The sequence below is a fragment of the Phycodurus eques genome, chromosome 8 (assembly GCF_024500275.1).
Source record: "Phycodurus eques isolate BA_2022a chromosome 8, UOR_Pequ_1.1, whole genome shotgun sequence".
In the NCBI taxonomy this organism is placed as follows: domain Eukaryota; kingdom Metazoa; phylum Chordata; class Actinopteri; order Syngnathiformes; family Syngnathidae; genus Phycodurus; species Phycodurus eques.
In genome coordinates, this window is record NC_084532.1 from 4,768,137 (window position 1) to 4,912,315 (window position 144,179).

The following is a 144,179-nucleotide window of genomic DNA, read 5'->3' on the forward strand; positions in this document are numbered from 1 at the left end:
CAATTTGAAATGTGGACTCATCAGACCACAGAACACTTTTCCACTTTGCATCAGTCCATCTTAGATGAGCTCGGACCCAGAGAAGCCGGCGGCGTTTCTGGGTGTTGTTGATAAATGGCTTTTGCTTTGTATAGTAGTTTCAAGTTGCACTTACGGATGTAGCGCCAAACTGTATTTACTGACATTAGTTTTCTGACGTGTTCCTAAGCCCATGTGGTGATATCATTTACACATTGATGTCGGATTTTGATGCAGTGCCGCCTGAGGGATCCAAGGTCACGGGCATTCAATGTTGGTTTTCGGCCTTGCCGCTTACATGCTGTGATTTCTCCAGATTCTCTGAACCTTTTGATGATATTATGGACCGCAGATGATGAAATGCCTAAATTCCTTGCAATTGTACGTTGAGGAGCATTGTCTTTAAACTGTTCGACTCTTTTTTCACACACTTGTTCACAAAGAGGTGAACCTCGCCCCATCTTTGCTTGTGAATGACTGAGCAATTCAGGGAAGCTCCTTTTATACACAATCATGGCACCCACCTGTTCCCAATTAGCCTGTTCACCTGTGGGATGTTCCAAACAGGTGTTTGATGAGCATTCCTCAACTTTCTCAGTCTTTTTTGTGTTGTAGCCATAAAATTCCAAGTTAATGATTATTACAAATCATTGTATTCTGTTTTTATTTATGTTTAACACAACGTCCCAACTTCATTGGAATTGGGGTTGTAAGTGTACTAAATAAATAGTCAAGTTTTTCTTTTTTTATCCCTCCAAAGAAAAAAAAAGAAAAAATGTGTATCAAATTGTTGGTCAGAAATCATGATTACGTCTTGAATCGTGACTTTGGTGTATCGTTAAAGCCCTAATAATAATTTATTTTATTTGTAAGCGGCTTTCGGGGCCCACAATGATGCTGTAGAATAATCACATATTAAAAATCAGAATTCATTAAAAAAAAATAAGGCAATATGGTTGAAGTGAGTAGGCAATACTGAACAGGCATGTTTTAAGTTTGGATTTGAAGGTAAAGAGAGAGTCAACATCTCACGCACCACCAGCACGGGGGCGCCCCAAGGTTGTGTCCGCTCTCTGCTGCTCTTCTCCCTCTACACAAATGACTGCACCTCAATGCACCCGCCTGTCAAACTCCTGAAGTTTGCAAACGACACCACAGTAATCGGCCTCATCAAAGACTGTGACGAGTCTGCGTATCAATAGGAAGTGGAGCGGCTGGAGCTGTGGTGTGGTCGACACAACCTGGAGCTGAACACGCTCAAGACTGTAGGGATGATCGTGGACTTCAGGAGGCATCCTTCGCCGCAGCTCCCCCTCACGCTGTCCAATTGCTCTGTGTCAACCATCGAGACCTTCAAGTTCCTGGGAATTACAGTCTCTCAGGACCTGAAGTGGGAGACCAACATTAACTCCATCTTCAAAAAGGCCCAGCAGAGGATGTACTTCATGCGGCTTCTGACGAAGCATGGCCTGCCACAGGAGCTGTTGAGGCAGTTCTACACAGCAGTCATCGAAACAGTCCTGTGCTCTTCCATCACAGTCTAGTTTGGTGCTGCAACAAAAAAGGGCAATCTCCGACTACAACGGACAATCAAAACTGCTGAAAAGATTGTCGGTACCCCCAAACCCACCCTTGAAGACTTGTATGCTGTCAGAACTAAGACAAGAGCATGTCAAATCCTCTTGGCCCCTCCACATTCTGGTCACCACCTCTTCCAGCTCCTTCCCTCAGGTAGGCGCTATCGATCAATGCAAACTAAAAGAAGCAGACATTCCAACAGCTTCTTCCCTCTTTTCAATAACTTCTTAAACAGTTAACTTACAATTCCATTTTAACATGCTGCCATTTTGTCTTGAGATTGTTGTCACATATCTGTCGCGCCAATTATACATTACACATGCACTCACTGTAGTAGTCTTGCCACTCTGCACTATTGCATATTGGTTGTTGAACAATACTAGCCACTCATGTGCTTGAGAAGTATCGGCACCATTTGCACAATTGACATTTTCCCAGAGTATCGCACTCCTCGTCACTTTAAACTGCATAAATTTCTTGAAGTTGCTGCGCCATTTGCACAATGTTCACTGCACCAGACTATTGTTCTATTAGTCATTTCAAACTGCTCTAATTGCCAGAGGACTCAGCATCATTTTGCAAAATTGTCAATAAATAAATAAATAAACTGTCCCGGGATTACTGGTAACCTTTTATTGCTCAGTGACCGTGTCAATTGACTGTCTGTATTCGTACTACTTGTAGAGTGGCTCCAACTACCGCAGACAAATTCCTTGTGTATCTTTTCACATACTTGGCAAATAAAGATGATTCTGATTCTGATTCTGATCACAATTTTAGCATACACGTATACATAGACTGAACCTTCTTGGGCTTTTTGTGTAGTAGCATGTCCGCCATATTGGATGTGGCAGGTACGCTCGTAAACTAAAGCAAGTAAACAGAACTTCATTCCAATATTTATCATCACAGTAACAGTTTTAGATACCGTATTGGTAGAAGAAAACACTCATTCAAACATTAGGAAAATGTATTATTCTAAATATTAAGAATAATAGTATGTATACATTTATTTCATCCTCAAGTTATTGTTCATGAAATTTATTTTTTTTGTGAATTTAATTTTTAGATGTGTAAATGTACCTTTTTGTGTTATGAGCCGTGAAAATACATATTATTATATTACCACGCCAATATATGTTGTGACTGAGCAAGATTGTATAACTTGACTTACGATTTGCTTGAACCAAGTAAGGACTTGACTCGACTCGCTTGAAATTTGGTGGCGACTCGATTTGACTTGCTTGATTTTTTTCCCACTGTAACCTGGGACTTGATTGAGACTTGAAGGTTATGATTTGAGACTTGCTTGTGACTTGCACATACCTGACTTACTATCACCTTTGCTTTATGGACATCTTCAACACCTCTCTGATTGTTGTCAACAGGTGCTTCAAAACCACCACCATCACCCCACTTTAATGAATACCTTCTGGTAGAGCTCACGCCCATCTTGATGAAATGCTTTGAGGAGCTAGTCATAAAGTACATCAGGTCTTCGCTCCACCCTGGACCACTTCCTCTTCGCAGGTCCATCCGGTCCATCGATGATGCCATCTCCAATGCCATCCAATCAGTTAACACACATCTGGGGCCTCATGTACAAAAGGTGCATACGCACAAAAACGTGGCGTCCGTTCTTTTTCACGGCAAAGTTAAGATGTATCAAGAGTGAAATGACTGTGGAAATGTGCGGTGCCTCACGCCAATTTCATGACTGGCGTACGCAAGTTTCTACAGCTGTTGGTGCTTTGGGGTGCCAGCACCACTGAGAGAGTAGTATCACCCATGATTGCAGCGACTCTCTCCTCAAACGGGGTTCCTCCGATTCCTCCGCCAGTTTTGGCCAAACGTTGGCGGTGGGCAGCTGTCTTCCACTTCACGTCCACCTTCATGTCTGACCACTTCTTTTTTAGTTGAGCGTCTGACTCCACAGCATTGACAGCCGCACACACGCTGTTCCATTCACTCTTCTTTCACTTGTTGTTAATGCCAGAGGACAGCGTGCCAAAGAGGACTTTCTTGCGCACTTCCAGTTCATTGAGCAACTTCACATTCAGAAAAAATATTTTTCTTCATTACCTTTGGTCATTGTCCTTTTTTCCTGATCATGCAGAGATCGAGATCTCAGGCGCAGGGTTAATTTTAAATATGATTTTCATAATTAAATGTGGGCAGAGAGGGGTCTGCGACTCCAACATGTGCGCTCATTTTCACGTTGATTGGGATGTACGAAGGAAATGTGCTTGGATTCATGCGTACGCACAGATTCATACATCTGGATATTTTTGTGTATACGACGTTGGAGGCCTCTGGACTCTAAGGAATCTTTCGTTAGAATGCTGTTCATAGACTTCAGCTCAGCATTTAACACCAACATCCCCCAACACAAATTTGTTCTTTACACAAACAATAACAAAGCATAATGAAATGTAAATACATAATAACAAAAAAAGTGTTTGTTGTATTACAGGTGTACAGCACGTGGAAACCACTGTACCATACCATGTTGACCTAATGTCAAATGTGCACAACTAAGACAATATTGCTTCACATGACAACCCAGATAAGGGACTCTACCTTAAAATGTCCAAACACCTTTGTGTCATGAACGGAACAGAGGATAGGACCCAAAAATGCACGACTCCAAAACAAATGGACAGTTTCAAAAAGAGAGGTTTAATATACAGGCAGAGGTCGGTACACAGGCAGGCAATCCAAAAAAGGCAACAGTATCCAAAAACGTGAGGCAAAAAGGCGAGGTCGATAATCGGAACAGGGTCTAGTCTTACTGTGAGTCTGTGACATGGAAACATGGAATGCTGGACCGCGATGACAAGGTACAACGAACTGGCGATAAGAAAGAATGTGACACGAGGTTAAATGCAAGGGGTAATTAGGGTGAACGAGGCACAGGTGGTGAAGACGCTCTCATGAGCAGGTGTGTATGAAATAGGGGGAAGAGAAAAACCGGAACACACACCCATAACACTTTGAGGTGCTCAGAAGTGTAACTATGAGTTTAAACTTTTCTAACTCTGAGACAAACTAATAGATTGCACCACAAGTCGGCGCTTCAAGGTCATATTTGGAAAAATATGTCATGTTTGAGACTACAGCACATGACCAGAGAGAGCCAATCAAAAGCGTCGGCTTTAGAAGGAAGAAGTGATAAGAAAATAAATCACAGCTTTTGTGGCTATTTTTCCAATGTAACTAACATTTTAATCATGGAAAGTTCCAAAAGCAACTTTAATTTAATTACACACTTTCTCCTAGTCATGTAATGGATTACAATTACATACATTTTGTAATTCAATTATCTAATCGAGTTACTTTAGTTAATCCCCAAAACTAGTCATGACTTTGGGAATGACTAAAATGCCACAGCTGGAGGACCTCAGGGCTCGAGAGAGTTTATAGGGTAAAAGGAGTTCTGAAAGATAGGAAGGCCCAAGACCATGAAGATATCAGAAAATTCGCTAGGAAAGCTTCATTTGAAAGATACAGTACCTTGCAAAAGTATTAACTTCCCCTTGGAATTCTACCAATTTTGTTACATTATAACCTCAAACTTAATTTATTTATCTGATAGATCTGCACACAATAGTCAAATTAGTTTGAAGTCAAATCAGAAAAATATTCATGAAAAATATTTTTTTAAATATTTTTTTTAAAATATACATTGCACCCCAGTACATCGTAGAGCCACTTTTTGTGGCAATCATGGCTGCATGTCATTTTTCATGAGCCTCTATTAGCTTGACACATCTTGCCACTGGGATTTTTCCCCTTCCCTCAATGGAAAACTGCTATCACTTACAGACTGGTACAGATTTTGCTCAGAATATCAAGCACCAACAATCTTTCCCTCGACAAGTTTCCCAGTGACTGCTGTTGAATAACATCCCCAGAGCATATGACGCTGCCACCACCATGTTTCACTGTAGGGAGAGTGTTCTTGGGGTGATGAGATTTGTTGGGTGTGCACCAGACGAGTTTTCTTTGATGGTCAAAAAGATAAATTTTATTCTCATCTGGGCGGGTCACCTTTCTCCATATATCTTGGGAGTCTCCCACATGCCTTCTTTCAAACTAAAAATGTGGCCTTTTATTTTTAAATGAAAGTAATGCCTTTATTTCTGGCCACTCTTCCATAAAGCCCATGTCTATGGAGGACATGGCTTATTGTGGTCCCATGGACAGATGCTCCAGCCTCTGCAGTGAAACTCTGCAGCTCCTCCAGTGTTACCTTTGATCTCTGTGCTGCCTCCCTGATTAATGCCCACCTTGCCTGGTCCGTGAGATTTGATGGGCAGCTCACTCTTGGCAGGTTTGTTGTTATGACATATTTTTTAAGTTTGATTATAATGGATATGATGGTGCTGCTGTGGATAATCAAAGATTTTAAATTATTAAACAGAAGTCTGATTTGTACTTCTCAACAACTTCTCAATAAACCTTGAGAAGGGACCACAGATGGGATTCCGGCACGTCCCATCAGGAGGAGGCCCCGTGGACAACCCAGGACACCCTAGAGAGACTGTGTCACAGCTGGCCTGGGAACACCTTGGGATCCCCCTGTAAGAGCTGGCTGAAGTGGCTGGGGAAACGGAAGTCTGGCCTTCCCTGCTAAAGCTGCTACTCCCACTACCTGACCCCAGATAAGCAGAAGACAATAGATGGATGGATTTAAATTAGAGGTTTTAACGTAACAAAGTAGGTTACAAAAATACATTTTAAAAAAGCCAAGGGAGTGAATACTTTTCAAGGCACTGTAACTGATGTTAAAGTGTAGGAAAGGGGGGTTGTGGGAAGGAATGGGTTCCAGTATGAATAAAGCAGTATCTGATGCTAAAGATCCTAGGAAGAGATAGTCGTAGAGATGTCGATACAGATCTGAAAACAAAATGACAAATAAATGTTAAGATGGCACCAGAACCCAATTCAATATATCTTTCAGTCTACACATCAACAAGATTGCTTGTTGGACTGCTCACTAATGAATGGAATTCATCTGGCACCCAGGTTATTTTACAATACATTACTGCAGCTAATAAACTCTGATTTGATTTGTCCTCATATAATCATCAGACAGAAACTATCAGTAATAAATTGGTGCTGATAAAATCGTGCAGACAGATTGTTCAAATGCTAGGAGAATTCTCTTTACATCTTTTCTTTTTTTTTTTTAATTGGAGGAACCTAAGTGCCGATATTGATCTTAGTGTAGATCCCTTTGTTCTCGGAAGTAATAAAGAAGCCAATTGATTTATTGGTGGGCGACACATACCGTTTTTCTCCTGCTCATCTATGTTTTTTTCCACTATCTGGGTCCCTGAGACCTCGAAAAAGGTTTGCCTTTATCGAAGCCTTGGACATTGCCCCTCCATACATGATTTGATCTGGATGAGTATATTTCTCTTGAATGTTTTTTTTTTGTCTGCACTCAGTGTGAACATTGTGTATTAATGTTGTGGATTTTATTTTATACATTAAATGTATGAGCAGCCAATAACATTTAATCCAAACTAAAGGACAATATTTGTCTTGAACAGTCATAATAGAGGTGAACATTCACATTTACAATATGAAAATAATCAGAAAAGGCTGTAATGACAGATTTGTGAGAAAAAGCAACCTGAGAAAGCTTGGTAGGACTTACACAGACACTGTCAGCCATTGCACACATTGAAAGACTGAAGAGACACTAAATGGCAATGAAACTTGGTATGGGGACAGAATTTTATAAATTTGCTGCACTGTTATCACAGATTGACCAAATTCAGAAAGGCTTGATTTTACAACCCCAATTCCAATGAAGTTGGGACGTTGTGTTAAACATAAATGAAAACTGAATACAATGATTTCCAAATCATGTTAAACCTATATTTAATTGAATACTCTACAACGACAAGAGACTTCTCGTTCAAACTGAAAAAAAAAGCTCTCAGCAGGGTGGAGGAGTCACTGATAAACATTATTGTTTTTAGAAAATAATCATTAACTTAGAATTTTATGACCGCAACACCTTCCAATAAAGCTGAGAGAGGTGGCAAAAAAGACTGAGAAAGTTGAGGAATGCTCATCAAACACATGTTTGGAACATCCCACAGTTGAACAGGCTAATTGGGAACAGGTGGGTGCCATGATTGGGTATAAAAGTAGCTTCCCTGAATTGCTGTCATTCACAAGAAAAGATGGGGCGAGGTTCACTTCTTTGTGAACAAGTGCGTGAGAAAATAGTCGAACAGTTTAATCACGATGTTCCTCAATTTGGAAATCAAAGGAATTTAGGGACTTCATCATCTACGGTCCATAATATCATCAAAAGATTCAGAGAATCTGGAGAAATCACTGCATGTAAGCGGCAAGGTCAAAACCAACATTGAATGCCCGTGACCTTCGATCCCTCAGGCGGCACAGCATCAAAAACCGACATCAATCAATGTGTAAAGGATATCACCACATGCGCTCAGGAACACTTCAGAAAACCAATGTCAGTAAATACAGTTTGGTGCTACATCCGTAAGCGCAACTTAAAACTCTACTATGCAAAGCAAAAGCCATTTATCAACAACACCCAGAAACACCGCCGGCTTCTCTGGGCCCGAGCTCATCTAAGATGGACTGATGCAAAGTGGAAAAGTGTTCTGTGGTCCGACGATTCCACATTTCAAATTGTTTTTGGAAATTTTGTGGACGTCGTGTCCTCCGGGCCAAAGAGGCAAAGAAACATCTGGACTGGTATGAACGCAAAGTTGAAAAGCCAGCATATGTGATGGTATCAGTGTGTCAGTGCCAATGGCATGGGTAACTTACACATCTGTGAAGGCACCATTAATGCTGAAAGGTACATACGGGTTTTGTGGAAACATATGCTGCCATCCAAGCAATATCTTTTTCATGGATGTCCCTGCTTATTTCAGCAAGACAATGCCGAACCACATTCTGTACGTGTTACAACAGCGTGGTTTCATAATAAAAGAGTGTGTGTACGAGACTGGCCTGCCTGCAGTCCAGACCTGCCTCCCATTGAAAATGTGTGGCGCATTATGAAGCGTGAAATACGACAACGGAGACCCCGGACTGTTGAACAGCTGAAGCTGTACATCAAGCAAGAATGGGAAAGAATTCCACCTACAAAGCTTCAACAATTAGTTTCCTCAGTTCCCAAACGTTTATTGAATGCTGTTAAAAGAAAAGGTGATGTAACACAGTGCTAAACATGATCCTGTCCCAACTTTTTTGGAACGTGTTGCAGCCATAAAATTCTAAGTTAATGATTATTTGCTAAAAACAATAATATTTATCAGTGACTCCTCCACCCTGCTGAGAGCTGCTACTCGGGAGTCGGAACAGGCAACAGCGACACCCACGGGTGACAGAACGACACTACAGACAGGGGTTCATAAGACAGTCTGTGACTCGACTGGGAGTCAATCTTTTAAGAACTTTACATGAACGCCACTAGAGACTGTGTTGCTGCAACCTTGAATGTCCAACGTCAAATCTGTTGTTAACTGAACCAGATGGAATGTCTCACCCCACGCCACAAATGTCACATGAAAATAGTAATGTTATACACACCACATAACATTTGAAACATTCATCACAGGTATGAAAGAGAATGAGCGTGGAACAATGCAGGGTGGGAAAATGGTCTCGTTATCTCAAATCCAATAATTAATATTTCCAAGCCACGCTGCTTGGGCGACACGAACTCAGTCTGAGGGAACAGAGGTGGATGCAACGCGCCCGCTCCGAACATCATCCGAGAGGCGTCCTGCCTGAGAACTCGTCGGCCTCCTGTTTTTCCTCCCTCCCTTCCGTCGAATCCACCTGCTCACGGTGCGGGCCGGGTCGGCCGAACACTCGGGAGCCTGACTCGCCCGTCTCCAACGTGTTCCAGACATGTAAGTCCAACATTGCGGTCTACTAAAAGTACGGAGTAGTGTATATTTGGGTTTATATTAACGAGACAAGGAGTCCTCAGCTATATGCATTCACAACACGCCCATTCTGCCCATCTCACGTCACAAATCCCTTCCTTTGCCAATGTTTGTAGATACCATCTTTGTTTTGTGTTTGTCTGTGTTTTAACCTGTAGAAACCCCTTTTCATTATTAAATGTTCTATAAAATTCGCCCCTTGCATTGATTATGTGTGTGTTTGGGCTCAGAACGGAACCTCTAGAAAGTCTAGAACTCAAAGCTCCTAGAATGTAGCCACCTTCCGATAAGGGACTGATTATAAAGGTTTGTCGTCATTTCGCCTCAAGTTAAACTTGTAAAAATATGACGTGGTGCCCCTCATATCTATCAAATATTTTGATTTATAAAGCTGTAATTTAAAAGTACGATAACCCGGAAGTGATGCAGGCGCCGCTTCCAACTCATCGTTCTCTTCTCAATTACACGCAATTTGATGTCCCCCAATAAACGCTACACAGGCAATTTTTCCTTTGACAGATGTATTGCTGACTATCTGTGGAATTTTGGATTTCTGCCACTGAATGAATGTGGAATGGTTCTCAGCATGGATGCACTGCTTGGCTGTTTTCATTACTTTGATGTAATGAATGAGAAACCTAACCTGTATCACTTATGTAATCTAACCTGTATCACTTATGTAATCACATATGTTACGGGGGGAGAAAAACATTTCAGACGGGTCTTACATAGTATGCCACTTAGTCGCTAGCTATGCTCTGTGTGGTATAGTTTTTGAAAAGGCTTAACGATCAATTTCAGGACGAGCTACAGTAACTAATTGGGATTAGCCTGCTGGGATTAGTCACAATGATTATCCGCCTTGATCATCATAATGTTGGAGACCTTTCAAGGCACTACCTCACTCACCAGTAGTCCAGTCAGTCTTCTCTGATCAACCTATCTACCTCTGTGTGAGTGGTGGCACCACTTCTTCTTCACCACAACAGACCGACGGAGAGTCAGCATCACTGCTGACACTACACCATTCCGTCAGTCGATTGACTGCTCCATACTTGCCTCACTCATGATAAAACCGAAAGATTATTAATTCTCTACTTGAGGAAGGATCTCATTGCTGTCTTGAAGAGGGTACCCATTTCCAGGTGCGAATCACAGTGTCAGTTTTGAAGGCATCGAGAGATCTGAGTGTATTGAGTTTGAGTAGGAGGAAAAAGATTTGATGTTTATTTTCAAAGGAGGGGGATTGGTCAAAGATTATTATTATCACGCTGAAGTTTATAAGGCTGCATTTGGATATGACAGGGAACCTAATATGTGTTTGATTAGGTTCTATGACAATGAATGAGTCCTGATTCAGATAGTCAGGGGCAGATCTAAGAGCCCTACTTGGTTTATATTCTATTAGCAATTCTTTAATATATCTAGGACATAAATCATTCAGTGATTTATAGACCAGTAGCAGAACTTTAATGTCTATTCTATATGTGACGGAGGCAGTGTAAAGACCTTAAGAATTGTAGTAATATGCTCTGATTTCTGTATTGTGGCATGTTTACAATGAATGAATGTGACCAGAAGACAGAGAACAGTTCAGAATAGATGGCAGGGCCAGGAAGAACTTGCAGAAGCAAGATTGCAGGCAATTACAGTATGTCTAATGGACAGAAATACAACTTCATCTTCCTGAATAATTACATGTCTTGCAGAGAGATTGGTTGAAAGGAGTCCAGAGTGTTAACTGATGGGGAGAGCATAGGGATGGAGGACATAGCATTCCATAAAATATGAGACCTTAGCGACACAATCTAGTCAACAAAGAAAGTTACAAAGCTGTTATAGTCTTTGTTCAAGAAATCACAACCAGTTAAAGGGATAGGGGGGACAAATCTGTTAGTTGTGTCAAATACAACTTTGAAGTTTCTTTTTGGGTTGGATATAATATGATATGAATAAATGACAGTCCATCTGATATAAGACTATTGACAGTCACCATTAGATCTTTGATGGCATTGGCGGTTGACTTCAAGTCCAGTGCGACTTTCAAGTTGCTCTGATCTGCGATAAGCATGCCTCAGACAGCAAACAGCATCATTAATCCATGGAGGTGTTTTGTTATAATGTGGTCGTGGTCTTTAGGAGTGCCACTTTTGCTAATATAATTTTTGTAACGTCCAGTGAAGCAGCTAGTGAGCTGTTCAGTCAGTGGCCACTGAAAGGGGGCTGAAAACAGGCTAGTTGAGTGAGTTATGGTGATGCGTGAATGCACAGTTCTTTTAGTGTTCACAGAATCAGTATGTGGTGGGGGAGAAAAACACATTTACAATTACTGATGAGAACGTCTTCATAGTGAATACAGTTAATATCAAGTCCTAGTGTGAAAATAATGTCCATTAAATGAATAGAAAAGACAATCCTGCATGTCCAGGAGGACAATAGATAAGGCCGCAGTGAAACAACTTTGTGCGGGAGACTGTAGTAGGAAAAAAAAAACGTCTGTACTCGCAAAGTGGCAAGAGAAGCAACTCTTCCTGACCAAAGCAAGGCCATCACTATTACCCATCAGGCGCAGTTGCCAAAAATGAACAGCCCAAGGGACAAAGTTCTATTACAATAAATGTATTAATTCCTTAAGGTGTTGCCATGTCTGTGTCATGAAAAGGAAGTCCAGTTTGTTGGCTGTAAACATGTCCTTTAAGATATGCACTTTGTTACTAACAGAACAGTGTTTATTAGGCACATGTTGATTGACAGTTCCACTGTTGCATTGGAACTCTTCCCTGTATTTGGGCACGCACAATCGCACTAATGACTGGAGGCCCACGGTGAGCCAGAGAACTTAGCAGGCAGCCCTGGCGAAGCAATGGAAATCCCCCCATGTCACAGCAGGTGCTGCGAAACACCTCCAGGGGAAAGGACGCCCTGTTGGGGAGTCCATAGAGGAGGGTAAGGGATGGATGCACCAAAATGACACCAGCGCAAATAGCCCATGAATTAGTGTCGAGCGCTTGCATCCAAAGACGCTTGCGTTTTACTAGGGCACCAGCCTGTTATCCTCACCTCCCTGTCTACCGCTTCGTGCTGGAATAACAGCAGAGCACCACAGGAGGACACCATAGAGATATGAACTGACTAATGGAGCTCCATGAAATGGGCCAAAAGGGTCAATAAGTCTCTTCTTTAAGAATGAATTGCTGTTCAATTGGCTACATATGATACAGTACACCATATACAGTAATACACTATTCCATTATTTGTATAAGTATTTATTGAAATGCTGCAAACATGTCATTCTGTTACTGTTGTCAAATACAAATTTGGTCATAATCAGCCAGCCAGCCATTTTCCGAGCCGCTTCTCCTCACTAAGGTCGCGTGCTGGAGCCTACCCCAGCTATCATTGGGCAGGAGGCGGGGTACACCCCGAACTGGTTGCCAGCCAATCGCAGGGCACATACAAACAAACAACCATTCACACTCACATTCACATTCACACACCTACGGGCAATTTAGAGTTGTCAATTAACCTTTTGGGATGTGGAAGGAAACCGGAGTGCCCGGAGAAAACCCACGCAGGCACGGGGAGATCATGCAAACTCCACACAGGCGGGGCCGGGGATTGAACCCCGGTCCTCAGAACTGTGAGGCTGACGCTCTAACCAGTCGGCTACCGTGCCGCCTGGTCATAATCACTCAAGCAAAAATGTAATGAGACATCATCCCCTGTAAATCTTTAACAGAAGATAACGTAGATTTATGGCAAATATTTTCAATCTTTAAGACCAGTTATTGGCAGATTTTTTAAAGGTCAGAAGTACTCTCATCAAACCAAGCTTTTTGCCTTCCACTTACAGAACATAATGGATGCTGTTTGGATTCACTAGTGGCACCCACCATAAAAGGCTCAAAAAGCAATGAATCATGGCTTGCTGCTCCTGCAGAAGGAGTCTGTTAATTGCACTGTAATGAGTGTTGGTATATACAAGTATCATGAGAAAATGTTCTTTTGCTGGAGATAACAAATTCTGCTTTCAATTCTTTGAAAATCATGATTCTGATTTTCTTGGGTGGGAACAAGTCAAATATTTCCCCTGAGCACCATGATCTTATTTTTTTTTCTTTGCATGGTCATACAAGTTTGCCATGTATAGGTTTGCTAATTAACTCCCAGGTATTTGACATGCTGCAGTGAAACTTCCATCAATCTTCCGAACCGCTTATCCTCACTTGGGTTACGGGTGTGCTGGGGCCTATCTCAGCTGACTTCTGGCGAGACCACCTCAGGGCTACACCCTGAGGTGGTTGCCAATCACTCGCAGGCTGCAGTGAAACACTTTCCATAATTGGCCTGGCTACACAATATTCAGGAAGCACCACTTTATTTATATTATTATTATTGTTATTTATGCGGCACGGTGGCCGACAGGTTAGAGCGTCAGCCTCACAGTTCTGAGGACCTGGGTTCAATCCCCGGCCCCGCTCCCCCATCCCAAAAACATGCATAAATTGGTGACTAAATTTCCCGTAGGCATGACTGTGAGTGGGAATGGTTGTTTGTTCCTACATGCCATGCGATTGGCTGGCAACCAGTTCAGGGTGTACCCCGCCTCCTGCCCGATGACAGCTGGGATAGGCTCCAGCACGCCCGCGACCCTAGTGTGGAGAAGCGGCTCAGAAAATGAATGGATGGATTACTATTATTTATATTTTTGCACCGATCATCAAACACCCATCCAGTTACAGCGCCAATCCAACGTGGCCTTTTGACTTGAGTTATATTATATCTATATATATATATATTGGAACAGTGAGGCTAATTAATTCAACTTTGGTCTAGACATTTAGTGTTTGACATAAAAACATTAATCTGAGACATGAAAATATTTCATCTTATATTTACATATGCATTGAATACACAACAAGAAGATACTGTAACATTATTTGTAATTAAACACCAAATGTTTGTTGCAAAGGTATTGCAACAGATTGACTTCAAATGGACTTCATATTTAATTGCAAAGGATTTCCTTGTAATAACTGTAATAAGTATGTTACCCAATGACATCTTTCTTCTTTTGTATGCTTTTCCAGGCTTTCCCTATTTAGTTATTGTTTTTTTCAAGAGTTACGCTCTTCAAACTCTTGTTTAAATGCCAAAATGCATTATCTGTAGTATTTATATCTGGAGATTAATTTGCCTACACTTCTTGTCACTGATGAACTCATATTTTGTTTATGGTTTGTTTTGCAATATCATCTTCATCAAAAATGGGACCATCAATTTGGATCCATCCATCCATCCATCCATCCATTCATTTCCTGAGCCGCTTGTCCTCACTAGGGTCGCGGGAGTGCTGGAGCCTATCCCAGCTACCCTGAACTGGTTCCAGCCAATGGCAGGACACATAAACAAAAAAACATTCGCACTCACACCTATGGGCAATTTAGAGTCTTCAATTAACCCACCATGCATGTTTTTGGGATGTGTAATTATCTTTGTTTTATGTTTAGTTTAACAATAAAGTTAAACTGGGAGTGGCATTAACAGCTTGAAGGCGCTTTTTAACGAATTGTTCAACTATTGCCAAACTAATGCTTATTGTGTAGTGAGTCGAATTGAGTTCACTGCCCACCATACAGTGCTTGCATCCCAAATTTGGAATCAAAGCAAAAAAATCATCCAAATGACAGTACGTATCTTGAAAAATTCGTACGTCGGGTCACTTGTATCTCAAAGCACCACTGTATCTTATTTTATCCATCCATTCAATGCCATTACACCCATTGAAAACATGAAAAAAATCCACATCCACACATGCCCAAATTCCCAGAAAGCAACATCACAGATGCAGGCAATAATAACTATCCATCCATCCATTTTCTGAGCCGCTTCTCCTCACTCGGGTTGCGGGCGTGCTGGAGCCTATCCCAGCTGTCATCGGGCAAGAGGTGGGTACACCCTGAACTGGTTGCCAATCGCAGGGCACATACAAACAAACAACCATTCGCACTCACAGTCACACCTACGGGCAATTTTAGAGTCTCCTATTAATGCATGTTTTTGGGATGTGGGAGGAAACCGGAGCGCCCGGAGAAAACCCACGCAGGCACGGGGAGAACATGCAAACTCCACACAGGCAGGGTCGGGGATTGAACCCGGGTCCTCAGAACTGTGAGGCTGACGCTCTAACCAGTCGTCCACCGTGCCGCCCAAGAATAACTAAAAAATATAAATATTTATTGTTATATATCATTTAATTCGGCAATTTAGTTGGCCTATGGTGACTCGTTCCCTGTTTATTTCATTGAGTATGTGAATTTGTGTTGTTTGACCAAAAAATTAAAAAATAAAAATGCAATTATGGACCTCTTCATGTATGATGACGTATTTCCCCACTCTCATTCCACTTTCATAGTGCGGGCTGAAAAGTTGTTGACATTTTTGCTAGAATTTGGCTTATTTCCCTTTCCCTGGTTCTCCCTCCCTGATCAAAGCTGCACATTTAGAAATATGAGTGTCACGATTTGTAATCGTATGGTAATGGACTGGACCCAAAAGCAGACGGAGGAAGTACTGGAGGATGGTTTATTTTGGGTAGCTCAGGTTTTGTATATCCAAGGCGCGATGGTGGTCCGTAAGAGCAAGGAACGTGCAGGAAGTGTCAGCTTGAGCAGGTGGAAGAGCTTGACGGCGTGGTTGGAGCGGGCAGCGAAGCGGGAGACATGGAAGGAACACTGGCGGCGGAGGACAACACATGCGGGTCAGTACAAATGCGGGAAACCAAGTAATCAAATCAATCACTTAGAGAAGGGATCTCGAGAGTCGGCCTGTGTACCACAGACGAGTGGGAATACTCTGGCACTGGTACCTGGATATGGCAGGCTTATATGCAGGCAGTGAGTGCTGATTAAGAACAGGTGCATGGGCAGTCTGGAGGTCCGGTCTTGTGATCCAGTTGGGTTCTCTGAGCCTTTCTGACCACTTGTTCTAACTCCTATGTGGCAGCCCCAACAAAGCAGGAGGAGGGAAGGATGGGGTTGGGTTCCACCGGGCTGGAGGGGGGTGAATAAAGGGGAGAGAGGGCGTCAGGCTTGCCGTTACAGGAATCAGGGCGGAAGGGCAGGCTGAAATTGAATCAACTGAGGAGTAACGCCCAATTAGCTTGCCGGGGGTTAAAACGCTTTGCAGAATGGAGATAGGCAAGATTTTTATGGTCAGTCCAGATGATAAACAGAGATACGGTACCCTCCAGCCAGTGCCTCCATTCCTCCAGAGCCCAGACGATGGCCAGCAGCTCACGATTTCCGACGTCATAATTTCGTTAAGATGGAGAAAGGCGATGGGAAAATAAGACACAGGGATGTAATTTTAGGGATTTGGGGTCCCGCTGGGAGAGGACGGCCCCAGCTCCGGTGTCAGAGGCGTCGACCTCCACAACAAACTGGAGGGGTCGGGGTATCTCAGAATGGGGGCACTGGTGAATAACTCCTTCAGGCGTTCCAAGGCTTATGATGCCGCAAGGGTCCACTGGAATGGAGAGCTGTTGGAGGTGAGACTGGTGAGAGGAACGGCCACTTAAATGTAATCACGGATGAATCTACGGTAGACGTTTGACAAGCCCAGCAAACGTTGCAGTTCTGTGCGGGTGGAGGGAATGGGCCAGTTGATGACTGCTTGGATTTTAACCAGGTCCGGTTGTAATTGTCCTTTGGCAATGATATATCCCAGGAAGTGTACAGAGGAGAGATGGAATTCACATTTTTTAGGTTTCACAAAGAGGCAGTTATCTAGAAGGCGTTGACGGACTTGGCGGATATGTTGGTGATGTTCTTCGGGAGAGCGGGAGAAGATGAGGCTATCGTCTAAATAGACAGATGAACCGGTTAAGCCTAACACGGAGGACGTCGTTGATGAAGGTTTGAAAGACTGTGGGGGCGTTGGTTAACCCAAAGAGCATGACAAGATATTCAAAGTGTCCAAAGGGGCTATTGAAGGCAGTTTTCCATTCGTCCCCCTCTTTAATGCGGATGAGATGCGTTGTGCATGTCCAATTTGTTGAATATCTGGGCGTCACAGAGCGGTTTGAATGAGGGGTCAATGAGGGGCATCGGGGCTTTGTTCTTAACTGTAATATTGTTGAGACCATGGAAGTCAATGCATAAGTGGAGAGTGGTATATTTCTCTTTGACGAAAAAGAACCTGGCCCCCCAGGGGGGAAGAAGAAGGTCGGATGACTCCGGAGGCAAGGGATTCGTGGATATAATTTTCCGTAGCTTCCTTTTCTGGACGGGAAAGGTTAAAGAGCCGGCTGTAGGGGAGAGGGTCTCCAGGCAGAAGGTCAATGGTGCAGTCATAGGGGCGGTGTGGGGGAAGAGAGATGGCAAGATCCTTACTGAACACCGGGGAGAGGTTGTGATATTCTTCTGGGACCCTGGAGAGATGTAGTTACTGATGGCTGAGGTTTGCTGGAGGTCGAGACGGCCGAGAGAAGACAGTGGGAATGGCAGAAGTGACTCCAACCAGTGATAGACAGGTGAGTCCAATCGATGGCAGGGTTATGTTTCTTGAGCCAGGCGATACCAAAGACTAATGCAGTCTCCGGGGAGGGAATGATAAACAGCTGGAGGGTTTCATGGTGATTTCCCGAGATGAGCAGGCTGAACGGTGCCGTTTGGTGGGTAGCAGGGGAGATGAGTCTCCCATCCAGGGTCGTAACCTTTTTAGGGAACAGGAGGGGTTCGAGGGAAAGTTGGAGCTGACATGCAAAGCTCTCAAGAATAAAGTTGTCGTCTGCGCCGGAGTCAATGAGGGCGGTGACCGGGGTATTGGAATCGGGAGCAAGGATACTCGAGGGAACGGTCATACGGGAGGGAGAGCTGGGAGAGGTGTTGGTTTGGCTCAACACGGCACTCTCGGTTCGTGGAGAGCCGTCTTTTGGTTTTATTGAGCAGATGGTGATGAAGTGGCCCGGCTGTCCACAATAAATACATTATCGTTGACTGACGCGGTGCTGATGTTCCAGAGGGTCAAATCGAGTCTTGCCAAGTTGCATGGGCTCCTCCGGTCCAGTGGGGGTGCGGGGGGTGGTGGGGTGGTGATGAGGAGGCGGCAGGAGGTTCAGTGTGCGGCGGGTTGACTGGAGGCGCTGTGCCCGCGGAAGGTGCTCTATACTGCGCTTTCTATTGATTTTGTCCAATTTATCGCCAAAGAGATTAATTCCTCTAGTGCGTGGGCTCGTCCCTAGCTGCGAGCTCGTCTTTCAGCTGCTCAGCTGTCCTTTAAAGAAAATACCTGGAACGTGACTTTGTCCCACCCAAACTCAGCCGCTAGAATGCTAAAATCTATGGAGTAGTAAGCCAAAGAGCTAGAGCCCGGAGAGAGGACTGGGAGGCGCCGATTGGTTTCCCTGCCCTTAACGGGGTGGTCGAAGACCATCTTAAGTTCGGCAGAGAATGAGTCGAATGATGCCAACAACGGTGAAGATGCCACAGTGCTGTAGCCCACTTAGCATTGCAGGAGCTTAATTATGAAAGCTATTTTGGATTTGTCAGTGGGATAACTCAGCGGTTGCAGATCAATACTATTGAACAGTTCAATAGGAATTGACCACAGGAGCCTAGAATAAGGATCGGGAGGAGGACCGTGAGGTTCTTTGTACGGGAGGAGGTGTTGGTCGGTGGCTGCGGGCTCGGGATGAATACTCACAGGGGTGCTGATGGAGTGGGGGTTGCTGCAGTGCATCTGTGAGGACAGGAGAGATACTTGCTGTGTGAGGGTGCTTAATGAGTCCATCATTTCACTGAGAGCTTGATCCTGTCTGCCTATTTGGGCGCCCTGGTGCGCGAGCTTCCCTCAACGCTTCCGGTGTTGCTGGGTCCATGTCGGTCAGAGTATTCTGTCACGATTTGTAATCGTATGGTATTGGAGTGGACCCAAAAGCAGACTGAGGCGGAGGAAGCAGCGGACAATGGTTTATTTGGGGTAGCTCAGGGTTTGTATAGCCAAGGCGTGATGGTGGTCCGTAGGAACAAGGAACGTGCAGGAAGTGGGAGCGTGAGCAGGTGGAAGAGCTTGATGGCGTGGTAGGAGCGAGCAGCGAAGCGGGAGACACGGGAGGCATACTGGAGGCGGAGGAGAACACAAGAGGGTCAGTAAAAATGCGGAAAACCAAGTAATTAAATCAAGCACTCAGAGAATGGATCTTGAGAGTCGGCCTGTGTACCACGGATGAGTGTGAATACGCTGGTGCTGGATCCCTGGATCTGGCAGGCTTATATGCAGGCAGTGATGAGTGCTGATTGAGAACAGGTCCGTGGGCGAGGAGGTGATGATTGCTGGAGAGAGAGGGAAAAGCAAGGCACAAAACTCCACCCAAGCTCCAAAAAGGACAGTTCCTTTTCCAGGACACAGATCATGACAATGAGACAATTTTAATCAATGAAGGCAATGGACTCATTTCACTCAGTATACCCAACTGTTGGTGCCACTGGTTCTGCCTCCTCCTTAAGCCAAAAACACGTGATCAGCAAGTACTCAACATTAAACTCTAAACGCCATTGTGGAATTGTAAAGTCGACAAGTCGACTAGTCTATTAAACCCCTAGTGTGTAAATGTCATCATTATTTTGTATTTCAATGACACGAGGCTCATATGGATGCACACCTGTTCTGTTCTGTCCTGTTCTTAAACCATGCCATGGAAATCCCGGTTTGGAGTGTTAGTGTGAGTGTTATTCCTGTGCCTTGCCACCGAATATGATGCATGGTGTGTCAAGAGTAGACCACTGGTAGTCATGTGGATGAGTAAGCAGAAGAATCGGTGGGTGAAAACTGTGTGGCTGAAGTCAGCAAACTTCCGGTTGTGTGTTTTACTATTCACATTAGGGCATTACTGGCCTGGCTAGCTTCTATACATGTCACAACTAGTTTTCAAAGGTAGAGTGTTTTTAATTGATTTTACATTTACATTGTACAATTTTTGTGTGTGTGTGTGTGTGTGTGTGTTGTGTGTGTGTGTGTGTGTGTGTGTGCTTTTGTGTCTTCCTTTAAGGGCAAGCAAGAGGGAAAGAGAAAAGCAATATTATGTTCACATTGGTTAGCATATTTTTACACTTCTATGGCTATTACGAATGTTTATAAGGGTCATATATATTGTTCTACTGCATTTTTCAAAATCCAAAGCATTGTGTTAAAGATAAAACAGAGCATATGTAATCCAGTGCTTTTTCCAACCTATTATTCTTTTGCTGTAATAAAATGTACTTATTGTAAGGAGAAGAGAAAGATGCATGCATTTTTCTGTGACATTTGAAATTGGACAATGACAAAGTGATAGGCATGAAAAATAGTCCACCAGCTGGTATCTGTTACATGTGTTTTAATATCAATTTATCTACAAAATATTGACACCTCTGTATTCTGGGGTTTATGGAAAGAGCACTGTCACTGAAGCAAAGGGACATATAAAAAATACAAACTAACAGATTGCAACATTTTTACATGAATTCATTTGTCCATTCATTGGGTTTGGTGCTTACAGTAAAGCTGAGCAGTCTTATAAACAATAGTTAGATTTGCATCATTAGGTATGATGTCTGGTATCTGATTTTCTACTGCAGTACACTGTACATTTGCTTAGGCTATATTGGGAAAGAGTTGTGCATTCTTTCACCGATACACACTATCCTTTGATATGCCCATGAGGGTCGTCTCCACAAAGGAGAAAGAGTTGGTTTACAGAGTACATTCTGCAGCTGCACTCACTTGGTCCACTCATGATTAAACACTTTACATGGTTATACATGTAAACAAATACACCACAAACTGTGTGTCCAGAGAAGTCCAGATAATATTCATGTGACAGTTTCAAAGTGAGACCTTGCCAAGCAGCTGTTAACTGCAAAGCTTAGTGGTTTCATAATCCACTGAATTGGGCAGACGGGAGCTGAAGGCCTCCAAGGAGGCATGAATGCGAGCTACTTCACTGGTAGTCTGTTTAAGTCGGTGTCGGAGAAGACAGGCAAACAAGTCCAACCTCGGTTGACCTTGAGGCGATAGCCGGTTTACCCGGTCACGTATTTCCAAGAGCTGCAGCATAGCTGTGTCCTGGGAACCTTGGGTATAAGGGTAGTCCAGTTGCAGAATCAAGTCACGTATAGCCTCTGGGTCAAAGTGCATACTGTAACCAAACACCTGGATGCTGTTGATTTTCATGTAGCCCAGATTACGTCCAGGATCTGACATCTCTAAAGGTTCATAATATACACTCTCATTCACTCCATTTTGTGTCATTATCCTGCTCCGCAGGTAGACATGGATTGTTTCGAAGAATGTCTTCCACTTGTTACCAAGAGTCAGTGTCCAATTGTAACACTCAAAGGGCAGGTCTAGCTTTGTTGCCTGCCAGTCAGGAAAATTGTTTTCATTGACGGGAATGTACCAGCTCTCTGAATGGCTACCACCGAAAGGATTGATGTAGAGTGTAAGAGCAGGCTCCAGTGTGCTGTTCTTTGTATGGCAAACCTGAAGAGAGATTCCTAGCAGCATGTGCACCATGTTGGACTTGTACTTATTACTTTTCAGCGTCAGCAGCATTCTCTTTCTCCATGAGGGATCAAACCAGCTATTAAGACGCATGTCATTGCTGATGAAAATTGCATGAACCTGACAAGGAAAAGGAACAGAGCATAGTCATCCATACAGTAAGGACTTTGACGTACATTTCGAGCACAAAATAAATAAAAAGAGGCCCAGTGACATGCATTAAGGCTAAATCTATGTACAATAAATATTTTGAAAGTTCTTCTCTCGCCAGAAGGGTTAGCCTTTGTAATACAGAGTGTGTTTTGTGTTATGTTTTTTTTTTTTTTGCGAATGTAGTTCCCATTATAATGTACTTCTGCTGTGAAATGCAATCTTTGGTCAACTGCCCATGCTATAACAAAATATAACAAAAGACCAGATTGTGTGTCTCACTCGCTGTCTGCTGGAATTGCTATTTATTTAGATCAAGTTTTACATCTGATTGTACTTCTGAAATTTGAAAGGTAAGTTTAATAACATTGCTTGCGAGCTTGATATCATCGCGACTTCGCATGGTCCTCACTGCTCCGTTTGCGTGCGTGTGTGCGTTGGACCCTTCTGTCATCAGTACTGCTTCTGTTTAAGGTCATCCATCCATCCATCCATTTTCTGAGCCGCTTCTCCTCACTAGGGTCGCGGGCGTGCTGGAGCCTATCCCAGCTGTCATCGGGCAGGAGGCGGGGTACACCCTGAACTGGTTGCCAGCCAATCGCAGGGCACATAGAAACAAACAACCATTCACACTCACAGTCATGCCTACGGGCAATTTAGAGACTCCAATTAATGCATGTTTTTGGGATGTGGGAGGAAACCGGAGTGCCCGGAGAAAACCCATGCAGGTACGGGGAGAACATGCAAACTCCACACAGGTGGGGCCGGAGATTGAACCCGGGTCCTCAGAACTGTGAGGCTGACGCTCTAACCAGTCGTCCACCGTGCCACCTGTATAAGATCAGATATTTTAAATATGTCAAAAATGTTAGTATTGTCTTAATCTGGAGATGTCTTTCTCTCTCACACACACACACACACACACACTGGATACATATACTGTAAGTCATTTTCATATAATTTGTTCAATAATGGTAAAGACATACCTCACTGAATTTCATTTTGAAAATAAAGTTAACTTATTAGCATTTTAATGACTGACAGTTATAATTCAAACATTAATAATTGTTTCTAAGAAAAAACAGTCAAAAGTGATATATTTACACTTGTAATGCCAAAAATGTCTCTACCGTTGAGTTCCAAATTAAATTTTATTATGGCTCGCAACATGTTTTCTGAAAATGCTAATTCCATATTTGTAAAGGATTTTTCTCCTTCTGCTTAATATGTCTTTTCCATGAACATTAACCCAAATGCATCTTTGTGTCTTCCTTTTTTTTTTTTTTTTTTTTTTTTAAAATGGTCCATGTATGTCACTCAAGTTGTCTTTGCTGTTAATGCCACTGGAGGGAGCCTCATTATGTTGTTGCAATTAACCAGAGGGATCTGTGATCTGAAGTGCCAGGACGTGGCAGCCATTTTCCATTCCCACAATAGCAGACAGCAAAATAGATGGTGTTATTTCTGAAGTATGTATGCGTTTGTGAAAATATCAGAACAATTGCATGTCTTTACCATTTATCATGAATGTATAGAGACAATAGTGTAATTGATTTAATGAGTATCATTTATGCTCATATGTGCAAGAGTTTTGCGGGCATCATGTAAATTGTACAACACACATAGTTGATATGAAGCTGCTTTTTGTCTTTATTGTTATGCAAGAAGTGTATTTCAGTGGGCCACCACCATTTCCTTTTTCACTGGGTTGATGGGTTCGATGATGATGCAGTTTTTCACATCTGGATTTGGGGATCATCTGCCATTCCTCCTTGCAGATCCTCTCCAGTTCTGTCAGGTTGGATGGTGAACGTTGGTGGACAGCCATTTCCAGGTCTCTCGAGAGATGCTCAATTGGCTTTAAGTCAGGGCTCTGGCTGGGCCATTCAAAAACAGTCATTGAGTCACTCCTTTGTTATTTTAGCTGTGTGCTTAGGTCATTGTCTTGTTGGAAGGTGAACCTTCGGCCCAGTCTGAGGTCCTGAGCATTCTGGAGAAGGTTTTCATCCAGGATATCCCTGTACTTGGCCGCATTCATCTTTCATTCGATCGCAACCAGTCGTCCTGTCCCTGCAGCTGAAAAACACCCCCACAGCATGATGCTGCCACCACCATGCATCACTGTTTGGACTTTATTGGACAGGTGATGAGCACTGCACAGTGATCTTTGGGTTCTTCTTTACCTCTCTCACCAAGGCTCTTCTCCCCCATTTGCTCAGTTTGGCTGGACAGCCAGGTCTAGAAAGGGTTCTGATCGTCCCAAATGTCTTCCATTACAGGATTATGGAGGCCACTGTACTCTTAGGAACCTTAATTGGAGCAGAATTTTTTTTGTAACCTTGGCCGGATCTGTGCCTTCCAACAATTCTGTCTTCAGAACAACTCCCAGACAGAGCCCTAACTTAAACCCGATTGAGCATCTCTGAACAGACCTGAAAATGGCTGTCCACCAACGTTCACCATGCAACCTGACAGAACTGCAGAGGATCTGCAAGGAGGAATGGCAGAGCTCCCCAAATACAGATGTGAAAAACTTGTTGCATCATTCCCAAAAAGACTCCTGACTGTATTACCTCAAAAGGGTACTTCTATTCAATACTGAGGAAAGGGTCTGAATACTTATGGCTGTGTGATATTTCAGTTTTTCTTTTTTAATAAATCTGCAAAAATTTCAACAATTTGGTTTTTTTCCTGTCAATACGGGGTGTTGTGCGTACATTAATGTGGGAAAAAAATTAACTTAAATGATTTTAGCAAATGGCTGCAATATAACAAAGGGCCTCTGAATACTTTCCGTACCCACTGTATCTATATTTTTTTAGGGGCGACACGGTGAGCGACTGGTTAACACATCAGCTAGTTCTGAGGTTCAAATCTGGCCTCCCCTGTATGGAGTTTGCATGCCTGAAATATATAAATGAAATCAATGCGAAGATGGAAAAAACCTTCACTTCAACTAAATAAAGTAAACACGAAGAAACCACCTGTAAGGGACTTCAGAGCTTGATAGCCTGCACTGTTTGAGTGTTTCCAGGTATCTTATAGTTAACTTTCTCAATATATCAGATGTTGCCAGTGAGGATTAACATTTCATGAATATAAGCGGTTAGCACATCTGCCTCACAATTCTGAGGACCAGGGTTCAAATCCCAGCCCCGCCTGTGTGGAGTTTGCATGTTCTCCCTGTGCCTGTGGAGGTTTTCTCCTACATCCCAAAAACATGCATGGTAGGTTAAATGAAGACTCCAAATTGCCTGTAAGTGTGAATGTGAGTGCAAATGGTTGGTTGTCTATATGTGCCGTGCGATTGGCTGGCGAACAGTTCAAGGTGTACCCTGTCTCTCACCCAGAGTCGGCTGGGATAGGCTCCAACACGCCACTCTGAGCTACAAGACCATATGCGCACACCCTCAGTTGGTTGCTTGGAGCAAGCCTTTGACTTATTCTGCTCTCCCTGACTGTGCTTTAAACTATTTAATGACACCACAGTTGTAGATTACTGTAAAACTAAATACAACAAAAATAATTACACACATTGTATTCTTAAATACAAGACACAGATCGTTTTAGAAATCGCCAGCTTAATGCTAACACAGTCAATGGAAAACTCTTTTGACGGGCTAGCTAAAATTAATGTGACTAGGGCTGGGGAAAAAAAAAAAAATACATTTAAAAAAAATAAAACAAACAACTCAGCTCAGTCGACTTAAAAAATAGGTCCATTCAATTTATGCCTCGACGCTCCACCGGGACCAAAAAAAAAAAAAAAAAACTGCTCCCTGAACCATGTTTGCGCCACCGAAACCCATGTTTCACATTGACATTTATTGCAGACGGATGCAGTGATGGCCCAGTGATAAATTTAACCCAAAAACGACAAAGCAGCATACTTCAGTGATTTTTAAGACACTTGTAAGATGTGTAATGTACATATAACATAAGTATGTGTGAGCTGAATGGTGCTTCATGTATTTTAACCTAAAATGGTAATTGCTAGCGCGCTAATGCCATTGCTAACCGTTTGGCATTTTGCGGCATCAATTTCTGTACACCAAATGTATACCTTCCACTCAGTACCAACATATGCATTTAAAGGATTGACCTCCATTCCTCATAAATGAGAATAAAAAGCATGTTAGTAGTAAAAAAAATAAATAATAATAATCGTGGGGGTGGGGCGATTATTATTCGAATATTCGATCAATGATCAATAGGAGTATCAATTCTGAAAAGATTCGATAGTGAAAGCCCTAAAAGTGACAAAATAAATAAATTAAGGTTGTACATTTTCGTAAATACCTCGAGCCTACGATCAGCTCTCTGTAGAAGGTAGCCGAGTTCCAAATCTTGGAGGTCTGTCTCAAACCCAAGGTAGTTTTCTGTGGAATCTGCCACCATTGGTTTACAGATCCCCTGTATCAGGGTGAAGCCTTGGTTGCAGCCCCCACATCGGGTGTGGTTGTCTAGTGCACACTCTGCACAAGCGGAGTCTTCGCCAATAGAGCAGGGTGGAGGGAGCTGACAGGGGATGTGTTCATATCGACAGCTGCAGCTGTGGAGTGCCTCAGAGAATGCACCAAGCTGGTTGTTCTCTGAACAATACAAGCGAGACTGGAAATGACTCAGCCAGTAGGACTGAGACCTGCAGGAGGGAATGCAGAGAAAGAGACAAAGAACACACTTTATCCTTAAAGTTTTGCAGCAGTGACATGCTTGACACAGTATTAACATATTCAAAAGCTTTGAGTGAATGGCCAGATTAACACTCCTCTGGTTGAATCTGATGCATTAAAATATCGCTTTTTTCAATACAGTTTGTGAAGGTTATGTCTATATTGCTCTGCAAGCATCTTAATTTGACAATTCTAAAACGAATAAGACTGAAAATCCATTGACATGTTTGTTTTATTCCTGCTCAATTTTGATATTTTAAATAGTTTTCAAAATAATGTAGTATCAAAATCACCCAAACGTGTCTTAAAGATGTACAAAGTCAAATGCTATAATAGCAAAACTACCAAAGTTTATTCTCATCTAATTCCATTATTAAGTGAATTGAATTTGCAGTACTTGGCCTGGATAATTGCAGAGGAGTGATCATGTTAAGATTAATCATCAAGACCCATTAGTGTTTTCTAATGATGATATTGATTGTGTTGGCAAAAATGTGATGACTCCCAGAGTTCAGCAATCCATTAAGTAAATTTTTCACATTTTTGTTGTGATAAAATCACACATTTGGTCTAAGTTTAGACATTAAATATGGGGAAAAGGAATTGCTATGGAAAACGATTGCTCACTGTACTGAAATCTAAGTAGGCTATTTATAATTGTCATCCTCTACAAAATACACAATTATAATTACAAGCAACTGAAAAAGAATTGGTAAAAACGTAATAAAGCTATTAACTTCATTCGTGAAAGAAGCATGCTCGAGGCATATGATCTCTCTCTGACATTCTCTCTCTTTCCCTCTTTCTCTCTCTTTCTCTCTCTCTCTGACATAACACGCATACACCTACACACACATGCACACACCTACACTCACACACACACACACACACACACAAATGCTTATGATTATGTCTGTAACACTTTCTTGACTGATTCCTTTATGCCTCATATCCCCATTGCTTACTAAGGAGGGGAAATGCACACCATCTGCAAGCTTTTTTTTTTTTTTTTTTTTTTTAATCTTTTCTTTCAGATTTGTTTCACTTTGAAGATGAGATGGGAGTTTATTGTGAAGTAAAATGTATGCTAATCCGAAAATGTTTGTGGGATGTGAGGCATCATTCCTTTTAAACCAATCCTGTGTGGCAGTGGGAAGTAACATGAATATGAAAATCTGAAGAAAGCACTCGCATCACCTACTACATGCAGACAAAGAATTGGCATGACCACATTTTGACCACTTCTATATTATATATATATATATATTATATATATATATATATATATATATATATATATGTATTCATTTTCTGTACTGCTTATCCTCACTAGGGTCGCAGGCATGCTGGACCCTATCCAAGCAACTTTGGACAGAGCACATATAAACAAACAACCATTCGTACCTACGGGCAATTTATAGTCTATAATTAACCTACCATGCATGTTTTTGGGATGTGGGAGGAAACCGGAGTGCCCGGAGAAAGCTCACGCAGGCACATGGAGAACATGCAAACACAGGCGAGCCCGGGATTTGAAACCCGGTCCTCAGAACTGTGAGGCAGATATGCTAACCAGTTGGCTACCGTCTCTCTCTCTCTCGCTCTCGCTCTCGCTCTCTCTCTCTCTCTCTCTCTCTCTCTCTCTCTCTCTCTTCTCTCTCTCTCTCTCTCTATATATATATATATATATATATATATATATTGAGTTTATATATATATATATATATATATATATATATATATATATAAACTCAATATTTTTGTTTTTGCTCCAATTTTTTGTGAGCTGGACTCAAAGATCTAAAACTTTTTCTACATACACAAAAGCCCATTTCCCTCAAATATTGTTAAAACATCTGTCTAAATCTGTGTTAGTGAATATTTCTCCTTTGTCAAGATAATCCATCCCACCTCACACATGTGGCATATCAAGATGCTGATCACACAGCATGATTATTGCACAGGTGTGCCTTATGCTGGCCACAATAAAAGGACCCTCTGAAATGTGCAGTTCTGCGTTATTGTGAGGGTCCGGGGGGTCAGAAAACCAGTCAGTATCTGTTGTGACCACCATTTGCCTCATGCAGTGCAACGCATCTCCTTCGCATAGAGTTGATCAGGTGGTTGATTGTGGCCTGTGGAATGTTGGTCCACTCCTCTTCAATGGCTGTGCGAAGTTGCTGGATATTGTCAGGAACTAGAACACGCTGTCGTATACGCCGATCCAGAGCATCCCAAACATTCTCAATGGGTACTGGCCATGCAAGAACTGGGATGTTTTCAGCGTCCAGGAATTGTGCACAGATCATTCCAACATGGGCCGTGCATTATCATGCTGCAACATGAGGTGATGGTTGTGGATGAATGGCACAACAATGGGCCTCAGGATCTCGTCACAGTATCTCTGTGCATGCAAAATACCATCAATAAAAGGCACCTATGTTCGTTGCCCATAACATACACCGGCCCATACCATAACCCCACCGCCACCATGGGCCCCTCAATCCACAATTTTGACATCAGCAAACCGCTCACCCACACGACGCCACACACGCTGTCTGCCATCTGCCCATAACAGTGAAAACCGAGATTCATCCGTGAAGAAAACACCTCCCCAACGTGCCAGACGCCATCGAATGTGAGCATTCGCCCACTGAAGTCGGTTACAATGACGAACTGCAGTCAGCTCGAGACTCCGATAAGGACGACGAGGGTTAGCCCTAACCCTGCAGATGAGCTTCCCTGAGATGGTTTCTGACAGTTTGTGCAGAAATTCTTTGGTTATGGAAACCGATTGTTGCAGCAGCTGTCCAGGTGGCTGGTCACAGACGATCTTGGAGGTGAACATGCTGGATGTGGAGGTCCTGGACTGGTGTGGTTACACGTGGTCTGCGTTTGTGAGGCTGGTTGGATGTACTGCCAAATTGTCTGAAAATCCTTTTATATGGCTTATGGTAGAGAAATGAACATTCAATTCACGGGCAACAGCTCTGAAGGACATTCCTGCAGTCAGCATGCTAATTGCACGCTCCCTCAGAACTTGCGACATCTGTGGCATTGTGCTGTGTGAAAAAACTGCACATTTCAGAGTGACCTTTTATTGTGACCAGCCTATGGCACACCTGTGCAATAGTCATGCTGCCTAATCAGCATCTTCATATGCCACACCTGTAAAGTGGGATGGATTATCTCGAAAGACGAAATGCTCACTGACACAGATTTAGACAGATTTGTGAACAATATTTGAGGAAATGGCCTTTTGTGTATGTAGATTTTTTTTTGTTCAGTGTATATATATATATATATATATATATATATATATATATATACACTGAATAAAAAATATATATTTTGAGCATTGTGTGTGTGTGTATATATATATATATATATATATATATATATATATATATACACACACAACGCTCAAAATACATTTTTTTCTTTCTACCGCTCTGACCACATTTTTTTACCTACATGACTCAAAGTGTAGCCACTAACAGATCAGATGATAGCATACTGGCCATATGTCACACAGTGACTACACTGTGACCCTAAGCACCCTGTATGTAAGTATGTTTGACATACTTGGCAAAATAAAGATGATTCTGATTCTGAGAAAATGTTAAGTTCTTCGTTCTAAAAATGAACTAGTTCAGTTCATAATTCAAAATTCTGAACCAAATTCACTGTTCCAAAAATGAACAGGTTCATAGTTTTTTTTTTTCTCACTCTGTTGCTGATGGGGTTTTACCCTCAAAAGACTGATATTTCATTTCCTCCTGGTTGCCACCCATCCAGTCTGCACTAGTAGCCAGCTGCAGCTTTCACCCTACGATTCCAAAAACATGTTGGTGAAACATGTTTCTTGAATGGTCTTTTTTTTTTTTAATGAGGAATTAAAACAAAAACAGGGCTTTTGTCCTTAATGTGCAAACAAAAACACGCAGTAAGTTATGACAGGAAAAATGGTGAAAGGACACTGATAACTTTGTATTCCGTGCAGTTCTGGCTGACTATATCAATAAAATATATGATCTGATCTGTTGTTATATTACAAAATGAAATAAGTACAGTGTTTTAACTGAAGCATTCTGATACAAATAATTTTCCTGGTAATCCATTTTTAAAGTAATGGGCCCCTTTACCTACTTTTTTACACAGGGCCAGTTAACATTGAATAGTTTTTTCCCCCTAATAAATGAAACCACGATTTCAAGACAGCATTTTAAGTTCACTTGGTTTATGTTTGTCTGATGTTTAATTTTTTTTGATGATCTTATACATTAAACGGGGAAAACTATGCAAAAATTTAAGAATTTGAGAAGGAGGCAAATACTTTTAGATACCTACATTTTCGCACTCAATTTCACACCTATGGGCAATTTAGAGTCTTCAATTAACCTACCATGCATATTTTGGGGATGTGGGAGGAAACCAGAGTCCCGGAGAAAACCCACACAGACACGGGGAGAACATGCAAACTCCACACAGGCGTGTGAAAAGAGGCAGATCGTGGGGTTATCGTGCAAATCTACAGGTTTCACGTAACTCTTTAAACAATTCACAATGACAAAGAGGACTATGAGTGCTTACATTCTCCCCAATAAACCTAGTGTGCCAGAGGAGACAAATCCTGATAATGAGTCTGACTCATTTTGTGAGGAAACGGTTGCGGTGAAAAAAGGCAGGAAATTATGTCTTTAAGACAAGGGGCTGCGTATTATCGGTAATGCAGAACAAATCATTGGAAATTTGAATAATTACTTTGCAAGTCAATTTACAACGTGCACTAGGGCTGTGGGAAAAACAAAAATCGAATAACTCGGCTAAGTCAACTTCTAATATACGTACGTCAACAGAAAATGTCTGCCTCGAAGCGCACAAAAAAACAAAACAAAACAAAACCAAAAAAAAACATTGTTTGCACTGCCGGAACCAACTGTTGCAGTGTTGGGCGACTGATAAACTGCCATACACGACAGAGGAGTATCTGTAAGTGATTTTAAAGACACTGCTAGATGTGAAATGTGCCACAATTTCCCATATATAATGCGCACCCATGTATAATACGCACCCCCAAAGTTGACCTCAAAATTCTGGAAAACTCTTCTACCGATGTATAATGCATTTTTACAATCCAGGATTTTACTTCTACCCATATGATCAAAACATGAAGTATTATCAATATTTGTTAGTTTTTTCAAATAATTATTCTGAAATTAAGCACTTTATTTGAACACGTAATACTTTCTTTTTATTTACTTGCTCTAATTTTGAAATTCACAGCCTTACTTTTATTTAGTAAATGAGAAAACACACAGTTGTGCTCACATGTTTGATTACCCAGGCAGAATATGTAAGATAGGGACAATTCTTTAAAGAAAACATGAAGGGCCAGGCGAAACACATTTAAATTTATTTTAATGGGATTGAAATTAAACTGTCAATCATTTCAGAAAAGCATTATCATTAAAGAAAACCTAACCATAAATAAATTAATAATGTTTGTTGTTCAGTCATCAGTCATATTTAAAAAAAGAAAAAAAAAACATTTCACAAATTCTGCCAGGGTATGTAAATTTATGAGTAAACTTATGAGCACAACTGTACATATATGCAGTCATATGTACCCCTGTCATATTGGAATTAAAGTGTAGGCTACTACCTTTTTCATAACCTCTTGGGGGTGATGGGATATTAGAATGAAAGTGTACACCTTTCTCAAAATCTCTAGGTGGCGGTGACATATTGGAATGAAAGTGTACAGCTTTTTCATAACTTCTAGATGGTTGCAAACATTTATAAAATGTGAAAGTTTTTGCCATTTTCCCCTATACCTATGTATAATGCGCATTGTTGACTTTTGACAATTTGTGGGCGGGAAAAATGCGCACAGGAAATTACAGTACATATAACATGATTTTTGAGTTAGCTGAATGGTAGTTAGTGTTTTTTGACCTAAAATAGTCCTTGCTAGCACACTAATGCTAATCGCAATTGCTAACTGTTTAGCATTGAGCATTTTGTTTTCTCAACTTTTGTACACCACCATTTATACCATCCACTCAGTACCAACATATGCAGTTCAAGGATAGAAGTCCATCCCTTATAAATGAGAATAATATATAATAATATATAAAATAATAATAATAATAATAATAATAATAATAATAATGGCGGCACGGTGGACGACTGGTTAGAGCGTCAGCCTCACAGTTCTGAGGAGCGGGGTACAATCCCGGCCCCGCCTGTGTGGAGTTTGCATGTTCTCGCCGTGCCTGCGTGGGTTTTCTCTGGGCACTCCGGTTTCCTCCCACATCCCAAAAACATGCATGAATTGGAGACTCTAAATTGCCCCTAGGTGTGCATGTTAGTGCGAATGGTTGTTTGTTTGTATGTGCCCTGCGATTGGCTGGCAACCAGTTCAGGGTGTACCCCGCCTCCTGCCCGATGATAGCTGGGATAGGCTCCAGCACGCCCGCGACCCCAGTGAGGAGAAGCGGCTCAGAAAATGGATGGATAATAATAATAATAATAGTGGAGGAGGGCAATTATCATTTGATTATTCAACCAATAATCAATAAGAGAATTGATTCTAAAAAGATTCGATATTGACAGCCCTAGTTTGCACCTCCTAAAATTTTAAATTACTGGGCCATTGTGTGCCTAGTAAATAAAAGCTTGTCTGGAGCCCTGTATTATACTTTTTACGTTTTTTCAAAACTGATATGGTAAAAGACATCTTTTGATGATTTTGCTCACCTCTCTCTCGGTAAGCGGACTTGCGGCTGTCGGTGACATCTTTTACTTAAACTGAAGAGTTTGAAGATGACTCTCTCTGCACGCTTGGCTAGGACACGCATGTTGTTCTCCAGCTGCTCATATCGCCCATTGAACAAGGTGTCGAGTGACCACAAGTGTTGGATGGTGGACATATTCAGGAAATGGTTTTGGGGTAGCCTCGCATAGAAGGCTTTGAATTCATCTGCAACAACAGAGACAGCACATGAAGCACCCACACAATATAAATAAAGGTTATGGAAATACCTTCCTTCAATTAATTGAATTCTGTCCATCAAGGCTTGTGTCAAGACAATTTAGTTCCACTCGAATTTTCACACTATACCATAGCATTATCTATGCCTCCAACTTTGTAGGAGCATTTTGGGGAGGACTCTTTTCAGTCCCGGCTTAACTGTGCCTTAGTGCACAAAGCAAGGTAAAGGCATGCTTGGATGAATTTGGTGAGGAAGAAGTAAAGTGGCTGACACAGATCCCTGACATCAACACTTTTCAAGTAGACTAGAGTGTCCCCTAAATAAATACATAAAGCCTGGACCCTAAAGGCTGCAGCAATGTAATATTGCAAAACATAAGCTTGAGAAACAGCTGTTATCCAGTTAACCAAACGCTTTGTTGCTGGGTAGCGGTCACTGATTTTATTCTCCATCCTTGTTTAGTGGCTAGAACACTATCTATCTGGACTGGTCTAGAGATGATAAGGTGTCAGTATGGAAATCACTGATATCTTTTGCTAAAGGACATCATGACACCTTGGATGTTTGGATTCTGGGCATGCGCCTGACCTCACTTTACACCTGACTATTAAAACATAAACTTTGAAAGTAATTGCACTTGGGGATATTTGAGATGTGAAGGGGAAAAATTCCACCCATTTGTTTTTGAATAATAATCACCTAAGCAGGATGACCGAGCACAGCAATGATAACCAAACATTATACTAAGAGCCTCCATTCAAGTATTTTTCCACAGTAATATGAAAGTCCAGACTAGAAATAATATATTTTTGTTTTTGCTGATTAATCTCCTCTAAGATACTGTAAACTAGTTTTTTGTATTTTTCCCCTGCTTGGTTATGAGGTATTGTGAATGTGTCCTATGCAGACATTGCACCAGTAAAAAAGATTCACAACCACTTATAGTTCACCTTTAAGTTGCAGAACAAGGACTAACAAAGGAAGGAAAGTATGACACTGCAACACTTACCAATTCATATTGAGTCCCTTTCATATGAATAATTTATATCTTGAAAGTTTGATTTTCCTGCAAGTGTCCATGATTAGGCATGAATATGAAAGCTATATTGCACGTGGAAATCTAGAATTGATTATCTTCAAGGGTACATTCTCACCTGATTCTTCAAAATCTTTGTGAAGATGCCCCCATGTTTCTGTGATTCTCTCCAGACTCTCCTCCATGGCTTGAATGTCCATATATGGACAGTTGCATTGTGGGAACTTGGCGTCACAGCTGCACCAGCAGTCATTATCCTTGCAGAGAAACTCCCCTTCTCCATTACAGGCGATGTAGCTTAGAGCCGCTTGCACAAAACCTTCTCTCAAGTAGTCTGGAAGGATGATTTGCAAACCTGGGAAACCAAACTTGGTTTAGTACAATTTGAAAGTCATCCTAAGTTTTGTGAGCTCTCTCAAGGTACTCTGATTTTCTTTCACAGTCAACAGTGGTATATAGAAAATTGATGGCTGGATGTTCATTAGTGATGGTGTAATACTTAATCTATAAACATGTTCAGTCATCTGCACATACAGTATTACAGTGAAACCCTAAAAGTCAAAAACCCTTGCAGGTGAACAGTTTGACCCACATTTTGAGAGATAACATGCCTCTCAAGTTGGACACAACTTGAACAACTGCCATGCATTACAGCCTAATAACTCTACCGTCTGTGGTTTGATTTTTGTTGTTATGTGGCTTTTTTTCTTCTTCTTGACGCCATGCGAGTCCTGATGCTACATCGGAACTCAATTTAGAAAGCATCAAAGGACCAATGCATGCATTCTATTATATTTGGTTTTTGCTTTTTGTGGTAAAAAATGTGAGAAGAACAATAAACATTGTTTCAGGGGTTCTATTTTCCTTGACAGCGCATCTGCGGTGGGGTGCAAATGCAGACGGATTTGCCATTTTTGCAGAGAGGTCTGCGCCAAGATGGGCATTCCGGCGCAGCAAGGGTGTGTCCTTCGAGATGCTCCTGGCAGAAGGAGTATTTGGTGGTAGGAAGTGGCTCTAAACTTATGCCTGCTCCGACCACATCTAAATCTTGGTGCAAAGTAGACCGCTGGTTTCAGAAGATTTTGATGAATTTGATCGGGGAACAGACATACAGATACTGAGGTCTGCGGACATATTTAAGTCACCAACTGTCATCACTTACTCCTTCTGTATTTAATAAAAACACCCACTCACATTGTCTGTTCCCACACTGGCCAAGAGTAGTGACAATGCTCAACTCATGCAATCTGCAATCACGCATCATCCCTACAGACATGTCTCCGCCGAGACTGTCATTGCACCACTTTTAAAGGGAATGAGAGGAGCCGCCTTGATTGGCGACAAATTAAGTTTTCTGTAAACACACCAACAGTGCCGCAGGCCGCCAACTGTTCTATCCCATCCGCTGGGCTGCGCTGGTCTACGAAATGACCAACAATGGTCTCACGTGCCCCTGGTGTACAGTTGCGCTGCCCGCCATGCAGAATTTACAGCAGTTATGAAAATAGATCAGAGAACTGATTGTGTTCAACTTTGGAGGCTCCACTGTACTGATATTACATTGTAGTGGGGACATCTTTCCCATGCTTGCATATCATACCTGTGAGTGAATGTGTTTTGCGTGTTGTAATGCAAACACACACAATACTCAGGAGAGAGAAAAATGAATTTCCTCTCCGGGATGAAAATTAATAATAAAAAAATTATCATTATAAATGTGTAGAAACGAAACTAACCTTGCAGCTGGACCTTGTTTTCAGGGCTCTGAACCAGTACTGAGCTAACAGAGTCAAGGTTGTCATAGTTACTGCATCCAAGGGGGCCAGTGCGAGTTTCGGTCACCTGGGCAACAAGAAAAATAGAAGACCTCACTGTAAAATTTAGCCCAGCATTCTCTTAACAACAAAGTTAATATAGGGATAGTGGTACTATCAAGGATACATAGAGCAAAAAAATAAAAAACCTTGCTTTTAAAACCATTTGCGTCACAAATCTTCCATTAATGTGTTATGCTTTCTCTTTTCCAGAAACTACACATCAGTGGCTTAAAAGGGTGTTACAGTAATTGGGGACACGTGGACCATTTCAACCTGACAATGTTACTTTTGATATGAGGAACACAAAAAGTTTCAACGTTGTATTTTGTTTCAATAAAGTAGTATTATTTATCAGTTGTCCCTATGAATGTGCAGAAAAAATATGAACACGGTAATTAAGACTTTGTAAAATGTAGCTAAATGTAATGTGTGTTAAAATCACACAATTTTCCCTTTTGTCTGATTGATGATGTTTCACTTAGCACAAAGCAGTTTTAGCACAGCATCCTGTTTTACTTCATTTGCAAGGAGATAGCTTATTATTTATATTACATGGTGCGGCACACCTAAGCGATTCTCATTTTTCTTCCTTTGTGGGTGGAGACACCATATTTTGTTCAGCCACTTGTCCTGAACATTCTTGTCATTTGCCAGTTGGTGTAATATGACAGATGGATGGGGTAAAACAACGAGAGTTAGTCAATCAGTAACCATAATAAATTTGCTGACGACCTTTCAAACTCAAATGAGTCACAAGAATAGAAACACTGCATGGAGTTTGCTAATCAAAGGTACGGGTCCAATAAATAGAAAATCATTCACGAGATAAAGAAAGGGGGGGTCGAATGTGGGTAGGGTGGGGGTAGACATAATTTGACTGCAATTCTTCTCCAATAATATTTCTATCACATCATAAATCCCCTACCTCTTTCGTGATGAATTTTATTGCTGACATCAATGTGAGGAAATGAGATACAGCACTGGCATTCAGAGTCCATGAATATTGAAAGCATATAAGGTATTATTTGATAAGCCTATTGATATAGCATATGGAAAAAAACAGTGATGAGCAGAGCATTCAATTTCCGGTTTGCATCACAGTTGCTATTATATTAGAAATACTAGATATAACAATATTGGCCCTATGTATCTAAACACATGGCTGTATGGAGGTATGAACGCTGTGGGAAATTGTGTCTGTGCTGTATTCTTATCAAAGTGCTATTGCGCTTGAAGTAGTCGGCACATTCTTCGAAATTAAAGTGAACACTAGCTGGGATTGGCTCCAGCACTCCCGCGACCCTAGTGAGGATAAGCGGCTCAGAAAATGGATGGATGGATGGACGGAAGCAGTACAACAAGACAAAGTGGAAAACATAATTGTGAGAGTAAAATATTATTTTAATGAGATACTGACAGTCTGACAAATTACCAACACAAGCAAAATAGCCCACTGAAGCATATGTGATTTTGATTCATGTTAAATCTTAAAGCAATTAATCAAGTTACATTTTCACATTACCACGCATTTGTGATTCACTGAAGTGAATGTTAAATGTGCTTCAAGCACTTCAAGTGTGTTCAAGAGGTATGGATCCAGCCTAAAGAGCACTTCAGTTATGTTTACTAGAGAAAAGGTCACACAATTGACTGATGATTACGAGCCAACATCTCAGATATATTGGAAACGTTTTTTCAAAGTGGGTTTACCGAAGCATATCCTTCTCTTATCATGCAGAAACATAATTTTTTTTTAGCACTGTCTGACAACGTATGCATATAATTTTAATATAAAGGTGTTTGAATAATCATAAACACAACAGCCTATTTACTTTTGCAAACTACAGATTTCTGACCACATCAAAGCTAAAAAACCAGCAAAGACCCAGTCTTACTAACACGGTCAACAGTTTTATGCTTATTGGATTGTACGATGTTAGTTGAAGCCATCAAATTAATATTTCATTCTGACCAACCAAATTGCTTGTGACATACACAGAAGGAAGCAGAGTATTTATTTATTTATTTATTTTTTTGATTGATTGATTCGATAGCTACCCATATTATCCATCCATTTTCTTTTACCGCTTATCCTCACAAGGGTCGCGGGCTGCTGGAGCCTATCCCAGCTGTCTTCGGTCAGGAGGCAGTGTACACCCTGAACCGGTCGCCAGCCAATCGCAGGATACCCATATTAGTGTCAACATTATTTTCATTGCAGATTTAATTAAGTATTTTTAATGACTTGGGATTCCTGTATTTCTGATTACTTAACACATTTTAGTTGCAGCAACCCAAATATGCTTCTGAATGCTCTCTGCCACTCATTCTTTGGGGATTAACAACAAACCATGCAACACGTTCATTAAAACACACACACACACCCATTAGACACACATACCGTACACAGTGGCGTCATAGTCAGACAATAAACCATCAAATTACGATGATTCCTGAACTTGTTTCCTTTGTCTGCAATATATTTTCTTTCAGACAAATATATTTTATTCCACTCATGTAAAAAATGGTGCTGGAAAATGAGGTTTAAATCAAATTTGTTGTCTCTCTACTAGTTCAGACAGCAACCTTCTAGTCTAAGAACTACATGTATATGTTCGCCACCATGAGATGATACAACAGAGTCAATACACAAGATCATAATATGAAATAATGCTTCGTGCTGATTTGGAGTTCATCTTTCATAGTATACATCACTGTGTGTGCAACCCCAATTCCAATGAAGTTGGAACGTTGTGTTAAACATAAATAAAAACAGAATACAATGATTTGCAAATCATGTTCGACCTATATTTAATTGAATACACTACAAAGATAAGATACAAGATATCTAATGTTCAAAGTGATAAACTTTATTGTTTTTAGCAAATAATCTTTAACTTAGAATTTCATGGCTGCAACACGTTCCAAAAAAGCTGGGACAGGTGCAGGTTTACTACTGTGTTACATCACCTTTTCTTTGAACAACATTCAATAAACGTTTGGGAACTGAGGACACTAATTGTTGAAGCTTTGCAGGTGTAATTCTTTCCCATTCTTGCTTGACGTACAGCTCCAGCTGTTCAACAGTCCGGGGTCTCCGTTGTCGTGTTTTATGCTTCATAATGTGCCACACATTTTCAATGAGAGACAGGTCTGGATTGCATGCAGGCCAGTCTAGTACCCGCACTCTTTTACTACAAAGCCACGCTGTTGTAACACGTGCAGAATGTGGTTTGGCATTGTCAGAATCACCGACAATCCTTTCAGCAGTTTTGATTGTCTGTTGCAGTTTGTCCTTTTTTGTAGCAGCACCAAACCAGACTGTGATGGAAGAACACAGGACTGATTTGATGACCGCTATGTAGAACTGCCTCAGCAGCTCCAGTGGCAGGCCGTGTTTTCTCAGAAGCCGCAGGAAGTACATTCTCTGCTGGGCCTTTTTGAGGACGGAGTTGATGTTGATCGCCCACTTCAGGTCCTGAAAGACTGTAATTCCCAGGAACTTAAAGGTCTTGACCGTTGACACAAGGCAGCTGGACAGCGTGAGGGGCAGCTGTGGCGAAGGATGCCTCCTGAAGTCCATGATCATCTCTACAGTCTTGAGCGTGTTCAGCTCCAGCCGGTCCACTTCCTCTTGATATGCAGACTCGTCACCGTCCTTCATGAGGCAAACTTCAGAAGTTTGACAGCTGGGTGCGTTGAGGTGCAGTTGTTCATGTAGAGAGAGAACAGCAGCGGAGAGAGGACATAACCTTGGGGCGCCCCAGTGCTGATGCTGCATGTGGATGAGGTGGCCTCCCCCAGCCTCACCTGCTGTGTCCTGCTCGTCAGGAAGCTGTAAATCAACTGGCTGATGGCAGGTGAGACGCTGAGCTGGAGAAGCTTGGAGAAAAGGAGTTCAGGGATGATGCTGTTGAACGCTGAGCTGATGTCCACGAACAGGATCCTCACGTAGGTCCCTGCACTGTCGAGGTGTTCTAGGATGAAGTGCAGTCCCATGTTGACTGCATCATCCGCAGACCTGGTCACTCGGTAGGCAAACTGCAGGGGGTCCAGCAGGGGACCTGTGACGCTCTTGAGGTGGTCCAGCACGAGACGTTCAAAGGACTTCATGACCACAGATGTCAAAGCGACAGGCCTCTAGTCATTGTGTTCCTGAGTCCATGTGGTGATATCCTTTATACATTGATGTTGGTTTTTGATGCAGTGCCACCTGAGGTATCGAAGGTCACGGGCATTCAATGTTGGTTTTTCGACCATCCCGCTTGCATGCAGTGATTTGTCCAGATTCTCTGAACCTTTTGATGATATTATGGACCGTAGATGATGAAATCCCTTAAATTTCTTGCAATTGTACGTTGAGGAACATTGTCCTTAAACTGTTCAACTATTTTCTCACGCACTTGTTCACAAAGAGGTGAACCTCGCCCCATCTTTGCTTGTGAATGACTGAGCAATTCAGGGATGCTCCTTTAAAACCCAATCGTGGCACCCACCAGTTCCCAATTAGCCTGTTCACCTGTGGGATGTTCCAAACAGGTGTTTGATGAGCATTCCTCAACTTTCTCAGTCTTTTTTGCCACCATGTTTAAACATTATATATATATCTTGTCTTTGTAGTGTATATAATTAAATATAGGTTGAACGTGATTTGCAAATCATTATATGCTGTTTTTATTTATGTTTAACACAACGTCCCAACTTCATTGGAATTGGGGTTGTAGATGGTCAATCAAATGTGTACTGTGTGAGGCAAAGGAATTGTACTGTGTGAGGCAAAGGAATTGTCAAATCATAACATAAACAAATTAATTCACTATATACATTAATTAGTTCAATTTCTGTGCCGCTTATCTGGAGCCTATCCCAGCTATCTTTGGGCGAGAGGTGGGGTACACCCTGAACTGGTCGCCAGCCAATCTCAAGATATACAGTGCCATTAAAAAGTATTGGCGTCCCTCCTCAAATTCTTATATTTTTGCATAGTTTCCCATCTTTATTGTTAAAGATCAACAAACAAAAGTAAATCTCAGACAAAGATGACCCAAGTAAACATAAAATAGTGTTTTCAAATGGTGATTTTATTTATTAAGGGAAAGAAAAATATTCAAAGCTACCTGGCCCAAGGTGAAAAAGTAATATCCCACCTTGTTAAATCATGAATTCACTTTGGGTAATCCAATTTTTTGGTTCATTTTCACTGATCACATTGATGTCTGAATACCTCAAGACCTGTTCAATCAAGAAATCACTTAAAAAGTGCCTGTCTGACAAAATGGTCTGCCAAAAGATCTCAAAAAGCTGCAACACAGCACACACAAATAAACAGATGAGAAATAAAGTAATTGACATCAATCAGTCTGGAAAGGGTAACAAAGCCATTTCACAAACTTTAGGATTTTAGTGAACCACGGTGATATTTATTATCCTCAAATGGCGAAAATATGGAATAGGATATATACTGTACTATAATATTCTGTATATACTATGTATACTGTATGTGTGTGTGCATGTGTGTAGGTGTGTGTGTGTGTCCCCGAGGACTAAAGTCATTTTACAGTATGTCATCCAAACAAACCAATCCATTCCAAGAAGAGCCTGGTAAGGTCCCAGATTTCTACAATCATTCTTCAGCCACAACCAATAACAGTAATAGGCTTTTACTGCAAAATGAGCTTCAATTTCACCTTTGCATGCTGACAGCAGGGCGGGGGGGCTGTGGTTTGCCTCTTTCCTTCCCTCCTCAACTTGTTTGATTTCAAATCATGCAGAGAGTGCTTAGAGGGATCCGTTCTGCTACTGTATGGGTCACTGCCCCATGGAAATGATACACAGAGTGGGGGAATTATTCTCCTTTGACTCGTTTCTAAAAGTGATGGAGGTGAATCTCCTTCTCGCGCTCTTTGCACTTCTCGCCTGTCAGTTATGCCAGATGACTGCCTTTCGAGCATGAAAAAACACTCTCCGCCGGTTCCAGTCTGACGCTACAAAAACGAACACAGTATCTGCTTTAGCTCCTCAGATGTGCCCACCAAGAAAGCAGCAAGAAATAGCCTACCATTGCCGCAGACACCTCTGACATTCTACAGAAAGGCTAATTTCAGGTTCCACTACAACAGCCACAAATCATACGCTGAATGTAGCTGTGTTTCAAGGAATAAAAAAGACAGAAATAAGGGTCAGCCTCTCCTCTGTCACCATAATTGCTCTGTGCTACCTGAAGGTGACAACCGGTGGCAGCAACCTGTCACTGGCACTGTTTCACAAGATTCATTTATCTTCTCCTCACCATATGTGCTCATCAGTGTTTCCTGCTGACTCAATGTGCTGCTGGAGATTAAATCTTATCATGAGCACACTGATAAAAAGCGTCATCTCCCTGCTGTCTTTCTTTTTACAACTACGAACAAATGAATTGTTAAGAGGAATTCCAGAAGCCACCATCCTTACTTTACTCCTCTTTTCTTTCCCCATAGTGGATTATGGTTCCAACATTAAACTTGCATTGTTCCTTTTAACAAATATTGACAATACCATGAGGAAGTAATGTTGCAAGACACGTATTGTACAACCTCAATTCAGAAAACCTCAATTCAGAAAGTGTGCTTTGATTTCACCCCAAAATGAAACATGTTTATGTGAAACTTGCGCTGGGTAGTTTCCATAACTCTCCGAATGGAAGGACAATGCCTGTGATCTTAGATTACATGCTTGCAACCAAAGCCAGACATTAACATTAAAAAAACACAGCAGTATCAAGCACAGTGTAGTATCCTACTGCATCTATTCTCCTTGATATCTTTTGCACATTGTGTGAAGATTAGTTAGTAAGTCAATATCAGGTTATTACATAGGTAAATGACATATCTTCCATAAAAATCCTCTATTGCTAACATTTATTACAGAGGGACAAATTCTGTAAATGTTTGCATGAATACTATTAGAAATGCAACTGATTCGATACATTTAAATAATCACAGAGTCTTGAGAGAACACACGTCATGGACCCAGTAACTGAGAGAAAAGCTTAGATGTAAATATGATCCAAAGCATTAGGAAAAAAAATAAAAATCTGTTGGTTATTATAAAGGATGTAAATTTACAACTGACAAGGAAGAGAAGAATACTGATGGAATGCTGTGTCACAATAAATGTTATCACTTTAAGGAAGATATTAGACACAGAAATGAAATAATCCATATCACAGCTTTTTGTGTCCCATGAACTATGTGCTTCCAGCAAAATAGTTTCTTTTTTGTTTTACCTTGATGGCAGTGGAGGCGATCTGGATGTGATGCAGTTTGCGCAGAGTGCTCTCCCTGTCAATGAAGTAGGAGGCGGCCAGCTGGTGCAGAGCTTCCAGAGTGACAGTCGATGAATTACTCGAGTAATCGCTCACCTCTCCTTTCTTACTGAGTTTTCTTTTGTCAACAAATATAGTTAAGGCTTCTTCCCCTGCACAAAAAACAATAAGAATTTGTAAAGGTATTGTAATTTGTGAGGAATATGCACACCATCTATTGCCATTAACCTTCAAGCTTTATTCTGGATGATATAAACACCAAAGAATGATCTGAAAGTGAGTTTTGATTTCAGTTTTAATCTTTGGTGTAACATACATAAATGTTATCAGCTTGTAATTGGCTCACTTGCTACCAACAAAGTGTTCGAGTTCCATTCTTTAGCTGATTAGGATTTGTTTTTGTCATTATCATTTCTTCTAATTGACTCCAAGTCCCGCAATACACTGCAATAGCCAATACATTCCCTTCAAGGGTATTGGAACAGGGAGGCCAATTCTTTTACATTAGCTTTAGACTGCTGCATGGTGAAGGATGTCCCTATCAGATTGGTTGTTCTTTATAATGTCAGAAAATGTTTTTCTTGTACACCGAAAAAAGTCATCTTGAGCGTAATGTAATGTAAACAATGAAAATATTATTTTGGAGTCTTACACAGATAAATCTAATTTAGAACTCATTTTCCTTCTTTTGAAACAAGAAATTGTGGATTGTATTCTTAACAAGACCTATTTACGTAGTCTCAGCGGGTCATGATAAATACAGCCCTACTACGCATATGATGCTTGTGCAGTATTTGCTAAGAAGTGGGAGGGGTCACAGGTTATCACGGCCGTTGCATGATGGGATTTGTAATGTTTCTTGTCTCATGATATCTTTATTTGCACCGTCTTATACCTTTGGTTTAAGTGAGCTGGGCGGTGGCCGAAGGCGGGGACCTTGGCGATCCGATCCCCGGCTACAGAAGCTGGCTCTAGGGACGTGGAATGTCACCTCTCTGGCAGGGAAGGAGCCCGAGCTGGTGTGTGAGGTCGAGACGTTCCGACTAGATATAGTCGGACTCGCCTCCACACCAGTTCCCACACCTGGGAACGTCTGGCAGAATCCCCTGTCAGAAGGAGTTTTAACTCCCACCTCCGACAGAACTTTGCTCATGTTCCGGGGGAGGCGGGGGACATCGAGTCCGAGTGGACCATGTTCCACGCCTCCATTGCTGAGGCGGCAGACTGGAGCTGTGGCCGTAAGGTGGTCGGTGCCTGTCGTGGCGGCTATCCCCGAACCCGTTGGTGGACACCAAGGGTGAGGGATACCTTCAAGCTGAAGAAGGAGTCCTATTGGGCCTTTTTGGCCTGTGGGACTCCTGAGGCAGCTGATGGGTACCGGCTGGCCAAGCGGAATGCAGCTCTGGTGGTCGCTGAAGCAAAAAGGTGAGGCCATGGAGAAAGACTTCCTGACGGCTTCGAGGAAATTCTGGTCCACCATCCGACGTCTCAGGAGAGGAAAGCAGTGCACCACCAACACTGTGTATAGTGGGGATGGGGCGCTGCTGACCTCGACTCGGAACGTTGTGAGTCGGTGGGGAGAATACTTTGAAGACCTCCTCAATTCCACCGACACGCCTTCCCATGAGGAAGCAGAGTGTGGGTTCTTTGAGACGGGCTCTCCTATCTCTGGGTTTGAGGTCACCGAGGTAGTTAAAAAGCTCCTCGGTGGCAGGGCCCCGGGGGTGGATGAGATTCGCCCGGAGTTCCTAAAGGCTCTGGATGTTGTGGGGCTGTTTATTTTGACAATGTGTACTCAAATAAATGAAAAATCAGCTGAAAAATGGCTGTTTGAAAACAACATATTCCAATATAAGGATGAAAACTTTCTTTAGCTTCAAACTCATTTCAACATGTCATAGATATTATTATGAGCATGATTGTTTTAATAATGTACTAATTGCAAGGTAAATTATGCTTAATATACTGATTGGGGAGTGAGATCCTTGATTTGCTGTTCATAAGTGTTGATCACAGAATGCAGTACCTGCAGTACTGCCTTTACTTTGAGTGTCCTAAAGCCACTGCACCTCATATCTCTCATCATAATGCAGTGTTAATGCACAGGGGTAATGTTTCTTCCCCCTGCATTTCTGCCTCGGCTTCTGAAGGGCACCCTCTTCATGTGACAATCTAGTCATTATTTTCATTAGTTCATTTTTTAAATTTTTTTTATGCGGAGGCTATCCATTTGGAGCCACACAGGCTTATATCTGGCAACAGTCCAATGCAAACTCCTTACTCTCCTCATTTCATACCACTAAGTACTGGCCAAGAGCCAGGGAGCTTAGGCGGCTGGTCAAGCTGCATTGTATATACATCCACTAACAATGGTAACCATGTTAACGTGAAAAGCCATGTCTAAAGTAATTGACAAGTGTTCCCCTGCAAACCAAATCTGTTTTGCAAAATTTGTTTGATTCTCTGTAGCATCTTAAATGAGGATTTTACTGCAAGTACCTTAGCTTGAGTGAGTTGTCATCTATTCAACATTCAGCAGAAAACCAAAATTGGATGGCAAGGAATGGTGAGTTAAGAGCACTCAGTCTTTACGTGTATTCATACGTACCATTGGCGCATTATTCCGCTGAGATGTTTCTTTGAGTAGCTTACTATGATCATTTCTGCTATGTCTGCCTGGTTTGTTTTTGTAAAATCAGTGCTCCGAACGTTTACAGGCGTGATATGATGTGTTTTTCCACAAATAACCAGTTCTCAGGTGTCTTCATCATATGTACTTAACATGTTTTGTTCAAAATACCCCAAGGACAAGAATAGTAGACAGTCCACTTTTCACCCTCTTTTTTTATAGCCCTGTTCAAATCAGTTTGTTTTGAGGTGGATGTTTCATGCAAGTGAACCACTGTTCACACCATCCTCCTTTACTGTGGATTGTGCTAACATGACCATGGCTTTGAAAAAATTGTGAAAAGGGCACCCAAGATCCCATATAGACAGTAAAAGCTTTGATTGGATTGTTAATTAGGGGGCTGATTAGAAACATCACAGTCAGTCAGTTTATATGTTTCCTTAATTACATGGAGAATACCTATATTAGTATAATTTCGGGAACTGAAAAATGTTGACAAGGTTATCCACATAATGTCACAAATATGTAAATCATTATATTTCCTACAAAACAGTTCAGAAGATAATATGCAGAGATGTGTTTTTGATGTAATACAATAATATATAAACGTTTTTTTTTTTTTTTTTGCAAAGATGCCCCCGTCTCAAATATTAGCTTTCCTGTTAAACATTACGTAAATAAAGAAATGAATAAATAAATAAATAACATTGATTAAATGACAGCATATAATCCAAATGAGATTTTCTGTTTACCTCCAAGTGTAGCTGACAATAGGAAGTGAGTACCATATTTCTTGATCAGGTTATCAGTGATCATCTGCGTGCTGGGCCTGCGGCCAAGGAGTTGAATATTCCTCACGAACTCTGATGTCAAAGGTAACGGAGACTGTGAGAAATCTCTTCTTTCTGATGCCAAATTGTTCACCTTCCATCTTCCGAACTCCCTGGATATAAAAACAAATCAAACCACATGTTCACAATATTTATTGAACAGATATGTTAAAAATGTTTGGTACATAATTAAGTACTCGCCAAAGATTTAGATTCAATGGTATGTGCAGAAAATGTCAGTCAGGCCGAATCCACCCTAAAATGTGAGATTTGGTGCATTGAACTGATAACTTCAAAAGTCTCAGGTGCACATGTGTAAATTCACATTCCCCATGTGCATCAGTGGAAGTGGAATTAATGATGAGAAGGGTGTGGAAAATTTGTTGTGACACTGCATTTAGTATAAACTGCATTTACAAAATAAGGACGCTCTTCTACCATGCCAGTTACAGTATGTCTGGACTGAAGGAAAAGTGTATTGATGAGGGAACAATGAGGAACACAATGTTAAATGAAAGATAAAAATTCAGTATTGTTTTAAGTGGTGTTATGTCATAATAGAAATGTTCACTCATTACAAAGTTAATGTTTTCATTAATAGCCCCATCATGACAGACTTAACATATGCACAAGACACACTGGCTCTATAAAAGGTGCATTATGTGATGAGAGGACAAAAAGCAAAGTGGTTCTGCCTGTGACAGACTAATATGTTTGATCTGTCCAGGGCCCTCTTTTAGCAAGTGTGCGTAGGCCAGAAGTATTTTGTAAACTGCGCATACGAACATTTCCATGCAAAGTATGGAATTTATGAAGGTGGACTAGTATGTGGGGACGTACATGAATTTACACACAGCTCTGACTATGCGTACACACAAAACCTTGTGGTAGAACAGTGAAACTATACATAGAATGCACGAAGAGCATCAACATTGCCATCTGAGTGCACATCGAGTTCCTGTTGTCCCTGGGAGTTTTGGCTCCCGGGACATTTTAGCGGGAGATTGGCGACATATGCGGCATTTCGCAACCAACACTATAAACAGAATCATGCCGACAATGTTGGATTGAATTACTTTCCTGGCCCCAATTTATATTCTGTTGGTACACAGACATCACCATAAATCCAAAATTAAACAAGGGTTTCCAGTTGAAGCCATAGATTGCGCACACATTTCAATTTAAGCACATCACACACCAAATTCAGCTAGGTGAACAGGAAAGGGTTTAATTCAATCAATACACAAATAATCGCCTGGAGGAATGGGCATTTCATTCATTTATTCATTCTACAGAATAGCTCTGTGGGTGTATGAGCATCCAAGCAGGAGGACAGGACAGTCTAAAACACCTTACGTAAGCGTAAAAAAGCTTAACGTCGCTTAGTGTCAGAAAACTAGCATTGACCGTCACCAAAATGTATGTAAACGCCTTTATTTATGCACCCTTCCACCTCTGAAAATATCAGAACCATCGCACTAATATTTTGGATTTTATGGACATTATGCATTTTCTTCACTGGCGACGTTAAATCTTTTGCCACCAGGGGGCGAACTGCACTTCGTTACTCCTACACGATGTGCCCGAAGTTGTTTAACCATGTTAGTCACGCAACCTCCTTGACAAGATTATAATCTTATTGGTGGTGTTGCATGTAGCCGACTGTTCCTTTTCTTTAACGAAGTTAAGCCACACTTTCGATCGCTGCCTTGCACACGCAGCGACACACGCATTGAAATGACTTTTGTGTCAAATTAAATTTCCATCGCATATTACACCATTTTATTGATGTTTTACACATCGTACATATTTTCCACGCAACATTTCCATGACTTTTCCAAAACGTTTGAAATTTTTATTTTTCCATAAATTTTCAAGGACCTGGAAAATGCATTTTCAATTTCCATGACTTCTACAGGGTTTTCATGACCTTTTAAACCGTTTTATGAATATTTTGTTTGAGAACAATTACTCTTTTTCAAAGGCAGTGTTGTATTTATTATTGCATACACTGTTGTTTTTCCAGGTATACATTCACAATTGTAATCACAGCAGATTATGATTCTTGACAGGTGTACTCTGACCCTTATGTACTAACAATAATATTGTCTCTGGGTCCCTTGAAAGGTGGAACAGAGCCATGAAAAGGATTTCCCCCCTTCTCAAATTGTTTTTACATAGTGTCCCTATTTCAATAACCCAAGTAAATATAAAATGCAGTTTTTAAATGATTTAATTTATGCAGGATTTATATACACACACACACACATACACACACATATATATACAGTATGAGTGTCACAGCAAAGGGTCTGAATACTTATAGCTGTGTGATAGTTCAGTTTTTCGTTTTTAATGAATATGCAAAAAATTCAACAATTCTGTTTTTTTTCTGTCAATATGGGGTGCTGTGTGTACATTAATGAGGGAAAAATTGAACGTAAATGATTTTATCAAATGGCTGCAATATAACAGTGAAAAATCTAAGGGGTTCTGAATACTTTCCGTACCCACTGTACAGATCGGTTTTCCCTACCAATTTAGAGTCTTCAATTAACCTACCATCCATGTTTTGGGGATGTGGGATGAAACCGGAGTACTAGGCACGGGGAGAACATGCAGATTCCACACAGGCGAGGCAGGATTTTAACCCGGGTCCTCAGAACTGTGAAGTGGATGTGCTAATCAGTCTTCCACCGTGCTGCCTATATATATATATATATATATATATATATATATATATATATAAATATATATATATATATATATATATAGTGACGTGAAAAGTATTGGCCTCCTTCTCAAATGTTTAAGATCATCAAACAATTCTTTGTTAATTTTCACTGATCACACGCAAGCCTGATTACCGACAGACTTGTTCAATCCAGAAATCCCTTAAACAGAATCTGTCCCCACAAAATCAAGTCAGACAAAAGATCTAAAAAATCTGGAACCAAATGACATGATCCAAAGAAATTCCAGAACAGTTGAAAAATAAAATAATAGACATGTATCAGTCAGGAAAGTGTTACAAAAGCCATTTTTAAAGCCTTAGGATTCCAGTGAACCATAGGGAGAGCCATTATCCTCACATGGAGAAAACATGGAACAGTGGTGAACCTTCCCAGGACTGGCCTGCCAAAGACGATTACCCCAAGAGAACAGCAATGACTCATAAAGGACGCCACAAAGGAACTCTGGACAACTTCTAAAGAACTGCAGGCCTCCCTTGCCTCAGTTAAGGTCAGTGTTCATGACAGAGCAATAAGCAAGAGACTTGGAAAAAATAGCATCCATGGCAGAGTTCCACGGAAAAAAACACTGCTGACCAAAAAGAACATAAAGGCTCGTCTTACTTTTGCAAAAAACATCTGAATGATTCGCAAGATTTTTGGGAGAATATTATAAGGACTGATGAGATGACAATTGAGCTTTTTGGAAGGTGTGAGTCTTGTTACATAAGGCGTAAATGTAGCACAGAATTTCAGACAAAGAACATCATACCAACAGTCAAACATGGTTGTGGTAGTGTGATGGTCTTGGGCTGATTGTCTCCTTCAGGACCTGGACAACGTGCTGTGATTGTGGAACCATGAATTCTGTTTTTTCCTGATCCTGAATGAGAATGTTCAGCCATCAGTTTGTGACCTCAAACTGAAGGGCACTTGGGCTCAGCAGTAGGATAACTATCCAGAACAAACCAACAAACAAGTCAACTTCTGAATGGTTTAAAAAAACAAAATGAAGGTTTTGGAGTGGCCTAGTCAAAGTCCAGTCTTGAATCCAGTTGAAATGCAGTGGCATGACCTTAAAAAGGCTGTTCATGCTCGAAAACCCTCCATTTTTGCTTTATTCAAACAATTCTGCTAGGAAGAGTGGGCCAAAATATCTCCACAGACATATGAAAGACCAATTATAGAAAACGCTTGATTTCAGTTGTTGCTGCTGAGGATGGCCGAACCAGTTATTAGGTTTCGGTGGCCATTACTTTTTCACACAGGGCCTGTATGTATATGTATGTGTATATTAAAAAAAAAAAAAAAAAAAAACAATATATAGGGTTAGGAGTAATAAAGTGTAGGAGTTATGAAGAAAACTAAACCACCCAGATGTTTCGATGAAACAAAGTGTAAATTTAATCGGTTAAACAAGAAGAAAAAGACATAAAGTCCATGAGAAGGGAACATGTTAAAGATGTCCGAAATGCAATTTTGTGACTGCATTAAGCTCAATTCGAGCAATGCACAAGAAGCACATACTGTAGTTGCCTAATATTTAATGGATACACAGTCACACGGTACATATTGACCTTTTTCACTGTAATAAAGTAATTTCATGCTCATATACATCTAGTGAAGTTATTAGTCTTTCACAGGTTTCATGCTGTACAACATAAAATGACCTCTTCAAAAGGGACTCTTGTGTTACACACTGCAGAATGAAAGCACTATTCAAAGTCACAGCAAGTCCTGTGCAACAAGATGGATATGCCAGGAGGGAGTGAACAGGAGAGAGTAAGGAGACAGAAAACAGGTATAGAAAGAACATTCACATATCCTCAAATACCCACAGTCGTTCGTTTTCTTCAAGTTATCATTGGCTGTGATAAGCAAGCAGTCTTATCTTTAAGCGCTGATAAGCCAAATGGTTTGTCCTGCAGGTAGAATGAGAAATGAAATGGGTTACCAAAAGCTAATTTACAAAGGGCAAAGTTGTTATTATTAGGAATTTTATTCCTCCTAAATTTGATCCTGTCTGCTCTTTGGTGTCATCACAACGAAGTTTTTAAGTTGATACATTTTATCCAAGTTCAAGATTCAAGTCTTACATTTGTGAATAATACGTCGTATAACACGTCGAGTCCTTTTAAAAACATTGAAAACTGCAACCTGCAAAACAAAATCACTACCCAATAGATCATTACATGCATTGCTTTCCTAAAGTAAGCTATTCACTTTGTGGGGATTTCCGTCAAAATGTGTATCTGACAATAGCATAGACAATAAAAATAATAATCTATAACTATAAACTATTTTCATGTATTAGGTGTGGTAAGGTTAATACATGCATTCAAGGCCAGAACTCACAGGCTATAAACAACCAACAATGGACCTTAACATGCCTGTGAATATTTTCATTCATCCAAATCATTTCATTCTCAGTGCATTGAATTGATCGCGACTAGGCTGTTCTGTTTGTCTTAGAAGATGTTTCGCCTCTCTTCCGAGCAGGCTTCTTCAGTTCATGCAACAAGGCATAGTTAGGATCCATCCATCCATTTTCTGAACCGCTTATCCTCACAAGGGTCGCGGGCGTGCTGGAGTCTATCCCAGCTATCTTCGGGCAAGAGGCGCGCTACACCCTGTACTGGTCTCCAGCCAATCGCAGGGCACATCTAAACAAACAACCATTCACACTCACATTCACACCTACGTGCAATTTAGAGTCCCTAATTAACTTACCATGTATGTTTTGGGATATGGGAGGAAACCGGAGTAACCCACGAAGGCACAGGGAGAACATGCAAACTCCATACAGGCGAGGCCGGATTTGAACCCCGCTCCCCAGAACTGTGGGGGAGATATGCTAACCAGTCAGCCTTCTTGTTGTTTCTTGTAAGGCAATTGAGTAAAAACTACTTATGGTCATTAAATATAAAGCTTTTCCTGATGTACTTTCCGTTTATGTCTTATTGTGTACTGTACTGTCGTGTTTTCTCGGTGACTATGAGTCTGCTTAATAAAAGGTGATTTATTGATTGTATTGCTTTGCAATAAAACAAAGGTAAAAAAACATAAATCGGACTAACCCGGAAGTGAACGCAGGTATTCACCTTCGACGAATTTATTTCTTAAATAAATTACGTTTTATCCAAAACCAATATATGCTACAAAAAAGATGTTTAATTGTTGTTAGAAGTATGATGGGTCCTTGGAAAAATATCTCAACAGTAAGGTGTCCCTAGCTGGACCCAAAGTTAGAGAATCCCTGTTCTAAACAGTTAAATAATAATGGCTAGAAACAAAGTATTGTGAGGTTTTCATGAGGGAAATATTTTCGGAACTAGTGTTAATAATACACAGAGAGCTAAACTAATAAACAAATGTGCTCTTTGTACCACAAAATTGAAACTGAAACAGCATCCAGTAGTTGACATTGTCACTGGCCTGCTTCTCATCTAACATACACCAGACAGATGGACGTCAACGTTTTTTTATTTTTTAAAGTGCTTAAAAAACAACGCACACACATACGGTTGTGTCTCGTCCAACCACTAGGGGATACCGATCAAGCCGATAAAATCAGTGTAAAGTGTAGTTATTAGATAATTATTGATAGTGAACTGTTCCAAATGATATTGTAGTGTAGAGATTTGGAGTTGCTTGGGGGAAGGTAAATGGTTCAACTAAGTTTCTCGCTTTAGTAATAATGGTAAGGTATTCATCCCAAATACGTGAAATACCGCTTTCTCTCTCTGTAATGCCACACATTGTTATACTAGAATTTTTTAAACTATTAGTTCGTAAAATTTTGACAGTAATAGCCTTGGTATTAAGGAGTGGATAAAGTCACTTAAGTCCCCACTGAACGCCCAGGTCCGAAATGCACCACCAGCCACTGGCACATACACATGACAACTCCTTTCCATTTATTTGTTGATAACAGTTTTAAAACTCTTGTATTCAAACAAAAAGATAGGAATGTGTGGTAGGGTTTTAAATATTTTACTGTATCTTTTTGTGCGGTAACAAAAAAACTGAAAGATATCAATGTTTTAAACATCTTCATGCATCATTAATCTACCTTTATTCAACTCGAAAAACTCATTTGATTAGACTTCCAAATTTTTTTTCTGCATGCTCAAAGAATGAGATTGGGTGTTCCAAAATGGGCAGAACAAAGTGGCGAGGGGAGAGTTTTAGATGTGAGCTTGTAAGCAATGGCAGCTGACAGAAGGCTTTTTTTGTTGGAAAGAATGTTTTCACTCTTCTCCTGATTGGCTTCAACTAGCGGGCTGCTGTACGATTTGATGCTAGATCTTATTTCATAATACATGATTACAGAATAAAATCACTTTCTGGCATAAAGCTGATTTTTTTTTTCCCCCTGAAAAATATAACGAGAAATTACACTTCTCTCACCAAACTAGTTAGTATATGGGGAGAACTTAGAGTTGCTCAAAACCATGAGGAAATGTTCACAAGGAAGAAATGACAGCAAAACATCGGTAAAAATATTCATAGACTTGAGAACCAGCACCTGAGGAAACAGCTCTTAAGAACACTTACTAAACCCTCTGCAGAGCACCTGCATGCCCCCCTGTGGTTTAACTAATAATGCTGATGTTTATTGTACTTGAGGAGCTATTAAATCAAGCAAAGAGCCTCTATTTCATTTCATAACAACTTAATTACTGGGAGGATCCCGCCGGCTCAGGTTTATAAAATAAACTAATACTAATATTTAAGACATTCATCTGAACTGTCTGACACATTGTGAACTGTCAACTGTAAATAGTTTTCTGCAACTTTTTCCTGTCCTGCTGTAGTTTTTCCTTTGATTCATTGTATTTATTTAATCACACTTCCTATGACGTATAATGCTTTATACTTCTTAAATTGTGGGACTATTTGCTCAAGCAGCGGTGAAGCTTGCCCCATCCTTGCTTGTGAACAAGTGAGCCTTTCAGTGATGTTCCTTTATACTCAATCATGACACTCACTGGTTTCCAATGAACTTGTTCACCTGTGGAATGTTCTAAAAAAATTTTCTTTTAGCATTCCTCAACTCTGCCTGTCTTTTGTTGCCCCTGTCCCATCTTTTTTGGAGCATGTTGCAGGCATCAATTCAAAATGAGTGAATATTTGCAGCTAAAAAAAACTAAACAAAAATAGAAACAATCACATTTATATGTTTGAACATTACAGATCTGGTCTCTGTAGTCTATTCAATTGAATATAGGTTGAAAGGGATTTGCAAATCATTGTATTTTGTTTTTATATGCATTTCACACAAAGTCACAACTTTACTGGAATTGGGGTTTATGATTATTGTTTACAGGTTTACTTGCAGGAATTATACAGAAATGTATTGACATAAATTTAGTTCTGTTTCTGAACCCATCCATCCATCCAATTTCAACACTGCTTATCCTGGTTAGGGTCGCGGGGCGCTGGAGCCTATCCCAGCCGACTTTGGGCGAAAGGCAGACTACACCCTGCACTGGTCGCCAGTTAGTCGCAGGGCACTGTTTCTGAACCAGCCAAACTTTTCATTTGTGCGACCGAAGTAAAAATGCTCACTCAGCATAAGATCCTCTATTACACAATAGGTGCCTTGCTTGTAGATTGAAGCCCACAAGATAGTGGATTCCACTTGCTATATAATTTTTTTTTTCCAACTATTTCCAGGTGAGAGCTCCAAACGGGAGTGAAGTCATGCATGCTGTGATCAATTGAAAGGGAGACTCCAGACCTCTTTCATTCATAGCCACTTCATACAACAAACAGCATGTACAACTTGTATGAATGGTCGTTTTATGTTATGTTTTTTTTTTTTTTTTGTGTTGTTTTTTTTAACTCAGTCATTTCTGTCCTCTGTATGTTGCACATATATTGAGAACTGACAATAAATGGGCGCCTGTGGCACAGTAGGTAGAGCGGCTTCGTCTAGTGACTGAAGGGTAGCCAGTTCGAATCCCGGCTCCGACTGTCCGTGTGTCGAAGTGTCCTTGGGCAAGACACTGAACCCTAATTTACTCCCACTGGGCCTGGCAGCGCCTTGCATGGCAGCAGTCGTCCATTGGTGTATGAATGTATGTGTGAATGGGTGAAGGTGAGGCTTTGTAAAGTGCTTTGGGCACTGTAATAGTGGAGATAACGGGCTGTATAAATGCAGTCCATTTACCATAAATGCTACCGTACCATACCATAATGTTTCCACAGCTCAATCCTCTTGTCTTTTTCAGACTAGTCTCTGAAATTGAGTGCGACAGATTGCGAGTACATTTAATTTGGCAAGATTCACAATCTATTTACTTTTTGGGTTCCATTTTTCCTTGTAATATAATCACTATTAATCAATGACACATTGTGGTAATCTGGAGGGCCTCAAATACAACCTTGCAGCTGACAGAATCCTCTCAGGGGATTCTGTGATAATGTGGAGTAATAAGTACTAAGAGATCTCTAATCACTTGCCCACATGATAAGACTATTAATCTTGCCGCCCATGCTGCTCAGCTCCAGCGGACAACTGCCTTTTGCCAAGAAGGGAAACATTAAACACCTCTTACATAGCCCCTGATCAACGATGCCATAAAATATCAGCTTGAGACATAGTTACATGGGAACTTGTCTCTGAATTGGCAGAATCTTGGGTGGCATCAGTCCATATGACAATGGGTATGATTCATGACACAATCTTCACGAATTTGGGCATAATAGCTAACACAGTGTTGCTATTATGATAAATCCTATTTTTACCCATACTAATCCAAATATTTAAGTTGACCATTCGATGGGGTGACTCCCCATGGCTTTGGAAAATAAAATAAAAGGATATACAGGCAGTTAATAGCAACATGTCATCAATTGCAAGTAAAACATAACGATACTGTCATATTTTAGAGCTTCACGTATTGTGAATGGTGGATATGACAAAGCTTTTATGTTTAACAAGAGGCTGCAAATAATAATAATAAGGCACATTCTCTGGTGCCTGCAATAATAAAAGATGCATTGTTGTGCTGCTGGTTCATCTGTACTTCATCTGGTTGTACATGAATAAAACAGATTAAATAAATGAAAGATTAGCAGCTGTGAATACTATCACACCCTGATTACATTTGTTGTTACCATAACAAGTCCTACAAATCCCCTTGATGAAGCCAACAGAACGACATCATCTGCAAAGAGCATAGATGCAATCCCGAGGCCACCAAACCGGACTCCTTCTACGCCTCGGCTGCGCCTTAAAATTCTGTCCATAAAGGTTATGAATAGAATTGGTGAGAAAGGGCAGCCTTGGCGAAGTCCAACCCTCACCAGAAACGAGTCCGACTTACTGCCGGATACGCGGACCAAACTCTGACTCCGGTCGTACAGGGACCGAACAGCCCGTATCAGGGGGTTCGGTACCCAATACTCCCGAAGCACCCCCCACCGGACTCCCCGAGAGACACGGTCGCCTTCTCCAAGTCCACAAAACACATGTAGACTGGTTGGGCGAACTCCCATGCACCCTCGAGGACCCTGACGAGGGTGTAGCACTGGTCCACTGTTCCACGGCCAGGACGAAAACCACACTGCTCCTCCTGGATCTAAGATTCAACTTCCTGACGGACCATCCTCTCCAGCACCACTGAATAGACCTTACCAGTGAGGCTGAGGAGAGTGATCCCCCTATAGATGGAACAGACCCTCCGGTCCCCCTTCTTAATAAAGGGGGACCACCACCCCAGTCTGCCAATCCAGAGGCACTGTCCCCGATGCCCACGCGATGTTGCAGAGGCGTTTCAACCAGAAAAGCCCCTCAACATCCAGAGCCTTCAGGAACGAATCTCATCCACCCCCGGGGCCTTGCCAGCGAGGAGCTTTTGAACCACCTCGGTGATCTCAACCTCAGAGATAGGAGAGCCCGCCTCAGAGAACGCATGGGAAGGCGTGTCGGTGGAATTGAGGTCTTCGAAGTATTCTCCTCACCGACAACATCCCGAGACGAGGTCAGCAGACTGGGGTCTCAACGGGGTCTCCATGGCCTCAACGAACTCCTCCCATACCCGGGTTTTTGATTCAGCGACCACCAAAGTTGCATTCCGCTAGGCCAGCCAGTACCCATCAGCTGCCTCAGGAGTCCCACAGGCCAAAAAGGCCCAATAGGACTCCTTCAGCTTGGCGGCATCCTGACCGTTGGTGTCCACCACCGGGTTCGGGGCTTGCCGCCATGACAGGCACCGACCACCTTATGGCCACAGCTCCAGTGAGCCACCTCAGCAATGGAGGCGCGGAACATGTTCCACTCGGACTAGATGTCCCCGTGTTCCTCGGAACATGAGCAAAGTTCTGTTGGAAGGTGGGAGTTGAAACTCCTTCTGACAGGGGATTCTGCCAGACGTTCCCAGCAGATCCTCACAATATGTTTGGGCCTCCCAGGTCGGACTGGCATCTTCCCCCACCATCGGAGCCAACTCACCAGCAGGTGCTGATCAGTTGACAACTCCGCCCCTGTCTTCACCTGAGTGTCCAAGAATTGCGGCCGCAAGTCCGATGACACGACGATAAAGTCGTTCATCGAACTGCGACCTAGGGTGTCCTGGTGCCAAGTGCACGTGTGGACACCTTGATGCTTGAACATGGTGTTCGTTATGGACAATATGTGATGAGCACAGAAGTCCAATAACAGAACACCGCTCGGGTTCTGATCGGGGTGGGGGGGGGTGGGGGTGGACGTTCCTCCCAATCACGCCCTTCCAGGTCTCACTGTCATTGCCCACGTGAGCATTGAAATCCCCCAGCAGAACAATGGAGTCCCCAGCGGGAGCGCTCTCCAGCACCCCCTCCAAGGACTCCAAGAAGGGTGGGTACTCTGAATTGCTGTTTGGTGCACAGGCACAAACAACCCTTCCCCCCACCCGAAGGCGGAGGGAGGCTACCCTCTCGTCCACCGCATTGAACCCCAACGTACAGGGGGCGAGCCGGGGGGCAATAAGTATACGCACACCTGCTTTGCGCCTCTCACCGTGAGCAACTCCAGAGTGGAAGAGAGTCCAACCCCTCTCAAGAGGACTGGTACCAGAGCCCAAGCCGTGTGTGGAGGCGAGTCCGACTATATCAAGTCGGAACTTCTCGACCACACACACCACCTCGGGCTCCTTCACTGCCAGAGAGGTGACATTCCACATCCCTACAGCCAGCTTCTGTAGGCGGGGATCGGATCGCCAAGGTCCCTGCCTTCGGCCACCGCCCAGCTCGCACTACACCCAAACCCTATGGCCCCTCCCACAGGTGGTGAGCCCTTGGTAAGGGGGACTCATGCTACCATTTCGGGCTGTGTCCAGCCGGGCCCCATGGGTGCAGGCCCGGTCACCAGGCGCTTGCCTTCGAGCCCCACCTCCAGGCCTGGCTCCCGAGGGGTCCCCGGTGACCCGCGTCCGGGCAAGGGAAAACTGAGTCCATAGTTTGTCGTCATCATAAGGGGTCTTTGTGCCGTGCTTTGTCTGGTCGCTCACCTAGGACCTGTTTGTCATGGATGACCCAGCCAGGGGCATAAAGCCCCAAAAAATTTAGCTCCTAGGATCATTGGGAGACACAAACCCCTCCACCACGATAAGGTGATGGCTTCCAGGAGGGGCCTCATAATAAATAAATAAATACCCGTGACGAGTCGCCACATCGTGTTATCCTTTTCCATGAAAGCTTATCTCCTGCACACTCCTCTCAAACACCAACTGGCCTCATGTCTTCCCTCACGACATCTATCAACCACAAGCTCTCTTGCCTGGCAGCTCCATCCTCATCACCCTTCTACCAATATACTCACTATCTCTCCTCTGGATGTGTCCAAGCCATTGAAGTGTGCTCTCTCTAACTTTGTCTCCAAAACATCGAACCTTGGCTGTCCCTCTGATTAGCTCATTTCTAATTTTATCCAACCTGGTCACTCCGAGAGTGAACCTCAACATCTTCATTTCCGCCACATCCAGCTCTGCTTCCTGTTGTCTCTTCAGTGCCACTGTCTCTAATCCGTACATCATGGCTGGCCTAACCTTTTTTATCAACTTTGCCCTTCATCCTACCAGACTCTTCTGTCACATAACACACCTGACACCTTCCTCCAACCATCCCAACCTTCTGTTTCTTAATTTCTTTAGCACACTCACCATTGCTCTGTATGTTGACCCAAAGTATTTAAAGTCTTCCACCCTCGCTATCTCTTCTCCCTGTAGCCTCACTCTTCCGCCTCCACCCCTGTCATTCATGCACATATATTCTTAATTCGGCTAATCTTCATTCCTCTCCTTTCCAGTGCATGCCTCCATCTTTCTAACTGTTCCTCCACCTGCTCCCTGCTTTATCTGCAGATCACAATGTCATCTGCAAACATCATGGTCCACGGGGACCTCATCTGTCAGCCTATCCATCACCACTGCAAACAGGAAAGGGCTCAGGGCTGATCCTTGATGCAGTCCCACTGCCACCTTAAACTCCTCTGTCACACATACAGCACACCTCACCACTGTCCTGCTGCTCTCATAAATGTCCTATATTATTCTAACATACTTCTCTGTCATGCCAGACTTCCGCGTGCAGTACAACAGTTCCTCTCTGGGTACTCTATCATAGGCTTTCTCCAGATCTACAAAGACACAATATAGCTCCTTCTGACCTTCTCTGCACTTTTCCATCAACATCCTCAAGTCAAATACAGCATCTGTGGTACTCTTTCTAGGCATGAAACCATATTGTTGCTCGCAAATACTCACTTATGTCCTGAGTCTAGCCTCTCCCATAACTCTTTCCCATAACTTCATTGTGTGGTACATCAACTTTATTCCTCTATAGTTCCCGCAGCTCTGCATATCACCCTTGTTCTTAAAAATGGGCACCAGCACATTTTTCCTCCATTCCTCAGGCATCTTCTCACCTGCTAGAATTCTGTTGAAAAAGCTGGTCAAAAACACTACAGCACCTCTCCAAAATGCTTCCATACCTCCACAGGAATGTCATCCGGACCAACTGCCTTTCCATTATTCATCCTCTTTAATGCCTTTCTAACTTCCCCCTTCTTTATCATCTTCCTTGTCCAACACACTTGGCTCCTCTACTCTTCCTTCTCTCTCATTTTCCTTATTCATCAACTCCTCAAAATATTCTTTTCATCTATCCAGCACACTCCTGGCACCAGTCAACACATTTCCATCTATATCCTTAATCACCCTAACCTGTTGCACATTCTTCCCATCTCTATTCCTCTGTCTGGCCAGCCTGTATAGATCCTTTTCTCCTTCTTTAGTGTCCAACCTGCCATACATTCTTGTTTGGCCTTTGCCACCTCTACCTTTGCCCTGTGTCGCATCTCAATGTATTCCTTTCAGCCTCTGCTCGGTCCTCTCAGTGTCCCACTTTGTAGCTTTCTTTCCTTGTATGATTTCTTGTAGTTTGAGTTTCCATCACCAAGTCTCCTTCTCTCCTTTCCTGCTAGAAGATACACAAAGTACTCTCCTGCCTGCCTCTCTGATGACCTTGGCTGTAGTAGTCCAGTCTTCTGGAAGCTCCTCCTGTCCACCGAGAGCCTGTCTCACTTCTTCCCGAAAAGCTGCACAACACTCTTCCTTTCTCAGTTTCCACCACATGGCTCTCTGCTCTCCCTTTGTCTTCTTAATCTTCCTCCCCACCACCAGCGTAATTTTACACAACATCATCCTATGCTGTCTAGCCACACTCTCCCCTACCACTACCTTACAGTCAGTAAACTCCTTCAGATTAGTGCTAATGAGTGTCAATCAGTTTGGAATGCATTACAATCGCTAACCAATTACAAGCGACGATCCCCCCAGGATGAGAACAATAGTAGACTAGCCGACGACTTGAACACCTTCTACTGCAGATTTGAAAAGGACACTTTCACACCCCACACCCACATAACCGCATCACCGACCACAATCACACCTCTGACGTCTTCAAACAACAAAAGATTAACAAAGCGGCAGGCCCAAGTCTGCGCGGACCAGCTCGCTCCAGTCTTCACACAGATCTTCAATAGATCTCTGGAACTGTGCCAAGTACCATCCTGTTTCAAACGCTTCACCATCATCCCAGTCCCCAAGAAACCTGCGATCTCGGGTCTGAATGACTACAGGCCTGTCGCCTTGACATCTGTGGTCATGAAGTCCTTTGAATGCCTCGTGCTGGACCACTTCAAGAGCGTCACAGGTCCCCTGCTGAACCCCTGCAGTTTGCCTACCGAGCAAACAGGGCCACGTATGATGCAGTCGACATGGGACTACACTTCATCCTGAAACACCTCGGCGGCGCGGGGACCTACGCGAGGATCCTGTTCGTGGACTTCAGCTCATCATCCCCAAACTCCTCTCCTCCAAGCTTCTCCAGCGGAGCGTCTCGCATGCCATCTGCCAGTGGATTTACAGCTTCCTGATGAGGCTGGGGGAGGCCACCTCATCTACATGCACCAACAGCACCAGGGCGCCCCAAGGTTGTGTCCTCTTGCCGCTGCTCTTCTCTCTCTGCACAAACGACTGCACCTCAACGCACCCGGCTGTCAAACTCGTGAAGTTTGAAGATGACACCCAGGCGCTGTTGAGGCAGTTCTACACAGTGGTCATCGAATCTGTCCTGTGTTCTTCCATCACAGTCTGTTTTGGTGCTGTTACAAAAAAGGAAAAACTCCAACAGCAACAGACAATCAAAACTGCTGGAAAGCTTGTCGGTACCACCCTACCCACCCTTGACAACTTGCATGCTGCCAGAACTACGACAAGAGCATGCAAAATCCTCTTGGACCCTCCACATCCTGGTCACCAGCTCTTCCAGCTCCTTCCCTCAGGTAGGCACTACCAAACAATGCAAACTAAAACTAGCAGACATTCCAACAGCTTCTTCCCTCTTGCCATTAACTTCTTAAACTGTTAACTTACAATTCTATTGCAACACGCTGCCAATTTTGTCTTGAGTTTGTTGTCACATCTTTGTCGGGCCAATTATACATTACTCGTGCACTCACTGTCGTAGTCTCGCCACACTGCACTATTTGCATATCTGTTGTACTCATGTACCTGATTAGCCTCTGCAGTATTTGCAGAATCGACTGAGTAGCATCTGCAACATTTGCACAATCGACATTGATTATCGCACTACTGGCCACTTTAAACTGCATACATTTCTTGAAGTCTTGGTGCCCTTTGCACAATGGTCATTGCACTGGACTATTGCTCTATTAGTCATTCAAACTGCTCTCATTGCTAGAGAACTCTGCATCTTTTTGCGCAATTGTCAGACAAATAAAATAAATAAATCACAAAAACATTGTACCGGCTTTACCAGATTACTAGCAACCTTTTATTTCTCAGTGACTGTTTTTCTCAATGTCTTTATGTCTCAAAAGTATTCTCTGTCAATTGAGTGTCTTTTGTCGAACTAAAGCGGCTCCAACTACCGGCGACAAATTCCTTGTGTGTTTTTGACATACTTGGTGAAATAAAATGATTCTGATTCTAATTACATTGTCTGCAAAAGATGTAATTCACCTGCACAAGATGCGCTCTTGTAGGTCACCCTATGTTTCTGCCTCTTCTGGAAAAAAAGTGTTCACTACAGTCATTTCCATCCTTTTTGCAAAGTATACCACCATGTGTCCCTCCAAGTTCCTTTCCTGGATGCCGTACTTACCCATTACTTCTTCATCACCCCTGTTTTCTTCACCAATATGTCCATTACAATCTGCACCAATCACGACTCTCTCTCTGTCTGGGATGCCCAGAACTACTTCGTCTATCTCCTTCCAGAATTTTTCTTTCACCTCTTGGTCACATCGTACCTGTGGGGCATAAGCTGCTGATTATTATATTATTATACATAACATCCCTCAATTTCAAGTTTCAGCCTCATCACTCGATCTGATACTCTTTTCACCTCCAAGACATTCTTAGCCAACTCTTCTTTTAAAATAACCCCTACTCCATTTCTCTTCCCATCTACACCAGGGTAAAATAATTTCAACTCTTAAACCTCTAGTTTCACTGCCTTTCCACCTGCTCTCCTGGACACATAATATATCAACCTTTCTCCTAATCATCATGTCAACCTACTCCCGAGCTTTTCCTGTCTCAGTCCCAACATTCAAATTCCCCACATTCAATTATAGGCTCTGTGCTTTCCTCTTCTCATTCTGCAGAAGAACCCGCTTTCCACCTCTCCTTCATCTTTGACCCACAGTAGCTGAATTTCCATCGGTGCCCTGCATGTTAACGGTGCTGAGGGTGGACGTTGTTAACGACCGATCTGGTATAGAATTCTTTGGATGAACGCTCATATTTGTTTGGCAAAGTTCTAAGCCAGATGCCCTTCCTGGCGCAACCCTCTGCATTTATCTGGTCTTGGGACCAGCCTACAGTTTGCACTGGCTTGTGCCCCCCCCCCCCCACAGGGCTGCATTTCTCATAATAAATAAATAAATCAATAAATAAATAAAAATAATTATCAAGTCTTCGGTATAGGACTGGACGATCAATCTATCAGTTAATTTGAGTTTATTTGTCAGGATGATATTTGTTCGCAGCGTCTGTAGTTCAAAGCACATCCCAGCTAACATGCACACAACAACATGGCTGCAAACCGAGAGGAGGTAGTTTACAAAAGCACAGTCAATGGTTCCAACTTGGTGATTTGGTCACTCGAGTGACCATTTTACAAAAAATAAATAAAAAATAAAAAAATAACCAGCGAGTTTTATTCTTATTAAGAAACAGACAACATGAGCAGAATCATTTCACATTGTTGTCTGTATGAAAAGAAAGGAGCCCAGGAAATCAAAGAGTCAGGCTAAAGATTGCCAAAAGTATGGTTCCCTTTGTTATGTTGCAAAAACAGCGATTTATCGACATGGTGGAAACTTTTGACCCAAGGAATGTGCTTCCTAGCCACAAATATTTTGCCGTTGTCGCCTTGCCTCATCCTTACAACTTCACATTAGAAAGCTCATGAGAGAGCTGAAGGATGTGGTGTGTTTAGGGTTGGGCATCGTTTCAATTTGAGCGAGTCCGTTCCCGATTACGTTTCCTTATTTCGCTTCCTATTCTTTTAGGTGGCTGGGTCAAAACAAATTGCATGGTTTAAATAAAGGGTGTCCAAATTATGAACATCCATTTTCTGAGCAGCCCGCAGCATAGACTAAAATGAACATTTGACTCAGGTTCTTTATAACCAGTATCAATATCAAATCTTTGAACTCAAAGGCAATGTGTGTGGAGCTAACCCACTTGACTTAATTTTCACTAATTAATGTTTCAGCTAAAAGTTTAATATAGCATAGCTAAAACATAGTTATTTGGGACTGTATTATCATGTCAAATGGTATATATGTGCAAGGGATGGCTTGACTTCCTGTTTGAAGCTTCCATCCATCCATCCATCCAGTTTCCGAGCCGCTTCACCTCACTATGGTCGCGGGCATGCTGGAGCCTATCCCAGCTATCATCGGGCAGGAGGCCGGGTACACCTTGAACTGGTTGCCAGCCAATCGCAGGGCACATACAAACAAACAACCATTCGCACTCAGATTCACACCTACGGGCAATTTAGAGTCTCCAATTCATGTATGTTTTTGGGATGTGGGAGGAAACCGGAGTGCCCGGAGAAAACACACGCAGGCACGGGGAGAATATGCAAACTCCACACAGGCGGGGCCGGGGATTGAACCCCGGTCCTCAGAACTGTGAGGCTGATGCTCTAACCAGTCGTCCACCGTGCCGCCTTGTTTGAAGCTTGTAGCTTTTTATTTTGAAGGTTACGCACCAGAACATTTAGGCACGAAAATTAACTTCACATGGCACCAGTTTTTTGTTTTGTTTTGTAATGAATGGAATCAAATGCTATAAAATGTTGATTTCTTTCCCTACCCACCGATGAGGCACAAGGTTGTGTTTGTGATATTGTGAGAACGTTTATGTGAATTCTGTCCCAATTCTTTGTGATGTAAAGTTGCTACAGTGAAGTTTTAGCTCAATTTTAACCTTTTTGTTTCTGTCATCGGCTCTTACGTTGGTTTGAAGACTAAAACAAATGCTAAAAACCATCAGTGCAAAAGTGAAACCATCCGTTTACCTTGTTAGCTGCCTCAATCTTGGCATGGACGTATTTTATTGTTTCACTCACCCAATTTGACTTGACTGAAGTTCCGCTCGGAGTGGGAGGGAGCACGTCAGACTTCTACACATCGTGAAAGCCTCCTTTGCACAATATAATCTTATTCCAATTGTTGTCTCGTCATTAATTTCAACAAAGTTAAGACACACTTTTGTTTGCCGCCGTTGGACACAAGCACATCTTCGTGCACGTTCTTCTTCGTTGGTTTTTGTCACACTCTTCTTCTGGGTTGGCGGACGAGGCATCGAAACTGAGAGCCGAAATGTTTTAATTTGAACGACTCCGGGACAACCGGAATGGTAGTCCTGGTTCCAATCGGTTCTCGATTCTCAATGGCCAACCCTAGGTGTTTTACTCCTCGACAAAAGATATGGAACAGCCAAGCCATGCTTCACTTCATTTTATTGTGTTAAACTGTGCAACATTTAAAAATGTATGTTCATTTTTACATTAGATTTTTTTATTTCCGAAAAAAAAAGAAAAACTAAAAATGTTGTATATATTGCCCAGCCCCACTTTAAACTATTTTTAAGTCAGTTTTGCTTAAATTTTGGTCACCTAAACAAAAATTGTGTTTCCTTACAAATAGTATTATCTTCCAAATTGTGTATCAGAACCAGATGTTGAATATCTGGGAAATTAAAGCTGATCTGTATGTCTAGTGTTTCATGTTCATATATTTATGTTTCTTGTGCCAGTTAATGGGAAATACTTTTGGAGGGCAGTGTATAGTTCTTAAATTTAAAGTCTAAATTGGTTCAACTATTTTACTGCAAATCCTAAAGTCATGACTGATGAGATACAGAGATTATGTTTGTTTTGACTCAGGGTAAATATTTCTTGTTTCCAGCCTCCAGGCTAATCAAAGCAAATTTACTGCTGCTGGTAGTGGCTTCGATGTTGAGGACATGAAAGCCCTATTGATCATAGCCTCATTTCCAAGAAAGCCAATTAATGTACTTCTGAAATGACAATTTGTGCTTTTTGATCGGATAAATCATGATATGACTGCAGTTAGTTAATTAGTTTGAGGTCAACAAGAACTCACCTGTATATCTTGTATCTGGTTGAGAAGCCTTGTCTATTCTTCTCCACAAAATCGATGTACTCCGGAGAGTGGTGGAAGGGCCCCTTGTCGGACAGGAGCCAGTCCAAGGGGCCCCCGGGCTTGTCATTTGGCAGTGTAGCCGTTGCTGCGGCTCCCACAGACCGTAAACAAACCCAGCAGAGAAGGCTGAGGCTGAAGATGGCCCATAGAGCCATCAGAGATTAAAGGAGCTGGTGAGGGATGAGGGTGCTGCTGGTGGCTGTGGAGACCGCAGTGGGGGAACATTCAACAGCCAAAGCCTCTTTGTGCAAGCTGGCTCCTCCACTGGTATAGTAAAAAGTCCTGCATCACCTCAAAGCCCCCGAAGCACCTGAATAAAAGAGATATGCAGGTAAAGATAAAGTACAAGGGATTCGGATGAAACACAAATACAAATGTTGTCATTATGTCCTATTTTTATTGCCTCAGGTATCAACAAGATTTATCTGATGAATTTATTAAGGGACATTCTAAGTATAAAATTAGTCTGAAGTATGATCAGTTGTCGAAGAAAAATGAGAAAATGTGCATGAAAATCAAAGTTATGCATTTCAAACCGCTGACTGGTCACTCATGTCTCTCATTTTTCTCCACCAGCTTTCAGACATTTCTCCTTCACTGGCACATTGGTGCATGTTGCAGTGAGGCGTTAAGTCCCATTACAATTGTAGTATTCAGATAGAAATCTATCAAGTTAACTCAGCCATGTGCCTGTGCCAAAAGTCATTACCCCTAAGAAAAAAATAACAACAGGCAGCATTGAAAGAGAGCAGAAAGTTGTTGGTGGATATAACCGCCAATACTTAATAAATTAATGTTGTAGATGTGTGATAAAAGTGTGGTATTCCTTTTAAAACCTCAACTAAATAGCAGTAAGGAATGGAATTAAATTCCCTTTTGCAACTTCTATTGTACAAACCTCAATTCCAATTATGTTGGACGTTGTGTAAAACGTAAATAAAAACATCCATTTTCTGAGCCGCTTCTCCTCACTAGGGTCGCAGGCATGCTGGAGCCTATCCCAGCTGTCATTGGGCAGGAGGCGGGGTACACCCTGAACTGGTTGCCAGGCAATCGCAGGGCACATAGAAACAAACAACCATTCGCACTCACAGTCATGCCTCCAATTAATGCATGTTTTTGGGATGTGGGAGAAAACCGGAGAGCCCGGAGAAAACCCGCGCAGGCACGGGGAGAACATGGAAACTCCACACAGGCGGGGCCGGGGATTGAACCCAGGGTCCTCAGAACTGTGAGGCTGATGCTCTAACCAGTCGGCCACTGTGCCGCCACAGAATAAACAATGATTTGCAAATTATTTTTAACCTATATTCAATTGAATACACAAAATATGCAATGTACAAACTGATAAACATTATTTTATTTGTGGGAGGAAATTTTCATTCATTCTTTCATTTTCTGTACCACATTTCCTCACTAAGGTTAATTTTAAATTTGATGCCTGAAACATATTCCAAAAAAGCTGAGACAGGGGCATGTTTACCACTGTGTTACATCACCTTTCCTTCTAACAACACTGGGAACTGAGGACACTAATTGTTGAAGTTTTCTAGGTGGAATTATTTCCCATTTTTGCTTAATGTACAACTGTTGCTCAACAGTTCGTGGTCTCCGTTGTCGTATTTTGCACTTCATAATGCGGCACACGTTTTCAATGGGAAACAGGTCTGGACAGGGCAGTCTAATCTCTTTTACGACAAAGCCACACTGTTGTAACACGTGCAGAATGTGGGTTGGCATTGTCTTGCTGAAATAAGCAGGGACGTCCCTGAAAAAGACGTTGCTTGGATGGCAGCATATGTTGTTCTCAAACCTGTATGTAGCTTTCACCATTAATGGTACCTTCACAGATGTGCAAGTTACCCATGGCATGGGCACAAACAAAGCCCCATACCATCACAGCTGCTCTCTTTGGAACTTTGCGTTGATAACAATCTGAATGGTGCTTGTCCTCTTTGGCCCAGAGGAGATGACGTTCATCATTTCGAAAAACAATTTCAAATGTTGACTCATCAGATCACAGCACACTTTTCCACATTGTGTCAATCCAGGTCAAATGAGCTTTCACTTTGCATAGTAGAGTTTTAATTACATTTCTAGCTTTAGCACCAAACTGTTAATTGACAATGGTTTTCTTAAGTGTTCCTGAGCCCACGTGGCAATATTTTTTCACAATGATGCATTCCTCAAATTTACCAGTCTTATGTTGCCCCTATCCCAGCTTTTTTCGAACGTGTTTCAGGCGTCAAATTCAAAATGAAAGAATATTTGCAAAAACACATTCATCAGTTGGAACATTAAATATATTGTATTTGTGGTGTATTTAATTGAATGTGTTGCAAAGGACTTGCACATCATTGTATTCTGTCCTTATTTACATTCTACACACAGTCCTCGTGCAACAGCATCACAGCCTCTGTGGGACGTTACTCCCTAACACGTCTGTTTACTTGTTCATCATTGAACACTTTTAAAGGACTTTTAAGATGTTTGGAGGCTGAAACATCAAGCTGTCGATGTTTCATTTAATTTGTTTTTTTTGCTTTGTTAACCTGCTGATTGTTGTATTATGACATCTTAATATTTTTTGCTTGTACTGTCAAACCTGTGTTTGTTGTAGGGCTGGGCGATCTGGCAAAAATAAAAATAAAAAATTGCAATTGTTAATTATTTAATTTTTTTTCATGTTGTCCAATCTCAATTATTCTCATGATTTTGTTTAATTGTTTTTAAACTTTTGTAAATAGCTAGTTTTAAAGCGTCTGTACTGAAAACTAAAGAAGCTAGAGAGTAGTTCAGCATTTTATTAACGCCATTTGTTAACAACACTCCTTATTGTCAATAATTAAAACAGTAACCTCAACATGATATGAGCATTCTTACTAAGCAAAAAGAAAAAGAAAAAATACATGTTTATAAATATAAGAACGCATTACACTCAACAGTGCAGCGAATTAAGAAAAATATCACACAAGTTTGAAGTCTTAAGTATTTTTGGAGGTACCATACAAGATGCAAAGTAAACAAAGTGACCCCTCGAGCATAATGAAGATACCTTGAATTGTAAACATTAGCATTCTCCAGTTATGGTGCTAAATACCCTGTTAACATTATTGATACTTTCAAATGTGCATCATCTTTAATAACAATACAGAGGAACTAGTTTTGCCATTTTACAAACTACTTGAATAATGATAACACGGTTTATTGTTGTTGCTTTGGACTGGCCTCACCGCGACCCGTGGCTAACTGCTAATGCTACTTTTGCTGGCAACAGAGAGTGACAGTCTGTACTGACTGCACTTGCATTTTATTTTATTGTTTTTGTGCTTTCCACATAATCACTTGGGTGGTGCTTCTACAATAGAATAAACACTGTGTTGCCCGTTTTTGGAGGTCGCCGACATACTGTACACATCAGCTAGTTAAAAGCATTGCTTTGGAGACACCGCCTAACAACCGGCGTTGTGTACTCACGGTCCTCCGTCGCCGGGGCGAGGACGGGCCGCCGCTGACTCAGCAGGCTCAGAGGAGACCTAAGTCTGCGTCTTCATCTCGCTATAGCCCTGTTTACTCCCACTACTTGCAAATGGAAGTGGAGCATGGAAAAGGACCTCTCTGATTGGCTGTTGTCATGCAAATCCCGTCATATTAGATCGACGAAATACGCACACAGCTGAGGACCGAAATCAGCGTTATTAGGAATCCCACGCACTTTCCTGGCAAGACAGGCCCTGTTCCAATATTATTGGCTCCAGGACACACACCACTACACTATGATTTGTGCATGTATGTTTGTGCACGTGGGTACAAACATTCACTCGCCACAAGGCGAGAATATATTAAGAGTCTAAGATTCACTCGCCAAATGGATAATTTAATTGCATTTGGCGAGTGGTAATTTTGGACCCTGCATGTACCACTGACAAAATGAAGTGGGTGACATAGAGAAAACATACCAGTGGTTAGAAAAGGCTGGACTGAAAGATAGCACAGAGACATGAATCATGGCAGTCATTATTGATGTAGCAAACCTGAGTGATAGCAACATCCCGAAAAAGGAAAACGAAAAGCTGGAGAAATGCCATGGGCTGAAGGAAGAACTGGAGAGGATGTGGATGATGAAGACAATAGTGCTGCCCGTAGCGATCAGGGCACTGGGGGCAGTAACCAACAAGCTGAGCTCCAGCACCTCCAGCAGATACCAGGAACAACATCCGACATCTCCATCCAGAGGAGCGCAAAACTGGGAACAGCTAAGATCCTGCACAGAGGCGTCAAGCTCCCAGGCCTCTGGTAGAGGACCTGAGCTTGAAGGAGATATTGCCCAGGAGGGTGACAATTTTTTTTTTTTACATGCATCTCATTGGATGTGCATCCTGCATCTGAGATGCATGAAAATGAGCCGGAACGCATAAAACATGATCAAGCTGCATCCATTTACACACAACATTTCTTACCCATGTATGTGCGTGTTACTGAAGTGCTTCAGTGCATCATTCATTGATTCATCTTCTGTTCCGCTTCTCCTCACTAGGGTCGCGGGCGTTCTGGAGCCTATCCCAGCTATCTTCGGGCGAGAGCTGCGGTACACCCTGAACCGGTCGCCAGCCAATCGCATAGAAACAAACAACCATTCGCACTCACATTCACACCTTCGGGCAATTTAGAATCTTCAATAAATGCATGTTTTTGGGTTGTGGGAGGAAACCGGAGTGCCCGGAGAAAACCCACGCAGGCACGGGGAGAACATGCAAACTCCACACAGGTGAGGCCGGGATTTGAACCCCGGTCCTAGGAACTGTGAGGCGGATGTGCTAACCAGTCGAGCACCGTGCCGCCACTTCAGTGCATCATTATCCACTAAAAGTACGAGTCCTGTTTTGGTGCTAGGCAGTAGCCAATCAAAGGCAGACTAGGGCAGGTTATCGTTCCATAAATACAATGGAGACTTTTTTCCGACTTCGATAAATTGTCATTGTTGTGGTAACACCTGGCGTGCCAAGTCAACTATTAATTGATGGCTTAAAAGTACTCTGGCATGGTGCCAGCCATCCGGCGTATCATTTTTCTTGACAAGACTCGGTCTATGCATGTGAGTCTGTTAAAAAAAAAAAAAAACACTCACGTGACTTGCGAGCGAGCGCGGTAGATAGAGGTATATGTGCGCTGTAAAATCGTCTACTGTATGGTTTATAATTGTACGTTTATCTTATATTTCCCTCTCACCGCTACTGACTTGAGTTTTTCCTCCGAGGAGCGAGGCGGCGCCGCTCGCTGGGGGCTGGACGGACAGGCTCACCGGCTCTCACATGCGGGTAGCGGAGCAGCCACAAGCCTCGCAATCGATCAGGAAAGAGAAGCCTTGCAGGCTGGGTGACTCTGTCTCTGCCTGGGCAGCCCACAGTGGTCAGCCAGGTCGGTGCTGGGCGCAAAAATGAAGCATATACTGAAAACGCGAGGAACGTTTGAAGTCTAGTGCAGCTAGTGGGCTAGCTAGGTGGCTAGCTGCCGTCAAAGCACAAGCAAGTGATCCACCATGCTTGTACAGTTTGTGAGCTGGCCGTCGCTGGCTAAGTACATTGCCGTGGTCCAAGGCAAACCCAGTCGAACCGGGCCTTTCACAACCACTTGAACCCAAGTATTGTACTTCAGTTGAGTTTTGACAAAGAAAGGGTGAGTGCTGTATGTCATTTAGGTCAATTATCTGACAGCATAAGTTACTGTACATAACAGTTTTTACCACCCAGAATTTCCAATACTATATTAATGTTTATCAACTAAAAAGTGTGAATTTGAGGAAATTAAATTTTTTCCTGAGCTCGATAAAGCACTGAAAGTCCTTTTGTGTCAAAGCATAAATAACCAGGTCATGATAGAACACCATTTATTGTTGTTGCTTTGGACTGGCCTCACCGCTAGCAGTTGCATCAGTTGGTTATCTTTTCATAAAGTAGTTATTTGTATTATAATAATATTGGATGGCAGCATATGTATTCTCTCTCTCTCTCTCTCTCTCTCTCTCTATATATATATATCTATCTATATATATATAGATATATATATACATATATGTATTCTCTCTCTCTCTCTCTCTCTCTCTCTCTCTCTCTCTCTCTCTCTCTCTCTCTCTCTCTCTCTCTCTCTATATATATATATATATATATATATATATATATATATATATATATATATATGGTGGGCGACTGCTGAGGACATCTGCCTCACAGTTCTGAGGACCGGGGTTCAAATCCCGGCCCCGCCTGTGTGGCGTTTGCATGTTCTCCCCGTGTCTGCGTGGGGTTTCTCCGGGTACTCCGGTTTCCTCCCACATCCCAAAAAAACATCTGTGGTAAATTGATTGTGGACTCTAAATTGCCCGTAGGTGTGAACCTTTAGAGCACCACAATAAACAGACTCACACAGTTACTTTATCTCAAATACGACAGGTTCAATATGAAATGTAAATGATAATTTCATTTCATAAGTTTTTAGTTCTGATGAGATGACAGTTTGCTGAATCACAGTTTGACATGACGCTCAGAAGAATGCATGAGAAGAGTCAATGTGCAAATCAATAAATTTCAAGTGTCTTGTTAATTAAGATGGTTGAAACTGGATTATGTCAGCCTACTCTCTTTAATAACTTTCAATTTTCATTAACTAAGATCTGTCCCTTTTGTTGGATTTCCGTCAAGTCCAAGACACAGCTCACCATGAACAAATACAAATAAAAATACAAATCGGGAAGGAGGTGTCGAGAAGACGTTTTTTCGAAACAACTTTTTGGAGTAATGATGTCAAAATCAGTTTTGGAGTCATAATTTATGTAAATTCAATTAATTAATTAATTAAAAGGAGGCAGCAAAACAAGAGAGATGAGGACTTTTGGGCAATCTTATCAAAGCAGAGACATGGTCAAGTTACACACTGCTTGAGCCTCAAGCTGCCCCTTTTGTTTACACTTAACACGAAGATAAAGCAATGGAATTACGTGATACAAGTCGTAACTGCAACACTACAACATTAATAGCCATAAAATGGGAAGAATAAAAACCTCAAAATAAACTGTAACCAGCTTCCACATTCTCTTTTAACTCATTTTGTTGTGTATAAGTCCTTTAGTAAATCCTGTGCTCATTTTGTCAGCGTTCAATAGTTTATTCCCATCTTAAAAAGAGAAATATTTCTCAGGAGACTCGCCATGCTCTGTTTAAGCTCAAGCAATGCACGTTTCCGTCTGTTCTGTACAGCAAGTGGAGCAGCACTTTGAAAAGTATGACACTCCTGCTATTAACAATGAATTCATTCTAATGGAAGATTGTTTTTTTTTATCACTATGACTGTCATTATGGGGACACATCTTTGCTGCAGTTTCTAAAAGCATCAGGTTCCACTCTTACTAAATGCCACCTAAATGTTACGGGGTGAAGCGTGGTGTCAAGAGTAACCCATCTTAGTGCACAATGTGTGGAATGTTAATACCAGAACAGAACATATTGGTCAAATTAAAGGACTCTCTAATCCTGTGATCTAGCAGGCAGCAGTCCAAAAAGATGATGTAGGAGATTGTGTATGGAGAACAATCAGCTGTTCTGTGTTGCTTACTTGCTCTCTTCCTTCAATGCAAACACCTTTGTCGTCGTTTTTCTGTTCATCCCTCGTCTAACCACCCACTTGCTTCCTCCTCTGCATTCTGGAATATCTCTAAATCCCCCTTTAGACTCACATCCTGCATGTTTTTTAGACAATTGCTGTGGCAGTCCCGTCTGCAAACATTCATCATCCTCAGACAGGTCCATGCCAGCTTCATAATCACATTATCTCCCAACAAAACCATCCTCGGAGCCTTTGTTGTCAGATGCCTGAATGACATCAGATACACAACATTCTCAGTTTACATGGGCACAATATGTCACCATTTAAATTGCATGCAAAATGCTTTTCATTCAACAATATCTAAAATATTCCTGCTTGAGAAGCATTCACATAATTCAAAAACAACAAGTCAAATATTGGGTGATCTTCAAGCAGTCAGTAAAGCAGACACTGGGAGCCATTGAATCCACTCAAATATGACTTTTTCACATTGCGGGCCAACTGACATACAGTGACAGTGTAATGAAGACTTTTACCCTAAAAAAGAGAAATATCACTGAACTAAAAATGACGAAGAGTAGTAACCTGAGATGTGGGAACTCAAGTCAAATGACTTCATTCGAGTCGATTCGAGTTGCCAGTTTTATTACTTACTTTTCTTACTTCAGAAAGACTTGATTTCAGACTTGGTAGCGAAGAGACTTGACTTTGACGTGAACTACATGACTTGAGATTTCGAATTGGAAATCTGTATTTTAATTGAGACAGTTGGCTTTTTTTTTTAAAGAGATGTTTGTGGTGGGGTCATTCGCGCCAGCCTGGAAAAAACAGTTTGCGTTATTGTGCACTTGTCAGTGTGAAGTAGCCACCTGCATGAACAATGATGGAAGGAGCGCCAAAGATAATAAATTCGGATTAAAGAATTACATTGTCGATGAAGTCTGCAAAAAGAGGATGGCGACCTGCATGGCTTGCAACCCGCGCATCAAAGACACAACAACAACGACGTCGAACTTCATCCGTCACCACAAAACTCACAAAGACAGCTAATTTTACAGTTTCGCTAGTTGATCAAACATTAAGTTGCATAGACTGGTTTGGGACGATTCAAAATAAAAATGATGTGTTTCTGAACGTTTCGGTACAGCTAAGTAACGTAACTAGGAGTGGGACGGTTTATAATACACCGAACTTTTCGTTTCGGTTCATATAGGCAGGCAAAACTCTCTAATTTTTTTCTCTCTTTCTCATGCACTCTAGAGCAGAAAGTAGCGTCTTAAATACAATGCCAACCACAGAAAGCAGAAGTGAAGCGGCATTGCTAGTGTAGCGAAAATTTAAAAAAAAGAAAGTGTGGAGATGTTTGGGATCACTTTATGGGATCACTTTGTATTACAATCACAGTGATAAAAATGTTGACTAAACTGCGTTCCACTATTAGTAAGTACTTTACAAATTGCGAGTAGCAACGTATGAATATAATTTTCACACTACTGAACGTTTTTATTGAAGTGTCACCATTAAAATGTCATCTGTTGTGTCAGCTGTGTGATGAAGCTATCTGCACTATGTTTTTAAAATTGAGACCACAGCATATGAAACACAACCTTTAACATAACGACAATTGTCAATTGTCCAGAGTCAGTGTTTCTCAATGAATGAACATACCTGACTAAGTGCAGATTTTGTCCACGTTACATTTTTTTGAAGGATGGCAACATTTGTGTGTCATGTACTGTGTTATTCCCGTAATTCTGAATCACTGTCATTCTCCATTAGCCCATTAGGTACACATCTAACTACTTGTACATTTGACCAACAGAAAACAGTTTTGGCTTTTGCTTAATGGTGTTCTCTTCAGAACCGTAGGAGTTACAAAGCTGTCATCACAAAGTGCAAAGCATAGTTTGTTACGAATAAAGTTCAGTTAAATTAAGTTTGAAATACAACTTTAAAACAGTTTAGTGCAATAAAGTCAATCGATCATAATCTCAGTTGTTGTTCATCTAACTTTTATAGGTTCTGAATACTTTTTTTATTGTTATGATGTATGGGGAGAAGAAAAGTGGGGGAAAAACATTTTATCACCACTCCAGAACATGTTGCGACTGGAGCAAGATTGTATGACTTGACTTGCGACTTGCTTAAACCAAGTAATGATTTGACTCGATTTGCTTGACGTTTAGTGGCGACTGGAATTGACTTGCTTGTTTTTTTTCCCCAGAGGGACTTGCTTGAGACTTGCACATATGTGACTTACTCCCATCTCTGGTAGTTACAGCTTTTAGGGATGAGTGAGTGTTAAGGATTTGAATTTTCCTCTAGACCAGGGGTTCCTACCCAGGGCTACTACATATTAATGTTTTTAATGACCATTCCTTTTGTCAAATAATCTTACAAAAGCAAGTAACCATTGTGGTTTTCCATTACAATCCGAGCCGGGGTTTATTATTTAATTTTTTTTTCTTTTTTTTTTTCGTTTTACCTTTGGATTTTGCTGTAGAGGTAGTTGACCCTTGGAATTTGACAGCACGGGCTTCTATATATGACAGCCTCAGCCTTGACACATATTATATAATTTTACTTCTGTAAATATGATAAAAGACATATTTTCAACATATTAGCACTGAAATCGTATGAACACATTTAAAATACATTCATTATAACTTATTTTCTGAAATTATACTGACAATAAGGTCTTATTTATTCCTACAGGAGAGAAATTCTACCAATTATATATCACTTGACTTAATGGATTAATGGGATTCATCAACCACTCACTCAAAAATGTTTTTGATCAATAAGCTAGCTATCAGTTAATCATGTTTTTTCATTACATAATTTGTTTTTGTTAGCTGAACAATATTTCAAGAAAATTCTGGTAAATTTGTTTCATTCATGTCAAGCCAACGAGATTGAGGTTCGTCAATCCAATAACTCTCATATGCCCAGCTACTGTGCATGCTTACACCTTTGACCAGATGCAAATTCAAGAAAAGCAGGAGCAGGGACTCTTCACAGACTTTAAATCCTTGCGTTTTGTTAAATGTTTACCTTTCAGTAATTAATACCAGGGCTGCAACTAATGATTATTTTAATAATTGATTAATCTACCAATTAAAAAAAAAAAAAACTTTTTTAAACCATCCCTTTATTCAAAAACAGGACATTGAGAGTGCAGAAAATGCACAAACAAATTGATTATGATGCTGTTAATAGTTTGGTCCGTAACATGTCAGAAAATAAGCAAAACTGTTGATAGTTGTTTTCGGAAGTAAAAAAGATAAGATGTCTGCAAATTTCTGATTTTGATTTTACACAAATATAATCAGTCTGCTTTATCATGATAATGATTAATTAATTAATTATTAATATTTACTTCCTCATTGTTATAAAGATATTTTTTCATATTTACTGTTGAGATGCTGACAGTCTGAGAATTTAGACAATTTTAAGTTAACTTGTTAGGGAGGCACGCAAAGGAAAAGAGACCTGACTGTGCTATGGCTGGACCTTACAAATGCGTATGGATCCATACCGCATAAACTTGTGGAGCCTGCTGTACAACGACACCATGTTCCCAGCAAGATCATGGACCCTATCCTGGATTAAAAGTTTCAGGCTAAGAGTCACTGTGGAGTCATGTGTAACCCACATTGAGCTAGACAAATCCTAAAGTTATTAAAATTCATAAATAGGTTAAAGCAGCTAAAGTTTCACATTGGATTAGGTAAAAAGCTAAAAGATAAAAGTAAAGGTAGGTAGGTAGCTAAGTAAAAAGTAAAAAAAAAAGTAATGAAAATAATTATTTTTAAAAAAAGACATGGGAATGCTTATTAAATACACCTGTACAAAATACATTACTGTGCCTTTGAGAGTTACCGTTTCTTTTGCTGTAATGCTTCTGTATCAAACATACATGAGCTGAGAGCAGATTACCGAATAAACATTTTAGAAGATTAGAAATAGTTACTATGTTGGTGATTAAAAAGACCATAGTTAATCTAACTGCAACTGTTTTGGTAAGTTTTGACTTGCTTTGCTGTAGTTTGGTTGTGGTGCTACTTGTGTGAATGCTAGTTAAATGCTAAATTCATAAATGCATCGAGATGACGCACATAAACGTCTAATTTTATTAACGTGATTTATATGGAAACATTGATTAATTTTCTTTATGAGATGATGTACAGGTCAGTTTTTTGTTCTTTTTTTGGGGGGGTTGTTGCTACTCTTCCTGTTGGAATTTAGAAGTTTGGAATTGAATAGGATTTTGTGTGTGCGTGACAACGCTGCGCACACACTTGGTGCCAGACCCGTGGACTTTGTTTCTAAAGACAAAACTTCATTATAATGCTGGAAGATTCTCTGCGAGAGGAGAGACTATTGCTGAACTTAATGCCAGAGTGGTTGGAGTGTTGGAAAACGGTGAACTCTCCAATTGAAGTGTTACAGTTTGTGTGTTTGTTTTTCGTTGTTGTTGTTTTACATCATAATTACAATTTGTGTGTATGATAGTTGAACTTTAGTTTGGGCTTTGAAATGTACAATTAATCTCCCATTTAAGAGACGACGGGAAAAAATAGTTTGAACCAAATCTAATTAACCTCAATTTAGTTAGTTATAGACCGGTCTAACTTAACTATCCATCCATCCATTTTCTGAGCCGCTTCTCCTCACAAGGGTCGCGGGCGTGCTGTAGCCTATCCCAGCTATCATCTGGCAGGAGGCGGGTACATCCTGAACTGGATGCCAGCCAATCGCAGGCCACACATAAACAAACAACCATTCGCACACACATTCACACCTACGGGCAATTTAGAGTCTTCAATTAACCTACCATGCATATTTTTGGGATGCGGGAGGAAACCGGAGTGCCCGGAGAAAACCCACGCAGGCACGGGGAGAACATGCAAACTCCTCACAGGCGGGGGCGGGGATTGAACCCCGGTCCTCAGAACTGTGAGGCAGACGCTGTAACCAGTTGTTCACTGTGCCGCCTAACTTAACTAAACTATCTAAACTAAATAAACCATCAAACTAGGGTGGATTGTCTTAACCAAATTACATAGAAAGAAACTGAGGTGACAACAAAGGCTGGCGAACCTGCTGTGAACGTTTGGAGGTGTGCTGCAGAGGATTGGCTGGTCGATCTCCCTGCGGGGTGTTACACTGCTGGACATCACTGGACAGCCGAGGAGGAAAGCATTGTCGGTAGCTGCAGGTCACTTGTTCAATTTAAGTGTGATCTGTGATTTATTTTTGTTCACTTAAAATAAATTACTCTTGTATTCTAACTACCTGGTCTCTCCCTCAACTGGAGCATAGAATTGCTCCAGTAATATAGATAGATAGATAGATAGATAGATAGATAGATAGATAGATAGATAGATAGATAGATAGATAGATAGATAGATAGATAGATAGATAGATAGATAGATAGATAGATAGATAGATAGATAGATAGATAGATAGATAGATAGATAGATAGATAGATAGATAGATAGATAGATAGATAGATAGATAGATAGATAGATAGATAGATAGATAGATAGATAGATAGATAGATAGATAGATAGATAGATAGATAGATAGATAGATAGATAGATAGATAGATAGATAGATAGATAGATAGATAGATAGATAGATAGATAGATAGATAGATAGATAGATAGATAGATAGATAGATAGATAGATAGATAGATAGATAGATAGATAGATAGATAGATAGATAGATAGATAGATAGATAGATAGATAGATAGATAGATAGATAGATAGATAGATAGATAGATAGATAGATAGATAGATAGATAGATAGATAGATAGATAGATAGATAGATAGATAGTGTGTATTGGTAATACATATGCTACACAGGTATATCAGGCTGGCATTGCCTCAAGTAGGCATAATAACCAGCTGCACCAGCTCAATAATCCTCTTTGCCCTCACCATGAAAAATGGTTGTCAAGTCGGCAGATGTAGAGTACAGGGGCCCCCTGATGAAGTTGGGAGTACGACAGCCTCTGATAACAGGCTTCATTGATGACCTTACGTTTACCACCCCATCTGTCCCAGGCAGCAGGTCTGCAAGACCTACAGAAGCTCATTACTTGGGCAGCCATGAGTGTTAAGCCAACAAAATCAAGGTCTCTTGTCCTGAACAAGGGAAAAGTATTTGACAGGTTCCGGTTCTTACTGGCTGGAGCTCCCATCCCGCTCATGACAGAGCGCCCCGTCAAAAGCATCAGAAACCTCTTTGACTGCAGCCTGAAGGATTCTGCTTCCATCCAGAAAACCAGCAAAGAGTTTGAGTCCTGGCTGAGCAAGGTGGACAAGTCGGTCTCCCAGGGAGCTTCAAAGCCAGGATTTACTACTGCTGGTGTATGCAGTACCCATGACAACAAGGAGCTTGGACTAGATGGGAAAAGTTACTGCAGAGGAAAATCCCCTGGTCCAACATCTGGGAACCAGACTTCCATCATATCAGGCTCCTAATCCAAGTTGCCTATGATGTCTTACCTAGTCCAGCACACCTCCACTTCTGGGGTAAACGTGCAACACCTACCTCTCCCCTCTTTCCAGGACGGGGATCCTGGGAACACCTGTTTAGCAGCTGCCCAAAAGTCCTTGGAGATGTGCGTCATTGTTGGCGCCACGACCAGGTACTACGGGCAGTCGCTGAGAGCATAGCCACTGCCATCAGTAGCCTCAAGGGACACCACAAGCGAAAGACCATCATGTTTCACAGAACCAGAGAAACGCACCATCAAAGGCAGAGTCTGGTCTCCTTACCACCACCACCAGTTCCCAGCCAGAATAATGTCAATGCGACTTCGACAAGGCATGATCATTTACTGTATGTCAGATTTTACCAAGCAACTTGTCATGCTGGAGCTCATAGTTCCCGAGGAAGAGCGCATGGAGGATGCAAACGAGAGGAAGCGTGCCACGTACCAGGAGGATATGGAAGAGCGCAGGAGGCAAGGCTGGCGAACTCACTGTGAACGTCTGGAGGTGTGCTGCAGAGGATTGGCTGGTCGATCTCCCTGCAGGGTGTTTACACTGCTGGGCATCACTGGACAGCAGAAGAGTAAGGCGAGCAAATCCGCTATTTAAGACGCAAAAAGATAGTGGGTGGCTTTGGATTAAGAAGGCAAGACGGAGGACAAACGCTGCTGGGGCACAAGCCAAGGTCTGATCAACCTATGGCACGGTTGCCTGGATGAGGGTGTCTGATATTGAAGGACCAGAGACACCGTATGACCCCAGGTTCCATCACTGATGATGTCTCCCAGCGCATCGGCGCGATGTATCTTTCACCTTACTGTAGTTAGGAAAAGTTAACCTGCTAAGACTCGCTACCAGCAGAGTAATGACAGAGAGGTGGAGAGGCAATAACCTGGTGAGCTAGTTATCTTTCTAGCTTTCCATAAAGACATTAAGGTGTGCTAAGAGTTTGAATGGATATTGTTGTAGTTATTCATACAGACATGCTGTTTGGAAGTTGATAATTATTGTATGTTAAAAAATTGTTGCAGTTGAGAATTTTAACCTGAAAAATTGGAGATTACTGTGTTAAAATTAGTCAGCTTTTGTTGGGTTCATGCTTGTTTATGTAAAATGCTGAATAAAAGTGGAACACTGATAAATGTTTTGGATATCATTGAATGCTAGTGCGAACAACAAACAGAACACCAATTGAACAAGATGTAGTTCACATGATTGACTGGTTAGCACGACAGTGCAGAGGTCATGGGATGAATCCCAGCTCTGGCCTTCTTGTGTGGAGTTTGCATGTCCTTGATGTTTTTACCAACAAGTTTCACCTATGTAAGATTCATTAGATACATTTGACTAGACGAAAGAAGTACAAACATGTTAATTGAATGCAAGAAAGACTGACTGAATGACTATGTTAAGATCATGTTGCACCTGTTTGGATGGAATTTGGGTACTAAGTTAAAATCATTTTAACCGAATTATTTATTTTTCTTAATGCTGCAAAACCTCTTAATTTCTTGCAGCCATTCACAAAACTTTGTTGCACCCCAAATGTAAAGTTTCCTTGAGTGATTTGGTTGCCAACGGCATTTTTGGAGCTTGACTCTCACCTTTTAGAGGACACAGTGCATTTGATGAAATATGGGAACTCCCAGGCCTAATCTTGCTTGAGAATTGCGGCAGCCGTTTTCATTGGAGACAATGACAAACCAAAACATTCAGCCTCTAAACATCTGTTCCATATATTGTAGGATGCCAAGCTGGAACTGCCACCTGTGGTGTGTTTGTGTGTGCGTGTGTGTGCGTGACATCACAATGGATGTGCAATATCAAGACCTCAGGCCAAAATAGATCTTGGAGCATCATTTTGGAAGAAATACATGAAAGCTAAAGCCCTTTTCACACTGCACTTAGCACAGCACAGTGCAGTGTCGACGAAACTATCACTGTGTACGTGGTGTCGCTGCACAATGGTACAGCGCCGTGCCGCGGAGGCACAAAACCTGGGCACGCCTCACAACTTGGCGCATCCAATAGGAGAGATGTTGGCAGTGTGATTTCAGTGTGACAACAGCAAGAGACTTGGGTGGAATTGTACATTGAAAACAGCATAGCGATAATTGAGAAAAAGTGGAAGAAATGCGGAGTCCCAGAGCTCCGAGCTGTGGGGGTTCGTAAAATGTAGTGCCATGACCTTGTAAAGAAGGTACAGTGATGGATGGAGATTTCCACTACTTTGAATGTACCAGGTTGGTTGAAAGGGGTAGAAACATTGATTTGAACATTGTTAACAATGAAAATGTTATCTTAAAATAAAAGATAGTATAGCCACTCACTTCTTTACTTTGTATCACATCTCCTCCTCCTCCTCCTCCTTATTATAAGCAAAGTTTTCCATTGCATCAGTGACAATACATATTGCTGAGTTGTGGCCTACTTTACGTCCAAACCAGGACAAAGCACCAGGCTACTTTCTATTCAGTCACCTAGCAACCAGCGCCAAATATGTGCAAGCTAGCATTGTGTCGCTCTCGTCCCTGCACCGTCCTTTGCCCTACCTCGCGGTGGGTGTTGCGAACACCAAGTGCAGTATGTAAACTCCTCAAGTCAGGTCACCTCAGATGATGTGTGTGTTACGAGAGTTTTCATGAACTCCCATTAAATAAAAGCAAATTTATACTCTCTCCTGTAGTACATAGTCATAATAGATAATTTACCACCACCATAAATTGATGTAAAGACAGTGATAGTAGGAATGGTATACCCCTTTGGGGAATTGCAGACATGATTAAAACATTTCATTAGAATTCTTTCAACAGGATCCACTTTGTAAATTGACTGCGAGCAAACCCCAAAACTATTGTAAAAGCAGGAAAACAGGAACTGATAAACTTTACATCTTCCCCTCTGTGCTGACTAATGAGTTTTTTTTTTGGGCCCTAATTAACCCAGTTATCTTTCCGGCTACAACCGTCGACATTAGCTCTCATTCCAGTGCCCAGGGTAAAACAGCCTTTGTTGAGTAGTAATATGGCTGCCAGTTGCATTCATCCAGCTGTCTCACAAACAAATACAAAGAAAGAGCTTCCATAGTGTCATGGGAGAAAGACATCAAAGATAAAAATGTCACTGTGTGTGGAGGCGCATGATTGGTCATGAATAAACATGGAAAGATCTGAAGTTTATAAGTGTGATGAAAAAGACATGGGCAGCAATTGGCATATGGAGTAACTTTCCAAGGCCAACTGTTTATCCATGAAGTTGGACACTAAATGTCCCAGTTTGGATTAAATGAGTACACAAGGTTTATTTCATTCTAAATCTGTCTTGTTTTGGGGACAGGTATGATTTATTTGATCCATTTTAATGCATCCAAGTTATATTGTAGGCTGAAACTTGAAGCAATGTGAAATGGGAAAGTTGGGTTTAAGAAAATATTATTGATATATAGTTGAAATACAGTTTGACTGTACAGCGGGGGGGAAATGGGTCGCAAGGTTGACCTGACATTATAAATACACATAGATTTATATTAGTTTCCCCTATGATTCATCCAAATCAAACAATCCAAAAAGATAATACTTCTAAAATGATCTGTATTGTTATCTTATTGCCATTACCAAAGGAATTTACAACCCTTCCATTTTGTTATACTCCTAGCCATCTCCATCTGCATTGTTTTTATATTCAAGTGTGCCTTTGAAAATTTGCTACAGAAATAATTTATTTATTTGTGTCACACTTTGATAAAAAGCGGGTAACACAATAGCTCACATTTCTCACATATGCAAAACAGAACCTTGGCTTTAGATGAACAAAATATATATCCGCTTTCGATACAGTGTCAGTTACGTACATTTATAGTCAGGTCCAAAAAACTGTCATCATCTTCGTAAAAAAAAATCCAAAACCAACTTTAATCTGAGTTTAATTAGCACAGTTGTTTGTGTATGAATTTCAAGATGGATATATGGGTGCGCTGTGTATTCATTATTTAGCGAGATTCAACCATACTCTCAGCTACTGATCTTTATCAGTGGTTTCATTTGTACATGTGGGCCTATCAGTTTATGATTCTCCATAGTCAAAAGGGATTGCAGTAAATATTAATGCGAAATGGTGGTACCCATGCAAGCAGGATATCTGCAGCCACACATCTATAATGGAGTGAGACGATAGCATGAAGTGTCAATTCATCAAAGGAAAATCCTTGTGCTGCTGCCTTGAATAAACATGGATAATCAGAATCAGAATCAGAATAATCTTTATTTGCCAAGTATGTCTAAAAAACACACAAGGAATTTGTCTCCGGAAGTTGGAGCCGCTCTAGTACGACAACACTTTTGAGACATAAAGACATTGACAAAAAACAGTCACTGAGCAGTAAAGGGTTAATAGTTATCTGGTAATGCCGGTAAAAATGTTTTTATTTTTTTTAATTATTTTTTTTTTTTTACAATTATGCAAAAGATGCAGAGTCTTCTAGCACTTAGAGCAGTTCGAATGACTAATATTGCAATAGTCCGGTGCAATGACCATTGTGCAAAGGGTGCCGAGACTTCAAGGAGTGTATGCGGTTTAAAGTGACGAGTAGTGCGCAATAAATTAAACCTTAGTACCGGTACATTTGGGAGATTACAAAACTCACTGTGGCAATTTTAGGGAAAACTTTCATCTGCACAAAAAGATAATCAGAAATAAGTTCAAGAAATGTTTGTTTTGTTTTGTTTTTTTCCCCTTTCTGCACGTCCCATCACAAGTCATTCATATGATTTGTTTGAAAGTTTTTTCTCTTCCTGGCATAACCCTCCATTTACCTAGGCTTGGGCTCCATTTACTAGCTTGGTATTGTGGTACTCCACATCTTCTGCATGAAACGTAGCAACATGTACCCCTAACGCTACCAGAATAACTTTACAATAGATTAATGTTGATTAATAATGGTGATATTTAGTAGAGTTGTGGTAGTTGTGGCAGTAGGACATTAGGCCCAATTTCGGGGAGTTTAAATTTGCTTCAGCCCCATCCATCCATCCATCCATCCATTTTCTGAGCCGCTTCTCCTCACTAGGGTCGCGGGCGTGCTGGAGCCTATCCCACCTATCATCGGGCAGGAGGCGGGGTACACCCTGAACTGGTTCCCAGCCAATCGCAAATACAAACAAACAACTATTCACACTCACATGCACACCTACTGGCAATTTAGAGTTTCCAATTCATGCATGTTTTTGGGATGTGGGAGGAAACCGGAGTGCCCGGAGAAAATCCACGCAGGCACGGGGAGAACATGCAAACTCCACACAGGCGGGGCCGGGGATTGAACCCGGGTCCTCAGAACTGTGAGGCTGACGCTCTAACCAGTCGGCCATCGTGCCGCCTGCTTCAGCCCCCTAAAAACAAAAAAAAATCCCACACGGACCAGCCCTGGGACAGAACACGCAACCACCGACCGCACTGAGTGAGAGATGAGTGGACTAACTCGTCACAGTCTCAGCACACAGAAACGTTCCGGTGTTTACTGTGCAGTCCCAAGAAGTCCAGCACATACAGTATTTATTGACACGCATTCAGGTATGTCCTGTAAATTACACTAATCTCCAGCGAAGCGAGTCATCACAACTCAGTCAACGCACATCAAGAGCCAATAACGTAGCATTAACTAGCCACATGTTTTGGCAGCATTGGAATAAAACTGCGTGCGTGCTTCTATAGGTGAGTGAAGAGAATTTCGAAAGGGGGCAAAAAAAAAATGAGAAGGAAGATGAAGCTGAAGAGTATAACTTTAGTTTATGTTGCTGAGAAATATTTTTGCAGGTTATTTTCTCCATTAAACCAAATAGATTGTTGTTGTTGTGCCCCATTTCAATAATTTATTGCATATTTCATCACCTAAAAATCTCAATTTTGTAGTGAATGAGGACCACATCTACAACTATAATAGATTGTTTTTTAGTACACACAGTCATTTTAAATAATAACACAGTGCTGTCACTGCATTAGTCTAAGACATAGATGTGGTAGTAATTACTAATGACTACTTCTTAAGAAGTATGATAAGCCCAAGATTTTACAATTGCATACTCATTTATTCCCCAATAGTACCATCACAAAATTTGTAAAATGCATTTTTTTTGTTTTAAAGAGATGTTCAACTGAAGTAGCTTTGATCTACAGTGCCGTGAAAAAGTATTGGCCCCCTTCTCAAATTTGCATGTTTCCATAGTGTCCCCACTTTAATGTTTGAGATAATCAAACAAATGTAAATATCAGACAAATACTAGCCAAGTGAACTTAAAATGCTATTATTAAATGGTGATCTCATTTGTTAGAAAAAAAAAAAAAAAAGCTTTAGGATTCCAGCGAACCATAGAGAGAGCCATTATCCTCACATGGAGAAAACATGGAACGGTGGTGAACCTTCCAAGGAGGGGCCGACCATCAACGATAACCCAAGAGAACAGCAATGACTCATCCAGGAGGCCACAAAGGAACTCAGGAAAACTTCTGCAGACCTCCCTGACAAGGGCAAAAATGGCATCCATGGCAAAGTTCCAAGGCAAAAACCACTGCTGACCAAAAAGAACATGAAGGCTCATCTTACTTTTGCAATAAAAGATCTGAATGATTCTTAAGACTTTTGGGAGAATATTATATGGACTGATGAAAGGAAAGTTGAGCTTTTTGGAAGGTGTGTGTCTCGTACAGCTGGCGTAAATGTAGCACAGCATTTCAGAAGAAGAACATCGTACCAACTGTCAAACATGGTGGTGGTAGTATGAGGGTCTGGGACTGCGTGCTTATTCGGGAACTGCATAACTTGCTGTGATTGATGGAAGGACAATGTTCAGTCATCAGTAAAGAACCTCGAGCTGAAGCACACTTGGGTTCTGTAGCAGGATAACGATCCAAGACACACCAGCAAGTCAACTTCTGAATGGCTTAAGAAAAAACAAAAAAACAAAACAAGGTTTTGGAGTGGCCTAGTCAAAGTCCACACTTGAATCCAATGGAAATGCAGTGGCATGACCTGAAAAAGGCCGTATATGCTCGAAAACCCTCAATTTTTGCTGAATTTAAACAATTATGCAAGGAAGAGTGGGCCAAAATATCCCCACAGAGATGTGAGGATGGCCCAACCAGTTATTAGGTTTAGGGGGCCATTACGTTTTCACACTGGGCCATGTAACTTTGAATCCTTTTTTTTTTCTTAATAAATGAAATCATTTCAAAACAGCATTTTAAATTCGCCTGGGTTATATTTGTCTGATATTTACATTTGTTTGATGATCTTAAACATTAAATTGGGGAAATTATGAACAAATATAAGAATTTGAGAAGGGGGCCAATACATTTTCACAGCACTGTAGTTTAGCTACTTGTGTCATTTTATTGTAGCAGTTTGCTACGTTTTTCAAGTAACTTGCTCAACATTGGGTATGCGTACGTATGTACTGTTGCACACAGTTAAGATAGCTGGCATCTTTTACACACGCACACACACCCACGCACACACATTTAACATCGTATTGTACTGTATCTTTGATAAACCTGTCCAGAAACAAATTGAACTGTAAAACACTGTCTATTGTGTCAAATATTTTTATTTGATAAAAAGGAGAGTAATTAAAAACAAAATCTATTATTCATTAGCTTAATGGTGAGAGTCCAACCACTATTAAATATAATAATCTGTTGTCCTTTTAAGTATATTTCGTAGGGTCTTGCATGTGTGAAAATTCACTTTGGCTGTTGCTGTTTACAATTTGTAATGTCAAAAAGTACATAGGGTTCAGATTTTATATCTATATTTTTTGTATTCAAAATAAAACATGTTGCAATATTTTCAAAATAGGCATCTATGGTTTTTTTTAATTTATTTTAGTAATATTGTGATAATACTGATAATACAAAATGTTCACATTATTTCATCTCTAGAACGACAATACATTATGAATTACTTGTTAAGAATTTGGCAGCTCTTAGCTGTAAGCAAAATTGGCACTGCTTATTTGGGAAGAACGGCATGACTTCTGCTGTATAACATGGGGAAGCATTATTCTGATCAATACAACATAGGCACTGAAAAAGGGGTTTACAACATTGAGAACCTTTCCCATCCTATTTTTTATGTATTTGAATTCTTTCTGTTTGCTTTGCGTGCAATAAGATGTTTTAGCATTGTATCCCTTATCATGAGCTATTGTGGATGATTTTTGTCATTTTTATTTCCTCTACATCAATTATCACATGATCGCGCTCTTGTGAAACTGTGGTTATAGCTGGCAAAAGATCGTTGTGAGTTTCTCTGCTACTACAACTTCCAATGTTTCACATGAAGACTTGGCTTGGCAGTTTAAGTTTCTAACCATGTATTTGCTAGTTATCAAATGCACCACCGTTAGTTTTAATTTACCACTTACATATGCCTTTCTCGTGGACTTCCCGGAATCATTGTACTCCTACATTTATAGTTTGAAAGTTAAAATGAGCACTGTAACCTTAAGAGTGACATCCACAGTTAGATGGTAAGATTGGGTTCATAAGATTAGTTAAGGTTATTAAATTCACTGTCACTAAGTGTTAAGGCCTGTTTTCTGTCTAATGCCTTGCCTATTTCAACAGTCCAGAAAATTGAGTACATTTTGGTGAGTGACAGCAGCTTCTTCAGCATCTGTGCTTTTACAGAATATGTTAAGAACCCAACATTCAATTACCAGTCGCCCAAGAGAGATATTTCAGTTTAATTCCCCACTCTGTCTTCATCTAAGACACTCAATTTTAATGCCCAAGTAAATCCCAAATCCCAGAATGACATATTTTAGTTTCCAAATTTTCTGTTATTTTCAACCCTAACTCATCTACCCGTTTTCTGTCTTTTCACTGCCCTGCTTCCAAACATTTTATAGACTGAAGACAAACTTTTCAGTTTGCTCATTATCATCATATAATGGGATGTGTATTAATGAGCAGAACAGTGAGATACCACCAATCTTGCAGTATTTCTTCTCTTTTCATCCTAATATTTGTGTTTTTTCCTTTCTTTATCTTCCTTTGTCAGGCTTATTACGACTCCCACGTACACTGCTATGTCTCACAGCATGCAGTTAATTTTTCACATCAACATTTGTTTACAGACATTTGCTCTGTATATGTGTAAGTAAGCTTTAAGTCTGGTGGTACTACAGGGATCGTCCAGAAATCTGCTATGTTCCCTGTATGTAACCTCACGAAGTAAAAATGTTGGAGCTAATGACACAAACTTGATAAAATAAGGCTTCCACTTTTGAGCTACATTATCGTTAACACTACTTGTGTGTACCAGCACTAATGTAATTGATTAACCATCTGAACAACTGGCTATATGGTAATTAAAAAAACAAACAACAACAATGCATTATATCCAGATGTACAAGTACAGAAAAAAAAAAATCTCAAAATATGTTTCGCTTCTTAGATTTTAAAGGAATTGTAAGTGGAAGGTCAGTAGTAAACTGTGAGAACAAAAAGCCCTCTTAGGTATGCAATTTTTCCAGTTAGCATTGTGAGCCAATATATCTCTTTTCACTCCCAGATCCCATGTATTTTATATGCAGGGACATATACAGTACATCCATGGATACAAGATGTGATAATGTCATAGAAAAGTGAATACATGACAAGTTGACCACATTTCTTTTTGTGTTGTGGCAGGAAGCTGATGCAAGGCAAGATATCTATCTTTTCATAAGATGAGACAGTGTGCCTTTTAGGCTTGGACACGGTCAGGTACACCAGTCTCCCAGGATAGATGAGGACACAGTTGAACAGTGGCACTGTTGTGGCCCAATAAACAGTCTGACGCTTTGGCACTTCAGACCAAAATTGGGAAGTGGCAGTGAAAATTCCAGCTGTGATTGAGTATCTTCCATCGGAAAATCCTGCTACAAAACTGCACTCGTCATCCTCTCTCTTCAACCGGAATATGATTCTATCACAAAAAAAGTTCATCTCCACATATTGCAGCTCCTCCAGCCTAGCCATGCAAGAGAATTGTATTTTACACATTAATGTTTGCTTTCAGGACCTTTGGCTCATTAGAAGAGTCATGCTCAAGGTTTCCACAGCCATCTTTACAGGTGGAGCCTCAGGGTGAAATGTATAATTCTGACAAGAGTGGGACTTTATATATAAAATAATTGTGAGGATGGATCCTATATGCGTACGTGCTGCCAAACTGTAAAATGTGTTAGGTGTTACGGTTGGAACGCGGCAGAAACGTGAATGATTTTTGTGGTTGTTTCTTGTGCGTGTGTGTGTGTGTGTGTGTGTGTGTGTGTGTGTGTGTGTGTGTGCGCTGGGGTGGTGAGGCTTAATCTCAGAAAACATATTAGACACGTCACAGCATAAGTGAAAATATTTTTTCATGAATAGTATAAAGTGAAACAATAAGCGAACATTATGAATGCACGCTGTTGGTTTTCACTTTTAGCCAATAATTGACAACAATTAAACAAGTGCTGTATACAATACTCACCGCAGTTAGTTGTATCAGGTAAAGTTTATGCTTCCCATTATATGTATTTATGCAACTGGATGCTGGGTTCTTTCAAGCGTCGAACTCATCCCACTTCACCTGGCTTCAGTGGTATGATCACGAAGAGGGGAAAAAAATATTAAAAAAAGAACTCCAAAATATGAATGGTAACCACTCAGGGATCCGGGGGTGGAGGCGGTGGTGGTGGTGGGAAGGCGACAACAGTGATGGCTCCGACTAATCCGTCGCGCGGTACTACACCAGTGAGAAACTTTGAGAATGCCGACATACACTGAGAGAGAAAGTCGGTTTCTTCACAGTTCCTACGCGCACAAGCGTTGACCGTTCTATAATGATTTGACAAAATGAGATCATCCGGCAGGCGATTTGGTCAAGAGCAGAGCAAAGTGGAGGAGGGATGCGGTTCGGCAGAGAAAGCCGGCGAGAGATGTGGTGGCATCCGACAACGCGGACACACGCCCGCCCACACGGAGAAAGAAAAAAAAAACACCAAAAAAACAAAAAACAAAAACAAGGGCACAATTCCAATTGAATTCCAAACCGACTTGTTCCGCCTACCCCACACGAGCGTGGAGGAGGGAAAGTGTGCAGATCACAGGCGCGGGCGAAGCAGCTCTGCCTTGTGCTCCTCTCTCACTTTGTCACATGTTTAACACACACAAGTAGCCTTCTGTAAGAGCTTCCAGAGGGGACTCGAACGTGGCGAGAATGAGAGCAAGCGTTTTGTCCATCGTCTTGCGCTCCTTCCCCCTCCCAAAAAAAAAAAAAAAAAAGAAAAAGTCAAATGACTCCGTTGTCATAAAATGTATGCGCGAATTATGTTGACAATTGCATCCAAAAAAGAATGGCTACATTGAAGTAGTATTAAAAGGACATTGTTGAACATATACATTCAGGTCCCGTCCTCTTGGGTTGGGCATTGCACTGGAGTGTTGGCGCCCTGTGCAAATGGCTAAGCAAGGAGACCGTAAACCAGAGTGTGAATGAATAGAGGCTGACATTTTTATAATGACGACAACAGCAAAAAATACAGCATCAGAGTTCAACCTGACAAAACTGTGCACTGAGTCCTTTTTTATTTCAGAATGCATTGATCAAAACGTGTTGCTGCATGATGCACGGATGCATGACGGATGCCCCCCCCCCCTCATTTTATATTAATTACACTTGCACTGCAGTAACCCATAAATACTTTCGGCTGAGTTATACTTTATCTACACTGTCTGATGAAACATAATGCAGCTTTAGCGGTACAAACGTTTGTGACGGGGTGCTACACTCAAAAGTACTGCATTTGTACACTTGTTTTGCTTGGGAAAGGAAGAAACAGTTATCGCAGAGTCCAAATACAAAGGCTCTGGATACACAGCTGCCTATGGAATATCTTCAGTGACAAACAGAATATTACTGTTCCCTTATTTCCCCAGTGAGTGCTTAACTCTCTCTACAAAAGAATTACACATTTACTGTAAATGCAAAAAGAACATTATTTTAGGAACACAACCCAATGCGTATCCCTGTGGATTATTCTCTGTCATTCATGCATTTCCGGAATTTCACACCACCGAACCAAATTTCTCCAGAAGAAACAGTTTTTAATCTGTAAAAATAAATCACATTTCTGAAGTCAACAGGCACATCCGCCTCAACGGATTGCTAATTAAGCCAGTCCTACATGACCTGTGGCCATTTAGTATGCTGTACGGCGCTGTGGGTGTCTGTGGTTCCAAAATTATGTTGCATCCCACTTTGGGAGTTCTGTTAAATGTGTGTGAAACAACCTCTGTTTTATATATACAACTGTCAGTCTCTATTATACTACTGCAAAATGTAATGCCTTATTCATCAAATTTTACTAGTTTAAGTTTATATTTGACTGGAGCAAACAGCACACTTCTGAAAAGAATCACAACATCAACAGGTCAATCAATCCAAGCACCCAAAACTTCATTAATGTGATAGTCACGTCACCTCAAATGACAGTTTATCTTTATTCAAATTATGTCTATATAAGTGCCAGGCAGAATGAGTAGGTCAGGTGGAGTTTGGATGGCAAAAACCCAACACTACCCTTGGTGTGGAGTAAAATAGTCAGCTCCCTTTCAGAGTAAATCTAAAGTCTTTCTGGAATGAAGGACCAATTAGTCATTTTCCGTTTGAAAAATGTGCTGTCTTGTGTTTGTGGCACCACTGAACGTATTCATTTGCTTCTTTCAGCTGTGCTTATGGTTTGACAGAAGTAATTTATGCCTGATTGGGATTGTTATTGGAACCATGAAAAACATGCCAGTGTGTTTCACTCACGAGTGTTTTCTTTTGTTGCCCTAGCCTATATTTAAACAAAATCATTCCTTTTTTATATCAGCAAGCAAACAAATATAGATATCCAGAAATTGTAGTACATATTGTGGCATCAAAAATATTAAGTTTAAATCTATTTATTTTCAATACATCATTTTCATCTTTAAATAATGAACCAGCACTTCGAGTTTCCAGGTTGTGTCGTGCACTGTTCATGGTGCTGAACAAAGTGTTTTGCTTTCTTCGGTAGGATGTTGTTGGACGCCTCCCTGGTGAGGTGTTCCGGGCACGTCCCACCGGGAGGAGACCCCGGGGACGACCCAGGACACGCTGGAGAGACTACATCCTTCGGCTGGCCTGGGAACGCCTCGGGATCCCCCCGGAAGAGATGGATGAAGTGGCTGGGGAGAGGTAAGTCTGGGCGTCCATGCTAAAGCTACTGCCCCCGCGTCCCGACCTCGGATAAGCAGTAGAAAATGGATGGATGGAATTCTTACTCAATTAACAAATTATCAGAATACCATGTTTAGACTATAGGAGCACATACTGTATCTATTTTTGTAACAAACAAACAAAAAAATTGTATTTCCCCCTTAACAAAGTGTTGCCTTGAGACACAGGTTTGATTTGTTCTGTAACCATGCTCAAATCTCAAATTCTCTTTTCCATTGAATCAATGAACTCTTCAGCCCCTGCCCCAAAACACCCAAAATTTATTTTTAAAGTTTTTCAAAATAAAAATTGGACTCAACAGTATCATACTACATAAAAAAACAGCAACAACATTTGCTCTCCAGATTACCTTTGAGCACAAAATACAACTATACCTAATGTATTGTTGTTCTTCTTTGTTCTTCAGTGGGGGTATATTGGCAGTTTTAAAACAAGCTTAATGGTGCATGACTGCCACCAACTGGTATTGTCCTTCACCACCAGGAAACCAATGTAAATTGATGGTGGCTGGATGTTGTAAAGTGTGCTGCCGCCATCTAGTGGTGGGGGTCTGAAGCACACTCGCATCTCAAATTGTGCTCGTATCCCAAGACAAAAGTTGGTCGAATGACGGCTCGTATCTCAAAATCCTATAAGTTAAGGCACTTGTATCTCAAGTTCCCACTGTAGTTTGAACCATAAATATACAACTAACCTTGACCATAAAACACTTAAATAGCATTTCAAACACTTACAAACATTGCCATTTCCCTAATAATACACTATAGTAGTGTACAATATAGTAAGGAGCTTCACGCAAAGCACGATCTTTAAAGCCTTTTTACTCTGCACTATTTGTTCATTGTGGGGTAGGATGCAGGACAGTGCAAGGACAAGAGCGGCCCGTTCAAGCAAGCATGTTCATATTTGGCAGTGGTTGCTAAGCTACCAAACAGGTAGTAGCCTGGTGCATTTTCCTGGTGGTTTGAACGTAAAGTAGTTACACCGTAAAGCCCTGGCTAATGAGGAGATTTCATATAAATTAAACGTGATATAAAGATAGGCCGCAGCTTGACAGTATGGTTTTGTTACCGTTACAATAGAAAGCTCTGACTTTGCTTACAACTTGGAGGAGAATATGTGATACAAGTGAAGCCTCTGTCACTATGCTAAGTATTGTTTTTTTTTAAACTAACATTTTATTGCCCAAATCTCACATTGTACCACTTTCAACTAACCTGGTACATTCAAGATAGTGGGGGATCTCCGTCTATCACTATGTCATTTTTACCAGGTCACAGTACGGCATTGGTTTTGGTGTACCAGACCTCGGGATACTGAGACACACATTAAAAACGTTTTCCCTCTATTTTTTTCAATGCCGTTGTCAATGTTGACGGACACCTGCCCGTTATATGCCTTATGGCCGTAATGTGTCCTCACCACCTTACACTGATCAATGGCCAAACGTCGACATATCATGTCATATTAATTAATTTTCATGCCATTATGCACAAACCAACCGGGTACACACGGTGGGTGTGCCAGACGTTATTACCAGAGAATCCACGTACCTTGAAACCGCGCAATCCAGGTGCGTAAAATAAACTTACGCACCAATAGCAGAATATGGCCCATTGTGAAATGGCCTTTAAAGCAAAGCAAAGCAAATTTATTTATAGAGCGCATTTCATACACAAGGTAACTCAATGTGCTTTACATTATTAAAAGCATTTAAAAACAAATAAAAAGAAAAAACAGCTGATAAACATTTAAAACAAACAATTAAAACAGCGTACAGTGCAAGAAATATCATTTAAAAGTGGAAATGCTCTAAAAAGCATGGGAAAAAGAAGAGTTTTTAACCTGGACTTAAAAACATGCACACTTGGGGCTGACGTCACTTCTTTTGGCAACATATTGCATTTGTGTGTAGCATAATAGCTAAATGCTCCTTCACCATGTTTGCGTTGGACTCTGTGCTCCACCTGAGTCTGTTGATCTCAGAGCCCTACTCTGGGTTTATATTCCATGAGCATTTCTTTCATGTATTCATGACCAAAACCGTTTAGTGATTTATAGACCAGTAGCAGAACTTTAAAATCTATTCTAAGCCTGACTGGAAGAAAGTGTAAAGACTTTAGAACTGGAGTAATATGCTGTGACCTCTTTGTTCTGGTCAGAACCCAAGCTGCAGCATTCTGAATGAGCTGCAGCTCTTTTTGGGGAGTCCAGTCAGAAGACCATTACAATAGTCAAGTCCACTTGAGATAAAAGCATGGATGAGCTTCTCCTGGTCTGCTTGACATATGCAAGCCTTCACTCTGGATATGTTCTTCAGATGGTAGAAGAGAGATTTAGTAATTGATTATATATGACTATTGAAAATCAGGTCGGAATCTGTCAGAACACCAAGGTCTTAGGTTTTTAAAGAGAATGCCTCCAGCTATTTACTAACAGCAATGCTCTTTCCTTTATTGCCAAAAACAATTATCTCAGTTTTGTTCTGGTTTAATTGAAGAAATATTTGGCTCATCCAGTTATTTATCTGTTTTACACAGTGACACAACACCTCAATTGAACTGTAGTCATCTGGAGAAACTGCAAGCTATAACTGTGTATCATCTGCATAGCTATGATAGTCAAAATTAAAGTTCTGAAGCATTTGACCCAAGGGTAGCATATACAGGCTGAACAGGAGTGGTCCAAGAACTGACCCTTGAGGGACCCCATAGGTCATTGTCATTCGATGAGATTGAACACTTCCAATGGTTACAAAATAACTAATTTCCTCCAGGTAGGACCTGAACCATTTAAGGACTGTTCCATTTAGTCCTTCCCACGTTTCCAACCTGTTCACCAGTATATTATGATCTACCGTATCAAAAGCCGCACTGAGGTTCAACAAGACCAGAATGGACACCTTTCCCGAGTATTCAACCTTATATCATTTAGCACTTTGATAAGAGCATATTCTGTACTGTGATGAGTTCGGAAACCTGATTGAAATTTGTCAAAAAGCCCATTTAAGTTCAAGAAATAGCTGAGTTGATTAAAAATAACTCTCAACAATCTTGGCTATGAAAGGCAGACTTGTGATGGGTCTGCAGGTTGCTAACATGGAAGCGTCCAGCGTTCTATTTTTTAGCAGAGGCTTAATGGAAGCTACTTTAAGAGCTTCAGGAAACCTACCTGACTGAAGTGAGCAATTGATTATTTGCTGCAAATCAGCTTCGCAATAGCTTTGAAAAAGTCAGATGGTATTGAGTCAAGACAGCTCGTTGATGTTTACAGCTGCTGAATCGTTTTCTCTACAGTTTTTTGGTCAACTTCAAATTCTGACATGGTAATAGAGTTTTTCCTGGGTGGCTTCAGATGTAGTATAATTTTATCATTTTGCTGATTTGTGCTAATATTTCACCTGGTGGATTTTATTTTTTCACTAAAATAACAAGCAAATTCATTACATTTATCTGCTGTTAGGAGTTCTGGAGCTATCTGATGGGGTTTGGGGGGTAGGGTGGGTGGGGGGTTGAGCTTGTCAACCACAGCAAACAGAGTGCGAGTATGGTTGAAGTTCTTACTGATGATTTCAGAAAAGTGTTGCTGTCTAGCCCTGACTAACTCTTGGTTAAAATTAAAAAGACTTTGTCTGTAGCGGTCATAGTCAATTTGGAGTTTATTTTTTCTCCAATTACGTTCTGCTTTCCGACACTTTGATTTAAAGGTCTTTACCATCATTGTGCTCCTCCACGGTGTTCTAGGTCGCCTCAAGTTTTAATAAGAACGACACCATTCATGACATTTAAGATTTTACAAGTGAAATTATCCAAAAGTTCATCAACTGTCTCAGCATTCACAGTTTGTGGCACAGCAATGGTCTCCATAAACTTAGTGGTGGTGCTCTCATTTATGTACCTTATCTTAATAGACAGTGGTTGTCTGAACTTTTGGAAGAATCTGTAATTCAAAGAATACACAAAAATGGTCAGAAATAGCCATATCCTTAATGTCAATTGATAGAATTTCAACATCCTTAGAGATGACCAGGTCTAAGATGTCACGTTGAGTGTGGGTTGGACTCTTAATATGTTGAGAGAGGTCAAATGTGTCTAGTATAGCAGAGAGTTCTTTAGAGTTTTTTTTCCATGTTATTGTCAACATGAATGTTAAAGTCTTGACAAGTTATGACAAAATAATTGTAGTCAGTACAAATAACTGACAGCAGTTCTGAAAAATCCTCCATAAATTTTGTATTGTAACTTAGAGGCCTATAAATTATTAAAACAATAACCTTTGGGTCACCTTTAACTAAAAAACAGAGATATTCAAAATAGCTAAAATCACCCAGTATAATTTCTTTACACTGTAATAATGACTTAAAAATAACAGCAATACCACCGACAGTGTCGTGTGTGTGTGTGTGTGTGTGCGTGTGTTCCAGGTTTTGTCTTCCTCTCTCTCGTTTCTCACACACCTGCTCCTGTGAGCATCTTCACCACCTGTGCCTCGTTCATACCTAATTACCGATTGTATTTAACCTCGTGTCTCATTCCCACTCGTTGCCAGTTCGTTGTACCTTGTCGTCACGTTCCAGCATTCCTTGTCACAGACTCACAGTAAGACTTTGACCCTGTTCCGATTATCGACCTTGCCTCTTTGCCTCATGTTCTTGGATACTGTTGCCCTTCTTGGATTGCCTGCCCGTGTACCGACCTATGCCCGTCTATTAAACCTCTCTTTTTGGAAACTGTCCATTTGTTTTGGAGTCTTGCATTTTTGGGTCCTAGCCTCTGTTCCGTTCATGACAGAACGAACTGGCCATAACATGGACCCAGCAGACTCAGACCCGGTGCGCAAAGCCCTTCAAGCGCAGGGTCAACGCCTCTCGAAGCAGGATGAGCAGCTTGCTGCCCTCCACCTTCATCTAGAGGGACTGTCAAGGCATCAGGACAATATGATGAGACAGGTGGCCTCACAGTTTGAACTTCTTATGAAAATTATCCAAGAAAAGGAACCAGTTGGCACCACACCCAATACCGCCACGGTATTTCGATGTGAAACAGTCAACATGCAGCCACCTGCCACCTCCGCTGCTGTCTGCCCACAGCTCTCTCGACCGGAGAGGTTCTCGGGAAATTCTGGGAAGATTAAGCCGTTCATCACGCAGTGCGAACTCCACTTTGAGCTCCAGGCAGCTGCCTTCCCCACCGAGCGGGCAAAGATCGCTTTCGTCATTTCCCACCTGACTGGTCGTGCGGAGGGAGGCGTGGGCTACTGCTGAATGGAGCCGCAATTCCGCCACGTGTCATTCATGGGCTTTTTTCGTAAAGACTATGGAGCAAATTTTTCAATTTTCCACTCCTGATCGTGAGGCAGCTCGCTCCCTTGTCACCTTACGACAAGGCATGCGCAGGGTGTCAGATTACGCGATTGAGTTTCGCATTCTAGCAGCTGAGAGTCATTGGAATAATCGGGCGCTACTCGATGCCTTTTTTCAAGGACTATCCCCCGCCGTCAAGGATCATTTAGTCCCGCTAGACCTGCCGACCGACTTGGACACTCTCATCGCTCTCGCCGTAAAAATCGACGAGGCTTTTGGATCGCGAGCTGGATGGAGATCGGCGGAAGGCTGCGTCACTGCGCACTTTGAGGACAAGCCTCGGTGACCAGCCAAACCAAGGCAGATCCCCTGGTTCCGGTCTTAGCCCACTGGCTAACGTCCCCACGGAGGAACCCATGCAACTGGGCAGGTTCCGTCTCTCCCCTGAGGAACGTCAACGCTGGCTGAGGGAAGGGCGGTGCTTCTACTGCGGTCAGTTGGGTCATTCCGTGAGCAACTGTCACGTCAAAGTTGCCGGTGCCGGTAGCAAGGGCACGGGAGAGGTGAGTCTGAATTTGATGAAGGAAGACCCTACACGGGTTCTTCCTAAAGTGACACTATGCTCTCCTGATCAAGAAATTCATACACCTGTATTAATTGACTCTGGTTCTGACGCAAACTTACTCAACTCCATCCTCGTTAAACGTATGCACCTTAGAACCTTTGAAATAAAACGCCACCGCAACACCTATGCTGCAGACGGCAGTTTTATGGGCAAAATCACTAACCGCACACAAACACTCACATTGACATTTCCCGATTCTCACTCGGAACGCATTAGTTTTCATGTTTTTGACGCCATGAATCAGGACCTTATCTTAGAGAACCCATGGTTGACATTACATAACGCCCACATTGACTGGTCCGCTGGGCACGTTATGTCATGGGGCAGCAATTGCGCCCGGAACTGTTTCAAGCCGCCATGTGATGTTCAGGGTCATGTTTCTAAGGACAATCCACAGACCCCATCTGGGGATCCTGATTTATCTCAAGTGCCCACCTGTTACCAGGATATTAAAGACGTTTTTTCCAAGTCCAAGGCCAAATCCCTTCCACCCCACAGACCTTATGACTGACACGAGGCAGGTTGTTCTCTCTTTCAGGGCCGGAACACAAGGCCATGAAGGAGTACGTGGAGGAATCACTGGCAGCCGGGATCATTCGCCCATCTTCATCCCCTGCGGGAGAAGGATTTTTCTTTGTGGACAAGAAAGACAAGACCCTGCGACCCTGTATCGATTACCGGGGTCTCAATGATATCACTGTAAAAAACAGGTACCCTCTTCCTCTCATCTCCACCGCCTTTGAGTTCCTGGAGGGAGCCAAGGTTTTCACCAAACTGGACTTAAGAAATGCATATCATCTAGTCAGAATAAGGGAGGGGGGTGAATGGAAAACAGCATTTAACACACCAACAGGACATTATGAATATTTGGTAATGCCTTTTGGGCTTACTAACGCTCCAGCTGTTTTCCAGAACCTCGTCAATGATGTCCTGCGTGACATGCTGAATGTTTATGTTTTTGTTTATTTGGATGACATTTTGATTTTCTCCCCGGATGAGGAGACTCACATTATTCATGTCCGCTCTGTTTTGCAGCAGTTACTGCAGAACCAACTATATGTTAAGGCTGAGAAATGTGAGTTCCACAAGGCGTCAGTTTCTTTTCTGGGTTTTGTCCTGGCTCAAGGTGAAGTCAAAATGGACCCTTGCAAAGTCGATGCAGTAATTAATTGGCCTACTCCCACGTCACGCAAAGATGTACAAAGGTTCTTAGGATTCGCAAACTTCTACAGAAAATTCATCAGGAATTTCAGTTCTATAGCCTCTCCTTTGCATGATCTTACCTCGCCACACAAACCTTTTGCATGGAACCCGCTTTGTCAGGCAGCGTTTCAAAAACTTAAGTCGAGCTTTACCTCCGCTCCCATCCTTACTTTGCCAGATCTCCAACAGCAGTTTGTGGTAGAAGTCGATGCGTCTGATGCCGGAATAGGAGCAGTGCTCTCCCAGAAATCTCTCAAGGATGATAAATTACATCCTTGTGCTTTTCTCTCCAAAAAACTGACCCCAGCTGAGAAAAATTATGACATTGGTGACCGTGAACTGCTGGCAGTCAAGGTGGCCTTGATGGAGTGGAGGCACTGGCTAGAGGGGGCACAGACTCCGTTTTTAGTATGGACAGATCACAAGAACCTTGAGTATATTAAGACTGCTAAAAGATTAAATGCGAGGCAGGCTAGATGGGCTCTGTTCTTTACTAGATTTAATTTCACGCTATCCTACCGACCCGGTTCTAAAAATGGTAAGCCAGATGCTTTGTCACGCATTTTCTCCGAAGAGAATTCTTTGTCCGACCCAAAGACTATTTTGCCCAAGTCATGTTTTATTTCCGCTTTTGTTTGGGACATTGAAACGGCGGTTAAAGGGGCTCTGAAAGACACTCCTAGCCCTGACGATTGCCCTGAAAACAGGCTTTATGTGGTTCCGACCTTAAGGGGAAGAGTCATCCACTGGGCTCACACAAACTGCACTGTATGTCACCCAGGCATTGCCAAGACTCAATCAGTGGTCGAACAGCGCTTTTGGTGGCCTAATATTAGGAGGGATGTTATTGATTATGTCAATGCTTGCCAGGTATGTGCTGCCAACAAGCCCTCTCATCAACGTCCTTCTGGGGAGTTGCGACCCCTGCCAATACCACAACGTCCTTGGTCAGACATTTCCGTAGACTTTGTGACAGGATTACCGGCCTCTAAAGGAAATACCACCATTCTTACAGTTGTTGACAGGTTCTCTAAAATGGCACACTTCATTGCACTTCCAAAACTCCCCTCAGCTAAAGACACTGCCGAGCTGATGATTAATCAGGTTTTTAAGTTCCATGGTTTCCCCAAGAATGTGGTGTCTGATAGGGGTCCCCAATTCATTTTGCAATTTTGGAAGGAGTTTTGGAATCTCATAGGTGCTACCGTCAGTCTGTCATCTGGGTTTCATCCTGAAACCAACGGCCAAACCGAGAGGCTGAACCAGGACCTGGAGACGGGGCTCCGATGTCTCGCTTCACAGGATCCGCGATCCTGGTCTCAGAAATTGGTTTGGGTCGAATTCTCCCACAATTCCCTCCCCTCTGCATCCACTGGTCTATCGCCTTTTCACGTTGTGCATGGTTACCAACCATCTCTGTTTCCTGCCATAGCCCCTGAGTCCACAGTTCCAGCGGCATTAACCTTGGTGAGACGCTGCAGGAGGACCTGGGAGCGAGCCCGACAGATGCTACTGCACCAGGGACGGTCCTACAAAGCCGCTGCTGACCGTCGGAGGACACCGGCCCCAAACTACAAAGTGGGTCAGCGAGTTTGGCTCTCGACCAAACGTATTCCACTCCGGGTGGAGTCCAAGAAGCTCGCTCCCAGGTTCGTTGGGCCCTTCCCCATCACAAAGATCATCAACCCTGTCACCGTGAAGCTGAGGCTCCCAAGGTCGATGCGGGTCCACCCTGCTTTTCATGTCAGCCTACTCAAACCAGCCCGGGAGTCCCCTCTGGTCCCGCCTTCCAGGCCCCCTCCTCCCCCCCGGTTTGTGGATGGGTGCCCTGTCTTCGCTGTGAAGCGGCTGTTGTCGTCTCGTCGGAGGGGGAGGGGGTTTCAATATCTGGTGGACTGGGAGGGCTATGGGCCTGAGGAACGTTCATGGGTACCGTCTGCGTTTATCATGGATGATTCGCTCATTCGGGACTTCCACGTTGCGCATCCAGGGGCCCCAGGGCCGTCTGGGGCCGGCCGTTAAGGGGGGGATACTGTCGTGTGTGTGTGTGTGTGTGTGTGTGTGCGTGTGTTCCAGGTTTTGTCTTCCTCTCTCTCGTTTCTCACACACCTGCTCCTGTGAGCATCTTCACCACCTGTGCCTCGTTCATACCTAATTACCGATTGTATTTAACCTCGTGTCTCATTCCCACTCGTTGCCAGTTCGTTGTACCTTGTCGTCACGTTCCAGCATTCCTTGTCACAGACTCACAGTAAGACTTTGACCCTGTTCCGATTATCGACCTTGCCTCTTTGCCTCATGTTCTTGGATACTGTTGTCCTTCTTGGATTGCCTGCCCGTGTACCGACCTATGCCCGTCTATTAAACCTCTCTTTTTGGAAACTGTCCATTTGTTTTGGAGTCTTGCATTTTTGGGTCCTAGCCTCTGTTCCGTTCATGACAGACAGATCATAAGTCCAGATCATAAGTTGCAATTATGTCATTAATCAACATTGATTTATTACCCAGTGACCTGATGTTGAAAAGAGTTTGAGATAACTGGAGACAATGGTTTGATAGATTCACATTTTATCCTCACTAAGTTTGTAGTTCTACTTTTTTTGTGCCATGTTTCTTTGACCAACTTTCTGTCCCTTGTAATTACAGGGATCAAAATGCCTGATCTCCATAGGGGTCTGATTTCTGGAAAAGACCCCACAGATATCAGTCAGTTTCGCAGATAAGGTTCTTCATGTGTGGAGGAGGGACCCTTCGCATGTTAGTGGACAGTGGTTTCAGGCGAGGAGGAATGGGAGGAAGATCTTGGCGTGTTGTGCGTTGGATTCCGATATTGACAATCGTCTTCATCCTTTCCGTCCCACCTAGGAGATAATTTAGGCTAGTTGAGAGTGAGTTTTGCATTGGGCTTTTCGCCAATGGGGCAGGGAGGGGTGTGGGAGATTCAACGTGCTGGCTCATCTCATTTGTCATTCGCTCCTCCGATTGTTTGGATGATGCTGATGAATCCATTTGCGCCTTGTGTCGCCTTATGTCCTGTTCCTCCGATTGTTTGGGAACAACTGCATCTTTTTGCCCTTCAGCCGTGTCACCAAGGCCAGTGTTTTCTTTTCGGGCCGCTGAATGACATACACAGTAAAAAATGTTGACAGCCAATAACTTAACTCCTCGTCTATTTAGACAGAAACCGCCTGCCTTGTAAAGATGTCTATGCTCCCAGAAAATGCAGAAATTGTCAATGAAACTCACGGGTAGTGCAGCACACACTGCTTTGAGCCACTTATTTAATTGACTGAGCTTAGAGAAATGTTCATCTCCAAGTCATACAAGTTGGAGAGGTCCACTAATAAAAACCTCAGCATCCAAACATTGCACTTTTGTTAGGAGATCAATGAAATCTCGTTTCAGTACCGCTGATTGCTGCTTGAGAACATCTCAGGCTCCATGTGTGTATAATGACATATTTCACAGTTGGGTGCTGATTAGTGATCTCCAGGATTTTTTTTTTTAGAGATATCAGACACCAATTCATTGCTAAAACACAGAACTTTTGTGTTCTTCTCACTGCAAAAACGTTTCACATCCTTGACAGCTCCATCACCAAATATTAACGTTTGGGGTGCTATTTTTTTTGTGTATGATTTACTTTCATACCTTTCAGTGGTGGTGGTGGATGAGCATTCTTGGCCACGGTCTTTTAAAAGTCTCTTGCCTGGCAGCTCCATCCTCATCACTTGGCCACGGTCTTGTAAAAGTTGCTCAATTCTATTTGTAAGTCTGTCCTTTTTTCTTGCCCTTCGCTGTAGTGACCGTCCACGGCCGCTCACTCGTGATTGAAGCAGCCCACAACGCAGGACAGCCGGATTCCTCTGTAATCTTCTGGTGTTGTGTCCTCCCTTTTAGATGTTGTCCCATATCTTTGGGCTTTGCTCCCAATAAATTCCAGGGAGAACTGCTGGATGGTCCATTACCGTTTCCACAGTCCACATCTGTCCTCTTTGTTGAGCTCAGTGGCTGTCTGTTAGCACACTTCTGCTCACCATTTTGAAAAATGTAAACAGAAGCAAAGCAAGCAGAGCGAGCAAAAAAGCGTCTGCACTGTACGAGAGCGAGAGATGTCGTAATGGTGCCCTGCATGGTGAATGTTTACGTCTTCCTGACACCAACTTTTGTTACTGTTTTTCTGTTGCTATTATGTATACAGTATCTGGTGTGATGCACTAGGTCATATTGTGTATGAAGGTGTTTTATCAGATAGCACAGCATATTCCACAATGTAAGAGACTGCACAGCTGCTTTGGGTAAAAACAAATGTGGTTGAGCATGCGTATATGTTAAAAACAGATGGTGTGCAGGTGATGAAGAGTTACTGCTCGATGGCCATCAAAGTGCTGATGGAAAAGTGCTGTTTATTCATATTGAAGATATTTCAGTGCTGTTGTCATGCTGGCTGTTGACAAACCACCGCAGGAAAAATAAAAGCTTAAACGTTAGCTCTACGGCATGACATTACAGGTCAATACAAGACGACATACCCAGACAGTTTGTTGCGGCAGGATATTTTAACCACTTTAACCAAACCAAAAATTCTCCCAAAGTACATACATACTGTAGACCAGTGATTCCCAACCACAGTGCCATGGCACTCTTGTGCACCTGTGATAGATCATCAAGGGTGCAACAAAAAATTATCCTATATCACTTAATGTCGTGGCACGGTGGACGACTGGTTAGAGCGTCTGCCTGACAGTTTGGAGGACCGGGGTTAAATCCCCGGCCCCGCCTGTGTGGAGTTTGCATGTTTTCCCCGTGCCTACGTGGGTTTTCTCCAGGCACTCCGGTTTCCTCCCTCATCCCAAAATCATGCATGGTAGGTTAATTGAAGACTCTAAATTGCCCGTAGGTGTGAATGTGAGTGTGAATGGTTGTTTGTTTCTATGTGCCTTGCGATTGACTGGCAACCAGTTCAGGGTGTACCCCGCCTCCTGCCCGATGATAGCTGGGATAGGCTCCAGCACTCCCGCGACCCTTGTGAGGAAAAGCGGCACAGAAAATGGATGGATGGATCACTTAATGTCAGATTTTTTTTACAATTAATTACAAATATCGTTGTTCATCTATCTATGCCAGTTATGTTTCATAATAGGAAGAACAATTAAATGTACTTCCATTAGATGGTAGAAGGTTCAATAAACATAAGTTTCAGTACTCCTGGAGCCAATGAGACCAAACCCTGCAGGAACGAAGGTGTGTAGAGAAAAGGTGATAAGCAAAATAACAAGCAAGAACTTCCTTTCACAGGAGCTGCACCCAAATATCAGCTAAGGTTGATTACAGTGCAGCTGACTGATTGAAGGCAGGTGCGGCTAGGTGACCCCATCCACCAATTAACCAGCCCAGACTGTGGGCCGATAGAAACACATTACCAGCAGGCCAAAATGCAGAACATGACTCGAAATAACCTTAATCCTAACTATCTAAAATTCGATTTGTATGACAAATGTATGCTGTTCCACCCACAGGCTCTTTCTCAGAAATAGAACTGTCTTTCTGCTTGGCCATGAGTAAGTAGTGTAAGTTCATTATGTCACGTTCAACAATTAAGTTCTACCATTAACATAATAATGACTGATGCTCATTGAATGATTCATAATAATGTTTCCTGGAACTTAAGCAATCCAGTCAATTTTGAACGATTCTGTGCGGCTAATTGACACTTGAGGTTTCATTCAGTTTGGATAAAAATACTGTACATTTTTTTTTAAAATTAAATTACAGTACATGTAAGATCCTTTTTTTATTATTAGAAGGGCATTTTATGTTCCCACATCCTTTAACTTTTAATGCTTTAGTCTTGAAAAATGATCATAATAAATTTGTCCAAGTTACGTACATCCGGTGCATCTTAGGACCGCCAGACAACGAACGATGCAGCCGAACACGTGTGAAGTGGACAATCATGGAAAAATTACAGTTGGTGACTCTTCACTGCACGCCAAACGATTGAGCACTGTAACCCTCCAGGCACATGGTAACAGTAAAACTGTGACCCTATATGGGGTTTTGAGGCTCCACATACAGCATACTGTTTATTTTTTAAATTGATTCATTATTTAACCACAAAAACATGCAGTCATTGTGAAAGAAGTAGATTGCCACAAAGAGAGGAAACAGGCAACATTTTGAGAGGCTGTTGTAAATGATCGATTGCCCCATTCACTGACTGCACCCATGCATTTCGGCAACAGACACTGTGCTTTGCTCTCAAGCCACAGGTACATATAAAATTCTAAATATACTGTAATTATTAGGAGTTGAAACGACCGTGTCGACTTCACTGTCGCGCAATTAATTCTTCAAGTAAATTCTTCAAGTCGATTAATTGCCAGTCATGTGATTTAGCATTAACAACTGGGAATGCAGTGTACGTTGTTTGTGGTCTGTTTTCATGAATGGCCGATCAGTCTTCCACTGGTTTTGTCGTGATTCAAAATTTTAATCGCTGGCGTGCTCTGTTTTAATTCCGCAATTTACAGCCAATCCTAATGCACTCTGTTAGACATGTCATAGGGTTTTTACAACAACTTAATGGCAGCACTGTTGCAACACTCTTGCCAGTACGTCACTGTAAACTTGAATTATAGTAACTGACTGACAAAAGTGTTGAATCAGTCTTTCTATTGATTGTGCTGCTGATGAGTTACACATTTAAAAACAGATGAGTAAATGGGAGCTCTTTTGGGGTGCAGAAGAAGTAGGCCAGGTAACACTTAATCTCAATCTTTACATATAGCAGACGTGACCAGGATGTCACTCTATTGCACACAACCCACAGTCAGGGTTTCATGGGGGCAAAAAGTGCAACATACATGTAACATGAGTTAAATAAGACACACATTTAGTGAACTATGGGTAACATAATCATACAATCAATGTTATGTTGATCCTTATTGTTCATTAACATTAAGGATTAACGTCTTTATAACAGCAGCAGTTCAACATTTCATGGTGCAATGCATGCTGCGAGCACACAGCTTCACAATCTTGCTGCATGCAAAATACATTAACACTCTGTGTGAAGTCAACCAAAATCCCATGATGCAGTGGAAACTAATTAATTACTGTAAAATCATTTCAAAGTATTTTACTGTATGTGGTAAATAACTACAATTTACAGGAATGTCTAATAGTGCACATAAGCGTTCACTCACGCTTTAAGGGGTTTTTAAGCGAGTGAGACACTAAACGGCCACTGCACTGCTCTTAAAAAGACAAAGGCAGAGAAGCGAACCATGTGGTGGAAGCTAATAAAGGACGAGTGTTGTGCGGCTGTTCGAGAAGAGGAGAATGTCTCTCGGTGGACAGACGGAGCTTTCAGAAGACTTGACCACTACAGCCAAGGTGATCAGAGAAACAGGCTACTCTCCTGCCTACTTTCTCTTCTTGGTATATCTTCTGATAGGAAATGGGAGAAGACTTGGTGGTGGAACCTCAAAGTACAGGAAATCATACAAGGAAAGAGGATAGCTAAGAAGAAGTGGGACACTGAAAGGACTGAGGAGAGGAGAAAGGAATACATGGAGGCATGATATCGGGCAAAAGTGGAGGTGGCAAAGGCCAAACAAGACACATAGGATGACGTATGCCAGGTTGGACACTAAAGAAGGAGAAAAAGATCTATACAGGTTGGCCAGACAGACGGACAGCAATGGGAAGGATGTGCAGCAGGTTAGGGTGATTAAGGTTAGAGATGGAAATGTGTTGACTGGTGCCAATAATGTGCTGGATAGATGGAAAGAATACTTTGAGGAGTTTATGAATGAGAAAAATCTAAGAGAAAGAAGAGTAGAAGAGGTGTGGTGGACCAGGAAGTAGCAATGATTAGTAAGGGGGGAGTCAGAAAGGCACTAATGAGGATGAAAAATGGAAAGGCAGTTGTTCCTGATGACATGCCTGTGGAGGTATGGAAGCATCTCGGCTGTGGAGTTTTCGACCAGCTTGTTCAACAGAATTCTTGAGGCCGAAAAGATGCCTGAGGAATGGAGGGAAAGTGTGCTGGTGCCCAGAACAAGGGTGATGTGCAGAGCTGTAGGAACCATAGAGGAACATAATTTATGAGCCACCCAATGAAGTTATGGGAAAGAGTAGTGGAGGCTCGACTCAGGACAGAAGTGAGTATTTGCAAGCAACAGTATGCTTTCATGCCTAGATAGAGTACCACAGATGCATTATTTGCCTTGAGGGTGTTGATGAAGAAGTACAGAGGTCAAAAGGATCTACACTGTCTAGAGAAAACCTATGACAGAGTACCCAGAGAGGAACTGTGGTACTGCATGCGGAAGTCTGGAGTGGCAGAGAAGTATGTGACAATAGTGCAGGACATCAATGAGGGCAGCAGAACAATGGTGAGGTGTGCTGTAGATGTGACAGAGGTGGAGGTGGGACTCCATCAGGGATCCGCCCTGAGCCCCTTTGTGTTTGCAGTGGTGATGGATAGGCTGACAGATGAGTTAAGACTGGAATCCTCGTGGACCATGATGTTCGCAGATGACATTGTGATCTGCAGTGAAAGCAGGGAGCAGCTGTACCTGTGTAAAGGTTGCTGAGGATTTTAGGAACTGAGGAACAGTTAGAAAGGTAGAGGCATGCACTGGAAAGGAAAGGAATGAGGATTAGCTGGAGTAAAACAGAATATATGTGCATGAATGAGATGGTGGAGGGGGAAGAGTGAGGCTACAGGGAGAAGAGATAGTGAGGGTGGAGGACTTTAAATACTTGGGGTCAACAGTCCAGAGCAATGGTGAGTGTGGTAAGGAAGTGAAGAAACGATTCCAAGCAGGTTGGAACAGGTGGAGGAAGGTGTCAGGTGTGTTATGTGACAGAAGAGTCTCTGCTCGAATGAAGGGCAAAGTGGTGTCGCTAGCCATGAAATTCGGATTAGAGACAATGGCACTGAAGAGACAACAGAAAGCACAGCTGGAGAAATGAAGATGTTGAGGTTCTCCCTTGGAGTGACCAGGTTGGATAGGATTAGTAATGAGCTCATCGGAGGGACGGCCAAGGTTAGATGTTTTGGATACAAAGTTAAAGAGAGCAGACTTCGATGGTTGGACATGTCCAGAGGAGAGATAGTGAGTATATTGGTAGAAGGGTGATGAGGATGGAGCTGCCAGGCAAGAGAGCTAGAGGAAGACCAAAGAGAAGGTTGATGGATGTCGTGAGAGAAGACATGAGGGCAGTTGGTGTTAGAGAGGAGGATGCAGGAGATAGGCTTACATGGAAAAGGATGATGCGCTGTGGCGACCCCGAACGGGACATGCGGAAAGGAAAAGAAGATGATGTGAAGAAAATCATGTTAATGATTTCTCACAATTATCAACAATGATCTAACGAGGGGCGCCACGGTGGATGACTGGTTAGAGCATCAGCCTCACAGTTCTGAGGACCAGGGTTCAATCCCCGGCCCCACCTGTGTGGAGTTTGCATGTTCTCCCCGTGCCTGCGTGGGTTTTCTCCGGGCATTCCAGTTTCCTCCCACATCCCAAAAACATGCATTAATTGAAGACTCTAAATTGCCTGTAGGTGTGACTGTGAGTGCGAATGGTTGTTTGTTTGTATGTGCCCTGCGATTGGCTGGCAACCAGTTCGGAGTGTACCCCTCCTCCTGCCCGATGATAGCTGGGATAGGCTCCAGCACGTCCGCGACCCTAGTGAGGAGAAGCGGCTCAGAAAATGGATGGATGGATGGATCTAACAAGGAAATAAATAGAATATGAAACACTTTAATTTTATAAATCTTTGAAAGTGTTTTCCAATGATCACCTCTACAACATTCCAAGGATATTACAATCAATCAATGTCAATGATGAGTTGATTTTTGACACTGTGTAGGCTCAGTGGTGCTACTGCGGCCGGCTCTGTATCGCTTATGTTTAAAACCCAGAAACATATTTTTGGGGTGAAATCTCGTGCATTTTTGATTGGATGTTACTTCTGTTATGTCGATGCCATTCACGGATGATTCAAATTTCAACTCGCAGCAAAACCAGTAGGCAACAGTCAACCACTCATGAAACCCTGTTGCTTTTTGCCGCACGCTGTGCGACAGTTCAGTTGGTTCCAGAGGTGTCTTGTTAGGGTTTTTCTATACATTACAGAACCCTAATCATATTGAATGATATTGCATTTACAAGATGGCATATCAGTGAATTTTCTATGGCAGCACTTACAATTCTGAACTACTGTAACTTACATTTTTGACAAGGGCACCATCATGAATGCTTTTAGTTGATTTTTTCATGCTGCTATTGAAACTGATCATTTCTCATTTTGAACTGTTTTGCTCTGGTCTTTGTTTTGTGTTATCTTAAGTTGTGTGTTTTCCTGCTACAGTGGCCCTTTGGTGGTGAGTCTCCCCAGTGTTCTTCGTTCACTTAGTTTCTCAGTTTTTGGACTTTTTAAGTATGCTTTTTTAAAATCCTGCATTCCATTCCATTTGTTTACCTTTTTACAAAAATAAATATATATGTTGAGATTCCCCTGCATTGCCTTGCCCTGTCTGCTTCCCTGCGCTTGAATTAACCTGCCTTTCGCCTGCACTCCGCAACCAAAGGTCCCAAAGGTTTTATCAATGTACAGTATACTATTCATCAACAGATTTTGCTCAGGTCTACGCTTGTTTTGAGACTGTCAGCTCCAACCACAACCGAGTCATGCCAGCCACAGAGGACGCATCGCTGTCAGGGACCTCAGTAGAGGTACTGTACGTCAGGCTCTGAACAGAATCAATCCCTGAAAGGCCGCTGACAAGGACACCGTCCCAGTACCTGCCGATTGGAACTAGCTGGCATCTTCCTTGATATATAAAACCTATCCTTGGAGAAAATTATTGATCCAAGGAACGGTTGGGTACAGCACACATCTGTTTACTTCAGAGAGTGGAGAGGAGAGGGTGAAAACTTTTAAATTCCTCGGAAACCATGTCGCTGACATTCTCACAACACGACAATTTCTCGAAAGATAACATGAATTTGTATGTTTTGAGAAAAATGTGAAAGTTTGGTATGCGAACCAAAATCCTCAGCAACCTTTACACAGGTACATTGAAAAAATGTGATCACCGGCTCCCTGACAGTATGGCACAGAAACTGCACTGCACAGGACAGAAAGGCTCTCCAAGCGTGTCATATAAATTGCCCAACACATCTCTGGAGCATCCTTTTCCTCTCCACAGGACATTAACACCATCTGGGTTTTCAGGAGGGCCTGCAACATCACCAAGGACAATACACAACCACAACACACTGTCTTAACATTGCTTCCCTCAGGGCAGCATTTTGGGGCGTGAAATCAAAGACCACTGGACAGACAACAGTTTATTTCCACAAGCCATTAGACTCCTGTCTCATCATATAATTTCCCTCATGCAATTAATAAGATATTTATCACCCTATTTATCTATCCATCATCACATTGACTCTTAAAGTAATGTACACAAACCTCACACACATACTGACTGCCTCAAAATGAACTCAGGCATAATGCATGTTATGCCCAAACTCTGGTTCACAATGGATTTTTTGTCTGTTCTTGTGAAGGGAAACATGCAAGTAAGAAGGTCAGTGCATGTTTTTCTGGTTTATATTGTATTGTGCACATGACAAAAAACATCTTGAATCTTGACTCTCACAGGACTGACACATTTGTTTACAACAATGTTCTATTATTTCCTAAAGAGTAACTTTAATCCTCAAGTGTATTTGGATTTCCTTGTACTGGATCTTAACTGTTATTGTTATTTTATTGCAGGAATATGCTATCTGAGATGCTCTAATGAACTTTTAAGGCATACTTTTCCATTGTTGAATGCAAGGTAAACTATGCTGTAATTTGACCTTAACCAGCTCCAGATTTCCTCAGGCGACTATAGAGGACAGCAATTCTGATAACACAATTCAATCGGGCCTCTGAAATGAGTGAATTTTTCTGTCCATCTAAAAGCCCATTTGTTTTGGCTCCATTTTCCCTTTTTATCATTTCCCCCAGGATACCATCAGACTTGTATACACTCTATATTTTGAATAGCTTGGGTCATTTTATGTAGGGGGATAATAAACCGGATATTTCATACAGATTTCCACAGGCCTACCCCATGATACGGCCTGTCATTTGACATACTCCACATGCTGTGCGTCCGTGCATACGTGAGAAGAGAATTTAGGCCGCTGCCAGCAGCGTCATATGGATTTTGTTGTTTGTAAAGGACTATGCTTATTGACATCATGACTGACTTGAAGAGAATTTTTTTATGAAATAACCTGCAACCTGCTTCATGAGATTTATACTTGACTACCTTTATACAGTTGCAAATTGTCTCCCAGGGGTCTGTCCATCCGACCATCCATCCATCCATTTTCTATCCTGGTGGCCTCATTAGGGTCATCGGTGAGCTGGAGTCTCTCCCAGGTGACTTTGGGTGAGAGGCAGGATACACCCTGGACTGGTTTCCAGCCAATTGCAGGCCACATATAGATAAACATAAAGGCACTCTGTGTTACAAATGTCTCCTATTGTTTAACTGAATTGTACCATAGATATATAGTTTTTAATGGGCAATATGAGGCTTGAGACGGCATGGTTAGCACATCTGCCTCACAGTTCTGAGGACCCGGGTTCAATTCCGGCCTCGCCTGTGTGGAGTGTGCATGTTCTCCCTGTGCCTGCGTGGATTTTCTGGCGACCAGTTCAGGGTGTACCACACCTCTTGCCCGAAGATAGCTGGGATAGGCTCCAGCACGCCCGCAACCCTAGTGAGGATAAGCGGTATGGAAAATTAATGAATGAATGAATTTGAGGCTTAATGAACACCCCTAAGAGAGCGACATATTGCAATGGCCCCCAATGGTCCATTTTATTTTGTAGTTTCACTGTGTGCAAGGTTGGTGTTAGTCTTTGTTTCTGGTTGGGTCTAAATAGTCATGTGCTGCTACTTTTGTTTATGTGATTCCTTTTATGTGCTGTTCACATACCCACAACTTTATTGTTGTTGAAAGAGGCCTTGCTATAGGAAAAAAAAAAAACTTTGGATACTAACAGAAACAAATAGTAATCCTGAGATTACTCCGAACATTGTTTTCCTTTTCCTTTTTTTAATCATGATCTGGCAGCCTCAGTGCTTTACAATGTGTCTACTAAATCAATGGGATTGATGCATTGTTAGATTGATGATGATGAAGAGTTATTGGAAATGAGTAATTCAAGCGCATTTTGTCTACTATATCGGTAAAAGACCAAGATCAATTTCCTTGTATCATACAGACTGGACAGATTGTTCTTTGTACAAAACAATTAAATCATTTAACAAAATAATAATTTGTACAAATGAGTTGCTAAAACTTCTAAACAAAAAAAAAGTCTATTAATAGTTCACTGGTGAAGCGAGCAACTCAAAATAAATTCAAATATTTTCAGAGAAACAAAAGTAGTCTTGGTGTGATGCGGGGTATTCCACAAAGGAGGTTTAACACACTTAGTCTAAACCAGAACTCTGAATTTACAACTTCTGAAATATTCGGTTCCAAAACAATTAGTTCAACCAACTTGTATATGTTCACCTTGAGCTAAGCATGCACACTTCCACAACCAAAGTCATGATCAATGCAGCCCTGATATGCTGATTCACTATGGCAACAGAGAGAAAACAAATACTTTTCCTCCCTGTTGTTTGGGATTTATAATGTGGGTGTATAGTTACTCTAAAAATAATATTCTCTAAAAACAACAACATGCTGCGGCGGCGAAGGCAGAGAGAAGTGATGCGGGAGAAAATTGATGCATGAGTGAATTTGAAAGTTTAAATGCACCACTACAGTATTTGATCCACTGACTAATCATTTAGGAACAGTCTGATGTCAGAAAATGCATACTTGGAAGTAGTTTAAAATAAATTCATTTAGACAGGAAAGACATAATTTGCTCTGCCATGATTGGACCTCACAAAGATTTTATTCATTCTGATAGGCATTTTACAATTTTTAAGTACATTTTAATTCAATATTCAACACATCTTAATTTGAGACTTTTTTTAAAACATATTTGTGTCATTAACTTGTAGACCAAAAAGTAATTGTCTACATTAATTAAATCTAAAAGAAAGAATAACATTTTAGTTCTTCTGAGTCAATAGACAAGGCATTGGGAACGAGGCATGCAAAAAGCATTTTCTGCAGGATCACTGATGAGACACACGCACACACACACACACACACACACACACATACACCCACGCACACACACACACACACATGCACACACTTTTGAAATAAGAAATTTGCTCAAATTACCTAATAATATGTTATTATTAATAATGAATAATATTCATTGATTTGAAGACACAGTTCATGTTAATGATTTGTCACAATAATTAAGAAGCACAAATGTCAATATCCAACACATTTCTGTAAATCTCTGCCAGTATTTACATTTTCAAATCACTTCGACAACATTCCATCACAATGTCCCATCACTGGTGATGGTGGTTTTTAGAACAGGCCCGTCGGCTACTCATGTGGTCCTTGGGGGCTACCTAGTGCCCACGCGCACCACACTGGTGACACCTGTGTTAAAACAACGTGTTAACATGGAGCGTCTAATGTAATAAAACTTTCTGCTTTGACAGATGAAATGAGCATAATTGATTGTATGGATTAGTTAACCACCTGATTGTGATATATGCCGACCTTTGACAGCCCACATACATGGTATTGTAAAACGTGTCATCTGTCATCAAACATCTGCTAGTTAACAACGCATGTAGGTGAACACGAAATCTCATCTCCCATGTTAAAAAGGTGGTATGGTCATTGTTCTGTGACAAATTGTACTGTATGATTATGGGGTGCCGTTTGTAAAGTGGCTCGCTCTGAAAATAAAAAAAAAAACTTGTGTGAATTTTCTTGAGTAACTTTGCTGCATATTTAGAAGAATATTTGTCAACTTTATAGTTAACTCCAAATATTAAATGTTACACCAAAATCTTAAATCTAAATATTAAATGGAAATATAAAGATGAAATCTAAATGTTAAATACATGTCTCAATGTAAATATCAATATAAATATGAAATCTAAATGTTAAATGTAAATCCATCCTTCCAACCATTTTCTACCGCTTATAGGAGGTCGGGTCACGGGGCCAGTGGCTTTAGCAGGGACGTCCCTCTCCCCAGCCACTTCATCCAGCTCTTCCGGGGGATCCCGAGGCGTTCCCAGGCCAGCCAAGAGAGATAAATCTAAATAGAAGAAGAAGAAGAAAAAGAAGAAGAAGATTAATCACCCTTTATTGTCATGAACATGCATGCACACGAAATTAGTTCTCTGCATTTTACCCATCACAGTGAATACACACACTTGCTAGTGGAACACACTGGAGCAGGGGGCAGGTGAAGCGCCCGGGGAGCACTGTTATGTTATCCATCCATCCATTTTCTGAGCCACTTTTCCTCACAAGGGTCGCGGGAGCGCTGGCGTCTATCCCAGCTATCATCGGGCAGGAGGCGGAACCGGTCGCCAACCAATCGCATGGCACATAGAGACAAACAACCATTCACACTCACATTCACACCTACGGGCAATTTAGAGTTGTCAATTAACCTCGCACTTACGTTAGAGCGTCTGCCTCACAGTTCTGAGGACCAAGGTTCAATCCCCAGCCCCGCCTGTGTGGAGTTTGCATGTTCTCCCCGTGCCTGCGTGGGTTTTCTCCGAGCCCTCCGGTTTCCTCCCACATCCCAAAAACATGCATGGTCGGTTAATTGACGACTTTAAATTGCCTGTAGATGTAAATGTGAGTGCGAATGGTTGTTTGTTTGTATGCGCCCTGCAATTGGCTGGCAACCAGTTCAGGGTGTGCCCCGCCTCCTGCCCGATGATAGCTGGGATAGGCTCCAGCACGCCCGCGACCCGAGTGACGAGAAGCGGCTCAGAAAATAGATGGATGGATGGATGGATAAATACTTTCCGTACCCACTGTGTGTGTGTGTGTGTGTGTATAAATATATATATATATATATATATATATATATATATATATATATATATATATATATATATATATGTGTGTGTGTGTGTGTGTTTTTAATTTAATATTTTGCTATAGATTTAATAATTTAACAGTTAGATGCAGTGGCTGAAATAAGTATTTAACATGTCACCATTTTTCTCATTGAATATACTTACAAAGGTGCTATTGACCTGAAAATGTCACCAGATGTTGGGAACCACCCAAGCAATCCGGACATACAAAGAAAGTAGAACAAATAAGCTCAGAAATTAAGTCGTGTGTAAAAATGTGAAATGACACATGGAAAAAGTATTGAGCACATGACAAAAGGGAGGTGCAAAAGCCAAGACAACACCTAAAATCTATCAATAATCAAACAGCAATCTAGCCCCTTGTCAGTGCAAATGAATATAAACTGGTTTAGTCTTAATTGATGGCCTAATAAAACGTCTCATTGCCAAGGTGTGAGTCAAGACACATCTCATGATGGGTAAGAGCAGAGAGCTGTCTCAAGACCATTGCAAACTAATTGTTGCAAAACATAAGGATGCGATTGGTAAAAGGAGCATATCTAAGCTTCTGAACGTTCCAGTGAGCACAGTTGGGGCCATATTACGTAAGTGGAAAGCCAATCATACAACAATAAATTTGCCTCGTTCAAGTGCTCCTCACAAGATTTCTAACAGAGGAGTGCAAAGAATAATCAGAAGAGTTGTCCAAGAGCCAATGACCACCGTGGAGATCTTGAAAAAGACCTTTTACATTATTACACAAAACTTAATTTCTGAGCTAATTTGTTCTACTTTCTTTGTCTGTATGGATTACTTGGGTTGTTCCCAACATCTTTCATGTAAATACCACCTTTGGAAACATTTAATGAGAAAAATGGCGACGTGTTCAAGACTTATTTCAGCCGGTGTATATATATTGAACATTTAACATTTAGAAATGTACTTCACATTTAGAAATATACTTAACATTTAGAAATATAATTTACATTTCGATTTAGGCAGCACGGTGGCCGACTGGTTAGAGCGTCTACCTCACAATTCTGAGGACCCAGGTTCAATCCCCGGCCCGCCTGTGTGGAGTTTGCATGTTCTCCCTGTACCTGCGTGTGTTTTCTCCGGGCACTCCAGTTTCCTCCCACATCCCAAAAACATGCATTAATTGGTGACTCTAAATTGCCCGTAGGTATGACTGTGAGTGCGAATGGTTGTTTGTTTCTATGTGCCCTGCGATTGGCTGGCAACCAGTTCAGGGTGTACCCCGCCTCCTGCCCGATGACAGCTGGGATAGGCTCCAGCACGCCCGCGACCTGAGTGAGGAGAAGCGGCTCAGAAAATGGATGGAAGGATGGATTTAGCATTTAACATTAAGCTATATATTGAACATTTACATTCAGCATTTAACATTAAGATTTATAATTTATCATTTAGGAATATATTTAACATTTAGATATATAGTTTAATATTTAGATTATACATTTAACATTTAGATTTAAGTTTTATATTTATATATATATTTAACATTTAGACTTAATTTTATATTTAAATTCAAATTTACCATTTAGATTTATGATTTAGGTGTAACAATATTTGGATTTTATGCAGCCCGATGGGGGGCACAAGCCAGTGCAAACTATAGGCTAGTCCCAAGCCCGGATAAATATTCAGCTACTGTACGTCGAAGACGAAGGAGAGGTGGAAAGCGGGTTCTTAGGCAGAAAAAGGAAATCACAGAGCCTAGAATTAAATGTGGGGACTTTGAATGTTGGGACTATGACAGGAAAATCTTGGGATTTGGTTCGCTTATGATAAGGAGAAAAAAAAGTATTGTATGTCCAGGAGACCAGGTGGAAAAGGCAGTAAGGCTAGAAGCTTAGGGGCAGGGTTTAAATTATTTTACTGTGGTGTAGATGGGAACAGAAATGGAGCAGGGGCTATTTTAAAAGAAGAGTTAGCTAAGAATTTCTTGAAGGTGAAAAGAGTATCAGATCGAGTGATGAGGCTGAAACCTGAAATTGAGGGTATTATGTATAATGTAATTAGCAGCTATGCCCCACAGATAGGATGTCAAATAGAGATGAAAGAGAAATTCTAGAAGGAGCTAGACGAAGTAATTCTGAGCATCCCAGACAGAGGGAGAGTCGTGATTGGTGCAGATTGTAATGGACATGTTGGTGAAGGCAACAGGGGTGATGAAGAAGGAATGGGTAAGTGCGTCATCTAGGAAAGGAACTTGGAGAGACAGATGGTGGTAGACTTTGTAAAAAGGATGAAAATGGCTTGAGACAATTTTTTCCAGAAGAGGCAGGAACATAGGGTGACCTACAAGAGCGGAGGTAGAAGCACGTAGGTGGATTACATTTTGTGCAGACGATGTAATCTGAAGGAGGTTACTGACTCGAAGGTAGTGGTAGGGGAGAGTGTGGGAAAACAGCATAGGATGGTGTTGTGTAAGATGACTGGTGGTGGGGAAGAAGATTAAGAAGACAAAGGCAGAGCAGAGAACCATGTGGTGGAAGCTGAGAACGGAAGAGTGTTGTGCGGCTTTTCGGGAAGAGCTGAGACAGGCTCTCCTGGACAGGAGAAGCTTCCAAAAGACTGGACCACTACAGCCAAGGTGATCAGAGAGACACACAGGAGAGTACTTGGTGTATCTTCTGCCAGGAAAGGAGAGAATGAGACTTGGTGGTGGAACCTCAATGTACAGGAAATCATACAAGGAAAGATTTTAGCTGTACAATTTACAGGAATGTCTAATAGTGCACATAAGCGTTCACTCACGCTTTAAGGGGGTTTTAAGCAAGGGAGACACCAGACGGCCACTGCACTGCTCTTAAAAAGACAAAGGCAGAGAACCATGTGGTGGAAACTGAGAAATGACGAGTGTTGAAGAAGAAGAGGTGAGAATGGCTCTCGGTGGACAGGAGGAGCTTTCGGAAGAATGGACCATTACACCCAAGGTGATCAGAGAAACAGGCTACTCTCCTGCCTACTCTCTCTTCTTGGTGTATCTTCTGGTAGGAAAGGGGAGAAGGAGACTTGGTGGTGGAACCTCAAAGTACAGGAAATCATACAAGAAAAGAGGATAGCTAAGAAGAAGTGGGACACTGAAAGGAATGAGGAGAGGAGAAAGGAATACATGGAGGCATGACGTTGGGCAAAGGTTGAGGTGGCAAAGGCCAAACAAGAGGCATATGATGACATGTATGCCAGGTTGGACACTAAAGAAAGAGAAAATGATCTATACAGGTTCGCCAGACAGAGGGATAGATATGGGAAGGATGTGCAGCAGGTTAGGGTTATTAAGGATAGAGATGGAAATATGTTGAGTGGTGCCAGTAGTGTGCTCGATAGTTGGAAAGAATACTTCGAGGAGTTGATGAATGAGGAAAATGAGAGCGAAGGGAGAGTAGAAGAGGCAAGTGTGGTGGACCAGGAAGTGGCAATGATTAGTAAGGGGGAAGTTAGAAAGGCATAAAATAGGATGAAAAATGGAAAGGCAGTTGGTCCTGATGACATTCCTGTGGAGGTATGGAAACATCTAGGAGAGTTGGCTGTGGAGTTTTTGAACTGCTTGTTCACAGAATTCTAGTGGCTGAGAAGATGCCTGAGGAATGGAGGAAAAGTTTGGTGGTGCCCATTTTTAAGAATAAGGGTGATGTGCAGAGCTGTGGGAACTATAGAAGAATAAAGTTGATGAGCCACACAATGAAGTTATGGAAAAGAGTAGTGGAGGCTCGACTCAGGACAGAAGTGAGTATTTGCGAGCAACAGTATGGTTTCATGCCAAGAAAGAGTCCCACAGATGCATTATTTGCCTTGAGGATGTTGCTCGAAAAGTACAGAGAAGGTCAGAAGGAGCTACAATGTGTCTTTGTGGATCTAGAGAAAGCCTATGACATAGTACCCACAGAGGAACTGTGGTACTGCATGCGGAAGTCTGGAGTGGCAGAGAAGTATGTTAGAATAATACAGGACATGTACGAGGGCAGAAGAAATGTGGTGAGGTGTGCTGTAGGTGTGACAGAGGAGTTTAAGGTGGAGGTGGGACTGCATCAGGGATCAGCCCTGAGCACTTTCCTGTTTGCAGTAGTGATGGATAGGCTGACATATGAGGTTAGACTAGACTCAGGACAGAAGTGAGTATTTGCAAGCAACAGTATGGTTTCATGCCTAGAAAGAGGACCACAGATGCATTATTTCACCTCCTGCCTGTGGACCAGGATGTTTGAAGATGACATTGTGATCTGCAGTGAAAGCAGGGAGCAGGTAGATGAACAATTAGAAAGATGGAGCCATGCATCGGAAAGGAGAGGAATGAAGATTAGCCGAAGTAAGAATATATGTAAATGAATGAGAGGGGTGGTGTGGGAACAGCGAGGCTGCAGGGAGAAGAGATAGCAAGGGTGGAGGACTTTAAATACTTGGGGTCAACAGTCCAGAGCAATGGTGATTGTGTTAAGGAAGTGAAGAAACAGTCCAAGTCCAAGAGTGGAGGTGTGGTGGAGGAAGGTGTCCGTTGTGTTATGTGACAGAAAGGTCTCTGCTCGGATGAAGGGCAAAGATTATAAAACAGTGGTGAGGCCAGCCATTATGTACGGATTAGAGACAGTGGCACTGAAGAGACAACAGGAAGCAGAGTTGGAGGTGGCGGAAATGAAGATGTTGAGGTTTGCTGTAGGAGTGACCAGGTTGGATAAAATTAGAAATGAGCTCGTCAGACGGACAGCCAAGTTTCGATGTTTTGGAGACAAATATGGAGAGACCAGACTTCGATGGTTGGACATATCCAGAGGAGAGATAGTCAGTATATTGGTAGAAAGGTGATGAGGATGGAAATGCCAGACAAGAGAGCTCGAAAAAGACCGGTAAATCGAGAGCTTCGACTATCGTCTTAGCTCCTTCTTTACCACAACGGATCAATACAAAGTCTGCATCACTGCAGATGCTGCACCGATCCGCCTGTCGATCTCCCGTTCCATTCTTCCCTCATTCGTGAATACCCAAAGATACTTGAACTCCTCCACTTTGGGCAGGATCTCATCCCCGACCTGGAGAGGGCACACCACCCTTTTCCGACTGAGGACCATGGTCTTAGATTTGGAGGTGTTGATTCTCATCCCAGCCGCTTCACACTCGGCTGCGAACTGCTCCAGTGAGAGTTGGAGGTCACGGTTTGATGAAGCCAACAGAACCACATCATCTGAAAAAAGCAGAGATGCAATACTGACGCCACCAAACCGGACCCCCTCTACGCCTCGGCTGCGCCTAGAAATTCTGTCCATAAAAGTTATGAACAGAATCGGTGACAAAGGGCAGCCTTGGCGGAGTCCAACCCTCACCGGAAACGAGTCTTAACCACCTCGGTGACAACAACCCCAGAGATAGGAGAGCCCGTCTCAAAGAACCCAGACTCTGCTCCCTCATGGGAAGGCGTGTCGGTGGAATTGAGGAGGTCTTCGAAGTATTCTCCCCACCGGGTCACAACGTCCCGAGTCGAGGTCAGCAGTGCCCCATCCCCACTATACACATTGTTGATGGTGCGCTACCTAAACCCTCCTGAGACGCCGGATGGTTGACCAGAATTTCCTCAAAGCCGTCCGGAAGTCTTTCTCCTTGGCCTCACCGAACTCCTCCCATGCCTGAGTTTTTGCTTCAGCGACCACCAAAGCTGCATTCCGCTTGGCCAGCCACTACCCATCAGCTGCCTCAGGAGTCCCACAGGCCAAAAAGGCCCGATAGGACTCCTTCTTCAGCTTGACGGCATCCTTCACAGTTGGTGTCCACCAACGGGTTCGGGGATTGGCGCCACGACAGGCACCGACCACCTTACGGCCACAGCTCCGGTCGGCCACCTCAGCAATGGAGGCGCGGAACATGGTCCAGTCGGAACTTCTCGACCTCACACACCAGCTCGGGGTCCTTCCCTGCCAGAGAGGTGACATTCCACGACCTTAGAGCCAGCTTCTGTCGCCGGGGATTGGATCGCCAAGCTCCCCGCCTTCGGCCACCGCCCAGCTCGCACTGCACCCAACCCCTATGGCCCCTCCCACAGGTGGTGAGCCCATGGGAAGTGGGACCCACGTTACCCTGGGCCCCATGAGTGCAGGCCACCAGGCACTCGCCTTCGAGCCCCACCTCCAGGCCTGGCTCCAGAGGGGGGCCCCGGTGACCCGCGTCCTGGCAAGGGAAACCTCAGTCCATTTTTTGTCGTCATCATAAGGGGTCTTTGAGCCGTGCTTTGTCTGGTCCCTCACCTCGGACCTGTTTGCCATGAATGACCCTGCCAGGGGCATAAAGCCCCTGACAACTTAGCTCCTAGGATCATTGGGACACACAAACCCCTCCACCATGATAAGGTGATGGCTCAAGGAGGGGTAACATATATTAACCAGTCTTAATAAATTACTGTTGTTTGAGTTCAGATTTTGTAAATGGTTATTTTCAGCCGAGCAAGCCAGGGTTGAAACTGTGTAAATGAAACAAAGCTGTGTCGGACTACAGATAAATTATCAACCTGTGGGTTGGATTGTGTGCTGAAAGACGATGCAAGTACAGGCTTGTGAAGTGACCTGGTCCACATTACCGCTGTCACAATCTGTATTTCCCAGCTTGGCCTGATAGATCCATGGTCCCTCAACTGACAGAGATAATAAAACGCAGAGTGAAAGACCGTTTTGTGACAACAGTGTGGAACGTGGGGAAAAGGGGAAAGTGCATGACTCAGCGAAATGTGTGGAACCATTAAAATTAGATTTACAGCTGGTTTCAGACAAATCTGTATGCACTGGTGCTGTAAGTAGAGGTGGCTCTGTATTTGGAGGACATTACAAATTGACACTCAACGTCTCGGGACTACTGAATCATTTATTATGGCTACCACTACTTTATGCTGTCTACACAGTGATGGCGTTGGCAATGTGCTGTCCACAGTTAATTTATTGGCATGAGTCGGCTGTCTTGCTCTCTGCCTAACCCTCGTTTTAATCTTGCGCCAATAAAAATCACAACTCTTTCACCACTTTTTTAAAGGTGCACATGCATATGCAAGTTTAAATACATTTTATGACAGTGAAATTGTCAAGGTCCATTGTATCTGTGTTTGTTTCGGTTGAACTGGTTTTACAATTGTAACTAGTGGAGGGTTTACATAAATATGATGTTCATGAGTCCTAAGTAACCTTTAACCACTTAGTTATTAAACTGAACACCCATCATTAACCTACATGAACTGAAAATAGATTGAAATATGGAGTTGGTCCCTCCCTTTACAGCTATAATTGCTTTACTCTTCTGGGAACACCTATTGCAAAATGTTGAAGTGTGTCTATGGATTTTTTTTATTCATCCAGAAGAGGATTTGTGATGTCAGCGCTCACTGATATTGGACGAGAGGGTCTCACAGTCTTTTTTTGTAGCGCATTACAACACTCTTTGATGGTGTTAAAGTTCTTCCACATCAAACTCATCAGACAATGGGTGTCTGCACCTTGCTTTGGATACAGTAAATGTGAAATCTAAGTGGTGATCCATCTCAACTGCTATACTTTTTTGCTTCTTCCAGTGAGATTCTGACCTCAGACCTTCCATGTCCTTCTGTCCCCAAAGTTGGACTAACTTTGGTGGCCACGCTACAACTGTGCCACGTCAGCTATTCCTATAACAATTTGGAGATGTGGTCCATCACCTTCAGTGATTTTCATGTGTTTCATCTCTACCTTCGATTCTACCTTCTGTTGATATCAAAGCACTGAGCTACTTTGAGTATGATGGTGTTCAAGTGTATGATCGTGTTCAAGTGTAGACTGTACTCTATGAACATTTATCATGCTTGCTATAATTCCTATACACAAAAGCAGAAAGGTCACAGGCATTGTTCCCTGTTTCTTGGTTGGTTAGCGGGATTACTCTTATATAAATATATACACAGTGGTATGCAAACGTTTACACGCATACCTCCTCTTGTTCTGACCAAATAACATGATCTTAGTTTTATCTGACCACAGTATTTTTTTCCAAAATGCTTCTCACTTGTTCAGATGCGCTCTTGCAAACCTCATGCGAATCTTCTTGTGACGAACACTCAGGAAAGGCTTTTCACCCTTCCAATGAGCTTTTCCTGGTGCAAAATTCACTGGATTGTGGAGCAATGAACAACGACACCATCAGTAGCCAGATGGTCTTGTACTTCTCTGGAGGTGGTTTGTGACCATTCTAACCATCCTTCGTCTGTGCCTTTCCTGTATTTTTTTTTCGATATACCACATCTTTCTTTCACAAGGACTGTTCCTGTAGCCTTCCATTTCTGCACTACATTTCTGACTCTGGAGACAGAGAGTTCAAACCTTCCAGATAACTTCTTGTACGCTTCTCCTAATTTATAACAATTAATTATCTTAGTTTTTAGGTCAGTGGAGAGTTGTTTAGAGGCCCCCATGTTACCACTCTCTCAGAAAGAACCTAGCACAAGCACAGTCAGCAACTACATGTGTTAAATAGACTTTTTAATGATTATTTCCACCTGTCTTTGTAACTGGCGGTCTAACGAGCGAATCAAAGCAATTTTGTGGTACAGCCTATCAGCAATAAATCCCTACAGGTCTTGAAATGAATGTGAATAAAAAATGTGCCCTCACTTTTGCACATCCAATTTTTTACATTTTATTTTATGATAATGAAACTATGTAATGCTACTCTAAGAATTTCGGTCTGGAAAACACTCAAATGTGTACAAATGTGTACATCTCTGTAAGAAAACCAATCTTTTTGCTGTGATATTCTCTTATAAAGTTAGAGCAAATTATCATGAAATCTCAGAGGGGTGACAAACATTTTGCATACCACTGTGTGTGTGTGTGTGTGTGTGTGTGTATATATATATATATATATATATATATATATATATATATATATATATATATATATATATATATATATATATATATATATATATATATATATATATATATATATATATATAAACCTACATAAATGATTGACCTGTTCTTTCTAGGCGGCACCCGTGAGCAACTGGTTAGAACATCTGCCCCACAGTTCTGAGAACCGGGGTTCAAATCCCAGCCTCGCCCAAGTGGAGTTTGCATGTTCTCCCCATGCCTGCGTGGGTTTTCACTGGGCACTCCGGTTACCTCCCACATCCCAAAGACATGGATGGTAGGTTGATTGAAGACTCTAAATTGCCCGTAGGTGTGAATGGTTGTTTGTTTATATGTGCCCTGCGATTGGCTGGCGACCAGTTCAGGGTGTACCCCACCTCTCGCCCGAAGATAGCTTGGATAGGCTCTAGCACGCCCACGACCCTAGTGAGGAAAAGCGGTATAGTGGATGGATGGATGGATGGATGTTCTTTTCCAGAGGGGTGGATGAACATCCATCCATGCATTTTCTCTGTTTGTCCTCATTACAGTTGCAAGTGAGCTGGAGCCTATCACAGCTGACTTTTGGTGAGAGGCAGCGTAACCCTGGACTGGTCTTCAGTCAAACGTAGATCACATAAAGGCAAAGAACACTCACATTCACAGTTTTTATGAACAATTTAAGTCTTCAATTAAACTAACATGCATGTTTTTAGAATGTGGAAGGAGGCCGGACTACAGCAAGCTCAAATTTCCCTAGATGAGCCTAAACTGATATTCCTCTCCACTGTGAGGCACACATATTAACCCCTCCATCACCAAATTTCATTATCTCACATGGTAAATCCTGCTCTGGATGCTTGTAGAATACCAACTTTAGTACTAAAGTACACAAAAGAGTTGTCTCTGTTAAGCAGGATAAGCTTTCTGTTTGGAAGGTTCTTTGCCGACTGGTTAAATGGGTGAAATTATCCATTTATTATCCATCCATCCATTTTCTGTACCGCTTATCCTCACTAGGGTCGCGGGGGTGCTGGAGCATATCCCAGCTATCTTTGGGCGAGAGGCAGGGTACACCCTTAACTGGTCACCAGCCAATCGCAGGGTACATATACCTGTAAACAAACAACCATTCACACTCACATTCACAGTTCCAGGCCAAGTCTTCAATTAACCTACCATGCATGTTTTTGGGACTATCTGGAGAAAACCCACGCAGGCACGTTGGAGAATATGCAAACACCACACAGGCAAGGCCGGATTTGAACCCGGGTCCTCAGAACTGTGAGGCAGATGTGCAAAGCAGTCGTCCACCGTGTCGCATACATTTATTATTATTATTAATTTTTTTATTTTTTTTCAAACATCACATTGATTGTTTTGTGAAGATTCAGTTGATGAAAAATGAAAACAATCTTGTGTATTGTGCATAGTAAAATATTTTTTTCTTACTCTGCAACTATCCAGCCATCCATTTTCTGCAACTAGTGCCATGGTTATTTTTTTGCACAAATGCATTTTTGGACTAATAGTACTGAACGTTACCACAATATGACAATTCAAGTCAGAGTCAAATTGGAAACTGATGCATAAAACAATGCAGAGTGATCACATCAGTCTACTGGAATGCCATGTAAGATGCCACCTCTACATCAACATTTCTGGCCCAGATTTTGGGACGGTCAAGCACTCCTAAATTGAATCATAGAACCCTTAAAATTTGAGAGATTATTTATTTTACTGTATGCCCTTGTAAATCAAGGTAGAAAAGAGTATAGCCATACATTACTTGGTTGAAATGTAATATTTTAACACCAAAAATACAGCACCACACCACCAGCACCCCCGGGCTCAAAAATGGTTTGTTCCACCCAATCCCTTTGCCCAATCCCTTCCACCTATCCCCAACTGGGCTCTGAATGCACAGAACAATACTCTGCCTTCCAGTTATATTCAGTCGTGGTGTAAATAAACCAGGTTATGTGGAGCATTTCTGAATTTATACCATTCATTACAAACACACTATTATTACCATTCCTTAATTTTGTTGCATGTAATCATAGCTCACTGTTTAAATTGTTAGATAGGTGCTATGTGAGGATTTGTTTCTAGTTGGGAAATGTTTCAGGTGATGGAGACAGTACCACTGTTCTTCCTCTTTTGTGTGTGAGCATCTATGAACTGTGGGAATTACAGCTACTACCTGTTTTTTTTTTAAGTCTTGTTTTTTTTAAGTACATATTCAGGAAAATGTACTTTTTAATACTTTTTTATACAGTCTTGTATACAAATTGTTGAGTTTCCGCAGTGTCTGCTCTTCCATTAAATGTGAAATTTAACGACCAAGTAAGTATTTAGTTACTGTATCTGTCCATTTCTGTCAACAAGCCATTCAGCACTTCCACTCACTGTTACAAAATAGTTAAGCCAATATTATCAAAAGCACCCCCACACTGAGATTTCCATCCACATGATCAGCTGGGTTGAGCGAAGAAGTGCATTTCCAGAAAGTTTATGTCTGGCTATGTCTCCATCAGTGATGCCGGTAACGTCTTACGAAGTCAGTAACTTTTGAGTCATCAATGTCTCTCACCAAGTATTGATTTGTAGCTGGTGACTCGCAGTCCAGCCATTCAATAGCATTTAAGCGTTCCCACAGACCACAGGTTTCTCAATGAGCAGAAGAAAGCGATTGGGAGATGATTGTTGATTTTACAATGCACAGTGACGGCGCACTACCATAAAAGTGCGGGCGTGCTGGAGCCTATCCCAGCTATCATCGGGCAGGAGGCGGGGTACACCCTGAACTGGTTGCCAGCCAATCATAGGGCACATAGAAACAAACAACCATTCGCACTCACATTCACACCTACGGGCAATTTAGAGTCTTCAATTAACCTATCATGCATGTTTTTGGGATGTAGGAGGAAACTGGAGTGCCCGGAGAAAACCCACGCAGGCACGGGGAGAACATGCAAACTCCACACAGGCGGGGCCGGGGATTGAACCCACTCCTCAGAACTGTGAGGCAGACCCTCTAACTAGTCGTCCACCGTGCCGCCTTTGTTAGTGAGTTGTTAGTGTAATATGAGCAATCATGGCAGCTCAGAAAACAGACGGGACCGGGCTAGCAGTAAGTCCAATAAATGTCTGCAGGTCTGTTTGTCCACCAATTTACATTAAATTTGGCAAAAACAGAAAAATATACAATAAATACTGGTACAGTATATGGGTTTGAAAAACTAGCCGTACTCACCTAAAATATTTGAGGGGGGTTTGACTCTAAAGTGTGGAAATGTTATCCTAGTCGTATAACGCATTTACTCTCGCTTGTGAGAAATTTTAAAGGACTGATTAAAACTAGGATGTTTTCTTCATCATAAGTTGTGATGTATAGAGCTAAGGTGAAAAATGCTAACGCAGTGAAACAGGGAAAACAACAGTCTTACCACCACTCCAAATGCGGAATCTTGAGTGTGGCTCGTTGAGTGACCACTTTCGAGAGCCATTCAGCCGTGGATACAGACATACCTACTTTAAAAAGTGGATGACGCACCTAAACAGTTACTAAGCAAACCAGTCTTCAAAGTATGCACATTTGACACTTTTTTTAAGGATGTTGACTGAGAAATACAGCTGCTCCTGTCTTGTCCTCTACTGACAAGGGATTTCAGAAAACTTTTCTAGGTCAAACAAAAATGCTTCCTCCCTTGCTTCCTCTTTTTCACATCCCTGCAGTAATTAAAATGATAGATAACATTTACACCCAGTGAAACCGTTATCTTATTTGTATTTTTTAGTCCAAATGACTTATCACGTTCATCTATCCATTCTGGCGATTCCTGCCTTGTGCCCCATACAAAACACAGTGTCAGCCAATCATGTAATTACTTTGCTTTACATGGTATCTAAGACATGGAAAGTGATTACCATTATTGAACTCGAGGTCATAAATCACACCGCTAGCCCACAAACACTTTCATTTAAAAAAGATGGTAGCGATTTAGCTGACGCTATTAACAATGTTCTTTGACCCAAAAGACAACACAATAGGACCCTGCTGCTCTGGCCACATGCTTTCAGCATATTGTAGAGCAGAAGCAATAATTGCGGCCAGTGCTATTGTGTATCTGACTATTTAGATTTTTATGTTTAGCCCTCCTCCTGATATGAAGAGACGGGTCAAATTGAGCAGTGCCCAGATTATGGTTACTGTGGTCATTTAAACAGCTTGAAATATGAAAGAATTTTCTCTGTTAGAAGCATGCATATTATTGATTCATTTGAGGTTACATCAATCATGGCGATAACTTCACTGTCACAGAAAGTACCAGGAGTCATCATTCAGGACTGAGCGAGAACAGGAAGAGACAACAATCTATTGGCTCTTTATCGTCCCATTTCATTTTACTCAAGCTGTCTTGTTGTCCTGTGTGTGTGTACCATTGGGAGCAATTGTCATATACAGAAATCCTGCTATACTGAGCCATCAGATTTTCTGTGTGGAGATTACATGTTCTCCCCGTGCCTCGGTGGGTTTTCTCTGGGTACTCCGGTTTCCTTCCAAATTCCAAAAACATGCATAGTAGGTTAATTGAATACTCTAAACTGCCTGTAGGTGTGAATGTGGGTACAAATGGTTGTTTGTTTATATGTGCCCTGCGATTGGCTGGCAACCAGTTCAGGGTGTACCCCGCTCTCGCCCGAAATAGCTGGGATAGGCTCCAGCATACCCGTGACCCTAGTGAGGCTAAGCAGTGTAGAAAATGGATGGATATATATTTATGGTGACATGGTGTGTACTACACTAAACATGGACCAGAGGAAGTGAAGGAGATTAGAAAGGAAAATTAGAGACAAGCACATTAAAGGTAAACGCTATAAACTTGATGTTCCCGTGACTACAGTTGATCATAATGTTCAGAAATTTAGGATCCACGGAACTGTAGCAAACCTCCCTAGAAGTAGCCGCAGGAGGAAAATTAATACAAAATTGAAGAGACGGATAATACTAATATGAATAGTAACAAAATAGCCCAGAATAACCTCCAAAGAAATTAAACGTAAACCCCAAGGTCAAGGTACATCAGAGTCATATTGCACCATCTACTGTTATTTGAGCCAAAGTGGATCTCATGGGAGATAACCAAGGTGAACACCAATATTGAAAATAATTTATAAAAAAAAACTAGACTGGAATTTGACAAACTGCATGTTGACAAGCCACAAAGCTTCTGGGAAAATGTTTTATGGACAGAAGAGACCAGAAACTGACTTTTGGCAAGGTGCATCAGATCCATGTTCACAAATGCAAAAATGAAGCGTACCAAGAAAAGAACACCGACCCTCCTGTGAAACATGCAGGAGGCTCTGTTATGTTCTGGGGTTGCTTTGTTACATCTGGCAGAGGGCGTCTTGAATTTGTGCAGGGTACAATAAAATCTCAAGATTATCGAGGTATAGTGCAGAGAAATGTGCTGCCCAGTGTCAGAAAGCTTGGTCTCAGTCGCAGGTCATTGGTCTTGCAACAGGATACGGACCCAAAACCCATAGCGATATACACCTAAGAATGGCTATGAGTAAAAAATTGGGCTATCCTGAAGTGGCCTTCTATGAGTCCTGATATAAATGCTACATCTGTGGAAGGAGCTGAAACATGTCGTCAAATCTGAGACAACTGGAGCAGTTTGCGCCAGAGTGGGCCAAATTACATAATGAGAGGTTCAGAAGTTTCATTGAAAGTTAAAAAAATCGTTTGATTGCGGTGATTGCGTCAAAAGGTTTGGCAACACAATATTAAGTTAAGGGTACCATCATTTATGTCCAGGCCTGTTTCATGAGTTTGTTTTTTAAAATAATTCAGTTGAACCACAATTCAAAAGCAATGTCAGATTTTCATTGGCTAATTTTCATTTGGCTGCCAACCAGTTCAGGGTGTGTCCTGCCTCTCGCCCGAAGTCAGCTAAGATTGGCGCCAGCACACCCGCAACCCGAGTGAGGATAAGAGGCTCAGAAAATGGATGGATGGATGGATATTACCTTTTTCAGATTCCAGTTATTACAGTCACCACTGTGACCTTTTTCTTTCATTAAGAGAGGGGTATCAACAATTTTATCCACATGTATATTAGGGGTGTAACGATTCATTAATTGTCTGCGAACTTTGCTTGTCTTTATAAATTTGCAAAACCGTTAAAGACATGCAATTGTTATGACACTTTCATAAATTCATAGGTAACGGGAAATAACACCATCTTTTCTGCTGTCTGCGATTGTGTGAATGCAAAATGGCTCCCACATACTGGCAGAGTATGAAAAAGAAGTACCTTTGGTAATAGGAGAAAAATCCTATTGTAGCGTCTATGGATTTTGGATAAAACGTAATTTATTTAAGAAATAAATTTGTCAATGTGAACGCCTGCATTGAGGATATACGGTGAGGAATGCATAAAGCTGGGATTCCTGTTGCTGTTAATTTAAACCTAAATATCCACTAATCTGTACTTTAGTAGACTGCATGTTCGATTTACGTTGCGCGTGACACAATTGAGGCAGGCTGGTCAATCTCCCAGGTACTTGTCCGATGCGGTCGAGGACATGTGGTTTTGATAGAAAAAGGAGCAAGAAAAATCCCAAAAAGCTTTCAGTGCAGGGCGGCCAAAGCCTGTGAGTAGCGCTGTTTGCCAGGCGTTCGGAGCCGACGTGCGCCGCCTTTTGCTTTCCCTATGGAGCTTTGTCCCTAAACTGCCCGAGCACCCTCAAGGGTAGCTCGGGGCGCTGGCAGGGTGCCCTGCGGCAGGGGAAGGTCAGGTTCGTCTTCGCCACCTCGTGGTGAGAGGTGGGGCTTCCTGGCTGGGCCAGGCTCTTCTGAAAGGTGAACGCGCGAGCGAGAGCAAGCTTAGGACAAAGGAGCTTCGGCCTTTTATGCACAAAGAAGACAAAGGGGGTGCCCCCCCCAAAAAAGGGAGATAGAACGCACCTCTTAGTACAACTTTTTCATAACTAGGATTATTTGTGGTTTTAATCCTGTGGGAATAAAAGATTCATTATTGGAACTACTTGTAAAATAAGTAAACCGTTTTCCATCTTTTCATTGTCACGCACACCCTATTTAATCCATGTAATGAGTGTTTCAATTTTATGTGGGTGCTGAGAGTTTAGTATTTAGTATTTACACTGTGGCATTTGTGTTGTGTGGGGTGAAATGTCTCATCCGGTTCAGTAGACACACAGATTTAATATCAGACATTCAAATTCAAAGAAATACAATCACTAGTGACACTGGTGTGGTTGTAGACACTGGGGGCATTCATGCAAGGTTCTTCAAATATTAAAGCAGAAACATTCGTTGAGAACATGTGGCAGTATCTCTCAATCGTAGAGTGCAGTAACTCTCCACCACCTGTCGGTGTCGCTGGGCTACATCAATTGTCCCAGACCAGAAAGGGGCAAATGGTCTCCTGTTGGTGAGCAGAGACAAGTCTACGCCGGGGAGTTTTGAGACCGGTTGGGGGTGAAAGTTAATTAACTTGGTGTCCGAGTGAGAAACCAGTGGTCCTGTGCTTCTCCTTTGATGATGAGATTCTTCAGACTGGCTGGTAATTACAACCGCAATTCCAATGAAGTTGGGACGTTGTGTTAAACATAAATAAAAACAAAATACAATGATTTGCAAATCATGTCCAACCTATATTTAATTCAATACACTACAAAGACAAGATATTTAATGTTCAAACTGATAAACTTGATTGTTTTTAGCAAATAATCATTAACTTAGAATTTTATGGCTGCAACACGTACCAAAAATGATGGGACAGGGTCATGTTTACCACTGTGTTACATCACTCTTTCTTTTAACAACATTCAACAAACATTTTGGAACTGAGGACACTAATTGTTGAAGCTTTGTAGGTGGAATTCTTTCCCATTCATGCTTGATGTACAGCTTCAGCTGTTCAACAGTCCAGGGTCTCCCTTGTCGTATTTTACACTTCATAATGCGCCACACATATTCAATAGGAGACAGGTCTGGACTGCAGGCAGGCCAGTCTAGTACCCGCACTCTTTTACTACGAAGCCACGCTGTTGTAACACATGCAGAATGTGGTTTGGCATTGTATTACTGAAATAAGTAAGGGCGTCCATGAAAAAGACGTTGCTTGGATGGCAGCATATGTTTTCCAAAACCTGTATGTACCTTTCAGCATGAATGGTGCCTTCACAGATGTGTAAGTTACCCATGCCATTGGCACTAACACAGCCCCAAACCATCACAGATGCTGGCTTTTGAACTTTGCGTCCAAAACAGTCCGGATGGTTCTCTTCCTCTTTGGCCCGGAGGACACAACGTCCACAATTTCCAAAAACAATTTAAAATGTCGACTCGTCAGACCACAGAACACTTTTCCACTTTGCATCAGTCCATCTTAGATGAGCTCGGGCCCAGAGAAGCCAGCGGCGTTTCTGGGTGTTGTTGATAAATGGCTTTTGCTTTGCATAGTAGAGTTTCAAGTTGCACTTACGGATGTAGCGCCGAACTGTATTTACTGACATTGGTTTTCTGAAGTGTTTCTTGAGCCCATGTGGTGATATCCTTTACACACTGATGTCGGATTTTGATGCACTCCCGCCTGAGGGATCGGAGGTCACAGGCATTCAATGTTGTTTTCGGGTTGGCCGCTTACATGCAGTGATTTCTCCAGATTCTCTGAACCTTTTGATAATATTATGGACCGTAGATGATGAAATCCCTAAATTCCTTGCAATTGTTCATTGAGGAACATTGTCCTTAAATTGTTCGACTATTTTCTCATGCACTTGTTCACAAAGAGGTGAACCTTGCCCCATCTTTGCTTGGGAATTTATACCCAATCATGGATAATCCCAATTAGCCTATTCACCTGTGGGATGTTCCAAACAGGTGTTTGATGAGCATTCCTCAACTTTCTCAGTCTTTTTTGCCACCTGTCCCAGCTTTTCTGGAACGTGTTGCAGCCATAAAATTCCAAGTTAATGATTATTTGCTAAAAACAATAAAGTTTATCAGTTTGAACATAAAATATGTTGTCTTTGGAGTGTATTCAATTAAATATAAGTTGAACATGATTTGCGAATCATTGTAATTGTCACGTACGTGGTTAGGGCGAGGGCGAGTAACGCAAGGCAAGAACATGGTGGACCCAATTGCAGGGAAGCAGGGAGGCAAGGCAGGAGTGCGGGAGTCTCAAAATAATATTTAATCTTCAAAAAGGGAAAACTGAACGAAGTCCCATAACAGATACCAATCAAATCAAAGTAACAAAGAAACACTCGAATATCTAAAACTGGAAACAAACTATGACCTGTGAGTAAGACGTGGAATAGAAAGGGAAAATGACACCTGACGATGACATACCACAATGATAAAGACAACTGGTGACTATGACATGGCAAAGACATGTGACAACGACAGTGAACCGAGAAGAACTGAAAGAAACCAGGGAACTAAATACAAACAGATTGACGAGACAACGAGGAACACCTGGACAAGACACGAGTGGCTGGAGACAGCTGATTGGTCGACACAAAGTAGACGAGAACAGGTGGACAAGACAACCTAATGAGCACACGACAAACATGGAACCCAGGAAAACATGGAACAAAACTAAACACAACCCAAACCAAAACACAGACCATGACAGTAATCTGTTTGAATTTATGTTTAACAAAACGTAACAACTACATTGGAATTGGGGTTATAATTTAGCGTCCGTGTGAGATAAATTAGGCATCCTTGTGGCTGTCAGTCACAGCGGGGCGGCTTGGAAGAATGCAGAACAGTCAGAGATTGGCGGTTGCTCGGTGCCATATGCTCCAGCAGAGCATACTCGCTACACTATGTGTCCAAAAATGTAATTAGCCTCTTTAGAAAACATTGTAAATCATGAAATTTAATTTGGGGCACAAACCGACCCATAAATAGATTTTGGCATTAAAAGTGTGAAAAACATCCCTTTAGAATTGTTTTTCTCATATACAATTATTACCTTTTGTATGATAACAACTGCCAATAATTCAAACAGTCATCTTATTCTTCTTTTCCTTTCGGCTTGTCTCGTTAGGGGTCGCCACAGCGTGTCACCCTTTTCCACGTAAGCCTATCTCATCAACTTATTCCTCTATAGTTCCCACAGCTCTGCACTTCACGCTTGTTCTTAAAAATGGGCACCAGCACACTTTTCCTCCATTCCTCAGGCTTCTTCTCACCCGCTAGAATTCTGTTAAACTAGCTGGTCAAAAACTCCACAGATGCACTCCCACCTCCACCTTAAATTCATCTGTCACACCTACAGCACACCTTACCGCTGTTCTGCTGCCCTCGTACATGTCCTGTATTATTCTAACATACTTCTCTGCCACTCCAGACTTCCGCATGCAGTACCACAGTTCCTCTCTGGGTACTCTGTCATAGGCTTTCTCTAGATCTACAAAGACACAATGTAGCTCCTTCTGACCTTCTCTGTACTTTTCCATCAACATCCTCAAGGCAAATAATGCATCTGTGTTACTCTTTCTAGGCATGAAACCATACTGTTGCTCGCAAATACTAGCCTAGTCTACCCTCCACTACTCTTTCCCACAACTTCATTGTGTGGCTCATCAACTTTATTCCTCTATAGTTCCCACAGCTCTGCACATCACCCTTGTTCTTAAAAATGGGCACCAGCACACTTTTCCTCCATTCCTCAGGCATCTTCTCAAGCGCTGGAATTCTATTGAATAAGGTGGTCAAAAACTCCACAGCCACCTCTCCTAGATGCTTCCATACCGCCACAGGTATGTCATCAGGACCAACTGCCTTTCCATTTTTCATCTTTAATTCCTTTCTAACTTCCCCCTTACTAATCATTGCCACTTGCTGGTCCACCACACATCTTCTACTCTACCTTCTCTCTCATTTTCCTCATTCATCTACACCTCAAAGTATTCTTTCCATCTATCCAGCACACTACTGGCACCAGTTAACACACTTCCATCTCTATCCTTGATCACCCTAACCTGCTGCACATCCTTCCCATCTCTATCCCTCTGTCTGGCCAACCTGTATAGATCCTTTACTACTTCTTTGGTGTCCAACCTGGCATACATGTCATCATATGCCTCTTGTTTGGCCTTTGCCACCTCTACCTTCGCCCTACGTCACATCTCAATGTATTCCTTTTTCCTCTCCTCGGTCCTCTTAGAGGTTAGGAAAAGAGATCAAAGAAAAGTCACGGCCCGGGTATAACCCGCCGGCCGTACAAACCTCTATTGTCCGGTTCTTTTATTGTTTTATAAAACTTCAACGATTCGACCGGATGAAGTTTAACAATTTATTTGAAAATACAAAGTCAAACAATAAGGTTGGAAAAGGTTCAGCGCTGTGCTCTCCTTCACTTGGTTCAGAATAACGGCCATGGAAAACAAACCGCAAAAGCTCTTGTCCACTTGTTTAATGGCCAAAACTGCTTCCCGACGTGACGTCATGCAGTCGCGGCCCAATCGTAGCTTCACCCTAGTGTTTGGGGTCCCATGTTCCCATTGCACCCTGAGACCGCGGCACCAAGAGACAGAGTGTGCTCCACTTTCTATAACCTTACTACTGAACGTGTTGGCAATTGCTCGGGATGCGTCAGTACATCTGCCATATCGAATGTGTCAGTTTTACTTGTATCGTGTGGCACACACACTACCAATGCGTTGGGAACTTCCCAACGCATCCTATGTTGATATGTTTGTTGTTTCGGTGCGACCAAGTGTAATGCAATTACATACTTGTAAGGTTGTCTGGATGTGTATCTGTAATGGGATGTATCAAACAAAAGTGTATGCAGTGTCGTGTAAGTGTGCAGCCAGTAATTTCTAACAGTCCTCTCAGTGTCCCACTTCTTCTTAGCTAACCTCTTTCCTTGTATGTTTTCCTGTACTTCCATCCATTCATCAATTTTCTGAGCCGCTTCTCCTCACTAGGGTCGCGGGCGTGCTGGAGCCTATCCCAGATTTCATCGGCAGGAGGCGGGGTACACCCTGAACTGGTTGCCAGCCAAACGCAGTTTTCCTGTACTTTGAGGAATAATTCAAACAGTCATATCTATAAAATTTCTTAATTTTCAAAATTGAAAAAAAATTCAGTGGGGTATGTCTTTATTGATCAATTATATAAAAATTAACCATATACTCCTCTCAGTTGAAGATTAGAAAATAAATAAGGACAATGTCAGACAGCGTTGGCACAAAAAACTCATAACATCTGTCAACTCCGAGTCTTTTTCTCTGCATGCATTGATTGAGCATGCTAGTTTCATGCATCCAAGCTACCTGCTCTCTGTTGGTTTGCTCATCTTCCTGTCTTTCCTTTATTCCGACATCCTCTACGACATCCTCCACAATGACCACAAACACATCTCAGTTCTTATGCCAATCAACCATAAACCTTAAATGGTAATATTGTTCAGTTTTGTACAGATTCACGCAATTCCTATTTTTGAAAGCTGGTAGTTCATTTTTGACAGCAACAGGGATGTATTTGAAAAACAATTTATTATATATCTAGATGACTGACAGCCTATCGACATTGCTGATGCAGTCTTAATTGCGCTGGTGCAGTAAATCCCTGTCACAAAGTCCCGCAAACAGATTAAAACACAAAGATTGATTTGCAAGTAGACTTTGACCCAGTGTATCCTCACAAGCTTGAGCAAATGCCACTCACAAATGCGGCACTCTGCTGCAAAGAAAGCACAAGGCAGCAGGCAAAAATAAATATTTAAAAAGGATGTTGATGTTTATATCGAAAGTCCCTTTCTCATACAAGCAAGCAGTGTTGGGTAAACAAGTGGCCATTTTCTGATTACTTTGAAGATGTCAAAGCTTTCCCTTGGGGCTGACATCTAATATTCATAAAGCTTGTTTTGTAGTGCATGTAAAGTAATAGGAGTCAGTTGCAGAGGGGTTGCACTGTCACACTTAACCACCCATATCAATAGCTAATAGACACTTTAAAAGGCAGTTAGGTATTTTCAGACGAAGAATAATATTATTGTTTGTCATAATACAATTATACTATTTGACATTTTGTTTATCCATCCATCCATTTTCTGAACCGATTATCCTCACTCCTTGCGGGTGTGCTGGCACCTATCTCAGTTGACTTTGGCCAGGAGGCTGGTTGCCAGCCAATTGCAGGGCACATAGAAACAAACAACCATTCACACTCACATTCACACCGATGGGCAATTTAAAGTCTTCAGTCAACCTACCATGCTTGTTTTTGGAATGTGGGAGGAAACTTGAGAAAAAAAAAACCACACAAGCACGGGGAGAACATGTAAACTCCACACAGGCGAGGCCAGATTTGAACCTGGGACCTCAGAACTGTGAGGTAGGTGTGCTAAGCAGTCGGCCACTGTGCCGCCCACAGTTTGTCTTTTTTAAATTCTAAAAAAAACAAAATAAAATCTGGGACGGCATAATTTCCCTGAAAACAGCATAATCCTTAATATGGATCCTTTATATGTTTGTGAGTTACCAACTGTTATGAAAAAAAATAAATAAATAGAACGACCAGGAGGTTTGAAAAGAGGCTCAAATTAAGGCTTAAACTATGTAGCAATGGTTTTCAACCGTTGTCAGCCTGGCACCCGCATTTTGCTGTTGTCGCCAAATCATGACCCACTTTTATAGAAGTTAAAAACCATAAAGAAAATGCATAGTTAAAAAATAGCCTTTTAAAACATTCAGGAATTATATATGACATTTACAAAACATAACGACACATGCTTATATTAAAAGTGCCTTCAGAGCACTTTATCAAGAAACTAAGGACAAATGAATGTACAGTACAATGAATTATGCATCCATCCATCCATTTTCCGTACCGCTAATCCTCACTACGGTCCGCGGGCGTGTTGGAGCCTATCCCAGCTATTTTTGGGCGAGAGGCGGGGTACACCCTGAACTGGTCAACAGTCAATTGCAGGCCACATATAAACAAACAACCATTCACACTCACATTCACACCTACGGACAATTCTTCAATTAACCTACCATGCCTGTTTTTGGGATGTGGGAGGAAACCGTAGTACCCGGAGAAAGCCCACGCAGGTACAAGGAAACTATGGAAACTCCACACAGGCGAGGCCAGATTTGAACCCCGTTCGCCAGAACTGTGAGGCAGATGTGCTAACCAGTCCCCCACCGTGCCGCCACAATTAATTAAGTAAATATCAAAATTGCACAAAATACAGCAACAAAGTTTTACTTAAATCTTGGCATTGATCTCCTCTTTTAAGGAAGGTCCCTTATCTAAAGTAATAATGTTTCTTAAGAACACCTGTCAAAATAAAGTTACTTTCCAAGTAATAGAATATAAAACCTGGGATGCACTTAAAATATTTCACTTGACACGGGATCCTCAGTTTATAGTGGGGTTCTGCTACTATGATGGCGACAGAACCCATATTTGTAGTCAGAAATTATTTATTTATTAATGAAACCTTTATCTAACCAGGTAAGGAAATTGAAAGCACATTATCTTTTGCGATGCCAGCCTGGCAGCAAACAGCAGAGTAAAACAAAGCAAAATCAAAGCAAATACAAATACATAGACAACAAATGCACCATAGTCCATCACTAATCTACACTAGCACTGTCATGTGTGTGTGTGTGTGTGTGTGTGTGTGTTCCGGGTTTTGTCTTCCCCTCCCTGTTTCACACACACCTGCTCCTGTGACCATCTTCACCACCTGTGCCTCGTTCACCCTAATTACCTATTGTATTTAACCTCGTGTCTCATTCTCTCTCGTTGCCAGTTCGTTGTACCTTGTCGTCACGTTCCAGCATTCCTTGTCACGGACTCACAGTAAGACTTGACCCTGTTCTGATTATCAACCTTGCCTCTTTGCCTCATGTTTTTGGATACTGTTGCCTTTCTTGGATTGCCTGCCGGTGTACCGACCTATGCCCATCTATTAAACCTCTCTTTTTGGAAACTGTCCTTTTTGTTTTGGAGTTGTGCATTTTTGGGTCCTTTCCTCTGTTCTGTTTATGACAATCACGGGAGTTAAGTCATAATTATAGTATGTAATTGTATGAAAAAAGAAACATAAATATATGTTTCATAAATAAAAGAGAATCCAATGAAAAACGTAAGTACAGTGCTAGCGAGCTGCCTTTTAGTGCCGCGTAACCATGTGTTCTTACGCCACTGCGTGAACTAGTTCATCGGCGTCATTCATAACCTGGAAACATCGTGGACCCCTATAATGTTTACCTGTCCACCACCCACCGGTTGAGAATCACTGCTATATATAATACAACATCGACCAACCACAATATTCTTACCACTTACTGCATATGATGTTCAATACAAGAGCTTTATCAAATATTCTGCCTTAACAAACATAATGATGCAAAGTTTTGATTGAAACTGTCAACTTTTTAACGGTCTTATAGTTTAGTTACCTCAGTTACACAAGAGAGTGGAAATATTAGAAACAGAACATCTTAAATTCATAATTGGTGAAATTAAAACCACCTGAAGTATTCTGATGGTGGTTGTGTCTTCATTGGCACATCATTAACATGGGCTCCTGCTAAGAGCCGCAAGGCTCCTGAATATATCCGTGCAAAAATAGAATATTAGCAAATGTCAACCATGTACCGAGACGACTATCAAGAACAGTCAGCAGGAGTCAGAAAGAGCTTGCGGGAGATGGTGGTTGCAAAGGTTGCTGTTTCCTTTACATTGTGGTTCTCCACGTATCAGTTTATTATGCATTGTCCATCCTTTGTCACTGAGCTGACTTCTTGCTTCAGGTGCTTCACAGGAAGCCGTTTCCTCCTCAGCAGCTTCATTTGCTTGAAAAGGAAGTTTCCAAAGATCACGTGTCAATTAGAGGGAAATGGACGTCCATCCATCCATCCATTTTCTGTGCCGCTTGTCCTCAGGGTATGGGGAAGCTGGAGCCTATCCCAGCTGACTTTAGGCGAGAGAGAAAAATGGTCACCAGCCAATTGCAGGGCACATAGAGTAATAGATAAATCACCATTCACACTCACATTTACACCTTGAGACAATTTCTTCAATTAACCTAACATGTTTTCTGTGATGTGGGAGGAAGCCGGAGTACCTGGAGAAATCCCCCGTAACCATGACGAGAACATGCAAACCCTATACGGTTGGGGCGTAGTGCTGTTTAATTGTGTCACACATGCCATATGTAACTGCAATGTAAGATTAAATCCAGTGAACAGTATAGCTATCACTTGAATAAAATAATTTTCCCTTCCGTTGTGTGAAAAAGAATGCTCGTTCTGATCGGGAATACCTGTAATCAATGTGTGAAACACTGTCACATGCACAGTTTCTTATCTTTGCGAAGAGGTCAAGCAGTCAACAGGGAGCCTTGGAGCATATTGAACATGGTCTCAAAGGAAGGATTTTTATTCCTCCCCAGATGCAAATGATCCAGACCAATGGACTTATTACTGATAGATATAGTGAAGTGATGGGGGTGGGTACCTTTTCCTTATTGGAATTATATGCAGATTTCCAGTCGCTGTTGTTTGGGCCAGACATACTCGATACAATGCAATCTAATTAACCCATCCATCCATCCATCCATTTTGTGTACCGCTTATCCTCACTAGGATCGCGGGCGTGCCGGAGCCTATCCCAGCAATCTTCAGGCGGGGTACACCCTGAACTGGTCGCCAGCCAATCGCAAGGCACATATAAACAAACAACCATTTGCACTCACACCTACGGGCAATTTAGAGTCTTCAATCTTCCTACCATGCATGTTGTTGGGATGTGGGAGGAAACAGGAGCACCCGGAGAAAACCCACGCAGGCACGGGCAGAATATGCAAACTCCACACAGGCGGGGCTGGGATTTTAACCCGGTCCTCAGAACTCTGAGGGGGATGTACTAACCAGTTGTTCACCGTGCCTCTAATTAACCCAAGTTAAGTAAATTTTGATTCACTATTGAAGGCCCAAGTACACATTGAAGTTATGCAATAAAAGTTATCACAATATGCACTCTCATGCATGGTAAAACTCAAATGAGCTTTTCCCAAAGGTATCAAAGGTGATGAAAAATAAGCGTTATACTGTACTAGGTTTTGTGAGTCAAAACAATTATGAGCTTAAGCTTACATTGTATTTTATCTTTGTAAATGTATCCT

At 41.9% G+C, this 144,179-nt stretch overlaps 1 protein-coding gene and 1 pseudogene across 1 annotated transcript; one reads left to right on the forward strand and one right to left on the reverse strand.

Annotated features, from left to right (window-relative positions):
- Positions 1-21,386: 21,386 nt before the first annotated feature.
- Positions 21,387-67,671, reverse strand: brinp3a.2 (bone morphogenetic protein/retinoic acid inducible neural-specific 3a, tandem duplicate 2). Its single transcript, XM_061683851.1, has 8 exons — positions 67,457-67,671; positions 47,450-47,640; positions 44,030-44,220; positions 36,685-36,790; positions 35,067-35,303; positions 33,677-33,899; positions 26,541-26,883; positions 21,387-22,211 (listed from the first exon to the last, which is right to left on the reverse strand). The coding sequence occupies exons 1-8, from the start codon at positions 67,669-67,671 to the stop codon at positions 21,441-21,443; spliced, it is 2,277 nt and encodes a 758-aa protein (XP_061539835.1). The 3' UTR covers positions 21,387-21,440.
- Positions 67,672-71,523: 3,852 nt separating this feature from the next.
- LOC133406490 (uncharacterized) lies at positions 71,524-82,312 on the forward strand (annotated as a pseudogene).
- Positions 82,313-144,179: the final 61,867 nt, after the last annotated feature.

Excerpts from the sequence above, each read along its gene's own strand:
- brinp3a.2 (XM_061683851.1), bottom strand. The coding sequence starts at position 67,671 with ATGGCTCTATGGGCCATCTTCAGCCTCAGCCTTCTCTGCTGGGTTTGT. Across the intron at positions 33,900-35,066 it reads CAAAGATTTTGAAGAATCAG|ATGAATTCAAAGCCTTCTAT; the intron begins GTGAGAATGTAC and ends CTGTTGTTGCAG. Across the intron at positions 26,884-33,676 it reads GTCCGCTTACCGAGAGAGAG|GTCTCAGTCCTACTGGCTGA; the intron begins GTGAGCAAAATC and ends TCCCTCCTGCAG.